Source organism: Spermophilus citellus (assembly GCF_964194105.1).
Source record: "Spermophilus citellus genome assembly, chromosome: 1".
Classification (NCBI taxonomy): Eukaryota; Metazoa; Chordata; class Mammalia; order Rodentia; family Sciuridae; genus Spermophilus; species Spermophilus citellus.
This window is the reverse complement of record NC_138182.1, coordinates 36,358,472-36,496,264: the sequence shown is the minus strand read 5'-3', so window position 1 is coordinate 36,496,264 and position 137,793 is coordinate 36,358,472. Positions and strand designations below refer to the sequence as shown.

The 137,793-nt window shown below is 40.1% G+C and overlaps 2 protein-coding genes across 2 annotated transcripts; one reads left to right on the top strand and one right to left on the bottom strand.

The window, feature by feature from the left end:
* The first annotated feature begins 29,112 nt into the window (after positions 1-29,112).
* Positions 29,113-123,915, top strand: FOXO1 (forkhead box O1). The gene is made up of 4 exons (XM_081303852.1): positions 29,113-30,242; positions 118,543-119,892; positions 120,396-121,873; positions 122,073-123,915. Exons 1-2 carry the CDS (start codon positions 29,619-29,621, stop codon positions 119,878-119,880), a joined length of 1,962 nt encoding a protein of 653 aa, XP_081159978.1. The 5' UTR covers positions 29,113-29,618; the 3' UTR covers positions 119,881-119,892; positions 120,396-121,873; positions 122,073-123,915.
* On the bottom strand, positions 69,859-70,388 carry LOC308654450 (ferritin light chain-like). Its single transcript, XM_081303854.1, has one exon. It carries the CDS (start codon positions 70,331-70,333, stop codon positions 70,010-70,012), a length of 324 nt encoding a protein of 107 aa, XP_081159980.1. The 5' UTR covers positions 70,334-70,388; the 3' UTR covers positions 69,859-70,009.
* Positions 123,916-137,793: the final 13,878 nt, after the last annotated feature.

Below are 137,793 nucleotides of genomic sequence, written 5' to 3'. Positions count from 1 at the left end.
TAACATTTGCATGGTACTTGATGGCATGTAATAACCTTTGCATGTGCATCATTAATTTGTCAAGCATCTACAGGGCTGTACCATGTGCTAGAACTTTGCTGGACACTAGAGTAGAAGCACATTGGTGAGGCACTCCTTGACTTAAAGGTATCATCTTAATTAAATGTGACATTCCAAGAAAGCACAGACTTTCAAAACTGAGAAAGACAAATTATCTTTTTCAAATTCTGTCTTATAGATGTGGAAAATTAAGCCCCAGGAGAGTAAGTTGCTAGCAATTTTATAACTGAAACTTATGGCAGAGTTGAGAAAGACTCCAGATTTCTGATTTCCATTTTATTTCTCTTTACATAAATCAGTAACTTGCATAGGTGAGAATTATTTTCTGAATGAAAACAGTGAAGTCAATAAATTCAGAGATGTAGAATGCTAACTGTTTTGAAAATATTTCATCATTTTGGTGTAAGCATGTGATTTTAGATGAAGAGCAGTACAGTATTAAAGGAAATTCTGAACAGAATTCAAGTCTGAGCAGGCACAAGCAGCAGGATGTGGTTTGTTTTGTATTGTTTTATTTTGGGACCGGGATCTTAACTGAGTTGCCCAGGCTGACCTCAATCTTGCAATCCCCCTTCCTTAGCCGCCAGAGTATTAACACACATGTGCCACTATACCCAGCTTGATAACAATGCTATTAATTAAACTTCTAATTTCACCACGTCCCCTTCTAATGTCCTTTTTATGTTCCTATATATAATTCAAATTCCATAGTGCATTTAGTTTCTGCACCTTAGTCTCCTCCCATCTGTGACAGTTCCAATGTTTTTCCTTCTCTTTTATGAGCTCCTTTGATGAATATTTGTCAGCTATTTTGTAGAATGCCCCTCAGTTTTTTTTCCCCCCAATATTTTTCTCATGATCAAACTGAAGATACAGGTTTGGAAGAAGACAAGGTGAAATATTTCTTCTTGTTTCATTTCAGGTGATGACATTCTTGTTTACCATCTCGTGGTTGGTTATCTGCTGGGTTTCCCTACTAAAAAGTTACTTTTTTTCCCTTTTTAATTGATAAACATCTTCTCTACAAACTTTTGCCCGCTGATTCTGACATCCATTGATAGATCTTGTAAGCAACAGTTACCACTGTGGTATTTTAATGGGGATTTTGTATTTTCCTCAATCCTACATTTATAACTGTTACTCTTCTGAAAGGAAGAGTTGGTCCTTATCCCCCAAATCTTAACTATAATACTTTATTCAATCATTTATGTTTATCAATTGGACTTAGGATATTTATTTTGTCCTATGGGATATAATTTAACATTATTTCTTTTCTTGCTCAAGTTGTTTCAGTTTTAGCCTCTGGGTGCTTTTTCCAGTTGCGTCCTGTGTCCTTTTGACATACCCCCTTTTTTTAGAGCACAAGATGCTCCAGGTTGTCCTTCCTCCAGTCCTGGAAATCAGTCACTTCTCCAAATAGCCCTGGTTTCTTTTAATGGGCAATGACATTTAGAAACCAAGATATGGAGGAGGGAGCTTATTCTTTGATGGTTACAAATCTTATGTATCAGAAATTTTATCAAATAGGACCAAGAATTATCTTCACTAACTGTTTTGAAACAGCTGATATAATTGGGTTAGCTTTAGATATGATTTTAAATGTTCTTTTCACTCCATAATGTGCCTTAGGCATGAATATAGTTTATATCAAAGTTGGGAAAGTATTTTCCTTCCTAAAATGCTCCATTATTCTTCAGCAGGAATATTAATTTTCTTCTCTTTCCAGTCTTTCAGTCTTCTATCCAAAATGTCAACCTAATTACACTATATCTTAAATAATAGACAGAATAGTCACTCTCACTGATAAAGATATCCACACTTAACAAGATTGTTTCCATCTTATGAAAATACTAACATTTGTTTAAAAGATTGATAGTATCCAGTGTTGTTAACTGTGGTGAAGCAGGTTCTCTACCACACCTTTTTGAGAGAAATTATCGATTGAAAGTCATTCTAGAATTGATCTATCAAAAATTTAAGTACAAGGGCTGGGGTTGTGGCTCAGCAGTAGAGCACTGGCCTAGCACATGTGAGGCCCAGGATTCGATCCTCAGCACCACATAAAAATAAATAAAATAAAGATATTGTGCCAACTACAACTAAAAAAGAAACATAAAAAAAGAAATTTAAGGGGCTGAAGCTATGGCTCCACGGTAGAGCGCTCACCTAGCATGTGTGAGGCACCACATATAAGTAAATAAAATAAAGGTATAAAAAAATCACATCAATCTTTAAAAAAATATATAAGTACAAACATATATATACATAAAGGTGTGTGTGTCTGCAGACTAGTAATGATGAAAAACTAGAGACAACATAAATATGTGTATTAGTCAACTTTTTATTGTTTTGACCAAAAGACCTAACAAGAACTTAAAGGAGGAAAAGTTAATTTTGGCTCACAGTTTCAGTAGTTCAGTACACGGTTGGCTGACTCCATAGTTCCATGTTTGGGCCCAAGGTGAAGTAAAACATCATGGCAGAAGGCATGGTGGAGGAAAGTTGCTCAGTTCATGACAGCCCAAAAGCAGAGAGAATGAGAGCTGAGAGCTCCGCTCACCAGGGACAAAAATTTTTAAAACCCAGTCAGGCGAGGTGTCGCACCTGTAGTCCCAGCGGCTTAGGAGGCTGAGGCAGGAGTATCGCAAGTTTAAAGCCCACCTCAGCAAAAGTGAGACACTAAGCAACTCAGTGAGACCCTGTCTCTAGATAAAATACAAAATAGGGTGGGGATGTGGCTCAGTGGTAGAGTGGCCCTGACTTCAATCCCTGGTACCAATAAATAAATAAATGAAAAATAAAAACTTAAAATAAAAGTAAACCCCAAAGGGATATCCTAGTGACCTACTTCCTCTAGCCACACATTACCTACCGACATTTACTACCCAGTTAGTTCATGCAACTGGATTAATTCACCAATTAGGTTACAGCTCTTTTAATCATTTCACCTCCAAACGTTCTTGAATTGTCTCACATAGGAGCTTGTAGGGGATACCTCATATCCAAACCGTAACAGTGTTCATCAAGCAAGGACTGCTTAAACACTCTGAACTACTGAATCATTCAGCTGAGAAAGAGTCCTGGAAGGCCTCCTAGAACAAGTAATGCTTAAGCTATGACTTAATGATAAATAGGGATGAACCATGGGGGGGGTATATTGGGGGTGAGAAGACTTCCAAGAAAATCTGTGGCACATAGGGTGACTCTGGGGCAGGCGGGATGGGGTATTCAAGACATGGAGAGTGGAGACGGTAACTCAAGAAGGGGCTGGAGAATGGAATGGACCTTGCAGTCCTGAAGGGCATGCTGGGCTTCCTAAGAAAGACATGGAAACATGAAGCTCTTCACAGTTCAACCCACAAAGCCTCCATCGAGGACAACAGATTCAGATCCAAGTTCACTTTGGAGTCAAGTCACTTGTTTTGGGCATAATTATTCCCAAACGCCCCTCCTCCGAACAGCTGGCTACACTAAGCTTTTCATTGTACCCACCATATTGAATTGCTATTATCTATTTATTTATTTATTTTAAATATTTATTTTTAAGTTTTAGATGGACATAATATCATTATTTTACATTTATGTGGTGCTGAGGATCAAACCCAGTGCCTCCTGCATGCTCGGTGAGCCCTCTATCACTGAGCCACAACCCCAGCCCTGCCATTATCTATTTATATCAGTCTCCCCAACTTGACTCATTGCTGCTTATTTATCCTGTATCTCTATGTCTAGTGCAGTTATTGGTGTCTACTACATAGTTTGTGAATGAATGAAGTCATTTATCTGACAACCCACGCCCAAGTAGGTTCTCATGGTGGGGAGAGTTTGTGGATAGAGATTTGGGTGCAGGGTGTCTGTGAACTTGGATAGGAAAAAATCACTTATTTCTACTCACATCTAACTGCAAATTAGCACTTCTTTCAATTATTAATGTACACAACCAAATGCTGTTTTAGCAATACCTATGACTTTGTCACCCATAGAAGTCACAGTTACTTTCACATCACATTAGAGTTGTTGCAGATATCTCAAAACGTAGTTTACACGCATTTCTACTTCAAAGTTACAGTAATGAAGGCAGGGAGCGGTAGTGCATGCCTATAATCCTAGAGGCTCAGGAGGCTGAGACAGGAGGATCTGGAGTTCAAAGTCAGCCTCAGCAATGGTGAGTTGCTAAGCAACTCAGTGAAACCCTGTCTCTAAATAAAATACAAAATAGGGCTGGAGATGTGGCTCAGTGGCCAATTGCCCCTAAGTTCAGTCACCAATATCCCCTCCAAAAAAAAGCAAAAAAAATTACAGTAAACATTATACGTGCCACTATATCTTGTTATCTAATGTATCAGAATAATTTTATTGTTGTATCACATTAAAAATATTTTGAGAACTATTTCAGTGTAATTGGCTTCCTTTGTAATCATACCTACTTTATATTTTTCATTTAAGAAAGTCCATAGATTTCTCCAGACTACTAAAATAGGCGCAAGGGTTAAGAGTTTTGTCTGAGATGGTGGCATATACAACCCATTCTCCCCGGCTCTCCATGATGGAGTATCATGATGTAATTGCAGGTTTCATGGCCCAACTCCCTTTCTGTCAAACAGGTGTCAACCTTTTCCTCTCTCCCCTCCCCAACGCAGGTCATTCTGTTCCCTTTCCTGGCACATTTGGAGAATCCACTTGTGTCAGTCTTTCAATTCTTATTTCCATAAGAATGATGATTAAGTATGAATACCCAGTCAGACCTCCCTCTGAGCCCCAATCATACATTAACAATTGTCTATATTTCTTGTTGTGTGTTCAACATTATCTCTAGTTCTTCTTTCTTTGCAAATTACCTCTTTTCCTGATGGCTCTCTTCTACTCTAAGAGCAAAACACAGCTATCAACTCTAAGTGCTCGTCTCTTAAGCTTCTTCTAGTCAGACAACAAAACCCAATAATTCTCCTCAACCCTTGAGTTTCACTGTTTTAGATGCTCTGTATGGTGATTCACTTTCCTATGAACAGCCCGTGCAATGCATGTGTATATAGATTAACATCGGAGAGGCTGTTCACATTTGAAATACCCTAATTAGGACCTAGCACTCTGGTTAGTTAGCATTTGAAGGACTGTAATCAGAAATTCATTCTCTAGAGGTAGTTACATAAGCACTTCAGATCCATTATTCATTTGCAAATGAAATGATATGATTTTCTTCCAAATAATCCAGGAGGAAGGATAGAGATATGGATGAAATATGGATGAAATAAGATTGGCCATGAATTTTGTAATTGTTGAAGCTGGGCAATGGATAATATGGGAAGTGGGAGCCGCCTATAATCCCATGGGCTCAGAAGGCTGAGGCAGGAAGATAGCAAGTTCAAAGTCAGCTTCAGAAAAAAAAACAAAAAACAAGGGATAGAATTAAACAACAGCAGATGGGGTAGAGAGGGAAGATGAGAGGGAAGGGGAGGGGGGATAGTAGGGGATAGGAAAGGTAGCAGAATACAACAGTCATTAATATGGTATTATGTAAAAATGTGGATGTGTAACTGATGTGATTCTGCAACTTGTATTTGGGGTAAAAAATGGGAGTTCATAACCCACTTGAATCAAATGTATGGAAGATGATATGTCATGAGCTTTGTAATGTTGTGAACAACCAATAAAAAAAAAAAAAAAGTCAGCTTCAGCAACTTAGCGAGGCTCTAAGCAACTTAGCCAGGCCCTGTCTCTAAACAAAATGTACAAAATATAAAAAAGGGATGAGGATGTGGCTTAATGATTAGGCACCCTGGGTTCAATCCCTAGTACCCCCCCCAAAAAAATACACACACACACACACACACACACACACACACACATACATATATGTATTATATATGGAGTGGAGGTTTATTAACATTCTTCGTATTTTGTGTGTCTTTAAGATTTTCTATAATACACAGTTTTGACATGTCCATCTACACCAGAATTTGTGTCTAAAGATAACACATTGAAAGCATGCCGTCTACTTTGCTTCCTGAAACTTCATTCAATGACAGTAAAAGGATTTTTCTTTAAAAAGGCATTAAGAGCACAAAATTGGAGAGAATGAAAGAAAGGACAAAAAAAGTTTTACAAGCTGCATAGATGATGGATAATAGGGGGTTAACAAACCAAGAAAATGGGGCCTTGGTGTTTTGCACTACAGAATTCTGTCCCCCTGTGTCCCCCACCAAAATCAGTAATTGATTACACCAGATTTCCCTGGAACAGAGAGCGAAAGGGTATAGATTAAATAGGAAAGACATTAACAATCTGCTTAAGAAACTGGAAAGTGTCTATATACCCTCTCTATCCTGGCAAAAAACTGAAGATTTGTTGTAGAGAGGGCGAAACAGAGGGTTTGGAGGAGATGCCAGCCATTGTTGATGTGATGTACTGGGCTGGGAATGTAGCTCAGTGATAATGCTTGTGCCTAAAGCCCTGGGGTCAGTCCCCAGCACAGAAAAGAAAGAGATTGTATCTGCCATAGAAAGATCAAAATGAAAACGATTTAAGCCTCCTATTGAGATACATCAGGTGCCACCAGTGTCACTTCCTTAGTGCCATTCATGTGACTCCCCCGTTTTTTTTCTTGGTACTAGGGATAGAGTCCAAAGACACTTCACCACTTTACCACTGCGCCACATCCCCAGGCCTCTTTATTTTGAGACAAGGCTCTAAGTTGCCTAGAGTCTTGCTAAATTGCTGAGTCTGTTCTTGAACTTGTCTCCAGACTCAGCCTCCCAAGTTTCTGGGATTACAGGCGTGCCTGTTGTTTCAGCTGCTCCTTCTTCTCCTTCTCCTCCTCCTCCTTCTCCTCCTCCTCCTTCTCCTTCTCCTCCTCCTCCTCCTCCTCCTCCTCCTCCTCCTCCTCCTCCTCCTCCTCCTCCTCCTCCTCCTTTTCCTTCTCCTTCTCCTCCTTCTTCTTCTTCTTCGTACCAGGGATTGAACCCAAGGGCACTTAACCACTGAGTCACATCCCCAGCCCATCTTTTATTTTGACTTGGGGTCTCTAAGTTGTTTCGGGCCTCACTAAGTTGCTAAGGCTGGCTTTGAACTTGTAATCCTCTTGCCTCAGCCTCCCAAACTGCTGGGATGATAGGCATGTGCCACTATCCCTGGTTATTTCAACTTCTTAAGGATACTGCTCTCCTTGTGGTTGTATTGTTTCTTTCTTTTCTTTTCTTTTCTTTTTTTTTTTTCCTTTGGTACTGGGGATTGAACTCAGGGACACTCAACCACATCCCCAGCCATATTTTGTATTTTATTAGAGACAGGATCTCACTGAGTTGCTTAGACACAAGCTGGCTTGAACTTGTGATCCTCCTGCCTCAGCCTCCTGCACCACTGCACCCGGCCAGTTGTATTGTGTCTTATAGTCTGTCTTACTCTTTCTTAGTTTACTTCATCTTTTGATGAAGCACATCCTTTAATAGTTTTCTGAGAAATGGAGTATGAGTTAGCTCTTGCTATAATATGCCACATAACAATTAATCACAAGCCTAAGGGGGCATCTATCTAGCCTTCAGCATACAGACCAGAGTCAGTGGAACTTCCTGAAGATGAGTAATCTCAGTAGGTCCTAAGAATTCCCTTTGAGGCATCTTACACAGATTCCTGAGACCTACCCCGGATGTGTGATCGGAATCTCCAAGGCAGAGAGCTGGAAAGTTAACTTAAGTCATTCAGAGGATTCTACCATCTGGCAAGTATGAGAAGCACTACTGTGAATGAGGGTTACCCTACCTGGGTCTTCAAAATCTGCCCAAGGCGCACACCTGTAGGATCATGTGTTCAAAGCCAACCTCAGCAACAGCAAGGCACTAACCAGCTCAGTGAAACCCTGTCAGGCACTAAGCAACTCAGTGAGACCCTGTCTCTAAATAAAATACAAAATAGGGCTGGGAATGTGGTTGAGTGTCCCTGAGTTCAATCCCCAGTACAAAAACAAAAAACAAAAAACAAAAAAAACCTGCCCAGACAGGCATGTTGGAGCCACCTAGAGAGTTAATCCAAATGTAGCTAGGCCCAGTGATGCAGTATGTAGTCTTAGCAACTCAGGAGGCTGAGGCAGGAAGAATGCAAGTTCAAGGTCAGGCCTGGGCAATTCAACAAGATCCTGTCTTAAAATAAAAAATAAAAAGGACTGGGGAGGAAGCTCAGTGTCAATGGTAGAGTACCCCTGGATTCAATCCCCAGTACCAAAAACATAAACAAAAACCAAAAATCCAAATGTGGTTGGGGATGTAGCTTGGGGTAGAGTGCTTGTCTAGTATTTGTGAGGATATAGGTTCAACTGAGCTATATCCCAGTCCCACAATTTCCTTTTTTTTAACATTTTTTTGTAGATACAATACCTTTACTTTATTTATTTATTTTTATGTGGTGCTGAGGATTGAACCCAGTACCTCATACATGCCAGGCCAGCGCTTTGCCACTGAACCACAATCCCAGCCCTCAGACTGCAATTTCAAAGGGTCATGGGTGAGTCTTGGGAATCTGAAATTTTCAATATTGCTCCTCCCCAGGGTGAGGTAGAAATAGAGCCAGGATACCAGTGTTTTATAAATGTGCTCTCAGCTAACTCAATTACTTTTATCTTTTATCACTTTGCATGGATTTTGACATTTATTATATTGAGGATACATCCTGTTATTAACAAATGCACTGTTAAAGAGAAGGCTCAATGAGTTTTGATCCCTCTCAGCACTACAATGCACACCTGTAATCCTAGTGACTCTGGAGGCTGAGGTGGAAGGGTCACAAGTTCAAGGCCAGCCTGGGCAACTTTGTAAGAACCAGTCTTAAAATTAAAAAATAAAAATAAAAAAGGGCTGGGGACATGGCTCAGTGATAGTCTGTCCCTGGGTTCAATCCCTGACACACACACACACACACACACACACACACACACACACGTTATCCCTAGCAATAGCAACTTCATTCTGGAGTGAGAGAAAATAATTAAACACAACACACAGCTAATCAGAGGGAAGTATATTTGCACCCATAAGATTAGGCATTTTTCACTTATCTGTTGATTTCCTATGTTTATCAAATGCCTATGTTGTGCTAGGTACCATACAGTTTGAATACTTGACCTCAAACCTATGTATGCATTTTTGGGATATGGATTGATTTTTTTTTTTTTTTTTTTTTGGTGGTGGTTTGATTGCAAAGCAACCTGAATTTGTATAAGAAGAGTGATGTGAGTCAGGCATGGTGGCACATGCCTGTAGTCCTAGTGGATCAAGAGGCTAAGGCAGGAGGTTGACAGGTTCAAAGCCAGCCTCAGCAATTTAGTGAGGCTGTAAGCAAACTAGTGAGAACTTGTTTCAAAATAAAGAATGGAAAGGGCTGGAATGTGCCTTAGTTTTTAAGAGCCCTTGGGTTCAATCCCTGGTACCAAAAACAAAAAAGAGAGAGCAAGAAAGAGAGAGAGAGATGTGCAAGAAGTCTGGCTTCAGCGTCTTCTTTCAGTAAAATAAGTGCATTATAAGTGCCTCACAGATCTTCCTGGAATTAGGAGATGCTGAGGAAGTTCCTCAGGAGCCTGAAGGAGCAAATGTCGTGTGAGAGGCTGACCTAGTTTACCTTTATGTTTTTTTTTTTTTTTTTTTTTTTTTAAAGAGAGAGTGAGAGAGAGAGGGGGACAGAGAGAGAGAGAGAGAATTTTAATATTTATTTATTTTTTCTTAGTTATTGGCGGACACAACATCTTTGTTGGTATGTGGTGCTGAGGATCGAACCCGGGCCGCACGCATGCCAGGCGAGCGCGCTACCGCTTGAGCCACATCCCCAGACCCCCTTTATGTTAACTAGATGGAATTGCAGTCATTTCACTAATGCCCATTCAGACTCACATGATTATGTGGCAGGACTTCTAACCCTCTTCCTACCAGTAGCAAGGCCATGTGTCACAAAATGTATCATCTACAATACAGCATCTAACAATTTTAAATGGAAGAGGGGGCAGATATAGGCCCTAGAGCTTTAATACCCAGTACAAAAAAAAAAAAAAAAAAAAATCCTGCCTTGGATCGGATCTGCTCGTCGCTCTTGTCCAGTCATAGTCAAACCTGCCTCGGGGCTGGGGATGTGGCTCAAGCGGTAGCGCACTCGCCTGGCATGCGTGCGGCCCGGGTTCCATCCTCAGCACCACATACCAACAAGGATGTTGTGTCTGCCGAAAACTAGAAAATAAATATTGAAAATTCTCTCTCTCTCTCTCTCTCTCTCTCTCTCTCTCTCTCTCTCTCTCTCTCTCTCTCTCTCTCCTCTCTCTTTAAAAAAAAAAAAAAAACCTGCCTCACCCAGCCCAGAGCAGCTCCCTTGAGCAGGGGCTGTGGTGGCAGGTCAGTTTCTTCTAGAAGGGGAAGCAGAGTGTGGAAATCCCTGTGTGTGTCTGACAGACGTGTCTAGAATATGTTTTAAGACAGAAGTTGAGTATCTTGTCATTCTTTGGTTTTAAGTTTTCTCCTGTTTTTTTTTTTTTTTTTTTGGCTCATCACCTCTGGGTATGGTTTCCAACCAGCAGCACTTGGGACATAAAGTTTCTTGGCCCCAACCATCAACACCAGACAGTGGCATGAACAATAGAGGTTTTTGTTTTGTTTTGTTTTGTTTTTGTTTCTTGTACTGGGGATTGAATCCATGGGTGCTCAAACACTGAGCCACATCCCCAGCCCTTTTTCATATTTTATTTTGAGACAGAGTCTCTCAAAGTTGCTTAGGGTCTCACTAAGTTGCCAAGGCTGGCTTTGAACTCGCAATGCTCTTTCCTTAGCCTCCCAAATCACTGGGATTACAGGCATGCGCCATGGTGCCCAGCTGAGTTTGCGTTTTTAAAGCTTGCATGTCCAAATTGACGTTCAATAGATGTTTGATGAAAATAGAACGAAGCAATAAGGTTTTCATAAACCATCACAGCACATGCAAATCTCTAACTACTTTCTTGTCCTGAAAAATTCTCATTTTTGTGCATTTTCTTGATTTCTCCACTAGGGGGACTCTGGCAGCTCAGCCACATCTATGTTTTTCCAGTCTTGTTTCTAGCACCCTGGGGTGGGGGTGGGGGTGGGGGTGAGTCAAACCCCAGATCTGTCAGTCCTCACACCTGAGCTCAACTTTAGTCTACAGTGAAGACAATAGCAGATACTTTGCACCTCCTCCTGAGATGTTCCATTCATGTCTTCCCCAAAAGCAGCTGGTCAGGTGATTAGGGGAGGTGCTTAATCCAAAGTGCCCCAAAATGAATCACACAATTGCTCCAGAATGATTTTTATTAAACCATAGAGTTGAATATGATACATTCTTATTTAAAAATTCTTACTAAAAAAAAAAAAAAAAAACCTTTCTCCAGGCATGGTGGTGCAAATTTGTAATCTAGCTACAAGGGAGGCTGAGGCAAGAGGATCCTAAATTCAAATGCAGCCTTGGCAACTTATCAATCAAATATAAAATAAAAAGGGATGTAGCTCAGTGGCAGAGCACTTGCCTAGCAGGCACAAGGGCCTGGGTTCAATCCCCAGTCCTGCGGAAAAAAGGAAAAAGAGCTGGGCCTAGGAGGCTGAAACAAGAGGATCACAAGTTCAAAGCCAGCCTCAGCAAAAGCAAGGCACTAAGCAACTCAGGGAGACTCTGTCTCTAAATAAATTACAAAATAGGGCTGGGGGTGTGACTCAGTGGTTGAGTGCCTGGCATGGATTAAATGGCAAATTTTACACCTTTGTACCTTTCCACATACTGTTCCCCCCATGAAGGGAGCACCTTCATTCTCTGACTGGGAGACTCTTTACCATCCCCATTAAGACACAGCCTGCCAGTAATCGTTCTGGGCATTCCTTCCACTCTCCAGGCACAGCTGGCCCTGGTCTTCCATGATCCCCAGGCTGGTGTGGCACAGCATCATCATGCAGCCCCTGTGTTGAATAGCTATGGGACGGCAATCAAGTATTTCTCTAGGTAAGTTAGTGGTGGGAGTCAACAAAAAGAAAGTGATGGGAACTACTGTTTTGTGTGTGTGGTGCTGGGGATTGAACCCAGGGCCTTATGCATGTGAGACAAGCACTCTACCAACTGAGCTATATTCCCAGTCTGAGAACTATTTTTTTATACCTGGCATTGAATTCAAGGGTCAACCACTGAGCCACATCCCCAGCCCTATTTTGTATTTTATTTAGAGACAGGATCTCATTGAGTTGCTTAGCATCTCACTTTTGCTGAGGCTGGCTTTGAACTCACAGTCCTCCTACCTCAGCCTCCTGAGCTGCTGGGATAACAGGCATGCGCCACCACACCCAGCTTGGGAACTGCTTTTTAAATTTGAGTTTCCAGGTTTTACTACTTGTGGGGATCCCCCCCCCCCCCAGGGAAGGTACTGATGATTGAATCAAGGGAACTTTAATCACTGAGTTGATCCCTAACCCTTCATATTTTTATTTATTTTTTAAATTTTAAGACAGGGTCTCACTAAATTGTTGGGGTTAGCCTTGAACCTGCAATCCTCCTGCCTCAGCCTCCCAATTCGCTAGAATTATAGGCATCTGCCACCAAGCTCCGGCAGAGGCTGTGCTTTTAACACAAGGAGCCTCTATATTTCCATCCATTCCCTACTGTGAAAGTCACCATGTGCTTGTAGGTGACAGCGTATTTTTATTCTTTTCTTTGAGCTAGGTATTTAGCAATACTACAGAATGCAGTAAGAATGATTTGCCCTTTTACTCCCTCCTCCCCCAGGTGCTGGGGATGGAATGCAGGGCCTCTTGCATGCTAAACACATGCTCTACCTTGAGCTACAGCCCCAGGCCAGTGATCTGAACTTTAATAGACTTGGTTATAAAAGGTATTCTTCCTGCTGGACCTCAGGCCTGTAACCCCAGAGGCTGGAAAGGGCTGAGACAGGAGGATCACAAGTTCAAATCTAGCCTCAGCAAAAGCAAGGTGTTAAGCAACTCAGTGAAACCCTGTCTTTAAATAAAATACAAAATAGGGCTGGAGATGTGGCTCAATGGTTGAGTGACCCTGAGTTCAATCCCCAGTACAAAAAAAAAAAAAAAAAATTATTCTTCCCGAGTCTTCTCTTCCCTTAGAGCAAGAGATGAACCTTCTGACTTTAGGAGAAATCAACCATGGAGACAACACTGGTCTTCAAATTGTCTAGTTCCTGTGAATTATCACCGGTAGGTTTAGGTTTAAAAGAACTGTCAGGGCTGAGGTTGTGGCTCAGCGGTAGAGCACTTGCTTAGTATGTGTGAGGCACAGGGTTTGATTCTCAGCACCACATGTAAATTAATAAAATAAAAGTTCATTGACAACTAAAAATATTTTTTAAAAAAAGAAGAACTGTCAGTTAAGGCAGCTTTCCCCACTACACTATGACTAATAATGGCAGTTATTAAAATTGAAGCTAAAATACCTAAGATTTTGGCAGAACACACTGAGACATTCCATGGTTTTGGACATTTTAACCATATGTCTTGATTAAATGTTCTCTTGTTCACTTCTTACTAAACAGATTTGAAAAGCAAGAGGTGAAGGTAAGTGACAGAAATAAAAGTTATATGACAAAATACTCTTCAAATGTTTATTTTGCTTCAAATGAATTTTAAAAGTAAATTTAAGATTCAGGTGTGGTGGCTCTCCCCTGTAATCTCACCAACTCAGGAGGCTGAGACAGGAGGATCACGAGTTCAAGCCAGCCTCAGCAATGTGGAGGCACTAAGCAAATAGGTGAGACCCTCTCTCTACATAAAATACAAGATAGGGCTGAGGATGTGGCTCAGTGCTCAAGTGCCCTGAGTTCCATTTCCAGTACCGAGAGAGAGAGAGAGAGAGAGAGAGAGAGAGAGAGAGAGAAGCTGACGATGTAAGCTCACTGGTAGAGTGCCCCTGGGTTCAATCTCAGGACTGCAAATAAATAAATAAATAAATATAAATAAATAAAGGCAAAATTAAGAAAGCGAAAAATGTCAGGAAGATCATCCTTTTTTTTTTCAACTGCAAGACTTAGAAGACCCTTGAAGAACTAACAGAAGACCATTTTAGGCAATTAGAATTTCCTGGAAGCTTCCCAGGTTTTGGAGATATTATACAGTGAGAGTATTTTTCATTGTCAGAGCTAATCTTTCAAATCTGGCACAAGATTATAAGTAAAGTGGCTTAACTAAGTGATTTTTCTTTTCTTTTCTCTTTTTTTTTTTACATGAATCTGTGTGCGTAGCTTCCTTCTGGCTTTGCAAAAATGGGCCCACCCATTGCTGAATGGGAAATCACTGAATCACTGAGTGGCCATGTGTCCACCCCTGGGCCCGGTGCCTTCCTCTGCAGGCAGGCACTACTTGGCTGTGGGAAGTGACTTGGAGGTTTGCTTGTATTTGCTTCCTTGTTCTGTCTGAGAGTGGACAGGGATTGCTTGACCACACAGGGTCTCTTTTACCCTGATTGGCTCTGCATTATACCCAAACAGAATAGGGGACTGGATTGTTTCCATGCGCAGGTTGATGTTGCAAAATTATTCTGGTTTGCTTTATTAGGGACAAAGTTTTTCTTCTATTTAATTCATAGTATTTATAGTTCCAGCTCTGACAGCCCTCCCCACCACTGGCCTGTTTGACTTGGTTCCTATTCTTGTGAGTTGTACTGATCTCATGTGGCACGATGTATCCATCTACTATCCTTATGGGAATTTAGGGCATTATCATAATAAAATCAATACACAGATCGACTTCAATAATTACTATAATTGTGCTGGGTGTGGTGGCACACAACTGTAATCCTAGCAATTTGGGAGGCTGAGGCAAGAGAATAGAAAGTTCCAGGCCAGTCTCAGCTATTTAGCAAGACCCTGTTTCAAAATAAAATAAAAAGCGCTGGGAATTTAGCTCAGTGGTAAAGTGACCCTAGGTTCAATCCCACCTACAAAGGGAAAAAGGAAGTAAATAACAGCCTCTCCTTTTAAACTTTTTTGGTGAAGTTTATTACTTTTTCTCTAAAAATAGCAAACTCTCTTCACAAATAGCTACTAATAGGATATACCAGTAGGGGGCACTACAACATTGCTTTTAAAACATTAAAAACTGTATATTGTGGGAAAAAAAAAACCAAACGGATGAGGACCTGGCAAAAAAGAGGAACAGTTCAATGAGAAGATCAGAACTAACAAGTTACTGTGATCTAACCTGACAGGGGAGAGAATAATTTTCTTTGTAAAAACCAGCATGAGAGGGATGGATGTTCAGTGTTGGTGAATGTCTCAGGGACGTGAAACCTCAACTAGCTCTCTCACACTCCAGAACTTCTGTGGGCCATTATGTATGGGGGTCCTCCAAATTGAAATAAATGTAAAAACTCAATTGCAGCCGGGTGTCGTGGTGCACCCTGTAAACCCAACAACTGGGGAGGCTGAGGCAGAAGGATGACGGGTTCAAAGCTACCCTCAGCAACTCAGAGAGACCCTGTTGCAAAACAAAACATAAAAAGGGCTGGGGATGTGGCTCAGTGGTAAAGCACCCCTGGATTAAATCCTCAGTACCCCCAAACAAACAAAAATCCATCCCAATTGCACATGGTCTGCTGCATATTTCAATGGTCTACAATTTGTTACTTTAAAACTCTAAATGGTGCCAGCCAGGATGGCGCATGCCTGTAATCCCAGCAGCTCTGGAGACTGGTGCAGTAGGATCAGTGTTCGAAGCCACCTCAGCAACAGCAGCCTAAGCAACTCAGTGAGACCCTGTCTCTAAATTAAATACAAAATAGGGTTGAGGATGTGGCTTAGTGGTCAAGTGCCTCTGAGTTCAATCCCCAGTAAACATCCCCCCCCAAAAAAATAAAATCTAGATTGTGAGTTTTCAGATCAATTGTCACTTGGGCATGAACTATTTAGCATCCACTTGCAGAGTGGCAGAAGGATATGCTGGGGATTGGCCAGATGTATATTCAGTGTGCTATATTTACCTGGATAGGCTGGCATAGTAGAGGCCCTGCTCATTAACTGGCAGGGGCAATCAACACCAGGAGTTAGTGTGTAACTGGTCATTAAAAAAAGAAAGGAAGAAAGAAAGAAAAAGAAAAAAAAAAAAGAAATTGCGCCATTTCTTGGATTATTTATTTCCATGAGAAAGAGGAGAAAGACAAGCAAGATCCTGTTGGTCACACAACACAATTAGAGAATGTGCACTGATTTTAGTTCAGCCCGTAGAATTTTTATCATTTGCTTTGCAAATGTTAGTAGTACAGAAGCTGGGTGGGGCAGAACAGCTGTAATCCCATCTATTCCGAAGGCTGAGATAGGAGGATGGTAAATTTGAGGCCAGCCTGGGCAATTTAGTGAGACCCTGGCAAAAAGAAAAAAAGCAAATGTTATGCCCAGAATTGGGGGGGGGGGCGAATTTTAATAGTATAGAAAGAAACCATGGGGGTGGGGATCCAATGGCTCTGTGTTCAGATTGACAGCCAGTCTCTAGTGGTAAAGCTCTGCTCTCCTCCCCTCCTCCCCTGGTGGTGAAAGCCCTCTGCAAGGAGGGGGAGGGGGTGCTGAGGGTCGAGATGAGACTGTTTAGACCCAGACGCTGGCGCAGCTGCAGTCACGCACGTGAGCAGCAACTTCACCGGGGCAGGGCAGATATCAGAAGCAGGCTTTTAAAGTGCTGTCTCTTTAACAAGACTAGAAGGAAATTCATGAAATACCTCTATTAGCCAGGATAGGAGGATGGCCAAGGCGAGGACAAGGCAGAGCTGAAGTCCCGGGGGTGGATTCCAAGGGCCCGCGGGGGCGGGGTGGGGGGTAGCTCAGGGGTAAGCTCTTTCCTAGCATGCCTGAGGCCCTGGATTCAAATCCCAGCACCAGCACACACAAAAATGTAAATTAGTGAAAGTTTTTTAAAAAATGGCTAAAAGTAAAAACAAAATAAAAACCCAATTGTGGTTCCAAGAGGCCCAAACTGTATGGAGGCCAGCGCTGATCTGGCTTTAGGACATTTACAGCAAGGGGGCAGGGGCGGTGGGGCAGGGGCGAAGAGCTTGAATTACACTTTGGGAAACTGGGTGTGGGAAGGAGGGTCTCTATGATTCTGTGGGCCCCACAGGGGACTGAGAGAGGAGGGATCTGGTCTGTGCTTGCCTAACTTTAACCTGCTGGCTTTTCCTCGAAAGTAGGCTTCTCTGCAAAAGCTTTCCACAGTCCAGCGACTCCTCTTCCTCATCCTCAATTGGGTTTACTAAGGGCAAGGACTAAGGGACCCGTATGAGAGGCAGGATTGCATCTGCATGCATTGCAGATGCGAGACAGCTGGAAAGGGGTGGAAACCCTTGGTGGGACTGAGGCCACTGGATCCCGGTCAGCGACTGCGCTTCCGAATATCATAAAAAGGAACTTAAGACTTGAGATAAAAGGACTAGTAAACAGGCGGGCCATGCCTGAGACTAATCCCACCTGCAAGCATCTTTGTACCATTATCTCTGTTGACCCCCAAAGCAGGCACATATTCTGATGTCTATTATTCAGATAGGGAAACTAACTCCCTGGAAGAATACCAATAGAGCTTGAATCGGAAGTTAGGTCCCCTCCCCACCTCGCCCCTGACTGGGGATTGAATCTGGAGCGCTTTGCCCCTAAGCTACAAATCCAGTCCTTTTCATTTTGAGATGGGGACTTTGCTCAATTGTCCATTCTGGCCTTGAATTTGCCATCCTCCTGCCTTAGCCTTTGGAGCTTCTTCTGGCATTATATGACTGTACCCCTGTGCCTGGCAGGAGTTAGGTGTTTTAAGTCCAGGTCTAAGTAGATTACGCCTACTTTGCACTGCTGTGTGTTTGGTGAGGGAGGGGTAACAACTATTAGATCTATTAATTAAAGAAGCAGCATGGATTACTAGTTAAAAGCAAAGATGTTGGGATCACAGCTCCAATGTGCTATCTACACAACCTCCTGCAAGTAACTCAACCTGTCTATGCCTCAGTTTCTTCATCTGTAACATAATACTGCCCCATAGGGTTTTGTGAAGGTTAAATGAATTTCCAAGGACAGGGCTTAGAACAATATAGGGCACATAAGGGCACATCACCTATAATGATGGCCATGATGCTTGTTAATAAACGAAGTGTTAGGGTTTAGTTGAAAGTTCAGTTCAGATTTTTACTGACACATTAGTGCTTTATTTGTTTAACTGAATTAGGATCTTTAAATCCTCAATTGAATGTTAAAAATCTATCCTAAGCCAGGCATGGTAGTGTATGCCTATAATCTCTGCCATTTGGGAGGATGAGGCAGGAGGATCACAAGTTCGAGGCCAGCCTCAGCAATTTAAGGATGCCCTGGGCAATTTAGCGAGTTTCTATCTCAAAAAAAATAAAAAGGGCTTGGGATATAACTCAGTGATAAAGTGCCCCTGGATTCAATCCCCAGTACAAAAAAAAAAAAAAAAAAAAACTAACCTAAACTAGTGGGGTGTGTTGGCGCTTGCCTGTAAGAAAGACAACTGATTGTCTAGCCAGTGTATTCATTTCCTAGGGCTGCTATAACAAAATACCATAGACTTGGGGATTTAAACACAGAAGCTTATTTCCTCACAGTTTTGAAGGCTGGAAGTGGTTTTGATTTCTCCTGAGGCCTTTTGCCTTGACTTGTAGATGGCCACCTTCTCCTTGGGTCCTGGCATGGCCTTCTCTCTATGCAGGCACATCTCTGTGTGTCTAAATAGGGCCTTGCTAAATTGCTGAGGCTGCCTGGAACTGGCTATCCTCCTGCCTTGGCCTCCAGAGTTGCTGGTATTACAGGCATATGCTTCCAGGGCCACTTGTCATAGTTTGGTTTTGCTTTTGGTGCAGAGGATGGAACTCAGGACTTTACACAGGCTAGGCAAGTACCTTACCACTAACTGACAGGTACCACTTATTACTGTTATTATTATTTTTTATAGCATTTTTATTAGTATGGGATGGGGGCCACCTCGGGCATCATGGAGGGAGTCTTTGTTTAGGCTCTGTCCTGCAGGCATTCAAGAGAAGTTTGCTTTGAGTTTCTCCTTCACTTTGTTGAATGTCTCAGAAAACCAATTCCAGGTCTTGGCAGGAATGTCACTCTGTTTGATGTGGTCCATGGCTGCCCGGCCTTGTGCTCCAGGGTGTTTAAAAACTCCCTCAGTTCCAAGGTGCTGGAGACGCCTGGGGCAGCCTGAGCTGGGACTGGACTTTCCAAAACCATGGACAGGACCACTACCAGAGCCGACAGTCACAGGATGAGCCTCACGGCAGACAGAGGTGGATCAGTTGTAGGACAGCTGGGGTCGACAGGTACCATTTAAAGTGAAGAAGCACAGTGCTTGGGAGCAGTCTGGTCCCTGGTGGGTATTAGTGGAGTGCTGTCACATGATTATGGGTATGTACCAGAACCAAAGTATCCTTAGGATTTTTAATTGAGTAGGAAATGCTGGTTTAAAAAATTTCTGTATCTTCTCTTTCTTACTCTTTTTCTCAGCTGAGAAAGAGGGAAAGTGGAAGGATAAGGTAGAGGCAGATGGTGAGCTTTGTCTAAAACTATTTCAGGAACTTGGATGTCCTTCCATCTTGGTCCAATTCAAAAAAAATCCTGCCTGGCGTGGTGGTGTATGCCTTGAATCTCAGTTACTCCGGAGGCCAAGGCAGGAGGATCACAATTGCCTCAGTGATTTATCGAGGCCCTAAGCAACTTAGTGGGGACCTGTCTCAAAAGTAAAAAAGGGGGCTGGGGTTGTGGCTCAGTGGTAGAGCGCTTGCCTCGCATGCACGAGACCCTGGGTTCTATCCTCAGTACCACATAAAAATAAATAAGTGACTCATTGCTATACAAAATTACATATAAGAGGTTGTGAGGGGAATGGGAAAATAAACAAGGAGAGAAATGAATTACAGTAGATGGGGTAGAGAGAGAAGATGGGAGGGGAGGGGAGGGTGGATTGTAGGGGATAGGAAAGGTAGCAGAATACAACAATTACTAACAGGGCATTATGCAAAATTGTGGATGTGTAACCGACGTGATTCTGCAATCTGCATTTGGGGTAAAATTGGGAGTTCATAACCCACTTCAATCTAATGTATGAAATATAATATGTCAAGAGCTTTGTAATGTTGTGAACAACCAAAAAAAAAAAAAAAAAAAACAAAGTTGTTCTTGAGGGAATTCAGTATGGCCTATGTGAATCCCCTGGGAGAGAACATTAGAAACTTTTTGGACTTAGTTTGGCCTGGATTTTCCTCCTCTGCCTTTTTTTTTATTTGCTGATTTAGCTTTGCATCCTCATAGAACAATAAGTCATAATTATGATTATGTATGTGGCTGAGTTCTTTGAGTCCTCCTAGTCAATAATTACATGAGGATTGATGGTGAGGACCTCAGATACATATGGTGTCTCACTTTTATGGATTTCCTAATATTGTATCAGCATGATGGACCTATATTAAATACCACTAGATTGTGATGTAAAAATAAATAAATAAATAAATAAGTGAAATAAAGGCATTGTGTCCAACTATATATATATATATATATATATATATATATTTTTTTTTTTAAGTAAAAAAGGCTGGGGATGTGACTCAGTGGTTAAGTGCCCCTGGGTCCAATCCCTGGTGAAAAGAAAAGAAAAAGAAAAGACCCCTGAATCCCTTTGGGGAACAAGAATACCTTATCCAGTATGTCTACTTCAATAATTTCTTTATCATGACCTGCTTAAAAATAGTTCTTCTGGTCTGGGGTTGTGGCTCAGTGGTGGAGTGCTCACCTAGCACATGTGAGGCCCTGGGTTTGATCCTCAGGACCATATAAAAATAAATAAAATAAAGGTATTGTGTCCAACTACAACTAAAAAATAAATAAATATTAAAAAATTGTTCTTTCATTATGATCAGTTCAATAATTTATTAGCAAAGGTCACTAAGAAGGTCCTTACTAAACAAAAAACAAAGCAACAGCAAAATGAGTTTTCACACATCTTTAAATTCTTTCGGGGCGGGGGGAGGTAACATTTACAATACAAATTCTTATCTTTTTTAATATTTTATTTTTTTAGTTATATTTGGACACAATACCTTTATTTTGTTTATTTATTTTTATGTGGTGCTGAGGATCGAACCCAGGGCTTTGCATGTGCTAGGCAAGCGCCGTACCTCTGAGCCACAATCCCAGCCCCACGAATTCTTATCTTGATCATGTCAGTTAGCAACTTACTTTGTTTTTTAATTTCAGGTTCTTGTAATTGCTAATTTAAGAGGTTTCCATGGTTCTCATCATTTTTTGTTTATTACTGACCAAATTTGTTGTATATTTATACTGTGAAAATAAGGTGGCATATATTATATCTTTTAATAGAATCCTGGTGTGTATATGCATCACATGCAAACACAAGTTGACACGTGGTTTTACAGTAAGAATGCCAAGAATAACTAATCTAGGAATAACTACAGAATCTGATAATACAGGTGGTGTGCCTTGTTAGAAATAATTTGTTGACATGAAGAGACACAAATCCCTTCCACTTTAAAAATCGAACATTAAAATTAAGCTACTGCCTTTTTCCTAAAGAAGTGCTTAATTAGTCTTAAAAAAAAATTAACCCAGAAAAAAGACCCAGGATTTAAGCAGCCAGTAGATTTCAATTCCTTATAAGTAGTAATCTTTTTGTGGTTACTGTTCTATATATTTTCCGTTTCTTTTTTTTTTCGAGAGAGCTAATTTTATAATCTTTTTGTTTTGTTTTATTTTCTCTTCATAAGATAGTCATTTGTAGCTGGGCTTAGTGGTGCAAAACCTTGGGAGACTGACGGAGAAGGATCATAAGTTCCAGGTCAGTCTCAGCAACTTAGCAAGATGCTGTTTTAGAAAAATGGGGTGGGAGTTGGGGGTTGGGGTAATAGGATGGTGATCTAGCCTCAGTGGTAAAGAGCCCTTGGGTTCAATCCCTAGTAGCAAAAAAATTACTCAAAGAACCACAGAAAAAACAAAGACTGCATTGTACAATACTCTTTTGCAATTATTTTAAAGAAATTTGCTCCATTGTTAAAGTTGTTGTGTTGCTTTCTATGATAACATTATCAGTTGAAGCTGGCATCAGCAGCTAAACTCCTGAAATGAGTCAGCTAACTTTATTTTTAACTGCTTTTTAATTGCCTGCCGAGACTATCAAGACTAATATAAGAGGATTTTAAAAGCTTTAATAGCAAAATTTTCCCATATCTGACCATACAAAAAGGTGGCGCTAAGATTCAGAATTCTCAACTAATCCTCCCCCACCTTTTTTTTCTCTCCTTTTAAACTTTAGCTGGCTGGGCCCATGGTGGTATATGCCTATAAATCTCTGAAGACTGAAACAGTATTGCAAGTTCAAGGCCACCCTGTGCAATTTAGCCAGACCCTGTCTAAAACAGAATGAAAAGGGCTGGGGATGTAACTCAGTGGTAGAGCATTTGCTTAGCACGTGTGAGGCCCTGGGACAGATCCCCAGCATGGCTAAATAAATAATAGCCTCTCCCGCTGGCCAAGGATGTGGACACAGGGTGCCTGCTGTAGTCTCAGCTACTGGGGAGGCTGAGGCAGGTGGAATACTTGGATCCAGAAGTTTAAGACCAGCTTGGGCACACAGGGAGACTATTACCTCCTAGCAAAACAAAAACAAGAATAAAACTCATAGCTGGGCTGGGGGTATAGTGCCAGAATGAGTAGTTATTTAGCATGTGTGAGACTGGGGGTTCTACCCCCAGCATCACACATACACACAACAACAACAACAACAAACCTTCATAGCTGTAGGACACAGATAAGTAGTAAAAATCCCTGAGATTAGAGACCTTTCCTCAACCCCTTGCTATGACAGTCCCGGGTCATAATACATGTTTCTCTGAATTCACAGAGGACTGGTTGGATTCTGGCAACCAATGTGGGTAACACGTGAACTTGAAGGAGCTGTAGTAAGATTTAGAACAAAATATCAGTGATTTAGAAATCATGTATTTACCTAAGTTAAAGTAATATGGATAGCAACAAAAACCTACCCACGAGGTTGTACCAATGTCAAAGAATAAACATTTCATCTCTGTTTCAAAGCACTTAAAGACATTGTTTTAATCCTTACAAAACCTCTTTGAGGTATGTAGGTGGCAAGTCATACCAAGATAAAAATTCAAAATGAAGAATAAATGGAACACTACTTAGGGAATAAAGAACTTCTAGTCATGCTTTGCCTATCTTCTGCTCCTCTTGGAAGATCCATTTGTGATTTTCCCTTTCTCATATTTTGCATATAGGACCAACATCATGGCATACTTGTTTAAAGGCTACCTTGATCTGTAAAGAGCCACTGTGTTTCTACAATTTTCTACTTGCATCAGCCTTGGCTGGAGATGACTGAGGGACACAACTGCCACGTCCATGAACATTCCGTTCCTTCTCTACCCTACTGCCCCAGGCCTTTGTCAGACATCTAATATGGCTCTGTCTACAGTGAAAAGTGAAAAAAGGAAAAAAAATTAAATCACGAATCAAATATATTTAAAAATTTTGGAGGATTCTCTGGTTTAGCTTTACTTAAGCGTCATACAAAAGTTGGCATTCATCTTCAACATCCGCTGAGGTCTCACAGCTGCTGGCTGCACTAAGCAGTGTTCAATGGGTCATTGAAAGGAGGACTCTTCCTGGAGGAGTGATTTTCCTTTTGTGATTCATTGACAATTGAACTGTTCCCCACCCAAAGGCAAGTGGCCCCAGATAAGCTCTTCAGAGGAAAACTGGCCTGCGGTCTGGGATGCTGCAGGCCCTTTGCAATGACAGGCTGAAAAAGCATGCAGAGCCTCAGCTCTCCCCTGAAGGATGCTTTTTGTGAAAACTGGGAACTTGGATGCCTAATTCTACTGGATTCCCCCAGTAAGATTTTCTAAAGGTGCTTTTAAAATATCTCTGTTATTTTATGCTTGATGGGCAGTAGAGGGGGACACTCTCCAATTCACTTTGAGGCCAACTTGAAAATATAGAGAGGGACACAAGGGTTTTGCTTGTTTTGCTTTTAATTTTGTTTATTACCTCATGAAAGTAAAATTTATGGCTTTGACCAGTCCTCAGTAGGTACTGCAATAGGCAAGAGAGCTGGATAAAATTTAGTTGGAATAAGACTCACCATTAAAATATGTTTGTTCTAAATCCAAGCTCTGCAACTTGACTGAGTGAGGGGGAAGGCTTTTGGATAAAAATCCAACACTAATCACTTTCATTGGTGCAGAGAGAGCTCAATATGGCCGTTGAGCTTGATTTGATGTGCTTTTATTCAGGATAAGGAAAGTTTTGGAAAGAGTTCCAGATAAACCAACATTCTGGAAGGTGTGGTTGCTCTTTTGTATTCAGACTGTGGCTGATTGTTTAAGCAAGTGGTAATAGCTCAAAATCCCCTACCTGATTTGTGCTATACAAATGCAAACAAACATCTGCTTTATTATTGTTATTTATGTTGTCTCTAGGCTTTTTATCACAAACTGAACTGCTTCCAGGCAGACCTAATTGGCAACAAGTACCCAAGAAAGAAAAATTATTTCAAATATCAATTTTTTTGGAAAAAAAAAAATTGAAGCAGAAGTTAATTTCTAGTCTACTAGAAAAATCCCAACATTTTAGGGAGGCAGAAAGTGTAATAAACAGGAGATGATCTCTGAGTTTGGATAATGGTTGTTTAAGTCTGAATATAATTAGATAAGGTTCATAGATAAGGCTTTAGGTTAATTTCTTAGCTCATTGTATCTCAGTTTTAATTTCTGTGAAAGGTAAGTCAAGCTTTTACATTATTGGGTATTTTGAAGGATTTATTCAGGTAATAGCTGTAAAGTGCTTGATGAAAAAGTTTTTATTAACACTGAAGCATTAAAAAATTTACTTTTATGTGTATGGGTTTTTTATTTTTTTTCTTTCAGTGCAGGGAAAATAACCCAGGGCCTCTTGCATGCTAGGCAACGACAACTCTACCTTCTGAGCTGCACCACTAATGTGTATATCCTGATTCTGGAATAAAAAAAAAAAATTATGGGCTGGGGCTGTAGCTCAGTGGCAGAGTGCTTGCCTAGCATGTGTGAGGCACTGGGTTCGATCCTTAGCACCACATAAAAAAATAAAATAAAATAAAGGCACGCTGACCATCTACAATTATTAAAAAAAATATGCTTTAGAATTGAAAACATTTTCAAACAAGATATGTACACATGTATGTACACCATGTCTTTTATTTGGGGGGTGCTAGGGATTAAACCCAGGGCATATGATGTTACATATCATTTTTTTTTTCAGACGATTTATCAGTCTAAAACAAAGTAAGTTTTTGTTGTTGTTCGTTTGTTTTTGTTTTTTGTATCAGGATCAAACCCAGGGGCACTTAACCACTGAGCCACATCCCCCGGTCATTTTTAATTTTTTAATTTTGATATAGGGTCTTGCTAAATTGCTTAGGGCCTCACTAACTTACTGAGGCTGATCTGGAACTTGTGATTATCCTGCCTCAGTTCCTAAGTTGCTGGAATTTCAGGCATGTGCCACCATGCCCAGCAAGATTTTATGGAGCCTAACGTTGGATTGTGGGAAGAGTTTTTCCAGGTTGGAGCCTTCTAGATCTCACATGTAACATAACTGTCAAATGTTCTGTTTTTGGTTTGTTGTTGAAACACAAAATTATTTAAAGTACATATGGCATCATATGACACAAACCAATTTTTCCTCCAGCACTACATCAGTGATCAGCTGATTAGAAATTTCATTTTTAAATGTTAAACCTTAGAATACAGAATATTTCAGTGTGTGTGTAAGACTGTATTTACCACAAAATAGAATCCTGACATCCTGGAGAAATATTCACCATTCATCTATGCTTACTTTCTGGCACAGGACCCTTTGCATATGGGTGGGCCCTCTAAGTCAGCCAAATCTGAAATTTGATAAACTCTTGCCTGCTGTTTTTATACCCGAACGGACAGTCAATGACTCTATGTATCATATTAAAAACACATGCACTCTAACTACACAGTCATTACCTCTTGTTAATGATTTTTATCAACGAATGACAAGCAACATGGTTAGTTACCATAAAATGCTAGCAGTTTCTTCTTCCTCCATTCTTCTATTCCTATCCTGGACACTCTTAGTTGTTTATTTACAATCACATGTGACTCCCTTTCCCTGTTATAATGTTATGGAAATAGGGCTAAATTAGATTAGGGGAAAAATGAACTGATTATTGTAAAACAGCAATTAATTTCTTACTGCTTAACTTGAACATTCATGCACATTAGTTTTCCAAGTAAATCAGTAAAACGCCTTGTTAAACTTCCTTTCTGCCAAAAATGCCCTGCCATCTGTGTTCTACATGGCAGCATTTTCTTATTTAATACATATGTCCCCCCCTTTTGAGAAGCATGTTAAGGGTTTTAATATGACAAGAAACAGAAATAAAATAGTGAAAACACATTGTGTTTCAAACATGAATGCAAAGTTCAGATTTTGTGACATTCAGAGAATTTGGAATTTCATGTGCCATCCATTAATTTTATGGAAATGCTAAGAGGCCTCAATGTCAGAAAAATCTTAATTTTAATGTGTATGCAGTTTGGGGTTTGAGTTATTGGATTGTTTAAAAGAGTTAAAGACCTAGTGTTTAAAATAGGATAAATTTGCATCAAATAGTCTGAAAAAAAAAAAAAAAACTCCACTTGCAAAAGGTAATGCCACAAAAAGCAAAGTAAGGAAATATAAAGTGTTTTTGCCTGGTGGCTGGAAGTATAGCTCAGTGTTAAAGTGCATGTTTAGCATGTACAAGGCTTTGGGCACTAGGAGATCTGAATAGTCCCAGCACTATTAACTACCTTTGGGCAAATCACTTAAATTCTCAGTGTCTCCATTTCCTTCTAAGTAAATAAGAGGCTTGTGTAAGACTAATAATCGTAACACTCCATATGGTGTCACATACCTGTAATCCCAGCAACTCAGAGGCTGAGATGGGAGGATGGTAAGTTCCAAGTCAGGCTCAGCAATTTTGAGAGACCTTATCTTAAAATAAAAAATAAAAATCAAAAATGGGGGCCGGAGAAGTAGCCCCGTAGAGAACCACTGGGTTCGATACCCAGAAAAAAAATAAAACAGTTCCAGAAATTTCAAGAATTTTGGGAAAGTCTATAGGAAAACTTCCTTAAACAAATACTCTCCTGTGATTGAGGCCCTGAAAAACCAGAACAGAATTGAAGGCAAAGCCAAATTTGCAGCTGGTTTTCTTTGCCAAGAATGATGCAGTATTTCACCCGCCTCTTTGTAGGGTGCGGCTGTCTGAATGGGGGCTGCTTCTGCTGAGTGTAATTGGAAAGGATGCGGGTAGGAGTTGTACTTTGTGGCCTTCCTTTGAGCTCATCGTCTGGGTTACTGAGGTTCCCTAGCGGTTGGCAGAGGAGGCCCTACCTATCCAATTTTGACAGTAGATGTAAAGAGACCACTAGACTAAGAGGGTGGCAACGAACTCCTATTTCCTATTATCTGTCTCCAAATTCCCACCCCACCTCCATTATCAGTGGAAAGCTGTTGTGATAAACGGATGATGAAGAAATAGATTAAGAATGATAGAATGAAGAGAAATAAATAAATCTCTAAGTCTTTTTTAACTTTTAAGAGGCCTAGTTCTTTTTAGATGCCACTTGAAGAATTACTTGTAAGAAAGGGGATTTTTTTTTTAATTTTTAAAGAATTAGGAGCTGTGGTTTTAAATAAGATATTTAAACTCTACTGACTACCTTCCATTCTAAGTGATCCCATCCCTCTAAAAGGAAATGCCTTCCATATTCCTCCTAAAAAAGCAAGAGCAAAACAAAACAAAACTTGAAAACTGTGTCTTCTGCTCCATGACAGACAGTAAGGCCATTGTCTTCTACCTTTGGCCTCACTGATCCCGTACAGGACGTCCTGAACCAGAAGCCCAGATGAGGAAAGGTGGGGTGGGGGTGGGGGCTTGGCAGCCTAAAAGAAGCTGGGGGTGGGGCAGGGCTGTGCCCCAAGGCTCTGCTCTTGTCTACTTTTGCGTTTGTACTCAACACCTCATCACTTCCATCCTAAATAAAAAAGAAACATCAAGGAACCAGCTAAGCTTAATTAGGGGTAAGTAATAAAGTGACATGGTTCTCACTAAACGTTGTCCTCTGACCCCTTTGGACCTAATGAGGTTTCCGCTCAGGGGAGGAGGTCCCCACAGCATGTGGTCTAGGGTGACTGTGGATCCGCGTGTGCGTGTTCAACCAGAGTTATCTTCTCCCGGCGCCGGGCCCCCTTTCCTCAATTTTCTTAGGTTTTTAGGTTGAAAATGCAGTGAATCCGGATAGTGGCTGAGGGTGGGCAACTGGCCCAGGGTAGATCGAATGGCTGAGACTCAGCTCCCCGGTGCCTACAGGTGGGATCCCTGCGCTGGGGCGGCGGGTTGCGCACCCTCCACTAGGACCTGACCGCAAGGGCCGCGGCGCTGGGGGGCGTGTGCGGACCGCAAGGGGGCTGGACGACTTGACAGATCGCAGTTAAAGAAAACAGTCACCGCCGACTTCCCCACGTCGGTCTCTAAAGACGTGGGTGGAACCGAGGGGGGCGACTGCGTGGAATTCCGCGAGGTCGCCTGCGCCGCCCACCCGCGCCCCCGCAACGAGCTGCGTCTTGGGCCCCGCCCCACCCGGGTTTGGGCTCGGAGGAGGGGGCGGCTCGTTTGGGCGAAGCGGGTGACTTGTTCCACTTGGGCTTCGCGAGTACTCGGCTTTGCTCCTCCATAGTAAACAAAAGTGTCGCCGCCGCCTCCACGTTGACTTGCCTCCTAGCAATCAAAACACTGAGAGGGCGAGAGACTCACAGAAACATTCGAGAATTACCAGAAAATAATAACAGAGACTCAAGAGAGAGTGTAAGAGAGAAAGAGAAAAACACCCCACTACCCCCCACCAACCCACTGCCTCCTCCCTGTGGAAAACCAGCCCCCGCCCAGGCCCGCGCCCACTGGCTGCCTGGGCGGCGGCGGCGCACTTGCATTGGCTGTGCGGGCTGTCAGTTAGGGGCGGGCCGGCGCGCGCGCCGCCGCGGGCGGGGGGCGGCAGCAGATCCCGTAAGTCGGGCGGCCGCGTAGTTGCTGCAGCCGCCGCCGCCACATTCAACAGGCAGCACTGCCGCGGTCGCGCCGCCGGGGAAAGCGAGCGGCTCGCGATTCGCGGTGTCCGTCCGTCTGTCCTTGTGTCCGCGGCCCTGTCAGCAGGAGCGCAGTGCTGGCGCTGCCTGGCCCGGCGGCTCCGGCCCGCCGTCCCGTCCGCGCAGCGAACCCGGAGGAGCCTGGATGTTGATGGACCCGCGAAGTTAAGTTCTGGGCTCGCTCTCCTACTCCGCCGCGCTTTCCTCCCGGTTTCCGTCCGCTCGCGGCGCCGACCTCGGCCCCCCAAATCTCAGACCGGCTCTTGGCGCCCCCTCCCCTCCGCACCCTGGTGCTGCGCTCTCCCGGTTCTAGGCTCTCCCGCGGCTGGGGGAGGGGCGGGGGGTCACCATGGCCGAAGCGCCCCAGGTGGTGGAGATCGACCCGGACTTCGAGCCGCTGCCCCGGCCGCGCTCGTGCACCTGGCCGCTGCCCAGGCCGGAGTTTAGCCAGTCCAACTCGGCCACCTCCAGTCCGGCGCCGTCGGGCGGCGCAGCTGCGAACCCCGACGCCTCAGCGGGCCTGCCCCCCGCTTCGGCGGCCGCTGTCAGCGCCGACTTCATGAGCAACCTGAGCTTGCTGGAAGAGAGCGAGGACTTCCCGCAGGCGCCCGGCTCCGTGGCGGCGGCGGTGGCGGCGGCCGCAGCTGCCGCCACCGGGGGGTTGTGCGGGGACTTCCAGGGCCCCGAGGCGGGCTGCCTGCATCCGGCGCCGCCGCAGCCTCCGCCGCCCGGGCCGCTGTCGCAGCACCCTCCGGTTCCCCCCGCCGCGGGGCCGCTCGCGGGGCAGCCTCGCAAGAGCAGCTCGTCCCGCCGCAACGCGTGGGGCAACCTGTCCTACGCCGACCTTATCACCAAGGCCATCGAGAGCTCGGCTGAGAAGAGGCTTACACTGTCGCAAATCTACGAGTGGATGGTCAAGAGCGTGCCCTACTTCAAAGATAAGGGTGACAGCAACAGTTCCGCTGGCTGGAAGGTGAGCGACCTCGGGGCGCGCGGCCAGAGCGTGGGGGCGCCGTGGGGCAGGTGAAGGGAAGGCTGTGCAGGTTTGCCCTGCCTCTGAAAGCGCAGGGTAAGAGAGTAGCGCGTGCGGAAAGAGCGGACGAGAGTGGCAGGTGTGGTAGGGGGCTTGCTCCGGACTGGTCTGGGGACTAGAGTGTGTGTCTGTGTGTGTGCGCTCGCACAAGGGAGTTCTGGTGGGACAGGGAACAGGGTTTGGAATTTAAGGAGTGACGAAATTAATGCCACGGAGTGGACATCGGGATGGGTAGGGAAGTTTGAGGGTAAAATGAGAAAGGGGTTCTTCTCTAGCACCTCCGAGAGGAGGGCGGCTCCTTTCCGCCCCCGCGGTGCGCGTTCCTCCAGCCTTGGGCAGCGCTGCCGATCCGTTTCCGCTGCGCGGGGCCCCAGCGGAGCACTATGAGGGGCAGTGGAAACCCTTCCTGGCCCGCAGGCTGCAGGTGTAGGGCACAGGCAGGGCACAACCGATTGGGGATGGTGCGCGACGCGACGCGACGCGCAGGTTCTGGAGGCCAATGCGCATTTTGCATTGTTTTTGGTTTTATCCACAGTGGCTCCGAATGCAGGGGGCCGGGCGCGCGGAGCCCGAGGTAGCGCCTCCAACACGTGCGAAGGGGCGGCCACCGCTCGTGGAGCGCCGGCGACTGGCCGCGCTGGGCGAGCTAAAGTTCAAGTGTGACCCTCGGCGGGGGCGGGAGCTGGCGGCGGCGAGGGAGGGATCGCGGGCTCAGGAAGCGAGCGCCTTTAAAGGGCCAGCGCGTCCGGGCCGCGGGTTCCAGCACTTTTTCATGGAGGGAACCGCCCCCAAACTTGATCTGGAGTGTGTGAGGATTGTAGTTAGCCAGGGGCTGGGAATGTCGTGCGCTTTCTCTTGCCTCCCACCGAAGTGTTGTGAAGCGCTGAGGGGCAGGGCCGGGAGCTTTGTGACTAGTGTTTAGGAGAAGTCGAAGTTGAAGTGCGCGCCTGGAGAACTGGCCAGGACCTCCTGCCTCGATGCAGGATTGTGGATTTGTGGAGCCTAGAGGCACAGGGTAGGGACTGGCCCGTCCGCACCCCGAGGCGGTGGAGGCCCTGCTGTCCTTAGGAAGAACTGGCAGCCTGACCGGGAAGTCTACGGGCCACGCGGCCTCCCCTTATTGACAGTTTCTGTCACAGGTGGTGGGATTGGTACAAGGGCTCTTCAGTTGAACAGTCACCTTTCTCACCCCTTCTTGTTCCTCTTCTTGACGGTACTGCTTCATAAAGATCGGTCTTTGCCGCGGGATTGTTACACCGAGGTTGTTTTACAGACTTCCCTGTGCTTAATGTGTGTCAAAAAGGTCATGTTACTCATGTCATGTTGAAGTTCCTGGAAAAGGAGCCAAGAGATATTTTATTTTTTCCAAAGTGTGTTTTAAAGGTGTCACTTCTAACTTCATTACTAGGCATTACATGCAATTTTATCGAGTGTTTCAAAAAAGTAAAATACATTCTTTAAGCTTGACCTGTTACATATTTTAAGTAAAAAAATTGGGATTGTCAGCCAAATCCAATTTTACTTAACATTTGAATTTAAGTAGTTGACTGACTTGCTCCTATATCAATCCTATTTCAGCTATTATAAAGCATTTACTATTTGAAAAATCCTTTGTGGGGGGGGGAGCATTCCTTATTACCATTCTTTTATGTCCTTGGAATTGCATACAACCTACTTCAGCTTGCTGGAGTTCCTTAAAGATAGAGAAGGCAATGTTTTAGGATATTTTTAGTTTTGCTTTGCCAATGTATTCTTAAGCTAGGAGTATAACTTAAATTAAAAAAAATAAAAATAGATTCCAAGGTCATATTACATTGTTGACCATTTTAGTAGGTTCTTGTTCTGATTTTTTTTAAGAATAATTATTTTATTAATTTTTTTTTCTTTTCTTACTGTGGCCAGGAGACCTGTAAGTGTCTAAAACTGGAGGCCCAGCAACAGTTCCCATTGAACCTAGTGGAGTTTGGGAGGAAGCAGGCTGCCTTTCTTAAATGAGTAGATGTTTCAGGTGTAATGGGAGTCAGTGGGTGCAAGTCAGAGTGTGTTTTCAGTTTGAGTAAAAGGGTATTTTAAGAAGAAAGGAAACAACCTGAACTGTTCTAACTCATAACTAGTCTTCTGGCTAGAGTTTTCATAAAAATGAGTTACTTGCAAAACCAAGTTTTACTCTCAGATCTAAAAGATCATAAATTTATAAAAGGGAGAAATTTTACTATGACTTTTAACTTAAGAATCCAGTTTTAAAATGCAAATGAACCCATACTTAACTGTTTTAGGACTGAGGAGAGGCTGCTTTGGAACAAAATATTTCCTGCGATTTACTATTGGGAATTAGACTGAATCGTTAATTAAATATAGTTTCTTGTACTCTGCTTCCTGGGGCCTGCTTGAGAATTTAAAAAAGTCATTTGCTGCATAGGACAGAGTAATTGAAAAGCAGTTAGTGTCTAAAAACTTATCTTTTGATGTAGTTCCTTAGAAACTGGTTTATTTGAGGAATGTGCCTTTCGTATTTGTGGGGATGTATGTGACATCTGTCTTACACTTGTTTTAGCATTGGCTAGAACTGTCATAATGTTTTAAATAAAGTGGAACCTAAGACTTTTGGAAAACCCAGAATCTTTTAAACCAGTGCAATATTTATAAATAGTGAAACTTCGTTTCCATGACCGGCTTTCTCACATAGAAAGCTTTCTAAAGCCTGGGGAGTAGTAGTATTGTGGGCTCCAGTGGTGGTTCAGTCTTTTTGATATTATTTGGAACACTTCATTTAAAATAATGTTTTTGCTATAGTATTTTAGAGTTGTTAAAAGAGATTTTTAGACTACTTTATTATGAACTAGCTGAGTGGTGAATTCTTGGGGAGATGGTGGGAAGAGTAATTTTTGGCAGTAGCTTTTTTTTTGAGGTATCCTTTTGAGTACTGAAAAGAAGGCATCTTAATTTTCATGTAAACTTAAAACAAATTGAAGTTATTTGAGACCTGAAAATTGCTAAAAGGGTAGTAGCAAATATCACTGCATTTTATGCTCTGCACAAGGAATATGAAATGGGGATGAGAGAAAAGAATTCAGTGATAAGTTAGAATCCCCTGTAGGCCAGAAATGTTTTTCCTGTCTTTGTGCTTTTGACTTCATCCAAACTCCAGAACTGCAGTTTGTGTTTAGACTTTTCTAAAGAGCAGCTCTATATTTGCCTGGAATTTCTTTGGGAGAACCTGAACTATTTGCATTTTTCTGGAATACTCTGCCCTTGGAAATTACCCAGTATTCTGGTATCATGGGAATTTACCCAGCTATTTTTTTTGTGTGTAAGTGTATGCTAGCTTTTGGGGCTTCCTGGAATCCTCATGATTGCAGAAGAGCAGATTTTCAGTTGCATGGAAGGTAATGGGTTTGTACCAACTTTCTTGCAACTTAAGACTTACCTTGACCTTAATAGCAACAGCTTGTAGAGACTTGCCCAAACCTCCAGGATCTCCCTTGGGTTAATCACTTTTTCTTGGTGTATACAAAATTCTGAAGTTTATAAGGCTTATATTCCAATGGATATACTATATACAGATATACTTAGGTATAGAAGCATCCTCTTTTTTTTTTTTTTTTTTTTTTTTTGTATTGGGGGTTGAACTCAGGGGCACTCAACCACTGAGCCACATCCTCAGCCCTATTTTGAATTTTATTTAGAAAGGGGCTCACCAAGTTGCTTAGCGCCCGCTTTTGCTGAGGTTGACTTTGAACTCTCATTCCTCCTGCTTCAGCCTCCTGAGCTACTGAGATTACAGGCGTGGCCACAGGGTCTGGTTTATAGAAGCATCCTTCCTCTTTGCTTATAAAGACAGAAATCAAATCAGTAACACAGAAATTTTTGGTAGAGAATGACTACTTGTTAATTTAGGTTTTCTAAGGGCATATGAAATATGAGAGTACTTTTTGTACATCAATAATTTTACATGGTTCAAACTTTATAAAGCTTTTTCTCACTGGCATCCCGGTTTAACCTTGCAGGTTAGACACTTCAGATGTTGAATCTTAGGTTGACTTCTTATTGTCATTTGGAAGGCATATGGACCACTTTTCTTTTTTCTTTCAATCCTCTTCCTATAACTTTGATAAAAGCTAAGAAAAGCAAAATGTACTTTATCATCTAGTAAATAAATGTGCATCCATATTTCTAGTTCTGATATTAACCCTTATTCAAATGGAAAGAGAAATCTACAACCCCTTTCAACGTATTGTGTAGTGAATTTTTACCTAAGCATCTTAAATAAGGGCACAAAGTCAATAGGTTTCCTTTATTTCAGGCCATATTCATTAAAGAAAAAAAATCAAGTGAAAGCTGTGAGTGTTATTAGCCTCTATAGTCTCATTATGATTTTTGTTCTGAAAATTGCTAAAGGTGTTTGTTTGTTCCCTGTGGTCAGTAGTCACTAAGCCTGGGGGATGGGTGGTGTGCCTAAACTTTTACTTTGAGAAATTACATTATACTGTCCTGGTCCTCCTCTCAGTCTGACTTCTCCCCCTGATTGACTTATTTTTCTTTCTCTTATCTGGTAAGTATACTCTAGGACCAGTTGTGGACTTTTTCTCAGGTCATTTTCTAATTCTTTACTGATCAATGTCTCCATTACCTGAGGACCATAAATATCCTTTTTTTTTTTTTTTTTTTTGATACTGGCGATTGAACTCAGGGGCACTCAACTGCTGAGCCCACATCCCCAGCCCTATTTTGTATTATTATTATTATTTTTTTTATTAGAGACAGTGTCTCACTGAGTTGCTTAGTGCCTCACTTTTGCTGAAGCTGGCTTTGAACTCCTGATCCTCCTGTCTGAGCCTCTGAAGCCACAGGGATTATAGGCCTGTACCTGGGCAAATATCCCACTTTGGCTTTAAATTTCACATGTCTAAACCCAAACTACTGTATTTCCCTTTTTTCTCACATGTTTCCCGTCTTTGGGTCCCTGGGTGCGCTAAATGGTTTAGTTAGCCATTGTCCTAGTTTTCAAACCAGGTTTTCCTCTTCAGCACTCCCCCAAGTCTGTTCTGTTAACTTTTCTTTGTCAGAGTCACTTGAGACTTATACTTCCCAGGCCCTAACTATTTCTGTAGGCTAAATCATATTATTTCAGGCCTAGGCCATCATGTTTCCAAAACTTGGATCATCCTGTGTACCTACTGGAAATTCTGCACATTTTACTTGGTATGTGGTTTAGTCAGCTTTTTTTGCTGCTGTGGTCAAAACACCTGATAAGAACAATTAGAGGAAGAAATGTTTATTTTGGGACTCACAATTTCAGAGGTCTCAGTCCACAGTTAGCCTGCTCTGTTCCTTGGGCCTGAGGTGAGGCACAACATCATGTTGTAAGTGAGTAATGGAAGAATGTGGCTCAGAACATGATCATCAGGAAGCAGAGACTAACTTCAGCTCAGAAAATATATATACCCCCAAAGCCAAAATTTTCTATTCAGTTATATCTTTGTAATCCCAGTAACTTGGGAGGCTGAGGCAGGACGATCACAAGTTTGAGGCCACCTTGGGTAAGTTAGCAAGACGGTGTCTCAAAATAATAAAAGCTAAAATTTAAATGTTTGGGGTTGTAGGTCAGTGGTAGAATACCCCCCCAAATACCCCCCCCCCCAAAAAAAAATCTGGGGAAAAAATATAATTCATTTATTTGTACAGGCATGTATACATACATACATTGGATTGAACCTGGGGTTTTCTGAGCTCTATCCTCCCCCTCCCCCTCCTCCTCCTTTTTTTACTTTTTATTTTGAGATAGTCTCCATAAATTGCTCAGGCACATCTTGAATTCCCAGTTCTTCTGACTTACCTTCCTGGAATTATAGGCATTCACCCCTGTTCCTGTCTAGTTTTAAATTTCTAAATGTAACCTCTTTTTTTCTTTTCTTTTTTTGGTTGTGCTGAGGCTTGAACCCAGGGCCTTAAACATCTAAGCAAGGGTTCTACCACTGAACTGTTCCCACTCCTTCAACCTAATGTTTTAGGAACACATTCACTCTTATATAGAGACCCATGGAATGCAATTTAAAGCCGATGAACTGCATTTGATTTTCAAAATAGCATATAGAATTTGGCAATACATGGAGCCAATTATATCATTGATAGTGTGAATAGTTGCCATTTACAAAATATTTAGCCTTTTGCTTGTTCTGTTCCTTAAAATTAACTTTTATGTCTGATGTCTTGGTAGCAGAGTGGTTCAAACAAAGATTACTAGTAAACGTAATTTTCATTTTTTGAAAAATGGGAAATTGTTTCTTTTTTCTTTATTTTTTGGTATTGGGGAATGAACCCAAGGGTGCTTTACAACTGGGGTACATTCTTAGCCCTTTTAAAAAGTTTTTGAGTCAAGGTCTTGCTAAATTGCCCAGGTTGACGTAGAACTTGTGATTCTCCTGCCTCAGTCTTCTGAGTCACTGGAATTACAGATGTGTTCCACCATGGCTGATATTTCATATTAGCTAAATGTTGGATATTTTGATAACTTTCTAAATGCATGTATCATTTCTCATTAACTCAAGTACAGAAATGAAGATTAGAATGAGAAATTTCAATGGATCCAGAAGCTGTTAAATTTGGATAGGCTAAACTGCAAATTGATGCCAACCAGCTAGACAAAACTGAATGTATTCAGAATACTTGTAGTGAGTCTGACAAGCTCATGATGAACCCCATTTTTTTTTTTTTTGTACTGGGGATTGAACTCAGGGGCACTCAACCACTGAGCCATATCCCCAGACCTATCAGGGTCTCACTGAGTTACTTAGTGCCTTGCTTTTGTTGAGGATGGCTTTGACCTCGCAATCTTCCTGTCTGAGCCTCCTGTGCTGCTGGGATTACAGGCGTGTGCCACTGCTACTGGCCCAACGTTTTATACAATAAAAACAGGGGTGTTGTGGTGCACATCTGTAATCCCAGCTGCTCTGGAGACTAAGGCTAGAGGATTGCAAGTTTGAGGCCAGCCTCAGCAACTTAGTGGCCCTATCTCAAAATAAATAAATAAAAAGGGCTGGATATGGCTAAGTGGTTCAATCCCCAGTACCCCTCCAGAAAAACCCAGAACTGTACTGTGATGTATCAAAAGGCTGGAATGCTGATTTATTAAAACTCAGCCATTTTAGAAACAACAAGTGTTAAAAACTATTTTACTAGTATGTTTATACTTGTAGTAGACATTTTGTTTGAAAGATACCCTGCTGGGGGATGGGAGTCAGTTAAACAAAAATAGGTAGAAATGCCTTCTGCTGTAAGATTTTATTAAATGTGTATGTTACCTTTCACATGGAAAAAATAGCTTTCAGAGCATACTAGATATCACACTTGGATCGTTGCTAATAAAGCCAGGCTAACCTAGTTAAGATCAGTAGGAAACAATAGGGAAGCGGCCAATCTGATTTTTAAAAAAACATTAATAATGTTTTGGATCCACCGAAGTTCAAAATTTTGGCCTGTCTTTGGTCTTTTCATTCTGTAAGTGGAGAGATATTATGTAAAACATCCTTATCCTCAACTCCCATCTCATCTTGGTTCTGATTTGGTAGGGGAAAAGAAGGGTCCTATATTGACTTCCCAGAGGAGAGGTAGAATCTAGTTTGTAGGCCTTTGGGGAGAACATTCCTTTCAGGATAGCTTTCTGACGTTGTCAGGTGAGTTCTTTAATTCTTAGGGTGAAGAGATGTCTGCTTTCACAGAGGAGAAGTGCCACCTCTGAAGTGTTGTTCTCATTGGTCTACACACAAGCACGCCTGATCTGGGAAATGTAGTTGTCTTCAGCAAGCCCTATTTCAGTCACATATGGAAATCCTGAGGCTGTCAACTTTTTCAGCGTGATTTGGCTCCAACATCTCTGTATAGATCTTTGAGATCTAAAAAGAAAATCTTTATTTTTTTTTCCTGCCTTGATGTGTTTTCCCTCCTAGATGATATTTGCCTTAATTACAGTGTAATTCTTTACATGTCTTAAGTTACAGAACTGGTCCTAATGACATGCCCTGTGACTGTAACAGCCATAGGAGATTCCATCTGATTAAAGTGAAGCTGTGATGAGGAGAGTGGAGTGGAAAGAGAGGGTGGCTTGTTTCTGGTTGTTGTTGTTCTCTTTTTACTTAGAACTTTATGCATTCTGGTCATTCTCTTTTATTTGATTAAAGGTGTTTCTTGGCTAAACAGGTTTTCCTCAATTGCTATTTCTTACATATCTGGAAAACAGGTCATTTTTGTGAATCTCTACTTTTATTACACTAGAAATTTGATTAAACATTTGATCTAAGAAAAAAATGTTTATCTCTTTACAACCATGGTTACCCCATCTTGCAGTTGTTACAGTACTGTCTTGGCCCTGCTTGTAACTGCAGTAAATAGGCCAAAGAGGGCGATGAACCTTGTCAGTCATATTTGGGTCATATTTGGGTCATAAGCAAGACAGGAGCCTAAGAAAAGAAGAAGAGGAAAGCTTATTTGAGTTATGGGCATGGGGGCCTGGGTAACAATAGTGTTTTCGGTGGTCTGAAGAGTTAGTGAGTCCTGGTGGCACTGAGCTTTGCCTCCTTAGTGTTTCCCCTCTCTTTTCATATCAGTTTTCTCTTTTTTAATCTAGAAAATTGGTGCTTTTCCCCCACCTTCGAAGCCTGCCATTCAAGTGGCAGAGTTAAGACCCTTCTCATTAAATAAGAATTCCCACAAGAATTCCCACACTGAGTGAGAGGGTCTTTATCTTTGCGGGGCGGGGGAGATAGTGAAAAAACATACTCCGCAGTATAGCTGAAAAGAAATGCATTTAGATTTCAAATGTAATTTGGACAGAGAAATTATAATTCAATCACCTAATTCCAAGGCTTGTAAATATTGTGTGTCCTTCAAAGCTTGAAAACAAAACACATAAATATTTGAGAATGGTCTGTACAAGTAAATGTCAAATACTTAAGACAGTTTGGTTGCTAGGAAGCAAGGTCAAAGGAAATGATTTGCATATGGTTTAACTAGAGACCTTATTTTGGCAAGATTCTTGAAATAGTATAGTAAAAATATGGATTTTACTCTATTTTGATATGAAAAAAAAGCACAGAAGCATAGACATAAATAGTATTAAGATAGGTGCTTTCAGTCACCATGATTTTTATAACACAGATGGTATAGCTTTATGACCTTCACTCTGAAGCTTAATTTGCAGAATCATTGATTTGTCATACTACTGAGAGCTCAGTTTCAGGTGTCAGTCCTTCTGTGCTTTGAATACTGGAGAAACCCAGCTACCTGAAGGCAAGAGTTAGTTACCTCATCTGTCTTCGGGAGCACCTCCTTAAAATGGGGTGGAATTGAGGAGGAAGGGAGCAGAGGGGAACTAGCAGAACTTGTAAATATCAACTGAGGTTGTTTGCCTACCAAGCTGGTTGCATCTCTAAACTTGAATGGAAAAGTCTTCACACTGTCATGAAATTTACATGCAGTGAATGTTGAAAACTTCCTGTGGACCATTTTACTGTAATCTGTGTCTGAATTGGCCTCGCTCCTTAAATCTTTTAGAATTTAATTTTCTCTTTAGTGGCCCATTATGGCATTTGCATACACTGAATGTGATGATTCCTATACTCTCTTCTGTTACCTGTGTTGTTTATTAGCAGTTTTTTTTTAAATTTGTGGAATTGGTGAAATAGAACGAATTCTGTAGTTACTAGATTTATATCACATTTGTATTCACATGAAGACTTTCAGATTATAATATAACACTGATTTTAAATGTTCAGCATTTGATATTATTACATTTTAGAAGAATTAACAAGATGGTTTCTGTTTTTTCTCTCCTGAAGTATTTGGTAATGTTAGGGAAATTTTATTAGGGTTAAAAATTCTGTCAATTTGACATGCTTTGATGGCTTTGATATATATATATATATATATATATATATATATATATATATATATATATATATATATATCTTTAGTTGATACTTCATCAACTTTGACCACACTGCCCACTACCCTGTAGCAGTCTTCTTGTTGTTTTCTATTTCAGTAATCCTGGGATTCTTTTTTAAGGTGGTTTATATTTCTTGAAATGTCATTTTGACACCTTTGATGATCTGAGTTATACCAAGAGCATACTTGAAAAAAGAAAGCAGAAAGATTATTGATGTAAAAATTTAAAAGCATGATTATCACAAACTTCAAGAATTACCCTTCTTGCTTGAAGTGTGAGTGCACTTGGCTCTGTCCCTGATGCCATGGGATCAGAGACTGCCCTCCACAATGATACTAGCTTGGAATTCTCCCCATGCTACTTCTTCAGAAAAAAATATTCTTAAAGTAATCTGTTCAGCTTAGTTGGGTTTTAAGCAAATTAATGAGTTGTTTGAATGTTAAAGTTTGTGCCATTGCCTTTCTAGTATGATTACAAAAGCTAAGGGTGGAGGGTGTGGGAGATACAGAATTAAATGGAGAGAATATTATATTGGTACAGATGTAGTTCATTATACTATAATGATTTTCTTCCACAGACTTTTCAGAAGGTGCATGTTTGTAGTTAGTCAACTTCTGAATTCATTAACCATTTGATTGCATGCCTTATAAATTACAGTTTTAAGAAAAAGTTTGAAAATAATGATTATTGTGCTATGTAGTGTCATTCCACAATATAAAAGATCTTGAGTTACATTAAATGCTGACAGTATTTAAGAAGGACCCTATTTAATTTCTTCAGTGATGAAAGTATAAAGACATTTTAATCAAAGACAAGTTGTTAATGGTTATGGACTAACCATGGCTTTTACCTGAATTTTTAAAAAGAGGCAAGAAAGAAAAAAGGAAAACACTTTCAACTATGAAAATTGTGAGCTGAGATTGACTCTCTCTTTCTCCATGGTCCACCCCCCCCCCCACCATTTGTCTTTCAAATACTTCATTTTAAGTAGTATTGGTAAGAAGAAGAAAGAGGGAGAAATAAAAACTGTTATTTCAGATTCTAGGGTAATGCATCAGAGGGTTTGTTTTCATGATTAAATTCTTTGTGATCCTTCACTTGTTTGAATATGCCCCTGGGATTTGAAATGGAGAAATTCCTATTCCTCCTTAGTCACATGCCTTGTTAACTTTGATTCTGTGTGGCTTGCTGAGACTATTTCAGGGACTCACTTAAAAAAATGACTTCCATTTACCAAATTTTCCCTTCTTGCCTTTTGGCCTTTTGCAGAAAAGCTCACCTCTCCTGAGGAGATGTCTCTGCTCCCCCAAGTTGCTGTCTTGTTCCTGTGGCCTAAAGTGAGTTAGCAGTTACTTTCTGCAGACCTGCGCAGGGCACATCATAGCAAGGGTCCACCGAATCAGAGCAAAATGATTTGTTAGATCACCTATATCATACAAATGAACTTGATTTTTCTTTAGAAAACATACCCTTATAGGCCTAGAAAACTTAACTGAATGTTCTTTCAATCTTTTGGATTTATAGTTACTAATTCTGGCTGTAAATACATTAGTAGTATTTTGGTGTGGCCAAATATGGGGCATGACCTTTGACATCCTGCTTGGCTATGCCTGGGAATTTGACATTCTTCAATTTAGGTGGAATTCCCTTGTTTTGTTTCCTGTGATAGCATGGGGAAATACACATTTTGGCTCTTTCACCCAGAGGTGGAGCAAGACAGGAAGAAAGTAAAATTGAAATGCACAAAGTGGGTATTAATGACTTTATTTCAGCTGGGTGTGGTTAAATTGGCATACTTTTATAGACATCTGAGACTATGAAAGTATTTAGTTAGTGCAAAACACTAAGAAGATGCTATAATCATACTTAGTTTTTATTTTCTTTGATCTAGATTCATTATTATTTTTTTGACTAGTTAGACATTTTAGGGTCTTTGAACTGTTGCATTTAAGTACACATGGTGTTAATAACTAAAATCACTATCATGTCTTTTTGTTGATTCTTTTTCTAGTCCTACATACATCATCAACAGCTGAGAAAAGCTGCAAAAAGAAACTGGTTTGTATTTCTCCCTGAAAAAGGGTGATGTTTTGCTACTATTAACTAAAAGTTTACATCTGTGATTTTGTTTTCTAAATATAACCAGAACCACCATCAATAATTATCCCTATTGAATTACCATAGAACTCAAATATTCAGAAGCAGAAATTGTTGAAGTCAGGATTTTACAATATTTTCCTTTTAAAAGTCACAAGAATGGGGCTGGGGATGTGGCTCAAGCGGTAGCGCGCTCGCTTCACATGCGTGCGGCCCGGGTTCTATCCTCAGCACCACATACCAACAAAGATGTTGTGTCCGCCGAGAACTAAAAAATAAATATTAAAAATTCTCTCTCTCTCTCTCTCTCTCTCTCTCTCTCTCTCTCTCTCTCTCTCTCTCCTCTCTCACTCTCTCTTTAAAAAAAAATAATAAAAGTCACAAGAATTAGTGGGGTATGTGGCACAAGCCTGTAATCCCAGTGACTTGGGAGGCTGGGCAGGAGGATCACAAGTTTGAGGCCAGCTTAGGCAACCTAGTGAGACCTTATTTCAAAATAAAAATTAAAAAGGGTTGGGTAGAGCTCAGTGGTAGAACACCTTTAGGTTCAATCCCTAGTATCTCTCCCTCCATCATAAAAGTCAACTTTTGCTGTAAGTTCTTTAAACAGAAAACCACGACTCCCCCAACACCCCTAAATGCCCCATTAATAGGCTTGCTTTTTGTTTATTAAATTTTTAAATTTCCCATCTAAGGCTGATGTCCAGGATAAGCTAATCAAAATGTAGGTCTCAGGGAGTCTGTTTTTTGTTTATTTGGTTTTGCTTTGTTTGGTACTAGGGATTGAACCCAGGGGTCCTTAGCCACCGAGCCACATCCCCAGCCCTTTTTATTTTTTGAGACAGGATTTCACTAAGTTGCTTGGAGTCTTGCTAAGTTGCTGAGGCTGGCTTTGAACTTTCAATCCTCCTGCCTCAGCCTCCCAAAACACTGGGATTACAGGTGTGTTCTACTGTGCTCAGAGATTGTTTTGTGCCAGTTACCACCTAACTGTAGAGTGTCACATATGACTTCTGGGCCTTTTTTTTTTTTTTTTTTGGTGGTTGTGGGGATTGAACCCAGGGCCTTGTGCATGCGAGGCAAGCACTCTACCAGCTGATATCCCCAGCCCGACTTGTGAGTCTTTGAAGGTACAAATATAAATGGCTCATATAAAAAGGGCACTGCTTTTTCACCAACCTCTTCTCACCCATCAACATTTTCATCTCCTCTTTGCTTTCCTTTTCATTTTTGGTCCCCTGATTTAAAACATGTGACTTGAATAAAATTCTCTAACCTATTAATGTAAATTAGGGGAAAAGTTTCTTTAAAGGTCATTTCTTGTTGCTGGTGTGACTTTTTTCATTCGCGACAACCACATTGTATTTACTACTGCCTTTGGAAATGGTCATTAAATTATTAATAGAACAGATCCCATTTGGAGATATTTGCAAGTAGAATTAACATCTGACAAGTTATCTATAGAGTTCTCTTAAAGTGTTGCCATTCTCATTTGTTTCCTAGTTCATGGGTTTTGGCTCAAGGGCTTTTGAGTTTATTGAACTGTGTAGCAACAGGTATGAAGAGCCATAGGGTCTTAGTTTGAACCAATTTTAAAGCTTATCAGCTGATTTGCTTGGGTGACCATTAGGAGATTTTTGATAATCTACAACCTCCATACTGTTACAAAATTTGTTTCTAGGACTGGGGACATAGCTCAGTAGTGGAGTGCTTGCCTAGTGTCCACCAGGCCCTGGGTTCCATAATCAGCACGGGTGCAAACACATACAGACATGAATTATTTCTATATTGAGCCTGTGACTTCTAAAATGTCCCCCTCCTCCATCCCTGACTTGTTTCTTGTTCTAGGTTTGGGAGTTACATTAATTTAGCTTAATTTGCTTCCCTTTTAGGTACTTGTAGCTTATTCCCTAAATCCTTTTTTTTCCTAGCTTACTAGCCCTAACTTACTAATAAGCTCCTCAGAAGATTTAAATTTCTGTACTTGACTATCATTGTCAAAATGTAGGATCCTATACTGAGACTTCTGGATGGTAAATGACCTACAGAGAATACAGTGGATTCCAGGCTTCTGGGAGAGTGGCTTGAGAAAGCCTGTGTTGGTTCTTGGTTGCTGTGTTGCATTTTTTTTTTTTTTAAGAGAGAGAGAGAGAGAAAGAGAGAGAATTTTTTAATATTTATTTTTTAGCTTTCGGCGGACACAACATCTTTATTTGTGTGGTGCTGAGGATCGAACCCAGGCGAGCACGCTACCGCTTGAGCCACATCCCCAGCCCTGCTGTGTTGCATTTTGAGGTGAAAAGGTGCAAAAGAATTTAGGACTAGAGAATCCTGTGTCTTACTCCTTTTTTTTTTTTTTTTTTTATACTAGGGATTGAACCCACTGGTGCTTAATCACCGAGCCACATACCCAGCCCTTTTAGCTTTTTATTTTGAGACAGAATCTCATTAAGTTGCATAGAGTCTCGCTAAGTTGTTGAGGCTGGTCTCGAATTTGTAATCCTTTGGCCTGAGCCTCCCCAGTTGCAGGGATTATAGGCGTGTTCTATTGTGCATGGCCTATATATTATTGTTATTTTTATTATTTTTATTGATACTGGGGATTAAACCCAGGGGCATTTAACCTGAGACACATCTGCAGCTCTTTTTTTTTTTTTAATGTTTTATTTAGAGAGAGGGTCTCTCTAAGTTGCATAGGGCTTTGCTAAATTGCTGAGGCTGGCCTTTAACTTGGCAATCCACCTGCCTCAGCCTCCAGAGCCACTGAAATTATAGGTGTGCACCCTCATGCCCCATCCCATGTTTTATTCTAACCAGTATTTGGAGGGTGGTGGTAAAGTGTTTTTATACTGGGAGTAAATAGGCTACAAGCCACATTGAGCAGGGCTCACAAAGAGGAAATCCCTAAGAATTATTTAGGAGAGTGAACTAAATTGAAGCCACTCTGTGTATGTTAGCTTTTTAGCCAAAAATCTGTAAATATGTGTTTGTCTCTGTCTTATAATACTTTTGCTGACTTTGGTTTTGTTCTGGTAAGGAGGACCTTTGAAATGGTAGGGTTATCTGTAACATGTGATAACACATCTGATAGTTTGTATTAAGTGTAAATTTCTACTGAATCTGCATGTAGCCAATCCTTACCATTTTGTGACATGTAGTTAAACCATATTTGACATTTGGGGAGAGGAACCACAAACTTATGCAGAAACTGCAAGGTGCAAAGTAGGTAATCATTGTCATTTCAGTATTATTGTAGGTGTGCCTTGTCCTTGCTGTTCTTATTGAACTAAATGCCTTTATCATTTTCAGTGGTGAATCTTGAACTGTGTCCCCAGCCAGGCTGATTTAGCAAATTCTGCAACCTTTCTGCCATCTCTTTATAGAATGCTAAAATTATTAACTTTGAGACAGGTGGTGTTACTTGCCTTCATAGTTTGAAGGTTTTGTTTCCTTTTGTTGGTGGTACTTTTATTGATACTAGGGATTGACCCCAGGTACTTTACCACCGAGCTGCATCCATATTTATTTTGAAACGGTCTAAGTTGCTCAGGTTCGCCTTAAACTTGTAATCCTGCTGCCCCAGCTTCCCAGATCACTGAGGTTATAGGTGTGCTGCTACGTTTTGAGGTTATTTTATTTTTGGCACCAGAGATTGAACCCAGGGGGTGCTTAGCCATCTAAGCCACATCTCTAGCCCTTTCTATTTTATTTTTTATGTTGAGACTGGGTCTTTCTAAGTTTCTTAGGGCCTCACTAAGTTGCTGAGGCTGGCCTCGAGCTTGTGGTACTTCTGCCTCAGCTTCGTTGGCTGCTGGGATTACAGGTTTTTGCCACTGTGCTTGGCTTAAAATTCTTAATTTTAATTTCTGGTCTAGAGAATATGAGATCATGGACTGAAGAAGTCTGTGTTAGTATAAGGAGTTAAAATTCTCAGGGTAGTTTGTGTTTTGTGCTTGAATGACGGTGGGAGACGATGTTGCCTCTGTGTATTGTGTGAATAATTCCATAGACATTTTATATATTGGGACTACAGAGGTTTGGTTCAGTCAAATCAGGCTCTGTGTAATTGGAATCTCCAAGGCTGAGGGCTCTCAGTTCCTGTAAACTATTTTAGAGGGCTCTGGGTGTAGTTTAATGGCATATTGCTCACTTAGCATAGGTAGTGCCTGGGCCTGGGTTTGATCCCTAGCACCAAAATAAATAAATAAATAAATAAATAAGTTTAGGAAACAACCACTCTGGAAGTGCCTAAGCCAGTGCTGTCTGTGTGACTTCATCATGAGGTTTCTCTGGCTCTCTTTGAATTTGTCTCTCACCCTGTCTGTCTGATCAGCTAATCTTTTTCATTCGTCTTCCACATTTTCCCTCCCAGTTAATTTTTGCGCTCTGGAGGCAGCAACGTTCACAGTCATTGCCATTCTACATGGAAGCTATGTCTTTTTTGTTCCTTGGGGTGGAGTCAAGTAGGAAAGGAAGTCTAGTTCTGACTGAGTCACACATTGTTGGTGATGTATGTTTCAATCTCATGTCTCAGTGTCCCAACCTGAGTAATAAGTGGCCAGCCAGTCTAAGTGTATGCAAAGCATGCTTGGAGATCCAGGACTAAAAGTCTATTTAGATGTATTTTCTAGCACATCCTGGAAGATGTCCTTAAATCATCGGGGTGTTTCAAAGCCCGTGTTAGGGTTATTTCTGAACTCTCAGAATTACCTCTAACACTTGCTTTTTATAGTGTCCCCACCAGCCTCTGCCAGATCAGTAGTTTGGCAGTGAATATTTGGAATCTTTGGTTCTGTTTCTAGATTGACAACCAGATAATTCATATTTAGATGGATTAACATTTAGTGCTATACTAACTTCCTCATTTGTAAAGTAGGCTTAATGATACTGCTGGGAAATACCTGAAGGTCAAGTTGAGGTGCTTTGAGCTAGAAGCTGTGTGATTATGCCACATCACACATTTTAGCATTGGCCAAAATACTTGGGCTTAAAATTCAGAGGATCTGGAGTCTGGGGCTTTCATTTTTTATTTATGACTTCATGATTATATAGAATATTTTTAAGTAAAAATATAGATCAGATCCAAAGAAAGAATCCAAGCACTTACCTAGAATGCTCTTTCCTTGTAATTCTTCAGCAGGTTTGATAAGGGCACTCTGGGAAGCTTGTGTTGTGGAAGAACTTATGATGGGATAGGGGAATACCTGGCACCATGGGGAAAACAGAATATAAGATAGTATGTAAGCTGGGTGCACGTAGTACCTGCTGGTGATCTCAGCTACTTGGGAGGTTTAGGCAGGGATATTACTAGAACCCAGGAGTACGATCAGCCTAGTCCGTAACATAATGAGAACCAATCTCAAAAAAAAAAAAAAAAAAAAGCATGTAGACTGATTCCAGAGCAGATATTGCAGTGGGATATATTTAGTTTGTAGCAGTATGGGTAAGTTTTTCTTTATTTTTTGATTTTTAACCAACAAATACTTTAATAGAAGCATTAAGGTTTTGTTTTTGTTTTTGTTTTTGTTTTTTTGGTTGTTGATGGACCTGTATTTTATTTATTTGTATGTGGTGCTGAGAATCTAACCCAGTGCCTCATACATGCTAGGCAAGTGCGCTACCACTGAGCTACAACCCCAGTCCTGCATTAAGGTTTTTGAATGAAAATTCAGTTTGTGATTTTCAGGCTATCCTCGAGAGAGCATTGGATTTAAACAAGTGTTGAACTTTTGAGATTAGTTATAATGTTAAAAGGAGAGAAGTGGGCTGCATTTAGACTTGAGGGTCTTTTTAAAAAATATTTTTAGTTGTAGATGAACACAATGCCTTTATTTTGTTTATTTAGTTTTAAATGATGCTGGGGATCGAATCCAGGACCTCACACATGCTAGGTAAGTGCTCTGCTGCTGAGCTACAACCCCAGCCCTCTAGACTTGAGGGTCTTTTATGTGCTAGGTAGTGAGATAGCACTGAGTTGGTGGAATTAGGATTTCTCAGGGTAAGTTTGCCAGTATACTTCATATGCCAGGGCAATGATGAAGACGACAGACCTCAATTGAGGGAAATACAGAGTTTACTCTAAACTCATTTTGAGACCATTTTATTAACTATGTGTAGACTGAGTTTTGATTGCATTTGCTGCATATCCCAGCAATAGGCAAGGGATATCCCAGAGAGATGCCAAAAGGAAAATCTGTAGAATTTTACCTGTTTTTCAAAGCAGGGGAGTTATAATAGCTTTAAAACAGTATTGATTGATTGATTGTGGAGCTAGGACTTGAACCTAGTGCTTTGCATATGCTAGGAAAGTGTTCTGCCACTGAGTTACATCCCTGTTTTCCCAAATAGCTAATATTTATTATGTACTTGTTAGGCCAGGTATGGCTATAAATATTTTTTGTTTATTATTATTATTGGTAGTGGGCACTCAGTCACTGAGCCATATCCCCAGTCCTTTTTTCTTATTTTATTTTGAGACAGGGTCTTGCTGAACTGCTTAGGGCCTTGCTGAGTTCTGATGTTGGTTTTGAACTCACAATCCTGAATCTGGGATTAAAGGCATGCACCACTATGCTTTGCCTTTTATGTATTGTTTAAACTCATAAACATGTAAGGGAGCTATTGTTACTTTCCCCAATATGTAGATGAGGAAACTGAGACACAAAGTTAAGCAGTTGGTCCAGTGTCAAGTGATAAGTGATGAAACTGAGATGGCAGTGGATTTTTGTCCAAGTCTTTGACTCTTATTTATTTATTTTTTGTAGTCTCTGACTCTTAACCACTTTGTTACTCAATTAAAGAAAATAATTATGTTTGGAATCTTGGACTTAACTAGGACTTAAGTTAAAATTGGAAAAAAAATTATTATTTTGGTACTGAAGATTGAACTCAGAGGCACTTGACCACTGAGCCACATCCCGCCATATTTTGTATTTTATTTAGACACAGAGGCTCACTGAGTTGCTAAGTGCCTCACTTTTGCTTAGGCTGTCTTTAAACTTGTGATCCTCCTGCCTCAGCCTCCCAAGCTGCTGGGATTACAGGCGTGTGCAACCGTGCCTGGCCAGTAAACATTTTTGATTGTCATAATTTGTTTGAGGTAGGGGGTTTCTTCTGGCATGTAGTGATTAGAGATTGGGGAATATTGCTAAACATTCTGCATGGCACAGGACTGACCTATGAACAAAAAATTATCTGGTCCTAAATATCAAAGGTATTGAGGTTGAAACTGGGTTTGGTGTTGCATACCTATAATCCCAGTGACTGGAGGCTAAAGTAGGAGGATTACAAATTCAAAGCCATCTCAGCACCTTAGCCAGGCCCTACCTAACCAGTTTAGTGAGACCCTGCCTCAAAATAAAAATGAATGAATGAATGAATGAAAAGGGTTGCAGATGTGACTCAGTCATCTGTAGTAAAATCCTTCTATCTGTTGTTTACTGAGTGACTTCAAACACTTGGCAACAACTTAAAAAAATAAGTGAGAGAATTCCAAATTTGTTACTATTTTGTTTACTGCCTCTAAAACCAGAGGAATAAGTGGGGCCTTAGGCTGTTGGCTTAGGACCTGGGAGAGCCGGGCAGGGTTAGAATGTTAAGAGAGTCAGGCTGCCTATTCCATCAGCCAAGAGGCAGTGAACCTCCTTGAAGATATGGCAGAGATGCCTCTCCTCTCCTCTCCTACCTTCTTGAACCTTTTACATATTCCTGCTTTTTCTTGTTCTGGCTACTGCTTTGAATTTGTTGTGTGGTAAGTTACCTCCTCGGTCCTCCAATCCTCATGTCCCAGCTGAGAGAGTAAAAAAATCTTTCTGGAAATAAACATTTGGTGGTATAGCCACAGATGATATTTTTAACTTTGCTATCAGTTCCGTTTGGTAGCCTCTGCACCAGTAATAAATCTTTTGCCAGGAGGGTTTCTTATGAAATATGATGTATAACATTCACGTTAGTTTTATTTATTTATTTATTTATTCACGTTAGTTTTAAAAGAGCAGTTGCCCAAGTTCTTCAGTTGCTTTCTTTTAGATCATCTTTCCCTTATCATTCCCATCTCCACTTTAGGTGAGATTGTGGAGATGCTTACCTGGGTGGTGCTTGTGGCCATGAAGTTCCTCCATGCCCTTCTAGGGTTCCCTGTCCCCCTCTGCTTCCATCTTTAGTTACTCTCGAGACATTGCCATTTCTCATATTTTCATTTCAAAACTTCCCTGGAAGTTTCTTGTGCTTCTGTGTCCTCATGCTCACATGCTGTGGAGTTTGCTTCACTTCTCATCACTGTTATAAGAGGGTTTGTGTTTACTAATAATATCATGACAGCCTTCTGGAGATCTGGGGTCTCTCAGGTGTGTGTTGGCAAAGCAGGCCTGTCCTCACACCTGTACCCAGTGAGCTGCTCCTGCCTTCCTGGGGCACCCCTGCCCCCACACCTCTTTTGCATCTGCCTCCTTCAGGGAGGCTGTCTTGATCTCTTCCCAAGGTGAATTGACCTCTCTGCTCTTTGGTTCTCCGGAAAACCATGCTCTACTCTTGGAACTTTTCTAGGGTTAGTTCTTGGCCCTGTCTCTCATTGGACTGCATGCTCTTTTTTTTTTTTTTTTTTTGTACCTGGGATTAAAACCAGGGGTGCTTAACTACTGAGCCACATCCCCAGGTATTTAAAAAATATTTTTAGAGACAGTGTCTCACTGAGTTGCTTAGAGCCTTGCTAAGTTGCTGAGTCTGGCTTTGAACTCATGATCCTCCTGCCTTAGCCTCCAGATCCAGTGGGATTCCAGCTGTGCGCCACTGCACCAGGCTGGTCTGCATGATCTTTTTTTTTTTTTTTTGGTGCTGGGGATTGAACCCAGGGCCTTGTGCAGGTGAGGCAAGCATCTACTACCTGAGCTATATCCCCAGCCCTGGATGGCATGCTCTTTAGGACAGAATTCTGTTTACTTCTCTTTCCTGGTCCTGGAAGCACCTGAATATAGTTCCTTATGTATAATGGGCAGAAAACAGACATTTATAATACAACAAATCAGCTGGGCATGAGAGCACACACCTGTAATCCCAGCAATTTAGTGAGGCTGTGTTTTAAAATAAAAAATAGAAAACTTGGCATGTAGCTTAGTGGAAAGTGTCCCCGAGTTTAATCCCCAGTACCAAAAATATAAAAAATAAAATATAACAACTGAGGGTTTTTTTTACCCTCCCCCCATTTAAGTTCATGATCCCCCTTTTCCCTTCCCCTTTTCCCACTGATCCTTGCTTCCCCTCTCTCATTCTCCTTCCTCTACTTTACTAGACTTCCTTTCACTTGTCCAATAATTAATATTTACAGACCTCAGTTTTTTATGGGAAATAATAATTCGTTTCATATTATGTCTTTTTAATCTCATTTTATGTTGATATTTATGAGTTTTTATCTCAATGATGATGATAAAGGTTCTTATTTGGTTTGGTGTCATTTTTCTAGTGCAACCTTTAAATTGCTAGGCCCTTAAATTATTTGGTTTATTGCCATTATTGTACTAAAGTAACCCTAATCCCATTCTTTTTGTTAAATTTAGAAAAAGAAACTTTTGCAGTATTCTAGTCTTTGCTATTGAACTATGCTGGCCAAAGGAAAAAATTTTTTTAAATGCAGAATGTATAAAGTAGACATATCATTATTAATGAAATAGCAGACACTTGGTAAAAATGTGTACTGCAACTTAAAATAACCCTAAGTATGGTGCTTTCAAAATTTTAGTCTCATCTGTAATCTCTGATTTACAGGTAAATACGAATGTTTTCTGAAATTCTGTTGTTTTGGTTATCTGAACCATACATTTGGCAGTTAAAGTATTAACTTGCTGAGGATGTCAACATATTAGAGCAGTTAAGAGCTTAGGGTTTGGAGGCCATACTGCCTAAGTGGAATTCTGCTTTCAGTACTTAGCACCTTTCTCACTTGTGCAGTTGACCTCACTGCAGTAGTAAACTCATAGGCTGTTATGAGAATTGAATAAACTATGAAATGTGTTCTAGAGCAGTGTTTGGTGTGGAGAAGTGTGTTATAAATGGGAGCTGTTATTATCATTGCTTTAGCATAGAACAGAGTATATATAGCAGGCAGGAAATAGGAGGCTGACAATTTTTGAGTTGGTTAAAATTTGATAAATAGAAAGGCTAAGGTCGAGGGTGAGATCTCAGCAGGGACCTCTTATAGGCTGCAATAGCCACTGCTTACTGTTGCTTTCATTGAGCTGGGCATCATTCTGTCTGATTTTCGAGTCCAGACTTCCATTTGTGAGTCAAGTTCTTAATTTTGTACCTCAGTTTCCATTTATAAGTTGGGGTAATGATGGAGGGTTGTCATGAGGATGTATGAGTTAATATTTGTAAGGTGCTTAAAGCCAGTGTTTATGAAGTGTGATTGTTTATAATTACTACTCAGTATTCAACACGTTCTTAGGGCCAGGCCAGGCTGGGCTTCTTGGAGACATTATTTACCATCCCATCTTCACAAGTCAAGAACTGGAGCCCTGGAGAGGTTGAGGACTCTACCCAGGGTTATGTAGCTTGTTAAGGCAGAGGTCTAGCTGATCCTGCTGCTTTATTGTGGGTCTGTGACATGGATGCTTTGGGTGTCCCGGGAGGGGGCACCAGTGACAGTGCAACTCATCCTAATGGCTGAGACCATTATAGGGTACCCAGGAACAGACAAGGTGCACTCTGAGTGGAGGGAAGTTCTTGGTAAAGCCATCATCCCCCATCAGAGTGTGCTTGATGGCAGGGGGCCCTTTCTGCAGAAGGGACAAACCCTGCCAGTTTTAGAGGGCAATGACTAGAGGTCAGAAATTTAGATCAAGGAATTTCCCAGATATGACATCGTCTAAATTTGCATCTGTAGAATCGTATTGAAAATATTTTCATTATAGTCTCAGTAGAGTATTTATTCAAATATTATAAACTGGATTGCAAAAATTTCCATAGTGTTTGACAAACAAATTATGAAGTGAATAAAAACAGAACTGGCCAGGATTTTATTTTAAAGTTGCCCCAGAAACGTATATAATTAATGCTTCCTCCTGTCCCCATGGATTGCAGTATTAAAGTATTCTCAGAATGAGACTTGATAGTGAGTGTTTCATTGGGTGTAGTACTTTGTAACTTTATGATCCTAGGTGCTTGGCAAAATATGTAGTGTGCATTACTACTAACAGGGCCTGTCCTGAGGGAAGTTGAGTCTCTATTATTGATTATAAAGGAGACTTTGTGAATTCTCTCATTTTGGTATTAGGGATTGAACCCAAGGGTGTTTTACCACTGAGCTACATCCCAGTCCCTTTTTATTCTTTATTTTGAGACAGGATTTCACTAAGTTACTTAAGATCTTTCTAAATTGTTGAAGCTGGCCTTGAACTTGTGTGTCTTCCTACCTCAGCCTCCTGAGTTGGGATTACAGGAGGGTGTCACTGCATATGGCTTGTGAATTCTTTTTTTTTTGCCATTCAGAAAGTTACTGTGACTAGTTATCTTTCAGGTATGGATGAATAAAGATATACACATTCACATTTTTTCATAATAGCTTTATTGAGATATTCACATTCCCATACCCAACAGTTTACCCATTTAAAGAGTACTCTTCAGGTCGCTTCTGGTGGTGTGCTACTGTAGTTCCAGTTACTTAAGAGGTTGAGGTGAAAAGATCACTTAAGTTCATGAGTTTGAAACTAGTCTGGGCAACATAGTTTTTGAGTCCTATCTCAAAAAAGAAACAATTGGTACAAATCAATAGTTTTTAGTATATTGACAGAATTATACAACCTTCACTATAATTACTTTTGAAAATTTTCATCACCCTCAAAGAAACTCATGCCCATAAACCAGCCACTCTGCCTGCCCCACTCTTAAGTCCTTGGCAAATGAATAGCCTTCTACTTTCTGTGTTAATGAATTTGTTTCTTCTAGACATTTCATATAAATGTTATTAAATAGTACATGATTTTTTTCTGACTCTTCTTTTCAAGCATAACATTTTCTGGATTTGTCTATGATGTAGCATGTTATAAATTCGTTCTTTTATTGCCAAACAATATTCAGTTGCATGGAAGTACTATATTTTATTCATCCATTTGTTAGTAGATGGACATTTGAATTGTCGCCACTTCTTGGAATTATTGCTATTATGAATAAGATCGTTGTGATCATTTATGTATAGTCTTTCTTGGTGCACAAGTGTTTTCTTTTGGCTTGGATATAAACCTATGGTGAGTATGCTACTATATGCTTAACCTTTTAAGGAAATACCAAACTGTTTTCCAATGTGCCTGTGCCATTTTGCTCTTACCATGAGGAATATGAGAGTTCTAATTTTTCGACATCCTCTGTAACACATGCTACCAGCCTCCCTTTTCTTCAAGCCATCCTAATAGACATGAACTGATATCTTGTCCTGGTTTTGTTGTCCATTTTCTCCCTGATTACCAATGATGTTGAGCATCTTTTTAAATGCTTATTAGCTGTTTGTTTTTTAGAGAAATAACCTATTCAGATCATTTGTAGATTTATAAATTGTTGATTTTCCATTTATTATCAAGTTTTTTTTTCTAAAATTTTAGTTGTAGATGGACACAATATGTTTATTTTATTTATTTACGTGGTGCTGAGGATCGAACCCAGTGTTTCATGCATGCAAGGCACTCACTGTACCACTGAGCCTTACTTTTTACATATATGATTTGCAAATTATTTTTCCAATTCTGTGGGTTTTTATTTGTGATGCTGTCCTTTTTTTCCCCCAAATACTTTTGGTAAAACACACAAAATACACTGTCTTACCCATTTTTAATTAGACTGTTCAGTAGCATGAAGTATTTTCACATTGTTTTTTAATCATCATCATCCATCTTCAGAACACTTTTCATTTTGGGAAACTTAAGCTCGTACCCATTAAACAACCATTTCCTCCTTAATCCCTTGGTAACTGCCATTCTACTTTCTGTCTCTATGAATGTGACTACACTAAATAGTTTATATGAGTAGAATCATACAATGTTTATTCTTTTGTGATGGCTTGTTTTACTTAACATACATGTATCATATTTCTTGTTTGTATATGCCCCATTTTGTTTATATCTTAATGGACACTTGGGTTACTTCATCTTTTTGGCTATTGTGAATAATGCTGTTTGATATAGGGTGTACAAATAAATGGTGATGGTGTCCTTTGACACACAAGTTTTAAATTTTGGTGACATCCAATTATCTTTTTGTTGTTATTGCTTTGGTGTCACATGTAAGACACCATTGCCTAATCCAAGGTCACAAAGATTTATGCGTGTGTTTTCTTCTAATAGCTTATAGTATTAGATCTTGCATTTGGGTTTTTGATCCTGTTGAGTTAAATTTTGGCATATATTGTGAGATTACATTCATATTTTATGGAGTGGTAGCTCTAAACTTAGCACGAGTTGCTCAGTTTGATTTAGGTATGCTGAAAATTTGGAGCATAAAACTTTTGACAGGGATCCCTTCTGCACAACACTTCTTCTCAGCCACCTTGCAGGATCCCCAAATCCAGCCTCTCTTGCTCCAGTGAGAACTTTGGGGCAGGCTTTGGCAGTAATGATTTTATATCCACTCCATTTATCTTTATTCACCATCATGGCTTCATTCCTTCTCAGTTATCCATCCCCAGAATATATGTTAGGGAGAAAGTTCCCCCTGCACCTCAGTAAGCTGTTCTGGAATGCTTTAGTTGACATCTGGGTGGAGGCATTGCTCCTTCCCTTCTTGTCCTGACCACATTCAGGCAGAGTCGTGCCCCAGAGGGAATCTTGGTTGTGTACCTCAAGGTGACTTTCCTCCTATTTAAGAAATTAAAAAGATTTAAACAAAGAAAAAGACAGAATGGTGTTGCCAAAGCACTTCACAGTACTTTAAGGAAAAAGTGGTTTTAGGCTCTTTACTTGTCTGCCAGACCATTCATTAAAGGGTAGGCCCTTCCTGATTTTTTCAGTGTTGACAACATATTTTTGCTTTGCAGTAGGAACCAAACAAAGAATAACAATAGCCCCAGACAGTTCTGAAGGGTCCTTCTTCACTCGCCTGTGTGTAAACTACACCTTGATTTTCTGTATAATCAAAGATTCTTAGGATTTCAATTCTCCTTGCTATTTAAATTAGCAGTGGTTGAATTCCTAGAACCAAATGCCAGCATTGTGGCAGGACTGGAGTTCCTGGTTTAGCCACTGACATTTTAAGCCTCCTTCTGTAATTTTTTGAAGTAGGAAGGTAAAAAGTACTATCAAAATTTTTAAGTGTAGTGGGCATTATTTTTTAAGTTTAATACTAAGTGTGATAGAGTTGGAGGTTCTCATGATGAATGTTGATAGGCCTCAGTGCTGAGTGCAAGGGGAGTGTAAAGTGGGCTACTTATTCTGTCTCGAACTTTCCTGACTACTAGTTCCCATCTGCATTTTAGGCCCTCTGGTTTCAGAATGATTTTAAGTGTATCAGCACATATTTAATAGTCTCAAATCCTCTCATCTTTGGCTTCCTCATAGAGAACCCAATGCCCTACAGGGAAACCTTGGTTCTGTGGTCTCCTGCCAGGTTTTAGCTGAAGTCCACAACCACACATGTGAAGGGCAGGCCACTGGTGGTAGACCCGCTTGCGTTTATCTCTTCTGTCACTACAGGGTTTGAAGTCTTAGGCAGTTCATCCTTTGAACTCCTCATTGCCATTTGTTGGCTGGGCCTCTTCAGCCCTCGTGGTCTAGCTGTACATAGTACAACGTGTTAATGAATTGAGTTTTTACAACCGGCAAAGCTTTGTGCTAGCATATGAAAGATGTGGTACACACAGGATTTGCCTTAGGGGAGTTCGCATAAGTGTATCTTAATTACAAGACATACTTTCGATAAACATGGTTGTCCATAGATGACCTCACAGATTATCTATAGTAGTTCTGTGTGAATTCAGACACATGTGAGGGACAGTTTCAGAGAAGGCACTTGGAGGACAAATTTGTAAAGAAGGTTAAGTCTACAGAGCTCTAGCTGGGTGGAGGTAATGATACTCAGTACAAAACAGTATTTTTTTTATTAATTATTTCAATGTACAAAGTACAGGCTAAGTATAATAATCTAAAAATCCAAAGTCTGAGCACTCAAACTATGAAACTAGCATTTCACATAAGACCTATTCAACCTGTACTTAGATATGTTCCACCTCTGTTAACTGATCACAACCACCTTGAGGTTCCCTTCTGATCTTGTCAGTAGGTGGCCTTTTCCCCATTTTATAGATGAGGAAATTGGGCTTCTGAGCATGTGCCGCCCCTCCCCCCATTTTGAATCTGTTCTTTATTTGTATTTGTGAGACAGAGTGGTTACTACATTGCTGAGGTTGACCTCAAATTTGCGATTCTCTTGCCTCAGCCTCCTCAGTCACTGTGATCATAGATGTGTGCCACTGTACTGAACCAAGCATTATCTTTCTTAAGTTGGCTTTGATTTGAACAGTTCCTCAATCTTTCTTCATTTTTTATGTCATTGACAATTTCAGAGCTTGTTCGGAGGCTCTAGCAGGGGAGGACAGCTACTTATGAGTACCCTTGACTAATGGAAGAACTATCCTCCTCTACCCAGGAAGGTCTTCTTCTTCAACTGGGTGCACAACTTTGGGAGGATGCACATGGAGTGGTGAGGGAGGAACGGGACACTTGCTTAGCTAGCCACACCAGCTGAAACATCCCTGGTGATCAATGGGGTGACAGATGTCACAACCAGATCACCCTCACATCTGCAATTGACAATTTGAAAAAATTCGGACCAACTATCTTACACAGTGTGTTTTGAACATTTGAGTGGTAGGGAGGAGAATCATTGGCACAATGGCCTTGTGCCCTAATTGTGAGAGGCCTAGGTGGTGGAAGCTGCAGAGGAGAAACTATTGCCAGAATTGCTTGGAAGTGGGTAGAACTGCAGAAGAAGGAGGTGACTGAAGGGTTCTAGTGCTCAGGATCTGGAAAATTAAAGAAGTAAAGAAAGAGGAAGGAAGGGTAAAGATAAAACTGGTAAAGAGCTGTTTTGTGTCTGGGAGTCAAGTGTATGTATTTCTTCCAGGACATAGTAACTCTGGTGGTGGCTCCCATTTGGAAAAGTGGTTTTGATCGCTTTGGAAGTCAGTACAGGGGTTCCTCAAAAGACTAGAAATGAAACCAGCTGTATAACTCCTCAGTATTTATCCTAAAGAATTAAAGTCAGTTTTTGTAATTTGTAAGTTTAATACTAAGGTTTAATACTGGGTGAGATAGCACACATCTCTAATCCCAGCAACTTGGGAGGCTGAGACAGGAGGAGTGCCAGCCTAAGCAATTTAGCGATCTCCTCAGCAACTTAGTGAGACCCTGTCTGAAAATAAAAAATCAAAAGAACTGGAGATGTAGTTCAGTGGTAAAGTGCCCTTGGGTTTAATCCCCAGTATCCCAAAATAAATGGATAGATAGATAAATAAAATCAGCATACTATAGTGATACATGCATACCTATGTTTTTTATTGCAGCACAATTCACAATAGCCAGATTATGGAACCAGCCTAGGTATCTCTCAGTGGATGAATGAATGGATAAATAAAATGTGGTATATATACACAATGGAGTTTTATTCAGCCATAAAGAAGAATGAAATTATGTCATTTGTAGGAAAATGGATGGAACTTGAGAGCATTATGTTAAATGAAATAAGCCAAACTCAGAAGGTCAAGGATTGTGTGTTTTCTCATATGTGGAAGATAGGAAAAAGGGGGGGAAAAGGTGACAGTGGCAGCCTTGATGGGGAATCTCTTGAAAATTGATGGAAGATCAGTAGAGGAGAGGAAAACAGGAGCTAAGAGGGGAAATACTGGGGAGTAATATTGACCACATTCTTCTTTTTTTAAAAAAAATTTTTGTAGTTATAGATGGACAGAATGTCTTTGATTTGATAATTTTTATGTGGTGCTGAGGATCAAACTCAGTGTCTTGCGCATGCTAGGCAAGCACTTTGCCACTGAGCTATAGCCCCAGCTCTTCTTCTTCTTCTTTTTTTTTTTTTTAAATGTGTTTTAGTTGTTGATTGTCCTTTATTTTATTTATTTATTTATATTTGGTACTGAGAATCAAAGCAGTGCCTCACACATGCTAGGCAAGCGCTCTACTGCTGAGCTACTACAACTCCAACCCCCACATTCTTTTTTAATATCTTTGTATGTATGGATATATAACAATGAGCCCTACCGTTTTGTATAATTCTAATGTACTAATAAAAAGTATGGTTGGGGAAGGTTCTGAAATTTTAGTTTTTGACCCTGTGGCCAGATTGCAGTTCATTGCATATATTGCAGTTGCTTGTCAATCAGCCTTGGGCAGTTGTTGATAGCCTTAGGTGGAGGAAAGTTTGTTCTCTAGTTTGAAGAAATTGAGGCTGATGTCATGAGGCAGAGTCTGGTGGACCTAGTGTAGAGAAGTTCACAGCTGGGTGTCTGCAAGTGAAACTAGGCATCTTTCCTCAACTGAGAACCCGTGGAGACCTTTCTTTGGACAGGTTTTGAAGGGGAGTATGGGTAGAGTTTATCAACTTCCTTAAATAGCCTAGTTATTTCTGTGTATGTTTAAAAGGAGACACCTCTGAATCTTCTATGCAGGATTGTAGAGTGAAGAAATTCTAGGCATCTGCAGTAACATGGAATTCTGTTTATTGCCTGAGCTAAAGAGCATTTTTACATTTGCTTTGCTAAGCTTGAGGAAAAAAAAACATTTCAGGGTGTGGGCAGGAGCCCTCTCGCTAATAGGACAGAGTTAGAAGGTATTAGGTTGTCATTTTCACTTATATTAATAATCATTGTAACTGCTCATTCCTTCGTCAGTAGGCTTCTGAATATTGCATTCTTCAAAGTTTTGAGAAGTGGGATTTCTTAAGTATATTCTATTTTCACAATGTCTATTGACTAGGATTTGTTTTTGTTCCTTTTTTTTCTTTCTTTCTTTCTTTTTTTTTTTGCAGTGCTGGGGATCAAACCAGGGCCTGGCACACTCTAGGCAAATGCTCTACCACTGGATTACATCCTTAGCCCTGTTATTCTGTCTTAATGGAATTTGTCACATAGCAGGCATCTTTCTAAGATAGTCTTAAATTTTAAAATAAAATGTAGTACATGTGAAACAGGTGTCTCTTTACTCCCTGGTCTGGTTCATCATTCAAACTGTCTTGTCTCAGTTTTAGCATCTAAATATCTATCACTAGCTATATTTTGCTTTAATTTATCCTTAAAATATTTCAAATCAGCAACGGTTTATATCAGATTATCAGGAGATCATATACCTACTTTCTCCTTTGTGAAAATTAGACTTTTTATAGTTGAGTCTAAGATAATGGAGATTTGAGTAATATAAAAAGCTCTGTTTGATTGATTGATTGATTGGTTGGTTGATTGGGGATTGAGCCCAGGGGCACTTTATCATTTTTAGTCCTCAGCCCTTTTAATTTTTCAATTTCCAATTTTTTAAAAAAATATTTATTTATTTATTTTTTTAGTTGTAGTTGGACACAATACCTTTATTTATTTTTACATGGTGCTGAGGATCGAACCCAGGGCCTAGGCGAGCGCTCTACTGCTGAGCCACAACCTTACTTGTGGCTCGATTTTCAATTTAAATTTTTCAGTTTTCCAAAGTTGCAGAAGCTGGCATTGAACTTGAGATCCTCCTCCCTCAGCCTTTCTCGTAGGTGGAATTACAGGTGTGCTCCACTGCATCTGGCAGAGCTCTGTTTTATATTTGAATTTTCTACTGAACTATGTTCAGATTTTCTGCTCTTACTAACCTGGTGGTTAATAGTAAGAAATTGTGGACACTAACTAAGCAGTACTTAGAATTTGCATGAAAATGCGGACCTATAATCCCAGCTACTTGGGAGGCTGAGGCAGGAGGATATCAAATTTGGGGCCTGCCTGGGCAATTTAGAAAGACCCTGCCTTAAAATGAAATAAATAAAAAAAAGGGTTGGATGTAGCTCAGTAGTGGAGTGCTTGCCTATCATGCATAAGGCTTTAGGTTCAATCCCAGTACCTCATCTCTCTAACCCCCCCAAAAAAAGTAATCTATTAACATTGGAAACTGCAAGCAGTATAAATTATTGATAACACATTTCTTTTTTTCTTTTCTTTTTTTAGGTAGAGAAAGGGATCCCTTTTCTTCTCTTTTTTAGGTAGAGAAAGGGATCCCTTGAATTAATGTTTTTGGATGACATATTTTTAGAACTCAATCATTAGTACATTTGTGTATGTCAGACTAGTTGCAGCTCATAAGAAACAACATTAATTGCCTCACTTAGTGTAGTGATGGCATATTTTTATTTTCTTTCTCCCTCCTACTTTGAATCCATATTAACATAATATATTTGTGTTTCTTTCCATTTAGTGTGGCAGTCCCATTGTATTAAAGCTTTAGATGTTTTTGTCTTTACTAAAATCTACTTAATCTATTACAGTAAAAGTACTTTCATGGTTTTTAGTGACTTAAACTTATAGATTACTAGACTTTTTGTTATTTTCAATTAGCATTCAAACCATGTTTTATAAATGGGTGGCAAGGGCTTTGGAAGCCAAATCTTTTTTTTTTTTTTTTTTTGTACCAGGGAACTCGGGCACTCTACCACTGACCAAATCCCAGCCCTATTTTGTATTTTATTTAGACACAGGGTCTCAATGAGTTGCTTAGTGCCTCACCATTGCTGAGGCTGGCTTTGAACTCGCCATCCTCCTGCCTCAGCCTTCCGAGCCACTAGGATCACAGGTGTGTGCCACTGTGCCTAGCGGAAGCCAAATCTTGATACTGAAATTGATAATTTTAAAATCTCTGTCTGGTGGATTGCCAGAAGTGTTCTTCATTATGTACATAAAAACAACCTAGATGCCCTTCAATAGATGAATCGATAGGAAAAAAATGTGGCATATATACACAATGGAATATTACTCAGCAATAAAAGAGAATAAAATAATGGCATTTGCAGGTAAATGGATAGTGTTAGAGAAGATAATGCTAAGTGAAGTTAGCCAATCCCCCAAAACCAAATGCTCAATGTTTTCTGTGATACAAGGAGGCTAATTCATAGTGGGGTAGGGAAGGGGAGCGTGAGAGGAATAGATGAACTCTAGATAGGGCAGAGGGGTTGGAGGGAAAGGGAGGGGACATGGGGTTATTAATTATTATACAAAATACATGTATGAAGACACGAATTGGTGTGAATATACTGTGTATACAACCAGAGATATATATGAAGAATTGTGCTCTATATATGAAATAAGAATTGTAATGCATTCTGCTGTCATATATAAATAAATAATAAATAAATAAACAAAAGTAAAAAAAAACTATGCAAAATTCTCTCAGAGTTATTTCTATTACTGAAATACTCACTGAAAGTTGAAATGGTATATTCAACTACATTGTTATTTAAAAAAATACTAGATTCTGGGAATGGGTATTCCATGTACTTTGAAAATTTCTAAGACATAATTTGAGTGGAGTTGATAAACTTAAAAAGCATTAAATTCTGATGTAGTGTCCTTTGTGCCAAATTGCCTGGCTAATCATTTGATTTATGGTGATATGGTTACTCTGCTGTGAAATTAATTCTCTTCTCTCCCCGTTAGCCAGAGTGCCATTCTCATAATGTGTTATAAATAAGAACTAAAAAGTTCTAAGTGATAGAATAGGGTATGTACCTGGCAAAGGATATTTAGATATTGTTCTTCTTTGGCACAATTTTTAGATGTTATAAAGCAAACCATTTTTTTTTTTTTTTGCAGATTTCAGTATCTACTTATTTATTTATTTGGTACTTATTTGGTACCCAGGGTTGCTTAAACACTGAGTTATGTCCCCAGCCTTATTTTCATAGCAGCCAGAAACAAGGTATTCTTTCAGCTGAGAGCTTGAATGTATGAATGTGCTGCCATTTCAGACTTAAAGTCAAGAAGATTGGCATGATTTTTAAATCTTTGAGTCATACCTTTGAAGCACATTAATACCTTAGAGAATCTCATAATGGAGAAATTGTTTCTTATATAATAAGCAGAGTTCTCTTCTTCCTCCATGCTTTCTTATCGCTCCCAGTAATTCTTGGGCAAAATAGGAATAAACTGGAAAATAATTTTAACAGATTTGAATTTATTAATAATGATGATTTATAGCTGAGGCAATAATGAAATTATGGGAGTTGGCTGAGTTGGTGACTTCTGTTTAGTTTATCTTTTGCCAGAAAGGAAAGAAACTCCGTGAGTGAGCTAGCATTTCCCAGTGCTAATGTCACAGTATCTTTCAGTGTCTTTTACTGAAACATCCTTTGTATAAGTATCTCTCTTTTGCCCTGGTCAAATTTGAAATGTTTATTTTAGGATGAAGAGTAAGAATTGGAATATAGGCTGATATTTGAATAAGAGAATATCAAACTTACTATTTAGAAGTTACACCAATCTTATGTAATTCTGTATACAAAATATTATGTAATGCTGAGGAATAAGGTTAATTGTTTCAGATACACTGCCTGTAACCCCAATTATATAGACAATAATAATTTCAGCAAGTGTTTTAGAGTTTAAGGACTGGGAAGAGCCCTAGGTTAGTACTGCTTTCTGCTGCTGGAATGCCATGGAGATAGAAATTGAGCTTAAGTTGTAGACAGGCTAATGAGATCACTACCATTGAATACTAATTTTGTGTGAGATGGTAAGAGCAGCTCTAATTTTAATTCTTGTTCCATCCACATAAAGTAGATAATGCTTCTTTAAATCAAGCTTAGATATTTGGATAGAGCACAGAATTAATAAAAGTTTCAACCTGGAATCAAATCCTGGTTTGTCTCCAATGCTCTTGGTTTTCATTGCTGCATTATTCCTGTTTTATAACTGTGCTGTTGAATAAAATGGCAATTACAGTCCTTTCTACCTTCATCACTCAGCTTAGGTAATCATCCATCAAAATACTCTTTTATAAAGTAGAACACAACTTGGGAACTGGGAAGAATAAAGATGAGTGGATATTTTAGTCTGGATTGGTATTCTACATGCATATTAGTGTTCTTAAGTCTTGAACTGCTCTGGAAAGGATATTTAGATTAGCAGATAGTATTTTGATAAAGCATGTTGGATGTCGATGTCCTTTTTGCTGGTGAAAGGCTTGAAGTGTCTGTGACATCTAGCCTTCTCTGTTTCTTGTTCTGGATAATCCAAGGCTTAAACTGTAGATGCCTTTCTTCTTTCCAGAGAATTTTATGGATAACACATCTCATTTATTGTGCCCATGCATGATATTGAAAAAATGTATATCTTAATTGTTTAGAAACTTAGAGGTTAAAAGTATAACACCATGTTTGTTTTTGTTTAGTCCTTAGTTTTTTGAAATATATACATTTTTAGTTGTAGATGGACACAGTACCCTTTTTTAATATTTATTTTTTAGTTTTAGGAGAACACTTTATTTTTATGTGGTGCTGAGAATCGAAGCCAGTGCCTCATGCATGCTAGGCGAACACACTACCACTTGAGCCACATCCCCAGCCCGGACACAGTACCTTTATTTTGCTTATTTATTTATTTTTATGTGGTGCTGAGAATCAAACCCATTGCCTCACACTTGCTAGGCAAGTGCTCTACCACTGAGCCACATCCCTAGTCCCCAGTCTTCTAATTTAAATCCATGCAGAAATAAATATTTCTGTACAATATTTAAAAATATTTCTTAAATTGTTTTTTAAAAATAATTTTTAGTTGTTGATGAACCTTTATTTTATTTATTTGTATATGTACTAAGAATGGAACTCAGTGCCTCACACATTCTAGTAAATTCTAGAGTTACCCCTGAGCCACAACCCCAGCCCCATATTTGTTCAATTATAATACTAATAGAATTCAGCAGTTGGTTGTGGGAAGATTCTGTATGTGTTTGAATGTTGGGGTAAAGTTCTGTAGAGTAGAATGGGATTTTGGTTGAAGAAAAAACACCTAGGAAATTTGATTTATATCTAGTATTTCCTATGAGAATCAGTCTCTACTAATTACTTCCAGGGTACCTTGAAGTTATGTGCAGTGTATAGCCTTGGTTCCTTGCTTTTTCTCTATTTATACCCTTCCCACTGGCTCCTAATGTAGACTTATCTTGTAATGCAAGTTTATTTTTCTCATTATTTGGTCTACTTCATGTCTTAATTTTATTGTGTGTTCTTCCCATCATACTCCCTTGCACCTAGTTTTCCCTGATCAGCTGTGCCCAAAGCATAGAATAGAAACACAACTTATTGCCCTTCTGTATCTTGGTCTCTTTCCAATACTCATCTCCCGTGATAAATACAATTGCTTGTACCACACATTCTGCTACTTCCTGTAGTTCTTTGGCCAACTTTCCCTTTGCCTTTCACTTTTCCCTCTGTTGTGCCTCTTTGCATCTTGTAATTAGACCCGTATTGTCTCAGCACACATCTCTAATCCCAGTCACTTGGGAGGCTAAGGCAGCAGGACTGCAAGTTTGAGACTAGTTGGGGCAACTTAGGGATACCATCTCTGAACAAAAAATTAGAAGGGCTAGGGTTGTAGCTCGGTGGCAAAGCACTCTTGGGTTCAATCCCCAGTGCTGAAGGAAAAAATAAAATAGACCTACATTGTCTCATCCTTAAGACTCATTTCCATTCCTTTGCAGAACTTTCTAGAAGTACCTGCTTTGGTTCCTTATGTCCTCGTTAGTGTCTCCATTTCTCTTCTTCATACTTCTTTTAAACATTAGACCCTCTGTAGAGTTCTTTGGTTTTATTTTTTGTTGTGTGTGGGAAAGTATGCAGTATTATATCTTAGCTAAAGATACTTATTTTTTCCAATTTGAGTAAATATTCTACATTACCAAAGGACTTCCCAGTACTTGGAAACAGGTAGTTTTCCCTTTCTTTCTGTATCCCACATCCAGCTAATAGTAAATTCTATCATCTTACCTTTGAAATATACTTTTTGGTTGTTTAACTCTCAATATGTTCTGAAAAATGCAACCTTGGGTGATTTCATTGTTGTGGGGACATAACAGTATACTTACACAAACCAAGATGGCTGTGATGTCACTGAGCCATGTAATCTTATGGGACTACCTTTCTCTGTGGGGCCCGTCATTGGTCAAAATACTGTTATGTGGCCTATGATTGCATTTTCAGATTCTTGCCACTTCTCACTCTATCCACTGCTGCCCCTGCTGCACTCCAGTGTGATTTCCCATCTGGTTGGTTGCTGTGTCTCCTGACTGGCTTCTTTGTTGCAGGTGTTCCTCTTGCTGCCTGGCTTATAGGCATAAAGGCTGAGGGTCTCTCCATTGGTATATGGGGCCAGATCCCAGCTATTTCTCTGACCTTATTTACCCTCCTTGCATATCCTTCAGGTCACATTGCCCTCCTTTTAGGCCCTGCCTTGGGGCTTTGGCATTAATCCTTGGCCTCTGTTGGGAATGCTGCGTGACTGACTTCCTTTATCTTATCTCCCTTACTCGGATGCCACCTTCTTAGTGATGTCTGCCATGACCACCCTGCTAATAATTACAAGTCCCTGCATTCCCAGGATGTACCACCCACCCTCCTCTCTGCTTTATTTTCCATAGCATTTGTTGCCATCTGCCTCTTCAGGGTGTTCTCTTGTCTGTCTCCTTTGCTTGAACACAGGACATAGTAGCTGCCCAGCCCTGTTTTGTTGCACAGATTCACTTTTCATGCACCTCTGTGTTTGCTATGTGTTTCTGTGTCTAGGTTTTCTCTGTGTCTAGACTAGGGTGACTGGAGGTGATCACTGGGAACATCACCTTTTTCATCTTCCACCGTACCATGTCTTCTGGAGCACTGAAGACACCTCCTTACACTGTGTGTTGATAAACCTCCTAGTTCCTTAAACATGGTTTTCACATAGGAAAGGACAAGCTTCTCAGGAGAAGCTGAAGGAAGTATGTTAAATAACTGGCTTTATTTCATCCACAGTTCAAATCCAGCAATTCTGGTTGGGTCTTAGAGAGTCTTGGTGCTCTGTAGTGCTGTGGATTTATCCCCTGCTTTCACTTTTCTTTCAACTCTGATCTTCTGGTTCATTTTTTCAGAGTCTAAATGTTTTCTGAATGGCTAAGATGGTTAGAATGGTGGCCACTGGATTAGAGAGGCATTACTGTGCTGTGCTTTCTTCTCTGCAGAGCCCAGAACCTGGCTTTCACTGACTGTGCAGCACCAAGAAGCTTCTAGCATCATTCTTAGCAACAAAACTTTTCTATAAGATGTGTCCCCTCTGCCTCTGTGCTTCTATTTATAAAATAAGATGGATGCTGACTACACTTTCAGGCTTTTACTGCTTCAGCGACCTTGAGTCTTATAGGCCACTCTCTTCTGGCTCTCTGGGTAGCATTTCTCTTTTCTCTTCAATACTTGGGACTGAACCTGGGGTCTCACATATGCCAAGCAAGTGCTCTACCTCTGAGCTTCATCCCTAGGTTTCTTATTTATTTATTTTTACTTTTTAGATAGGGTCTTGCCAAGTTGCCCAGACTGGATGTGAACTTGAAATGCTCCTGCCTAGTTCTCTAAGTAGCTGGGTTTACAGGTTTTTGCTACTGCTTGGCTCTGGGTAGCACTTTCAAGTGAATTAAATGTGGTACCATGTTTTGAAACAGGTTGGGCTGTGGTGAGGGTCCTATTCCCTGCAGTGTTCTTGACTTTCTAAAGTGAACTGAGGTCATGGTCAGCCCTTATCCTGTTGGTTGATTGTATTCAGTCTTAAAATTTCAGTCATCAGAGGAGGGGACATTGGGGTGCATAGAGCAAACAGTTTGGCTTTTCAAGCATCCTGGAATGGCTAGGTGAACTTGCATAGAACCATTGGCACCAAATTTGTTCCTTGGGACTTTTCCAACATTTGTCTCTATATTGAATTTTGTTCTTATTTCTGAAACAGTGGCCACTGAAATTAGGAACTAAAACTTCTGGAAAATACCTTTGGAAACTACTGTGTTGCATTTAGAAAAAAGGTAACTAAACTACTAATGATTCAAACACTGGATTAAATGTTAGTTTTTTTCTCTCCCCCCCCCCCGCCTTCTTCAAAGAGGAGCCTGTTAAAAAAATGAATTATTGAATGGTACCAGCCAGAGGTCCAATTTTAAATTCAGTGAAGCTATCACTGGGTCCTGATGGAGGACTACAACTGGACAGGCCAGGCTGCCAGGCAGTCAGTGAGATGCTCTGGTATGGACCCCAGTCATGTTTGTTCAAGTGACCTGAATGAGCTTCCTCTTTGAGGATCTGTTTTAAACACAGATGCTAATGCCCCATAATCATTTGCTAAGCTCAAACAAGTGAGAGTAGGAAATTCAAATTCATAATGCTGTGACTTGGCCACAGTGCCCACACACATATCAAACTCTTAAATCAGAGAGACTGCCATATACAGTAGTACTGAAATTGCATATGGGAGCTGAGTTGCTGTTGCTGTGGGAACTGTAACTTTGAAGTTCCAGACTTTGATGTGATTCAAGTCTTAGTCTTGAAGTCCCTCTATGTGTGGTAACTTTTCTTTCCTTTTTTTTTTTTTAAACACCAAACTGAAAACAAAATCAATTCAGATTGGGTTGCAGAAGCAGATCTTAAAGGGAGGAGTCTTCTTGCAAACCACATGTAACTATGTCACATCCTTATGTGTCTAAGGAAGAGAGAGATGACACACCAGTGACCTTTTCACTGTATCTCTTTTTGCTTCTAGCTACACTGCCCTCCAGCATAATGCCACCCCCCAAATTTGGACAATTTGCCTTTGCCATTGACCTAGTGATATTCCCCAGGGACCAATAGGGTCTACCTGCATTAAGTGTTCTTTCCTACCCAGATCCTGAGCTTCAAAATCTTTATCATCTTGAAGCTGTCTTAAAATTGTGACTGATAAAACTTTGGTTCTTTGCCTTGGTCTTTCCAGTGAAATAAATGGGGACAGAGTAGAGTTTATGGGTCATTTCCTCTTTAAAAAGTTGCCATTAAAATTCTAGATCAGTTGATATATCAGTAATGGAATTACAACAAACAAGAAATGTGGTGCCTGAAATGCTTAAATTTCTTGGCTATAGAAATTCAATTGCCAACCTTCTTTTTCAAAGAAATCTTAGGCTACTAGCTTAGTTGTGCACATGTGTGTGCACATAGTAACACATGAAACCCCCTATCCTCATCTCTTTTGTTTCCTTCCTTCCTTAAGGTTGAAAACCTGAGGTGTCAACCTGATAATTTCATGGAGATTCTGTAGCAATTTCTCCTTTAAAGTGGTAAAGTCTTTAACATTTGTGTCACATATGTGTGCCTGATATTTTTTGTTTAGAATTGGGAACTGAACCCAGAGGCATTTTACCACTGAGCTACATTCCTAGCCTTTTACTGATTGATTGATTGAGAGAGACAAGTTCTCACTAAATTGCCCAGCTGGCCTCAAACTTTTTTTTTTTTTTGCTGGAAAAAGCTTTAATTTTTATTTGGTCCAAGGCTTGGGAGGGGCTCCATGGTGGTTAAAAAGCTGCCTAGGGGTTAGAGGGAGAGGCTCAGGCCAAAGCCCTGATGCCAGGAGATGCAAAGGAGCCCCATCAAAGGCCACTGTACTCCAGGGCCTCTAGTCATGCTTGAGGGTGAGTCTTTCGAAGAGATACTCGCCCAGGCCAGCCTGGGGGCCCACCAGACGGTGGAGGTTAGTCAAGTGATCCCCCATCTTCTTGATGAGCTTCACCTCCTCATCAAGGAAGTGGTTCTCCAGAAAGTCACAGAGATGTGGGTCTGTGCGGGTAGAACCCAAGGCATGAAGATCCAAAATGGCTTGGTTCAGGTTCTTCTCCAGAGCCAAGGCAGCTTCCATGGCGTCCAGGGTGTTGCCCCACTCATCTTGAGAAGGTTTCTGCACGTCCTGGAAGAGGGCGCGGCCGCCGCGCTGGTTTTGCATCTTGAGGAGACGCTCGGAGGCCTCGCGCTTTTCCTCAGCCAACTCGCGGAAGAAGTTGGCCTCAAACTTCTAATCCTCCTGCCTCAGCCTGGGGAGTCTTTTGAGATGACAGATGTGTGCCACTGCTCCCAGCTTCCACTTGAGTTTTATAGCACCCAATAGGAGAGGTAGGGAAGCCCACATTTTGTCTGGGAGCTCCATAGTGTGACAGCTAATGAATGAAAGGTGGATAACTGGAAACCTCAAATTACTGCCTTTTGTATTCAATCCCTAAGAGTCTACTGACCTGGCAAAACCTAGCCCACTGTTTCTTAAGGTTTTTATTTTTTGCTTTTGGTAACACTGTAGCTTGATGGGAGGAAGGTGATAACAGGATTCATGAGAGGGTGTAGTTTTTGCTGTTTGAAACTCACTCATAGAATCTCACCCCCATCCTAAAATGTAACTTGTTTTTGCCTTCATATTTGTCCTTTCCCTGTTATACCATTCTTGCTAGGTGCACAGGAGAGTCAGATGAGCAGGGAATGGGCTAGTAAGTCTGGTGGAAGTCCTCTAGCAGGGCTTTCTCCTTTCAGCACTGATTCAAGAAGATGGGAGGTGGGTGTGGTGGTGCATGCCTATAATCCCAGTGACTGGGGATACTGAGGCAGGAGGATTGCAAGTTCAAGGCTGACCTCAGCAACTTGGTGAGATCCTACTCCAAAAACAAAACAAAACAAAACAAAACAAAAAAACAAAAAAGGGCTGCAGTTGTAGTTTAGTGGTAAAGTTCTCCTGGATTAAACCTCTAGTATCAAGAGGGGAGAGGATGGTGGAATCTTGACTCAGAAGTAAATCAGTAGGCTGAGTGCAGTGGCTCCCGCCTGTAATCCCAGTGCCTTGGGAGGCTGAGTCAGGAGGATGGCGAGTTCAAAGTCAGCCTCAGCAAAAACAAGGCAGTAAGCAACCCAATGAGACGCTGTCTCTAAATAAAATCCAAAATAGGGCTGGGGATGTAGTTCAGTGGTCAAGTGCCACTGAGTTCACTCCCTGGTGCCAAAAAAAAAAGTAAATCAGTAGAAGTTATAGATTTGTCTTCAAATGTATTTCTCACTGAGAATCTTAAATTCTATATTTATTGGTCATATTCTAAAATATATACTATATATACCTAATATTGGCTACAAAATTGTTTTATTTTTAAGATTAAGATAGTGTTCTATTTTTTTTATAATATACTAAACCCCTTGTGCAAATTTATTTGTTTCCTGAAATTGTGTAATGAAGTGGCATCATAAATGATTTCTAGAATCCAGGAAGTCATGTGAAATGTGTTTAAGAAAGAGGACAGAGGAAAATATTGTTATGAGAATATATTGTTCATTTACTTTAGTTATTTTATCTCCAGATAATGATTTTTATTTTTTCCATAATGGTGGGATTTGTTGTTACACATTCATACATTCACAGGATATAACAGTATAATGGGGCCAATATCATGCCCTAGTATTTTGCCTTTCCCTCCCTTCTATTTTTTTAAATATATATATTTTTAGTTGTCAATGGATTTTTATTTATTTATATATATGGTGCTGAGGATCAAACCCCATGCTTCACACTTGCTAGGCAAGCGCTCTACCACTGAGCTACAACCCCCTACCCCAACTTCCACTGGTTTCTTTCTTTTACTCTAGTTCTATTTATCTCCCTTTGATTTTCATGAGGACACCACCACCACCACCACCATTCTTTACTCCCCCTCCCCGAGCTTCCCCATATGAGAGAAAACATATAACCCTTGAGTTTCTGAGTTTGGCTTATTTCGCTTAACATAATGTTCTCAAGTTCCATCCATTTTTCATGTAAATGAAATAATGCCATTTTCTTTTATGACTGAATAAAACTGTTGTTTATATATACCTCATTTTCTTTATCCATTTACTGATGGACACCTAGACTGGTTATAGTTTGGCTATTGTGAATTGTGCTGCTGTAAACATGGGTATGCACGTATTGCTATAGTATGCTGACTTTAATTCTTTAGGATAAATACAGAGGACTGGTATAGCTGGGTCATATGATGGTTCCATTCCTACTGATTTCCACAGTGGTTGTGATGAGTTTTGTAATCTATATCAGTAGAGATGTCATTGAATAAGCATTTTTTTTATGAAGATGTAACTTTCTCCTAACATGTAGTTGAAAAGTTGTAAAAAACTAAGACTTTGGGTTCTAGAACTTAGGTATATGTTTGTATATAAAAACACGTAATTTAATGAAATCTGGCAGCCATAACAAGTGATGGGAAAATATTTTGGCTGTCTTTTTAACAACATTACCATGTGGCTGACCATTTAAATAGGCAGCACTTTATCTAGATGAAGTGAATGCACTTGATTGGTTATCTTGGCAAACCAGGGTATTTATTGGTCACGTAATTTTCTGAGTGTTTATATTATTTTTCCTTCTAGTTGTTTTTGAGTTGTTGTTTTTATAGCCTATATAGCTTTCTTTTAAAAGTGGATCATACCGTAGGGCTTTGTTAATGAAAAATAATTAAAAACGGTAAGGCAGAATGTCTTAGTTATTTTTATATTTTCCTGTAAAAACAGCCTCAGTTAAGTGAACCACAATGAGCCATGATGTATTTCCTCCATCAGGATGGAAAATAAGCCATTTATTATTTCAGGTCTGACTCACAGTGAACCTGCTGACACTGGGATGTTTTAAAATCATAATCATAAGGAACAGGTTAGGGCAGAAACTTGGACGCTGGGTCTAGGATTACCTGCTTATTACAATGTTTTACAACTTGGATGCTTTACTGGCACAGTGTCCTAAACCTCACACACTAAACACCCCCTTGTTGTACAATTATTGCTTGCCAGTTTAAGATGATGCCAAATAGACAGATGCCTCATCGTAATTACCATTTTTTAATTTTAATTTTGCTATTATAGACATATATAAATAGGTTATCTCCTTTCCCTTCCCCCAGTATACTCATCTTTCTCCTCACAAAAGGAAGTCTGGGTATGCTTAGTTAATAAAGAGGACAGCAGAAAGTGAGGGACATGATAGGTGGATACACTGTGTTTTCAGTGTTGTAAAATGGGTAAGATACATGGAATTGCAAAGAAAGCCATTTCTATCAAATATAGTTATCAAAATTGTCATGGCAATGGATATGCTTTATCAATACATCAAGTAACCAGACTTGGTTATTAGGTAATGAGTAAACACTATTCTTTGTGTATGTGTGTGTTTGTGTGTGTGTGTGTGTGTGTGTGTGTGTGTGTGTGTGAGTGTTTTGCTGGGGATTGAACCCAGTGCCTGGCAGATCCTAGGCAAGTGCTCTGCCACTGAGCTATACCCTCAGTCAGTATTTTCATTTTTTAAAATATTTTTTTTAGTTGTAGATGGACACAATACCTTTATTATTTATTTATTTATTTTTATGTGGTGCTGAGGATCGAGCCCAGTGGCTCACGAATTCGAGGCAAGAGTTCTGCCACTGAGCCGCAATCCCAGCCCACATATTTTGAATTTTTGACTGTACGTATAACTGTGAAGATCAGATTTCTGTTGGTACTAAAGTCAGAAGTACTACTAGTACTCAATATGTAAGTGTTGCCTGTATTTGTAATGGAAAGAAATACCAAGTTTTCAGCGAGTGGGAAACAAAAAATATGTGTTTGTTTCTATTAAAGAGCACTGCAGTGGGTTCTAGCCATGAACTAGAACAGGTTAAAAAACAACCACCACCACCATGGCCTTGAGGGATATTTTTTTCCCTGAAGAATTTCATTAGACGTTAGTTTGAATATATGCAGATCCAATTTTCCTTGAAGATAGTGCCGTTGGTTTAAAACCAGGGAGAAATGTTTGATTCTGTTTTCCTAGTCAAATTGTAGTTATCCATAAAGCCTAAAGTGGAAAACTGAACCTTTATTTTCCTAAAAATCAACTCCTTTGTTGGCAAAAGGTGGATGCCAGTGGAGCATGGTGGCTTCAGAGGATTGCAAGTTTGGGGCCATCCTGGGTAACTTAGACCTTGTCTGAATACAAACAAAAGAGGCAGATGCCTTCAAATCTGTTTTCTGTGGTGTTGAGGAGGTGGACTTATTCATGCATCAGTATTCATGCATCATTGTATATATACTATAAGCATGTAAGACTATATATATTGGTGTACATGTGTGGGTATATAATGTGGAAGTTATATCCTTTCCAAGGTAAGTATATCCATCTTGTTTCATTAGACAGAAGAAGGTTAATTTTACCAATTAACCTTCATATGGCAAGCAGAGGGAAAAATGAGCAGTATGCTCCTAGTTTGGTATTCTGTCCCCTTACCCACCTTCCCATGGTCTTTATCATATAATGGGTGTGTCACACAAATGTAATTTTATTTCAGGTTTACCGAGCTTCAAAAATTACATATGATCCTGATAATCTAATTGGAGTAGTTTGAACCACATTGAGCTGTATAATGGAATAAGAAAATGACGAAACCGAGGAATATTTACATTGGTTGTCATTGTTTAGTGTTACCCGGATCTGGAGGTCCTTTAAACATATCTGAAGTCAGTGTATTTATTTTATCTTTCATTCTAGCTGAGGATTTTAAAACAGCCTTTTAAAAATCTTTAGTGCCAGCAGTGAAAGATAACAGATACTTCCTTCCCACCTATCTTTGGGATTCGTCATTTGAGCTGAAAATTATCTTTAATAAATTAACTGTGATCGTGACAAATCTTACTGCTTTGAAGGGAGAAGGAGGCATTTCGTGAGGTGATACTGAAAGGATAACTTTTTCTCCCACCCTCTTACATAATATCTACCTCAAGAATCATTAAAATACTTGGAGATGACACTTTAATTTGGAGACATGTTCTTTTCTGAAGATAATTTGAATGAAAGATAGCCTAGAGAAATTAGTAAGTGGAAATAAGAAAGAATAAGTGATTGCTACTTTCACAGTGAGCTGATATTCAGAGAGGATACAACAGTGACAGATAACCAGAAGCATGTACTTTTGATTTGAAGGATAAAACATATCAGTCAAATTTTGCTACATACAACCAACCACAAAATCTCAGTGGCATAGAACTGTGAGCATTCATTTCTTGCTCATGTGTATGAGGTTGCCTGGATCAGCCTGCTTCGTGTGTCTCACTTTGAGCCTCTGGTTGGAAGGTGAGTGACTGGGATAAGTTCTCATGAAGATGTCTATAGGTAAGAGTGATGCCTTGCTGCACAAGTACGTTTCAAGCTCTGCTTTGCTAATGTCAGGTTCACTAGCAGCCTATTGCCCGAAGTGACCCTGATACCAAGAAATAGAAAAGTGTATTTCACCCACCAAGAGGCAATGGAAATGCAGCTAGCAGGGAGTAAAGAATTGAGGCCAATAAGTCTATCCTACCCCAGATACTAAAAATATTAGCAGCTGAGGGGAGCATTTGGTCTTGAGATTATGTGGTACAGCTTCATTGTTTTTGGCTTTTGTCCTTTCCCCTGCCCCAAGAAACACCGGTTCAATTTTTTCATGGATGTTGATTGAATTTATCACTCCCATGGTGGATATATTGCTATCAATCAGGTAAGGGGCAGGAGAGAGGGGAAGAACATTGATTCAGGACATCAGACTGGATTCCCTATGTGGTTTAGCAGCACACCTGCAGTTCATGTAATCTGTTTCTGTTTTGGACCTCTTGTTCTTGTAAAATAAGTGTATCTCCCTAGCTTCTTTTACCAGTAGAATTCAGATTGATTCCCTGTGTGTAAATGAAGGTTTCATTTATTGGTACTTCTAATCCTACCTTTATTATGTTGCTTTGTTTTGGAAGTGTGTGAAGCATGTTGTAAAGGGCCAAAGTCAACAAAAATTACTTCACTAGACACCTGGAGCTACATAGTAGACAAGAATAATATATGTACAGACTTACTACCTGTGTGTACTATATATACTAAACAGTGTGGAATAATGACTAGTGAATGACATGTTTGGGATTATGGAATCCCTCATTAGGCTCCATGATCCCTGAAAACCTTATTTTTTCTTTATTCATTCACTCTCTCCGTCATTTTTGCTTTCCTTTCATTCATAGTGCTTAATGCAAGTCCCTGACTCACAGTAGAGCACACTTGGAACAAATGAACAAATAGGGGAAGCCCCATGGGAGAAATTAGTGAGGGAATAATTCCCTGACCTCAAAGTGTCTCCAAGAAGAATGTTGATTTTTTTTTTTTTTTAAGTCTCCATAGTTAGTGACTAGGATGGGGACAGCTCTCTGCTTCTGGGGTTTTGGAATATTATGGTTGTTCAGAATTAAAACATTGATGAAGACATTCAGTCCTTTGCTGTGTTTGTGTCTTTAGTACTTGCTGGCTCTTGGGAGTTCCCAGAAGGATAAAGTGTTGCTATCTTATAGTTTCTGTCTGGAAGGCAGATGTGTAAGTAAAGTTGTAGTACATTGTGCCTTTTTCCCTACCAGAGGCCTAATCAAGGCACAGGGAAACCAAACAGGAGAGTCAGGGAAACATGGGTGTGGTCTTGATTGGGGAGTGGGGAGTATGGGCCAGACCTACAGGTTAATGGAAATTGTAAAATGGCACAGTATATTTTGGGGCCCTAGTACAGTCTGAAGGGAAAGACAGGGTAAATCAAGACTGTGAGAGCCTTGCATGAGCTCAATCTTCTGCAGAACTGATTTGGCACCTGCCTCTCCTCTCCCCCTCCATAAAAGAGAACATGATGTGCTGTCACTTAAAACTGTCTTTTCCTAAGCTGACAAAAGTTGGTGTACTTCTGAAATATGGCCAGTTTCTGTAATAGTCTGTTTTAATTAGATAGTCCTTGGTGACAGGATAGGTGTCGTGTGGTCTCAGTGTGAAGAATGATAGAACCTCAGTTTGGAAAATTGTCAGCCTACTATGTTTGAAACTACTTCAGTCACTAAAGTGATGGATGTTATAGCGGCGGGTGTGTTTGTGTATGTGCACGTGCCAGGGATTGAACTCAGGTACACTCACCACTAACCAAATCCTCAGCCCTATTTTGTATTTTATTTAGAGACAGGGTCTCACTGAGTTGCTTAGTGCCTCACTTTTGCTGATGCTGGCTTTGAACTCGAGATCCTCCTGCCTCAGCTTCCTGAGCCGCTGGGATTACAAGTGTGCACCACCAAGCCCAGTTGATGGATGTTATTTTGATCTTCAATTTTTAAATTTGTTAACCTTGTTTGACAATATCAGGAAAAATTGTTTTTATGGTATTTTGGTTAAATAACATGTCTTAAATAGTAAAACCTACTGCATTATTGTGTCAATATCTTTTCTTTGGTTCCATATTTGTTGATGTTTTTAGTATTACTTGATCCATCTATGCCTTCTGTATTATTAGGTTTATACTTAGTAGCTTTAAACACTTGTCAGCTGATATTTAGAGGCATCTCTTAAGTGTTTAGTGTCAGTAGTGTTAATGGTATAATTTGTGGCATCCTTCCACATACTTGGTTATTATTGCCAGCACTGCATTTCTGTTGATCACCAATGATTTTGTTCTTTCCTTTTTGCAGTCAATGATGACATGGTCTTTGCCTTAAGGAGCTAACCAGTCCTGACTTGTATAGCCACTTATAAAGTTGCTTTGCCCTGACTGACAGCAAGTGAGGGGAGAGTACCTTGGGGAATTAATGGGACTAGAAAGGAGATTGGGGGAAGCATCAGGAAGAATCAAGGCCAGTGTTTAAGATGAGCACTGAAGTAATTAAGTATTTTGGCTGGACAAGAGAGGAGATTCTGGGTGGTAGGAACAGCCTGAATAAACTCAGGTGTGGTTGTGATAGGGTTGAAGTTGGACTATTGGAAGTAAAGCTGGAAAAATGGGGACCATGTCCCTATCATTGACATTTGAGACTAGGGAGCTATTGAGCAGGAAATTTTCCTTTTCCTATTTATGAAAATAATGTTAAAAAGTTTCAAGCACTGGACAGAATTGCAACAGAGCATCTATAAACAGACTGAAATTGTCCTTAAAATATCCTGGAAACATTCACTTACTCCTGGATCAGGAAATAAAATGATATGATTAAGCAGTGATTCTACGTGCCCCCTGCCTCCCACCCACACACTTGGTATTGAATCCACTGAGCTACATCCCCAACACTGTTTATTTTTTGAGACAGGGTTTCACTAAGTTGCCCATGTGCCCTCAAACTTGGTGATTCCTTCCTGCCTGGCTGGGATTTTAGGTATGCACCACTGTGCCCAGCAAGCTGTGAATTTTAAGAGTTTTTTTTTCTGTTTATTTATTTACTTGTGTAAACTATACTAGTAGCTGTCTTTTAGTATTGGCTTTATTCTGCAGTGTGATTTTACTGACTACAAGTGAGGACTGGTGATAGATATTTTCAGATTTGTGGGGGGATATTTGAGTTGCCAGTTTTATCTTCCTAAAATGATTTTAACATAACTAAGTGTAATTACTTTTTCTAAGAATGTCTCTTTCTTTTTTTTTAATTTTTTTTTTGGATGTTGATGAGCTTTATTGTCTTTATTTTTATGTGGTGCTGAGGATCGAACCCAGTGCCTCACACATGCTAGGCAAGCACGCTACCACTGAGCCACAACCCCAGCCCAGAATGTCTCTTTTTTTATTGTTACAAACTCTATGAAATCAAGTTAAAAATTTTTTTTATTGGAGTATTAAGAATGATGAAGAACATCACTATGTATTTTTATGTATTTGACTTTTAGTTATTCAAGAAATAACTAGTTTTTAAATTCTGGAACAAAGATTTCAGGTTTTGGTGGCATTTAACAAATGTGATTATTCATAGCAAAATATGCATTCCTGAGGCGGTTTGAAAACCAGAGGAAATAGTGCAGGTCAAATAGGAACCAGTAGAATTTTAGAAAGAGGAAGTTAACATATAGCTGTTTTGCTCTCCATAATGTTAAATAAATACACTTTTGGTTTCTGTCTGGAAAAAACATCTCAACCTGGTGGCATGTGGTTTGTTCTTATATGTAAGACTTTTTAGGGATGAAAGTAATATTTACAAGTATGAGAGAAAATACAGAGCTTTCTGTTTAGAGATATATTGCCTGTTATGTCATTTTTAAAGAAGAAAAGCTTCCAGTACTGAGAAACTTGCGGTAATTACGTAGTGTCATCCTTTTTTCTATGGGTATAGATTGTGTGGGTGTGTCTACCTTTCCATCCTTGCCTGAAGCTAGGTGTCCTTGTTTGAAACCAATCTGGTGCTGGGCTAAAGGCATCTGAATCAATTCTAATATAAATGTAAATAGCACATAGGAAGATAAACATTCTGAGGTCACATATAGACTATACCATGTATTCTAAAGGCAAGAAGAATTGAAAAAGAAAAATAATTTGGCATCAAGCTAACTATGAAGTAATTGGGAGTCACACATGGTCATAGGGGAATATTAATTAACAATTACATATATATTAGCACCATTCATATTTTCCTAAAGATGGGCAGGTGGTTAATTTTAGTACTTCTTGGATAACAGGATTTTTGTGTGTGTGTGTGTGTGTGTGTGTGTGTGTGTGTGTGTGTAGAATTTGCAGTACTATCATGTTCAATATAAATTACATACTTAAGAGACCATCCTGCAGTTTTCTCTGTCTTTGCCCCTGTGTTAAACTTATATTTCTGGAGATCAGCGTTTGCCATGTAGTCCTTCTGTCTATCACTTTACCAAGAACCACATGAACCCACGCTCCTGATTCCCTGGAGAAACATTCCTCCTGGTAAATGATAATCTGGCAGCCTGAGTCCCCTCCACCCACCCCTTCTTCCCCATAGTTGTTGAATTCTAGTTTTCTTGGAACCCAGATATGCTTTTTCAGACATGTTTGTGTTAATAAAAATTAATTAAATATTAAATGAACTAATTAAATATGAATGTGAAAATTATCTTCATGAGAACTAAGTTGAACCCTGAGAAAAATGTAAATTGCTGATAAATTAGTTGTGGTCAGACCCTATAAAAGATTAGGGTCTATGAAGAATTCTGTGGTTGGATTGGTATGCAAGGGTTCAGTTGTGTAGCTTTCTCCTTCACTTTAAAAGAGATAAAAAACTGTAAATCTTTGGTGACAATACATTGACATTGTGGGTTTATAAGACTAACCAGAAGCCTACCCAGAGGACCTTGTTTCAAAGGAAGCGTTCTACCTTACGTCAAGTCTTCAAAATATATTTATAGCTATATTTTTAAGGCAAATGTTTAGTATTTATGTATAATATCTATATATCCATGTATATCTATAGATTTAGACTTAGATATATAGATATATAGATATTCATCTAAATCTGTAGATATGTATGGATATATAAATTCATTACTTACAATTCACCTTTTTTTGATTTATTGACCAGCTAGGGTTTTGACCTGATTTGAGTTGTTTGGGCTGAGATATTATGTATTAGGCCACCTAATGTCAGTGTCATTAAGAATACCGACTGCTGCTGGGCACAGGTAGTGCACAACTGTAATCCCAGCAGTATGGGAGACTGAGACAGGAGGATTGAAGGTGGGAGGCCAGCCTGAGTAGTTTAGGAAGGCAGGGTCTCAAAATAAAAAGGGGTTGGAGATGTAGCTCAGTGGTAGAGTGGCCTGTGTTCAGTCCCTAAGAAAAAGAACAGTGACTGCCAAAAGCTGCCTCTGACCTGCTTTATTTGGGCTGCATTGTTTTATTCTTTTTTTCTTATAATGAAACAATAGATTTATCTTTAGCATGAGCTGAAAGATGCCTAACTGTAAATAAAAGTCATAGGCCTAGTTAGAAGTTGGAAGACACCTCAGAAACTATTGCCAGTGTCCTAAATTAGAACTGAGAAATGGCCTCACAAGATTGAGATCAACTTGAGAGTAGCTGTGGAGTGCCTGAGGCTGAAAGTGGGTGAGTTTGGTGTGGGTGTGTTTTTTCTCATATCCATTTCTCAAGAAGCTGCCCTTTAGGATTAGGACCTTGAGCTCCACCCATTTTATGGTACTGTAACTTATAAAAGACTTTATCATGATGATAAGCTTGGTAATTTTTTTTATGTACTTTTGGGCCATCTTTCCATGTGTTTCAGGATGTGCTGCTAACCCATATCTTTTTGACACAAATCCTAGAAGAGACTACATGTTTGACAGGTAGTGGCTTAAAGGTGATGTGGTGTGTTAGGGACTTTGTAAATCAGGCCTGCTAGCTAGAATGCACTGTGTTGGAATGAAATTAAAACAAGTTTTTTTTTTTTTTTAAATAAGTGATCTTGTATAGAAAAACATAAAAGCTGTATTAGCAATTGAAGATAAATCTCTGCCCATTTGGGTTTGAAATAATCTTTTATATTGCTTAGGTGAATTTATATTGCTTAGGTGAATTTCATCTCTTTTACTTGAACAAGTACATTGATTATGCATCTCTCCTACCTTCCACTTGTAATCTCCAATGGATCTGTATTAATGAGTTTTAGGCTTTGAACCTGAAGTTTTTCTTGTTCTAAAAGTAAGACTGGGGAGAAACAGAAAAGGAAGCCTTTTAAAATTTCCTTTGGAAGCTTTTATTTATCTCATACTTATTCCTTTTGAAATTTTCTGTGTATAGCAGGTATAGTTTTTTTTGGGGGGGGGGGCGGGTAGATGACTAATTTAAATGCCAGAGACTATGTTCAGATTCACTGTCCCATAGTTATTCATGTCCTAGTTCCTTCACTCATATTCACCTTCAGAAAAAAGTCAGGGAAGGGGAAAGCATAACCTCCTTAGAGTTGAGGCGTAGGTTGGTTATTGAATTTGTAGTTTAAAAAGTTTTAAAATTTTAATTAGTTTGTTCCTACTGTGACAGAACTGAAAAATTAAAAAGAAACCCAGAATGCATCTTTTTAACTTACAGATGGGACTAAGGTTTTTCTGTAGGCAAGTTCAATGAATGCCTCTTGGCTCTGAAATATGGGTGTATAATTTCATTATTAACAATAATGCAAAACAAGAATAACATCTTTTACAAATGGATGTTGATAAAATTGTCAGTCTGACAAAAGTAATCATAACCAGTGAGAATTTTTAACAGGAATTTTTAAAAGTATTATATTCAAATATCAATGTTTAGTGTATTGAGTCATTCAAAAGATTGATTTGTTCAGATTTGCTTGGGAACTTGAGCACATTTGGCTTTAAATTTGTGTGTATGACTTAAAATTTATCATTAAAAAATCTGAGACATTGGGAAAAGAGCCATGTTTTAAAACATTAAAACAAGTGTTAATGTTTTAGCAGTGCTTCCATTTTCTCTTCTGTGCATTCTCTTTCTAAAATCACTACTTAATGTTGTACCTAAAACTTGCCAGCTTGCTTTTGATGAATGTTTAGTGGATAATGTTAAATATGAACATTGGAAACTTAACTGAAAGTGACTTGAGCAGATAAATTACCTTAAAGCCAAAAGCTAAATTCCCTTTTTATGTTATCTATTGTCATCATTTAGAGAAAAGAAACATTCCTCATCGAAGGGATTCTCATTTAATACCTTTCAAAGACTGGGGCTTTACTGAGTAAATTTATTGTTATTTGTCGACTGAGGAAGTTACTATTATTATTTGTGGTCTGGTGAAGGGAGAAGATGAATGCCAAAGGAAAACCAGAGGTATTGAGTTGTAATCTGTGGCGGAGGAATAATCTTATATGTGGACTGGATATACTGCAGGCTCATATTTCCAAACATACTGTTACATTGCAAATATTGATCTTGGAGTTTGTTTTTCTGTCTCCTTTCTCAGCTTTTATTCAGTGAATTTCTCAAAAAGGAACACTGCTGATAGATTTAAGATACATGATAATTAGGAAATTTAAGTAAAAACCTAGTAGATCACTTTGGACAGAAATTTGAATGACCAATTTAGAGGATTATCTTTTAAATCCCCATTGGTGATGGGCAAATTGATACTACACTTGATCTTAGCCAAAAGGCCGAGAAGCGATGTGATGGGCAAATTGAGACTTGAGTATCAAAAACATTTTAGTAGTAAATTAGACAGTTTGGAAGCCTCATTAACTCTTTCAGAGTATAAGCTACTATTTACTCTACCCAAACAGTAATTTACTAAGTTTAGCAAACTCAGATAGTAATTTTCAAAGTAATACCTTGTTGAGGCTGCAAAGAGTTAATGAAACTTCTGAAGTATCTTGCATTATCCGGGAAAATGACTCAGCATTTGTAGTAGTTGGAATTGAGAACAAGCATCTTTAAATTGGATGTCTCTTAGGTGGGAAATGTTGCCAAATTGATGCTAAAGTCTTTCAGTTTTCAATCAGTTCTTTTTTATTTAGTTGTTGCTGGACCTTCATTTCATTTCATTTATTTATTTATTTATATGTAGTGATGAGGATTGAACCCAGTGCCTCACACATGCTAGGCAAGCGCTCTGCCAGCCCTCAGTCAGTTCTTTTTTCTTATTTTATGTGAGTGTTCCTCAAGGTTCACCTATGCAGTGTTTTGGAGCCTCTTCTCTTCTCCCTGTGCTCAACCCACCATCTTCACATGCGCAGCTGGGTTTTGGAAACCTGTTTTAGCTGCTTTGTTCTTTATCTTCCATGACCTCCTTTCTGCATGTTTTCCTGAGCTTTGGTCTGATTTGTCAACTCAGAAGAGACCAAAAGCCTAGCTTCCTTTTGCCTTAGACTTTTTCTCCCCTGAAGCTGTTTTTCCCTCCTTCATCAGGTTTTGAATAGCATTTGTATAAGATTTGCTTTTAATGCAAGAGACTTGGGGGGAATTCCTCTGCCTTCACCGTGGAGCCTCAAGATGTGGTTTCTTGGAGTTTCCCCTTCCCCACAAGGACCCTTAATATTCCATCATTTCATACCTGGATAACTTGTCTTTCCACCTTGTGCTGCCTCCACTTTCCTTCTTCACTCTGCTCTGGGCAAGCTGCTACATTATATTTAAGTGGTCTCTTTAATTATATCACTGATCTTCTCAGACATCTTTGGATACTAGTACTATCTCAAGGATACAACCTGTATCTCCTTTGCCTGGCATTCAAGGCCACTCATCCTTGGAAAGACACAGTTTTCCCTCTTTCTTTCCCAAACTCTTCTACCATTTCTTCCCATGCCCAGGGCATTCTCCCCACTTGTAGATACATTATTCATTCTGTTCTCCAAGCCAGGCATCACACTGATCCTTCTAGAACCACTCAAGGAAAGATGCTAGACACATGTTGCATGATTCCATTTGTGTGAATTTCTGCAAATAATGAAACTAATGTAAATATTAGAATTGAGAATAGTGATTAACTGTGGGGAAGGGGCTTCTCAGATTGGGAGCAGGAAGAAAATGATGAATTGCTGGGAACTGAGTATGCATAGGTAAAAATTCATCCAGCTGTACCTAGCACATTTGAGCTTTTGGCTATGTGCAGTTTAAACCTCAATCAAGTAATGACTGAAATAGTGTCTACCTTCTAAGACTGAAGGGCAGTATAAATGTTATAATGTATATAACATGCTGAGCATAGTGATTGGCGCGTGGGGGGGAAATAGTCCATCTTCTGATAGAAGTAGTCTTTCCCAGTCTGAATTGTGTGGCTGATAAATTCCCTGACAAGACTAATTTTGCATGCAGTTTTGTCTTGGAGGATTTCTTTTTATTTCTCTTCTTTATTTTGTATTATGTTTTCTTTTATTGCCATGTTTATTGCTCGGTTGGTATTCTTGATTTAGTGGATACTTGCTTTTATTTTTCTTGGTATTGTAAATGTTTGATTATCATTAGCATGTAATAGATTAAGCAACACCCCAAAACACTGCACACATGCAAAAAACAAAATAAACAAACCCTTTGAGTTTATTTTTAAGCTTACTATATTTAACACAGTAAGCTTAAGATTTATTCTCCCAAGTCTTCTAATTAATAGGGAATCATCCATGAAGGGGACTTACAGGTGGGCATAATACAACTTAGTGTAAATAAAACTATTTCAGCAGATCTGTTTAAATGGACTTAAATAATTTTTTAAAAACAGAACATTTTAGCACTGGTGCTTGTTAAATGTCTGCACTGAAGCCTGAAGTTCTGCATTTGTAACCAACTCCCAGGTACTGCTAAAGTTATTGGTCCCAGAGCCACACTTAGAGAAGCATGGAGGTAAGGGCATATTCAAGTTTAAAGACGTGACATTTTGAAGGGCAGAGCAAGAACTTAGCTCATAAAAATTAAGCCACAGTTTTGGGTGGGTAGTGACTATGTGAACCACATTTATGTAAATATTCCTGAAAGAATTCATTCAAAGAAGTATTAACTCCTAACATTTTGGTGTTGTGATTTTTTTTTTTTTTTCCATTCCAGCAGACACAAGAATGGTTGGTTGGTTCCTTTAGTTTGTTTTTGTTCCCTCGTATCCTTAGAAAGGGTCATGAATTCAATCAAAATTTTGGGGAAATGAAATTTGGAAATAATTCAAAATAATTTGTGTGAATGTCCCTCCTTAAAAATTAAAACATGAGGCAGGGGTTGTGGCTCAGCGGTAGAATGCTCGCCTAGCATGTGTGAAGCCCTGGGTTCGATCCTCAGCATCACATAAAAATAAATAAATAAAATAAGTGTATTGTGTCTAACTACAACTAAAAAATAAATATTTAAAAAAAATTAAAACACCAAAAATCTAAAAAATACTGCTAGCCATAGACAGCAGCCCTTGCCCATTTGTTACTGCACTCCATGCACAGAACTCTACAAAATCGCCACCACTTTGTACCATTTTCAGAGCCAGTTTCATGACTTAAGTGTCCTCCCACGTAGTGTGGGTAGATTTCCATTCCCTCCTCTGAACTGGGGCCTCTTTTATTCCCTTGTTCCTTTTTGCCTGTCATAGTCTGACTTGGTAAAAGATGATTTTATACCTGTCAGTCTTTAACCTCTGTCAGCCTATGATTTGAAATTGAGAAAAATCCAAGTTATAAGTTGAAAAGTTGGGAAAGCAGTGCACTTGGGGACCCGTCCACCCACCACCATCATTTAAGATTAACAGGAGAATGGGGCTGTAGCTGCTGGCTTCTGGGCACATTCCTTTTTGGGGACTGAAGCACCAGTAGCACACATTAAATTACTTACTGAAGAGTGTGTAGCACACCTCTACTCCCCTTGAAAAGGCCCTTTCAGCTGGAGAATGAGTATATGGACTGTGAGAGGAGGGGTGGGGGTGAGCTTTCACACTGGTGAACAGGGCCCTGTAGATGCTCCAGGGCTGGCTGTTTCTTTTTGCCCTGATCAACAGAAGAGACTTACACATGCTCAAGGGAAGGTTCTCTGTAGGACAGGACCTTCACCAAGGGAAAAATGTAGGGTTTCGGCTTCACTCTTAGCTCAGTGTTGTCATTTACATTCTGACACAGGAGACCTTGTTTAGGCTATGATTAAGATCTCTAGATGTTGGGCTGTTATTTTCAAGTCCTCATCATTTACAGGGTGCAGCTTAGGCTGATAAAAATGGGCCCTGGGAGTTTATGAGAAATGTGTGTGTATTGAATTTCATAGATGGTTCTATTAACAAAAAGGTTTTCCTTGTCCTCATCATTCTCAACTGGGGATATCTTGTACTTAGGCCCCAAGGCTGTGTGACCAGGGACTTAACTCATTAAAATCTGTGATTCTTTGTCTTTATGGTGACAATAATAATAGCAGTCTTAAATATGTTGCAAGGGTAGTGTAGCAATTGATTGAAATAATTCATAGGTTACGACTGAATAGTATCAATCACATACAACTAATTATAAATAATGGTGTTGCAGATTTTTGCTTTCAGTAAATAGCTGTCTCTTGTGATCAATCTAAACTGGCAGCAAAAGGACCATTCAGTCCATTCCTTCTTACACCATGCTTGGGGAAATGAGTTGCTCTTGGCTTAGAAGGTTTCCTCCTTCTTGATGTGGGTTGAGGGAATAGGCTTTCTTTTCCTGCTCTTTGGCTACTGTACTGTCTTCCAGGAGAAAGAGGATAGTAGGAAGAGCGCATGATTAATGATGAGATGGCGTTAGAGAGAGTAGAAAGAATGGTTGTATCTATGATTTATTGTCTTCTCTGGATACCACAGTGCTTAGATCAGTACATAGAAGTCTAGAAATCAAGAATTATCAGTGATGTTCAAAAAGTTGGTGTAACTTTTGTATTACAGACATAAGAATGTAAGCTTATTGGGAGTTTGCCTAGTCCTTGTATTTAGTACAGTGTGTGTTGGGATTGGTTGGCTCAGTTGTGAAGGTTATTTACTTATTTATTTTTTCCTTGTGCACCAGGAGTGGAACTCAGGGCACTCAACCACTGAGCCACATCCCCAGCCCTGAAAATCCCATTGTGAACACTCTCTGGGCCAGGCACTGAGCCACCAGGTGCTATAGCACATGATCCCACTGGACCCAAACTGGCTGTTTTTCTTATTTTATAGTTGAGGAAACAGAGTTAGAACTAGTACTTGGCAGGGATTTGAGCCAAGATCTTGGACTCCAAAGCCACACTTTTTCCGGAAGGTAGTCTAAATTGTTTGTTTGTTTATTGATTGATTGTGCTGGGGATTTAACTCAGGGCCTTATGCATGCAAGGCAAGCACTCTACCAACTGAGCTGTACCCTGGCCCCTAGTCTAAATATTTAATTCCTCAAATATGGAATAAATAGTCCACAAAGGCTTATAAGATAGTCTTCAGAAAGTCTTTTTCACAAAGGCACATGAGACTGCAGAAAGATGGTGCTTGAGTGTTGTTGACAAATAATTACATGCCTCGATGAGATCACCCTGCTCCTGGTTATGGACCCCAGCTTTCTAGTGAATTGTTGGAGCAAAAGTCTTTGGACTTTAGAAAATGGCCCATTGGAAAGCAAATAAGCTTTAATTTCCTTATCATGTAAGGAGAGATTATCTTCCATGCAAATGAACACTTTGGTCCAGTTGGCTTCTCAATAGAAAGACATAAGTCATGTTTCATAACTCTTATCAGCCCTTACTGTCCCTTTTTTGTGTGACAACAGACTATTTTTCCCAAAAAACTCAGAGCAAATTTTGTTGTACTAAATAACCACGATACCATGTATTGCATGCTTTGTACTTACTTTAGATTGGACAGACCCTTACCCCTCACCAGATTATGCCTCTAACCAGAGGGATCAAAAGACTCATATATCACTGTGGCTTACAATCCAGTTGTGAAATGAAAAGGCCTTAAAGTGTAACTTTCATATCTTCTTTGTTTATGGTCTTGCTATCTAGAGTGTAGCATGGATCACAGACATCAGCATTACCAGGAGCTTGTTCAACTCTTTTGGCTTTACCCCCAAAATACTGAACAGGATCGCTTGTGAAAAGCATTGGTTTTTATAGTACTCAACCACACTTGGTTAAGCTTGTTGAACTGACATTCCCCCCCCCCCCGCCCCCTTTACAATGCCTGTTTTGAGGATTAAATCTTGTGTTTTTAGAGCAAGGCCCTAGAGTTCAGATGCCTCAAGTGTAGCAGTTTAGCAATAAGGGGTGTTTTGCCATTTCTAGAAAAGTCTGATTTATTTGTTCCACTCCTAATATCACTCCATCTCCGTTTTCCCTGTTTATATTGAGTTTGTACTCTATTGTAATGTGAAGTTAGTAGGATGTTCCTTTGTGTGGGGATTCATCTCGACTCATAAAAGTATAAAAATAAATATAAATACTCGGCAGGGTACAACAAACATAAATATCTCTGTAGATACCGTTAAAGCTAGAAGCCCATTAACTAGTTTGTATCAGCCCAGTGGGCCTTCATCCTTCTTCATACCTCCTCTCTGCCTCCTTCTTGTGCTCTTTCAGGGAGTGGTGTGTGAAGGGATCCCATTGAAGGATGCTCCCCATGGAGGCAGGCCGAACCTTTTCATTTGTTGCCTGTGCCTCTTGCTCTTTTATCAACTAGATTTAGGCAACCTGGGCCTGATTCCTGTGACTTCCTAGCCTTGGAAAATGGGCAGATACTTGTCTCTTATGCCTCAGTTTTTTCACCTATGAAATGAAGTTGGATTCCAACACTTCAACACCCTCTCTAGCCAGCTCTTTAGGGACCTCTGGCCACTTCTATACCTGCTTCTAAAATAGCCCCTCCTCTTTCCAGCCTGACTGTAGTGGCTTCTGCCTGGCTCCTTCTGCCTCTACATACTCTTCTAATTCTGGAAGAGCATCAAAGTGATCAATATGGGTCCTTTTGTTCATTGTCCATTAATTCTTTAGGGAGAGTAATTTATGTTCAAGGAGGCAGAGCCGAAATTGTGGATTTATTTGATTTTTTTTATTACAGTTGTCTTGGAGGCCTTCAAGCAAAAGGCACCTGAATAAACTCTTTTCCCCATTTTTAAGAAGATTGAATTCACTAAATCCTTTTCAAATTCAGAGAAGTAAGGAAATAAATCTTAGATTATTTTCTGTAACTAATTGTGGGTAGTTGTCCTCAAATCAGCCCTTTCCTAAGGGGACCATATTAATCAATGTTCTGTAATGGTGACAGGGTGCCTTAAATGTCTAAGTAAAGGTAAACTATTCTGAGCCAATAGTTGAGTTTTACTTGAAAACCAATGAGATGAGGAGAAGGAAGTTAGAGAAGGCGCTAAGTCCTGGATTTTTGTAATGTTGAGGTAGATTTTACTGGAGGATTCTTGAGTCATAGATTTTAAATAGTCTCATTTGTAATGCTTTATTCTGTTCATGAGGCATAATTGATATTTTAGCAGTATTTTTTAAAGTAAGTTTTTATTTTTTTATACTTTCATTTATTTATATGTGGTGCTGAGGAATAAACCCAGTGCCCCACACATGCTAGGCAAGCGCTCTACCACTGAGCTACAGCCCCAGTCCTTAGCAGTGTAGTTTTATAAGCAAAATCATTTTATGCAGTGAAGTGATTGCTTATTGGGTTGTTAATATCATAAGCCTGTCTTTTTAAAATTATGTTTAATAATGTGTAGCCCAGAAACACTCCCTGTACACTTCTTTAATCTTTGATAGCAAGACAATTGGGGCCTGCCATAATTGTGAAGAAGTACAGTAATTTAAGGTATTAGAAAATAGGAATGAGGATTACTGAGACTGGAAAAAAAAATGAAGGTGTAATTGATTTTTTTCAGTTCTTAAAAGTCTGGTTTCTTAAGGATGTGAGAAGTACTACAGAAAGGCAAACAGAGTGTAAGACAAAATTTTTAAACCCTCAGATGCTTACAGGGTAGGGATCACCTGACATGAATGATTGCTCTAGGTGTGTTCCTCCAAGAAGCAAGAGAGAATCAAAGATGTACAGAAGATTTTCTGGAGAAATGCAGTAATCAAAGCACCCTTCTAGCTTAGTCTTTCTTCCTCTGATTTCACTGCTATTAAAAAGAGAATGGTCTTTGTCTTGGATATTTTAAAACTGCATTACTTTCAGAAATTCAGGCTAACTCCTTCAAAGATGCTGCAGGCTTGTTTAAAACAAAACAAAAAAACAAAACAAAACAAACAAACAAACAAAAAAAAAAACAAATTGTATGTTGAGCAGGAAGCAACTTTCTCTGTGTCCTGAATTTAATTGTTTAAATGAAAGGCCAGACCCAGGTCCTGAAATAAGTTTATGTGGAACGTGAGTGCTGTTGGAGGAGTAGCTGAAAGTAGCAGGAGGATGGAATGAAATGAGGTGAGCACCTTCTGGCATACAAGAGTAAATAGGTAGTATTGATGGGCAGGGATACAAGTATCACAGTTTGGGAGAATTCAGCAAGCCTAGTAGTTTATTTCATTTAATCTACTTGCAAAGCTCTAATTTACCAAGCTACAGAAACTAAAAATTTCTAATACTCTGCTATAGTTTTAAGTTATATACTATACCTGGGAAGTGCATACAACTAGCAGCTCCTAGGGAAGGTGTGAGGATTTAGAGTTAAAAGTTGATTAACACCAACTCGTGCCACTACAATGTGCATAGCTTCCTGTTAATTGAAAATTCAAAGTTTCTTGGCAGGAGACAAAGTTATACATTAAAGTAATTGAAAAGACCAAATGGTTACACCCAGAAATATCTATAATGATTTAGTGGGGGGGTGGGGGCAGCAGTAGGGATTGAACCCAGGGGTGCTTAACCACATCCCTAGCCCCTTTTTTATATTTTACTAGAGACAGGGTCTCATTAAGTTGCTGAGACTAGCTTTGAATCAGCTATTCTCTTGCCTTGGCCTCCAGAGGCATTGGGATTGCAGGCATACACCATGGCGCCCAGCTATAATGATTTTTACTTAGAGCAAAAATGTGCATTGGAATCTCTGACCTAAAGTATTATTTCACATCACTGAATGAAAAGACCTTCATAATAACAATAATAAGCTCCTTTCATTCTGAAGTGTATTCAGAGCAAAAGTATTTTTGTAGAAAAGTATTATTTCTCTTGGAGTTCTTTTCTTGAATAGATCAAAAGTTGAAAAACCTAAGATGAAAAGTATCTTAAGTTGAATATCATACCTGGATTCCCACAATAACAGTGAAATCAAGAATGTACAGGACTTCTGTCACTACATCTCCTTCGTATTCATGCAGGCAGTACCAAATTTCTTAAGACATGCTAGGCTGTAACTTAGGATTGGAGACTTGCCCCAGCAGCGGAGACAGATCATAATTAAATAAATACAATATAGAGTATGTCATGTGATAAATGCTTTGAAGAAAAGCTAAGCAAGGAAAGGAGGCAAGTTATGGGTTGGTCTCATTTTGGTGACATTTAAGCAAACACCTGTTGAGGTGAAGTCTTCTTTTGAACTTTGCACCATATACATATATTTCCTCATCAAACATACATATCAAGGAAAAAAACATGACTACGCTATGTTATTCTGTCATGTATATGAAGATTTTTGAGCCCAAAGATGGAAAGGTTGTTGAATACTGAGTTAGGGGCTTTGTCCTTATGAAGGAAATGCTCCTTTCAGTTATGTAAATTTTTATATTGAGGGCTTTGGCATGTTGAGATAGGACCTATTGCTGAATTGGGAAAGCACTCTAAAACTTAGTGACTTAAAAAGCATACAGTCACCTACTTCTTGGTTTCTATTGGTCAAGAATCCTGGGCCCAGCTTGCCTGGGTACCTGGAGGGGAGGATATGACCTAGAATCTGAATGTCAGGGGGCTTAGAGGTTCCTTGCCCTAGACAGCTCTCACTAACTGTCTCTCATAAAACAGGCTCACGAAGAACAGGGCTTCCTGGTTGCTGGTTCAGCCCCTCTCCTCCACCTGATGTATCTTTCTAGTTACAGTTTCAAAGAAAGTGGAAGGCAGTCTCTGTGTGCCCTCCACAGATGATTGCCTTCTTCAAACTTAGTGACTGACTTTAACTCTGAAAGAGGGGCAAAATGGTCCAATAGTTAATGGTCCATTTTGGAAGTGAAGTTATTTTGGGGACAGTAGCTGCCTGCAGTCTTCAAGTAAGAAGACAGCCAGGAGTCTCGGCAAAGGAGGAGGTTGATTTCTCTGTTTGTGGCATTTAGGCAAGGTGTGCATTGTTTGTATCATTGGGTTTAAATGTTACTAGTCTGGGTCAATTCCTTATTATATGAAAATAGTTTTTGTTGTTGTTGTTTTGCCACTGCAAACTTGTAGATTTTGAGCAAATATTAATTTTGATTGCATTTTATAGCCAAAAAGTAAGGCTCTGGTAACTATTCTAGTTGCTGTATTAGTATTTTGCTTTCCTCACATTGTTGTTTCCAAATATTCCTTATACATCTGCTGCTTCTAGTCCTGTCCAGTCATGCTCCAATGACCAGCCCCAGAACTCTGACAGCTCTTCCTGTCTTTACTGCTCAGGCCGGTCCACAAGAGCTGAGCTCTTCACACGAATGGTGGGGCTCCCCAAAACCATTCTACTGTTGACACGCCAGAAGCACGTTTCCTCTTTCTTAACTTCCAGAAAGAGTTACTGTGGTGGCTTTGAAATTTGTTCTGAAGAATTCTGTTAATCTATTCTGATTTATTTAGAAGGCAGCAGCATTCGTTTTTTGACTTATGTTACTGGTTAATTAACCAAACTAGAACATGTTTCCTTTTTACAAATTAAATACTGAGAAAGTGACAAAGACCAAATATTTTACAACACAGATCTTTGAATTTTACTATGAAAGATTGGATTTTATTTTGCAACAACTTCCAGTTTTAGTGACAATTAAATGCTGTACCTATTATTAGCAAGTTTTGAACTTTAATAAAAATCTACATGAAAATTATTTCTAAAAAATAATAATACAAGCTCAACTTATATAAGCCTCCCCCCAGTGCAAATTTCATGCTGGGCTCTCCTAGTTTGAATTAAATAGAGTTGTTGAACTTTTGTGAAAGTAGATAAAAATATTTGAGGTTTCTTTTAATGTACATTGTTGTAGTCTATTTTGTTGTTGTTGTTAAACCTTTATTTTATTTATTGTTATATGGTGCTGAGGATAGAACCCAGGGCCTTGCATGTGCTAGGTGAGCGTTCTACCGCTGAGCCCCAGCCCCAGCCTCCATTGCTGTAGCCTTTCCTTTCTTTTTTTAAAAATAGTTTTAAAATTGTATGTATCTACAGGGTACCATGTGATGTTTCTATGCTTGTATACATTATATAATGTTTCAATCAGGGTAAACATGTCTATCTCTTTAAGCATTTATCATTTATCTGTGGTGGAAATATTCAAAAATCCTATCTTCTTGGGGCTGGGGATGTGGCTCAAGCGGTAGCGCACTCGCCTGGCGTGCGTGCGGCCCGGGTTCGATCCTCAGCACCACATACCAACAAAGATGTTGTGTCCGCCGAGAACTAAGAAAAAATAAATAAAATATTAAAATTTTCTCTCTCTCTCTGTCCCCCTCTCTCTCTCACTCTCTCTTTTAAAAAAATCCTATCTTCTAGAATTTTTGAAATATTACATTATCTATAGTTAACTTACTATGTAATAAAACTCCAAAATTTATTTCTCATAACTTCAATTTAACACCCTTTGACCAACTTTCTACTGCCTTCACCCCCCCCCCCCACTTTCCCCATCCTCTGGTAACCAGTAGTCTTTCAACTTCTTTGATATATATTTATTCCACTTATGAGGAAGATCATGCAGTATTTGTCTTTCTGTGCCTGGATTATTTCACTTAATATAGTGTCCTTCACTTCTGTCCATGCTGTTGCAAATGACACTGTTTTACCCTCCTCCCCCCTTTATTTTATTTTATTATTATATATATTTTTTTTACTGGGGATTGAACCCAGGGTGCTTAACCACTAGCCACATCCTCAGCCCTTTTTTCATTTTGAGACAGGGTCTTGCTAAATAACCTAGGACCTTGCTAAATTGCTGAGGCTAACCTCAAACTTGGTGATTCTCCTGCCTTAGCCTCCCAAATCGCTGAGATTATAACCCCATGTCACCAGGTCTGGCTCCCCATTGGTGCATTGTAATTATATATAATGGTAGGATTCATTGATACATATTTACACATGGACATAATATATAATTTGGCTGGTATTGTTCCCCTATTTTCTCTGCTCTGTTTATTTTCTGTGTTACTGGTCTGTTAGATTTTTCATGAGAGTTCATCCTTTTCAATTGCTGAATAATATTTTGTTGTGTATACACACCCCACAGTTTCTTTATGGTTACTGATGGATAATTGATTATTTCCATTTCTTAGCTATTGATGGAAACAGTGTGTAGTACATCCCTTTTTGCACTCATGTCTTGATCTACCTTGACTGCTTGTCAGATGGACAGTGTGTATCAATGATACTTCAAAGTCAGGTTACTTGTGTTGCTGAACTCTGTTTATGTTAACTTTGTGGGGGATCTCACTTTTGTTCTCCCAAGGAATACTCCATATATACCCATTCTGAGAAGATTTTTTTGAAGATTGCTCTGATTAGTTTGTGGCCTTCTGTCAATATGTGTTGAGGAGATAAAGGGGAAGTTACCATATTGCTTCTCAGTATCTTCAAGTGGGCAATCTTAGGGTGACTTTTAGGCTTGGACTAAATTCCCCACACCCCTACCCCCACACCATACACATTATATAAGGATGAAGATTCATTTCAGAGCTTAAATATATTTTTTCTTGGACATTGGGGTTCTGGGAGATTTGTTTGCTTCTGTTAGTGGTGATTGTGGATGGGTGTAACCAACCAGTTCATTTCCATTGTTTTCCCTCCTCCCCGCACTCAATGGAAAAGGAAAAGATAGGCATAAGATTTTCTTTCACTTGGCACATCACTTGCCCTTTTCAGATTCAGGTGAATTAAGGTTTGCTAATGAAAGTAGGGAGGACCATTTTGCAAATACAACCTTCCTGAATGTACTGTTTAGGAAATTATAACCAGAGTCTGTCCAAGAGCATGCTGATCATTTGGAGAGGAAAGATGAGCTTCCTGTAACCCTCTGCCACTCAGTTTCTATAAGTTAAATATTTAAATGTAAGATTCTGTTTGCCCAAACCCCTAACCTTTTGTTAGTTGAGTTTAATCCTTGATATCCCTGGCCTCCTCCTGCACCTTAAATATGAGGATATGGGCTACAGTTAAGTGCTTTGTGTAATTGGGTATCATTTGAAAAGCACCTCTATCCTGGAAAAAGTTAGTATTGCTTCTCTTTCACACGGAGGATAATTTGGCTTACCCCAAGGTAATACAGAGGCAGAGACACTTCTGTCATCAAACCCCGATCATTTTTAAGATGGGGAAAGGAAACTGTGATTACCAGAGATAGCACTTTAATTGGATGGGTTTCATAATTAATGTCTCCTTAAGTGAAGCCTTCTGTTGCATTTGCCTTTCCAGACCATTTGGTAGAAATTTAAAGGAACAGAGGAAGAACAGTGCATCTCAATTGGCAGCAGGAAGAGTAGACATGAAAACACCACAAGATAAGCAGCTAGTCCCTTTGTCGAAAAGTGGATATTTCCTCCAAATACTTGGAGGTGATACAGTTTTTATCTAGGTAGTTTTGCTTTTGGCCTTGAAGGATTGCCTTGGGATCATCTTAGTGGACATTTTATGACTAATCACAGCTTCTGTCTCCATTCTAAAGTCTTTCATTTTAACAAAAATGAATAAGAGATGAATAAAATTTGGATAAAGCCTTATTTCTTATTTGTATTTGAAGGAAAAGATCAAAACTCTTAATGTAAATTTATCTCTTTTGGCTTATCTGGATTTTTCACTCATTGTTTTTTGTGTCCAATCTCTTACTGCCTATTGATACCTGCTTCTTAGTGTGGTCTACTCTGATCCTTGTTTCTTCTTTGTTTCTTGAGTAGGTAAGTAGGTACCTGTGACTTCAGGAAGAATGTGGTAGGGGAAAATATGGAATAATGAGCCCTTCTGACTCTGGATTCAGCAATTTAACATTGGTGCAGTAGGTGGAGTTATTCTTGGAGCCCCAGTTTGAAGATTGCTATGCAGAAACCCATCTGTGCCGTTGGTTGCCAACATTTCTGGTACAAATATTGTCATTTGCTCTTGAGGCAATCTGCTATTTCAGTCCTAGATGTAGTTTTGTAATATGCTGGGCAAAATAGCAGAGAAAAAATATCTTAAGTGGTGGTATAATCTTCAGTTTAAAAACACTTCGGCAATGTTTCCAGTAGAGGATTGTTCAGCATGTCTCCTTTCTTCGGCTGTAAACATAATCTAAATTCAGTTTTTTTCTCGCTTTCCTGAGCCCTGGTTCCCTTGTGCTGACTTTGCACATACCCATCAAAAGTAAAGCGAATCTTTGTTCAGATAAAAGGCTTACATAATATTTCTTTAAAATGTGTACCCTGTAGAAGTTAAGCCTGCTATGTTTGTTTTGTTATTATTGTTTTTTTTTTTTAAATGAGTGACTTGCTCAGAAATTGTTTGGTATGTGAGTCAGCTTTATGTTACAATAACAAAATTCCTGAGCTGGGCTATTTTATAAAGAAAATAGGATTATTTAGCTTATTGGCAAGGGTCCCCCTTGGTTGCATCATATCATGGTGGACACTCATATGTATCTCCGAGTCTGTGGTCATTCTTCCTCTCTTTATAAAACCATCAGGAATCAGTCATGGGAGTACCAGTCCAGTGACCTGATCTAATCATTTCCCAAAGCCCCTTCCTCTAAGTACCATTATTGGATTAAGTTTCCACCATCTTACTACCATTAATATAGAGACTGTAGGATTAAACTCCTTCATGAGTTTGGGGGACCGCCCATATTCCTACTATAGCACTTGGTTATAAAAATTTTCAAACATGAATCTGCACCACCATTTCCCACCTGCTATCCTTCCTTGTGCCGGGTCACAAGAGTCATATCTTTCATGAAGGCTGCTAGGTAGGTTGGCAGAGGGTGCTTCCGCGGCCACTATGGAGTGGGTGCTTTCTGATGGTACTGGAGTCTCTCAGAAACCTTGGGGACGAGGTACCACCACTTTACTGGCCTGAGCCTTTCTTAGAGGGGGAAAGCATATCCTGTAAGAAGTAAGTATGTTTCCTTCTGTTTCTGTGGCTTCTCATTTTCTTCCCAGCCTGATATATAGTGAGAAATCCATTTTACAGTGACTCAGTATACATGGGCACACACAAAATATAAAATAGAACTTTATTTGCCCATTTTTGTGAGTTATGCTTGCTCTAGTTTATTAATTTTTTTTTTTAAAAAAGAATAGAAAATAAAAAGAAAAGCTGGTCCTAACTCTTTAAATTGATTTCACTACTTTATGGATTGAGATCTAAGAGTTTTAGCTTGATGGCTTTCTCACTTTCTTTCAAGACCTTCAGGTTCTGGCAGTAGCCCTGAAGTTAGGGGAGATGCATCTATATGTGGAAGATTGGCCCACAGGGGATAAATGAAGAGGAGGGAGTACACGGTTCATTTGGAAACATACGAAGAATTTGGACTGAGCGGGTCGTTAAATAACCTCTTTCTGGATTGGTCTTAAACTAAACTCAACAGACCCCAAACACATAGTTTGCTTCTTAAGTCCTGATTTTTTAGACGAGCCAGGATGGAGCTTGGCACTTAGGCTTCATAGTTACCCATTGAAAGCAGGCTGCTGTTGGGTTGGGTCACTTTCCTGGTTGAGGTTTTGTGTTCCTTTTCTTCCAGATCAACCTGAGTCAGGTTCACCTGACCTATGCTCAACTGTCCACAAGAACTTTGATCGCACGAAAGTACATTCCACTTTTCATTTTCTTAGAGCAAATATGAATTTCACTTTGACCCTGAAGTCATATGAGTTGTCAGAAATGTGAAAGGAGTTCTAGAGATGTCAGCGTTTGATTTATTACCTTGCTATGTACATTTGGAGCAGTTGAAGCTGGTGTGAGCTGACCACAATAGGGCTGTCCTCTGGAATAGTGTTCCTCCCACTGAGGCTCTGACTTGCCTATGAGTTTATGGAGCAGTAATCTTTTCAAAACTATTGTGAAGTTGGTACAGTGTGTGTTCAAAGGAAATACCGTATGTTAAAGGGGAAAGCGGGGGAGGCAAATTCCAGGAAATTAGAAGGTGAGGGTGACATTCCTCATTCACTAATGCCTCTTCTGTTTTTCTTTCTCAAAAACAATGACTTAAAAATTGGTTCCAGAACTAACTGGCTTTCATCCATAACCTCACAGTTATATTTTTTAGACATCCTTCCTTAAAAATCTAATGAATTGATTTATTATTTGATGTTAATGACCAAAAGTGCTATTAACCTAGCATTTTTCTAATTTGCCTGCCATATGAGTTACCAGTTAGGAATATTCTGGAACTTTGTTCTCTTCCTGTTGAATGTGAATCTGTATGGAATAGCATGGTTGCTGTCTTGGGATGTGTATGTGTGTTGCTGAAGCACTGAGCTTAGTTGTACCCCCATCCCTAGTTTATGTCTTTTCCTAGAATATTAGAACTAAAAAGAATTATGGACATGAAGCTGGTTTAAATATTTGCAAATTTGGTGGCTGTCATCATCATCGTGTTTGTTTTAATACAGATTCCTGGGCCCTATTACTGTGCCTATTAAATGCTAATATCTAAAGTCTTCTAGAAGATTCTGACTTTTATCCTGGAGGGGCAACTACTTAGCTTCCCTCAGGGAAGAGAATTGACTCCATGTGCTTGGTTTGGGGACCAGTTTATAGCAGAACAAGAAATCCTCTTTTGGCTGGGGGTATAGTTCAGTTCTGTAGAATGTTTGCCTAGGATGTGGGAGGCCCTGGGTTCTATCTATCCCCAGACCTGCAAACAAAAATAAACAACAAAAATTCTTCTGATACATTCAAATAATATTGTCTTTGTTCAAATAATATTTGTTCAAATAAATGTCTCAGATGCTCACTAGGTAGGCAAATATAGGCAGTTCAAGATGGGTGAGCAGGGTCCCTAACCTGAAATTTTGTAGATTGTTGCTCAACCTTTCTCAAAGGATGAGTTAGAATCAACTAGTAAACATTTTTTAAGCCATATAGAGTGCCACCCTACCTATCAGGCATGAGCCTGCACTGGCATCAAAAAGTATAGGGAGCCAGCTTGTATGCTTTCCTTGTTGGCTACTGTCTATTTGTCCTTCTCTTACAATTCTGTGAAATATTCACAGTAGGTGGGATGTGGAGGTGGAGGTTCCCCGGATTGGACAGGGGGAATGGGGAGAAGGGAGGAGGGATGGGAATGGGAAAAACAGTAGGATGAATCAGAGAGAACTTTACTATGAATATACAACCAGTGTAACTTCCAAACATCCAGGAAGGCTCAGAGGCTAATATAATTAGTACCCATATTCTACCTGCCAGTTTTGACAAATATCATGCATCTTGGTAAAAATACCCCTACTGCCTCCCCAGAGAGAGTCACTACTTCCAGAGCTGGTGTCTAAGGGGCACCTTTCCTGCCTGCCTCCTGCCTGAGCTGGTAGGTGGGGGTCCATAAATCCTGTGTAGGCTTGCCTTAACAGACAGACAGACAGACACACACACACACACACACACAATGAATATTTAATAGCTTTTTCTTCTTTAAAAAGTCAGCATTATGTTTTTGAGATCTGACCATGATTGTTATGTGACTTGCCCTCCTCACTGTACTTAACAGTAAAATCAGGAAATGGAAGCCAGAAAGTTTGAAAAAACTTGATGGGAGAATTTATGTTGAATTTTTAGTATAGAGCACTGTAATTTATGTAAAATAGTTGAATTGGTGATGCATTATTTTGAAAAGCCTAATATTTGCTTAATGACAATTAATTGCATGCCATAAGAGAAGTTGTTTCTATTTTCTATGAGCATAGTTGCTGCAGCTTAATCCAAACAGGTGAAAGTTAAGAATATGGCATAAAACAGGAAGCAGATGGTGGCTAATTAAAGTTCTGTTGATGATAAAGGAATGACTGATCAAGGGACAGCTGATTTCCCAATTTAAAAACATATTTGTACTTTTGTATGGGGACAACCCTCTGCAAGTTCTCATGGCTTCAAAGGTGAAGGCATGTGTTATAGCAGCCAGCATGCAGGCTATTGGTGCTCTGTGCTCACTTTGCTTTCAATCAATGTCTCTTCAGGATTTATCCAGTGTCACAACCTGGCTAAGATACCTGGTGGTACTCTGGATACTGGTTACATCCTGGAAAAGCTGAAGGTCCTCTTCTGCATTCTAATCCCAGCTTCAAGTACGATTAAAAAATGTTGATGACCTGCCGTACCCGGTGCCCTGCCATACCCTAAGAAGGCCCATGTCTACCTAACCAAACGCTAGGTTTACATGGGTGAAGATGAGTGCTTAGAGATACCCTGGAAATTTTTCTTGGAGCCTTACCTTGTTCTAACATTTCTTTGCTTATGGCCATGAGAGTTCAGGGACTTTCACACTTATTTTGCTCAGTTGTGCCTTGCTTGGGTGACTTTCACCTTCAAAGGAAAGCATCTTTTGTTTCTGCTGATAATGATTGCATAAACATTAAGAGCAAGTGCCCCGCATATGTTTTGCCTTAAGAGCACACCAGCACTGGGGTGCTCTTCTAATATGTACAGGAAGGTGGCATGAGGTTAGATGAGGCTTGCCTCGCCTGAAGATGGGCTAGACATTGGCTTGAGATTCTTTTTTGTCAAATATTTCTAAGTACATTGTAGGATTATCTCATTTTAATTCCTTACAAAAACGCTTTGAGGTGGCAGCTGTCATGCGCATTTTGCAGATGGGACAATTGAAGCCTAGAGTGGTAAAATGACACAGCCAGGGCCACATGTTTGCTAAGTGCCAGAACTGGGTCTGACATCCAGGTGTATCTGACAAACCTGTGTTCCTCAGCACTGTTCTAGTTTTGCATAGAATGTGTTCTCCATCCCCTGCTTAAGGAAAGATCTAACTTTTCTGGGAAATGTAAAAACCTTTAGGACACAGTTTGCAAACTGCAGCTTCTTATTCGGTTATTATGCAACTACATATATGCATACACAGATGTATGTACACATCCATATATGTATTTGTGTATCCTATGCCACTTGGATTTATTCCACTTGGTGGGGAATTCTTTTTTTTTTTAAGTGAATGCACAAGAGGAAAAGCCAAGGTTTTTTGTTGTTGTTGTTGTTGTCCCAGTATAGGGTTATTCTGCCTGTAATTTTGACACATCTAGTTCACGACAGCAGCAAAACAGAGAACGCAAAAAGGTAAACTAGAAAGTGAAAATCCCTGACATGTTCACCAGCTAGAGGCAGTGTCATTGTTTTCATCAAGATAATTTTGTAAAGTAAATAATGGACCACATAGATCTTATATAATTGGTAACAACACTTTTTCTTTTTTTAAGTTACAAATATTGTGGAGTAGAGGTTTTGGGGATTTCATGTTTGATTTCCAATGCCAGATGTTGTACAGGAATTTTCCAGCCCTAGAAGCTTTTTGGGGGGGGGGTCTAGTGGGGTCCTACCTTTATTCTCCTACCCAGTGTACAAATGGAGAAAACCTACATAAATGGTCCCTCAGCCTCCAGGTTCAGTTCCTATGATCCCAGAAGCTGACCCTCATATTACTGTTCTTAGTCTGAGGGATGGTGTTACAACTAAAGCTAGAGTGGTTTTTTGTTTTGTTTTTAACCTGGGAGAAGTCTCTGGATTCTTTTTTCTCATTCTGCTATCTTCCATCCTAAAATACTCTTCCTGTCTTCTCCTGCCCTTTCTTCTTATTCCTTCCCATATCTGGTTTCCCTGTCTTCTTCTCCCAGAAGGATTTAAGGAGATGGAAGAGGTTTGGTCCATTTCCCCTCATAACTCTGCTCAGGGTATATTATTGAAGATACTAATGGTTGACTGTTAGTGTCTAGTATTTGGGAAAGAGAGGTTGGCAGTGGGTCCTGCTTTATACTTAGTGCTCTGACCTGGCTTGGATGGTCTGTGTCTACTTTGTCTTTCAAAGCGCAAGAAGCACCATTTTATTATCTCCTCCTTGGCTTTGTAAGCCACCTAGAATAGGTGTATTCTTTGGTTGGAAACCCCCTTTCTATTCTGGACTTTCTCATAGCATTTCACAAATGTGTAGTACCTTACCCTTTTTAAAGCAGTTGTATCAGTTACAACTCTCTATGAGGCAGTTAGACCAGGCATTATTTTCCCATTTTATAGACAAGAAAGCTGAAACATACAGGATGTAAAATTGTCCATATCATATATACAAGAATAAAGTCATTCTTAGGTCTGCTATCTCTTGACCACTATCTGTGAGACCAGCATTTTCCAAAGTGTGCCATGAAGAAAATGTGCTCTGTGGGGAACTTGTAGCAGAGAGTCCATGGGGGGCTGTTACACAGGCATTGGCTGGAGATGCTTTAGCAATTAAGACTAGCCCAGAGGTGGGGTTGGATGGGGAACCAGTGCAGGGAATCCTTGTCATCATGAGCAGCATGCCTCTGGTATTTCATGGAGGTTTTAAACAGAACACACAAGTTCTCAATCTCCAGGATTAGTATTTTAGGATCATTTGTCAGCTGTGTTAGGTGAAGATCCATGAACTATCGCTAAAGTGACAGCATTCAGTATTTGGCACTTACAGATAGACTTAAGATATATAGACCCAGAACAGGGATGACTTTCATTGCACATCTTGGTGTGGTGTTTGGTGAGGCCTTCTACATCAATCCCTGCTTTTATTGCCTTTTCTTTAATATTTAATATTCACCTTTACTTGAAGTTGTTCTTACCTGGTTGTCACTGGATGAGAGGTATTTGGGGAAGGGGGCTGGTAAATATAAATGCCATTGACAGACTCCATACCCATCTCATGAATCGGCTTTCCTATTTCATTTCAGCAGAAGTACAACTTGACAAAACTTATTTTGAAGTAAGTTTGTTCCAACCAGGCAGAAATGATTATTTTGTATTGAAATCTTGAACCAAGGTAGCCAGTTCAACACTTTAGAACTGATCACGGATGTCACAAGCAACATTTCCTCCCTCCTCCCCAGGACCAAGTGAAGCTGTTCCCAGCATTAATGTAAATCTAAAGTTCACGTACAAACCTGACATGGTGGTGCATGCCTGTAATTCCAGGACTTTCAAGGCTGAGGCAGGAGGATACAAGTTTGTGGACAGCCTGGGCAACTTAATGAGACCCAGCCTCAAAAAATAAAAGGGACTGGAGATGTAGTCAGTGGTAAAGCACCCCTGGCTTCAATCCCCCATGCTCCAAAAAATAAACAGGACCTTGAAAAGCTCACTTACAGTATTTTGAAATCCTGGAGATAGAAACTCAACATTAACGGAGATGATTTGTTTGCTTTGGTGAGGAAAATAAAAGTATCCTGTTGGAAGGGATGCCTAGAAGAAATGCTGTGAAGGCATTTCTCTCAGCAAATGCTCCCAGGTGTCCTCCATGGAGTGTTAGGTCACCGTTGTCCAAAATGTTCCAACAATTTGTTTAGTTTCCTTGTCCGATAGTAACTTTAAGGTGTGGTTGAAAGTTGCAGAGTGCTAACTTGCTTTGGAAAAGAAGGAAAGGAAGCAGTAGGAGGTCGGGGCATCTGATGGTAGAGGAGGAACTGTAGATGGCATCACTGAGGGTTATACCACAACCACCTGCTTTTATAGCTGAATTCTGATGGGGGCCTTCAGCCCTTTAAAAATACTTTCCAGGGTTTCAACATCTTGCCTTCTGGTGTGTTGTGTGTGTAGAAGGGGCAGGAAGCTGCAGTGTCTTTTACAATAATGGGATGTTTTGGGGGGTTATGGGTGGGAGTTGATTGCCACCTCTTTCGCCTCACACCCTTGCAGTTCAGCCACGGGTCAGTCAGTCTTGGCCCTGAATCCTCTTAGGCACTTCCAGGGTATTGACTAAGTTATGAGTAATTTGTTGTCACTTTCTCCATATTTACATTGAATAAGCCATGGCTACATTGTAGAGCATTATTTCCTTTTAACTGTTAAAAACAACTTGAAAGATGTTGGTTGAGCCTAGACAAATGACCTCAAGAAACAAAAATAAACCATCAAAATGTAAGAGTTGAATTTGTATGCCAAACGTTGAGAACGATAGATAAAATACTTGAAAACACAGCAGACTTCATGAAGGGAGAATTTTAAATTTTATTTTCAAAACAAATGGTCCCCTCCCGAGTATCCTGCCCTCCTCTGGCTGAGAACAAAATTAGAGATAAGACCATGAGTTCCAAAACAACCAAGTATCATATTAGTCATAAGATGAAAGACAAACAGCTGCCTGTACATAGAACCCCATCATTTTGAGAGTGAAGAAGTCCTAAGGTGACACTTGTGTTTAGAATCCCTCCTCTCTGCCCAGGCTGCAGAGGCATTCTGTTAAATGGGAAAGGAACAGGGGATGCCTTTCATGATGGGGAAGAACCGTACCCAAAGACAGCAGCTCCCTGAGATGCTTTGTTCATTTCGTTTTGCTATAACAAAATATCTGAGGGTAAGTAAGATAGTAAGAAGAGAGGTTTTGGTTTATCATTCTGGTAGCCAGAAATTCTAAACTGGTTTTGTATGATGCCAGTGTCTATTGAAGGCTCCCGGTCTGTAATGCAACATGGCAGGTGGCATTACATGGTGGGAGTAAATGTGAGGGTGATGAGTGGGTGGTTTTGAAAGAGGTCATATGGCAAGAAAAGAAGCGAGATCTAGGAGGAAGGGCCAGGCTTGCTCATTTATAACAACCTCCTCTCAGGAGAATTAACCTGTGCCTGTGAGACCAGCGCTAACTTAATCTCTTCACCAGGGTGGTCATGACTCAGTTACCACCCACTACGACTTGCCTATTTGAAGTCCCACCACCTCGGGGACTAGGCTTCCAACACATGAACCCATAGAGGAACAAACCATAGCAGATGCTTTTACTTATCAAGAGAAATTTATGTGCACATAAAAATACAGACACCCACACATATTTAAATTTTTGGATAATCAAAAATATCTTCCTTCTCTCCAAGTAGAGCCTAATTCTCCTCCTTTCCCACCATTGGGGTTGGAAGAAGGTTTGGCACTCTCTCTAGGTTGTCTATTACAGCTTCATACTGTTGGCTTCTGACCTCTTCCTTGCTCTTCTGTGTGTTCTGTGTAAATAAAATACACGCTCTGAGCTGGTGTTTTAGGTTCCCCCATTCTGTTTCTGAACTCAGATATACTCACATATAGTGCTAACCTCCTTTCTTCCCCAGATACGCATTGCTAGCATTGTAAATTTTTTTTTCTTAACAAATACTGATAGCTAACACTCATTGAACACTTTGTACCCGTGGAACACTTAATACTCAGCAATTCAGTCAGTAATTTCAAGTCATTCATTTAAGAGAATTTGGGCATAAAGTATGATGACCAGATTGGAATATAGATTTACTGTCACAGACACTTAAAACACATGGTCTTAACAGCCACATAGTATGCCCATCAACTTTAATGCATTTTCTGCCTTCACATCAATAATTTCCTTCTCCTTTTCTCCAGCAGTCCAAATCCTGCCTTTCATTCATGTTCTAGTTCCAATTCCAGTTCTGGTCTTTTCATTCTTGTTTTGAGCATGCGCCACTTTTGTTGTCACCTTTTGTTGTCACCTTCCATTTGTATAGCATGACAGTTGGAGGCAAGAGTTTCTTATGCCTCTTTGTCATTCCACAATACCCAGTATACAGTGGGGGTTCAGTTAATACTTGTTGAATGAAATTGCTTCTCTTGGTATTGATTTGGTTATGTTCCCAAATCCTAGTGTATGTTGTTAAAATGTGATTGGAGATAAATTAATTCTGAAATTGTCATTAGTTTACAGTAGATCTACTTCAACTAGGGTTTTGCTCATGGTCTTGCATAGATTTCTCAATGATAAGAATGGAGGTAAAAGTTTGTCTTTGGTTTGTACTCCCAATAAAAATGACCTACTCAACAATCTGTGAAATTTTTCTCCTTGGTTTGTATCTTTATCCTATTCCCCCAGACAGACCAACTGGACATGTTCTTTCCAGCCCTGATTCTCTGCGTGCTTCTTCTGGGATTGTCAGGTGTATATCTAATTGCAGCTGAATAATCCAACCGAGAAGACTCATAAAAAAATGTATATTTTGTTCTAAAATTGCTTGCTACATTCCTAGCTTAATTTATAGCTACTTTGAGAACTAAAATGGATATCTAATACATTAGTGTCTGTCTGCATGAATTATTTGATAGAAATGTATGATACACTTTTTTAAAATAATTAAGACATAAAACTTAGAGGGTAGGTAGGAAGAATGATTTTTTTTTTTTCATTCATGGAACAATTTTGAACCATCTATTGCAATCTTAACTGGGTTGTCAGAACTTTACTAAATTACTTTTCTCTGTAATAAAAATACAGAAAATAAATTGAAATACCAGAGAATACATGTCGGTTTAGAGAAAAGTGGTCTTAGAGGGCAGTAGAAATTGCTTAAGTGATCTGTTAATCTGATTCTACTTCTTACATCTTTGTTATTTTAACTCACATCTTTGTTATTTTAAGTGTCTGTGACAGTAAAGCTAGCAATTTCTTCTAGAGAACTGTTTTATTCTAGAATATCATGAATTTCTTGAAGAATTCTGTAATATGCTTGAAATTGTTAGCATTCCTTATATTTGTAACATGCTTTGTATTTTCTAAACATGTTCTCATTTCATCTTCTCAGCACACCTTTGGGTCGTGTGGTACTGAGGCACCAGGGCATCGTACAACTCAGGTTCACATGCAAAGTTAATGACCTTACTGATACATACAAACTCTTTCTACTCATATTGGCAAATGTATAATTTTAAGAAAAGAAAAAAAAGGCACTCTGCATTGCTTTGTGTTGCCTAGTAAACATATATATAGTGATGAGTCACACATGCACATATAACTTAGAGTACCATTCTTGAATGTAGTAGCTTGGAAAAGATTTTTTTTTTAATTGTAGTGTGTGCAAGAGTCCATCCATAATAGTAGCCATTCAATTATTTTAGAGGAAGTTAAAAATGATAACACTGAAAAAGAAGGAGGGCTAAAATTCCAAAGAAAGGAGTTTAAGGTGTACCATCACTAATTATTGGTGTGTGTGAAACTCTCATTTTCCACTGGTTTGAATCATCCTAAGATGGTTCATTTGATTGATCATTCATTCTTCCTTTGCTAGTTTGTCTATCGCATTTTTAAGGCAAAACTAATTGTACAGAATGCTCTTGTTTTTTCATCCCCCAATGTGAATAATCAGTGTGTTAAGAGCACAGTACCTTCCTAAAAATGATATTCCTAACTTAGAGGCAGCTATGAGTTTTTATCTTTGGAGATTTATGAAGATAGTCTTATACTTTGAATTCATGATTACAGTTTTATTCATGTTTCCAAAAAAAGGCAGGGGTTCAAACTGCATTGTTAAAAGAGTTTAGTACAAAGAACTGCCCTCACTCCTATGTAGGCCCTTGGGTGGTTCAGTGTTCCTTTCTTGTCCTGCTTAACACACTTTCCTCTCTAGAGCCCAAAGAATTCATAGTGGAATGTTCTAGGTCATTTAAAACTGACACAGGACATACTTAACTTGAAACTGTCCTTGGCCTGTCTTGACTAAGACTAGACGTAGGCTGCCAGCCCTTTGTGGGCATCACCAAACTTACTTCTGTGACTATGCAAGACAGGAGGCTACTACTCATACTCCTTTTATGTTCAGTTTAGTTTTCAAACAGGTGGATTTTTTTTTTTTTTTTTGGTACTACGGATTGAACCCAGGGGCACTTTACTAATGAGCTACATCCCAGCCCTTTTTATTTATTATTTTGACACAGGGTTTGCTAAGTTGCTGAAGTTGGCCTCACTAGAACTTGGGTTCTTCTCAGACTCCTAAGACTGGGATTACGTGTACCGTGGCAGCCATAGGTGGAAATGTAGCGCCAAGCATAGTTGCTGACATTGGGCGAAACTTGGTCTTATAGAGAATTAAGGTGTTATGTCTATTGTGGGGAGGCATCACTTTTGGGTAGATACATTGTGGAGGGTCTTGAGGGTTCACTGCACTCCTGAGATGTTTGCAGATATTTTGAAGTCCTTGAATAGGCTGGGGCTGTGGTGGTACTGAGAGAGCAGCAGTTGGTGTGGGTGGTCCCACTCCAAGACCTCAGTGTAAATGGGTGTTCTTCAGGATGTTCAGTGTTGTTTGGAAGGAGGGTATAGTGAGTAGGGTTGCTACACAACAGACAGCTACTGAGTCTTATTAGAGTAGAGTTGCATTCTACTTAGTGACGTGGTCCCTGTTGCTTGTGGGAAACCTGGGAACAGCTCTGGCTTGGGCTGTCTCCACAGTGGGGGGAATTTTACCTTAGTGTAATCCTGGGACCAAATAGCTTTGCTAGTATTGGGTCAGCCGACAAATTTTGATACCTATATGATTTGGGACAAGCTTTTAAGAATTTTTGGGAGATAACCCCCAGCAGTGTATACTTCATGGTCATGAGTCATAGTTGCATTTGGCTTCCTAACTAACAGAACAGGCAAGCTGATGGATTCTGTGCAAACCTTACAGGAGAACCCTACATTGTAATTATTGGTGCTCTTTTTGTAATTAATATCATCATCTCTGGATTCCAAAATAGAAAACAAAAACAGAACAACAGATAAGCCTAAACTTTGTGCTTTATCTTATTCTATTTACTTAGAGTTAGCAGTTCTTAGTAAATAGACTGTGTATCCAGTGAATTAATTGTTCCTTAGATTTTCCAGATAATAGACATACTTAGAAGAAAAAGCAATTTTAGCTAGTTCATTCCTATGAGTGAAATGTTGTTCTAGAGATTTTTTAATTTGTCAAAGTTTCAGTTTCAGTGTTCTTCTGAATATATCCATCAAGTTTTCTTTGGCTTTTAAAAAACAATTTAGGACACACATCTTGAGTATACATTTACCTAACATGAATAGGATTAATGGGCTCATCACTATAACTCTGACCAAATACTTTAGAATTCACTTTAATTTTTAAAATTTTAGAAAACTTTAAAATTGATTCAGCTATTGATCTGCTATTGCTCCCTTTTATGCTTAATTTAAGTTCTTCATTGGGAGAGAATAACTCCTAATGTGCTCTTTGTTTTTGGATTTTATCTTGTTTTGCCTTATTCTTGAGGTAGCCAAATAGATAAGATAGTTAATTGCATTGTAATGCTGTGGGTTTGTAGAACCATTGCAGATTAGAAAAAAAAAAGGTATGGCCTATAAAATAGACAAAGATTTTCATTAGGAAACAGCAGAATTACTTTAGCAACAAATGAGTTTCCTCTTAATATTCTCCTCTGGTGGGGCCCTGTGTTTGTGAGACAGCCATTTGGCAAAAGAAGGAAAGAGAGTGTGTATTCTAGGTAATTAGGTAAATTGAAGTTTCTGAAAGGATGGCTCTTTTGGATTATGAGATGAACTGGTAGAAGAGTTATGGATGCCCACATGGCCTTGGCAGTTACCTGTTCTCTGTGCTTCCCTGGGGAGGATGTGGTGAGTGAGTTAAAGGGTCACCAAGCATGCCTGCATGCTGCATGGAAACGGAATTAATCCCTGGAGAAACAAGCTCCACTTGGAAATCCTTGGGAGCCTATGGACCCCCTTTTTAAAAAAAGACCAAGGCATTTTTTAAAATATTTTTTAATTGTATCTTTATTTATTATTTATTTATTTTTATGTGGTGCCGAGGACCGAACCCAGTGCCTCACACATGAGAGGCAAGTGCTCTACCACTGAGCCACAACCCCACCCCAAGACCAAGGCATTTAAAAGAAATTTAGCTAAGTGAAATTTAATCTCTGGATATTCACCACTGGAACCTTATTTAGCCAGGGTTGATGACACTCATTGGAAATTTGGCCTTGTTGGCTTATGTGGCAGTATTAGGCCCAAGCCTATGAAGTGTCATGTTTTCCAGGCTCAGCTTAAGCAGAGGCAGAGGTTATAGAAGGACAGTGATTAAGATGAATGCCTGGTGATTTGGTGATCTTCCCCTAGATGCTTGTTGGTTGTTTTGTCTTTTCGGAGACTTTGTTTCTGATAGTGCATAGAGCACACAGCACTGAATGGTATGAGATTTCCATGTTCTCATTCTGAAAATTAAAATTTTTGTCCTACCTTCCATGAAACTGTAGTAGCTTCATTTGATACAGGGCTTTCCTATGGGACACAGTTAAGATTCATGGTAAAAGGAAGCTTTGTACTTTTTTAAAATTATTGCCTTCTGAGAAGCAAAAGCTTGGTATAGTTTAATACCATTAAATGCACTTTCTGTTCTATCTTAGAAGGTTTTTTTTCCTTCAATTCTAAATGTGTGAAGTTATAGGCTGAAGTGTTATTCTGAAATAGGATGTTGGCTGATAAAAAGGATATTAGCTGGCAAACCATAGATCATCCTCTGTTTTCTCCATTGAGAACATCCTCCTTTAGGACAGTGGTGCCACCACCTTCCTTCTTTGTTTCTTAATACCATGGATCCATCACTTGTAACTTGCCTCTTTACCAAACATGCCCTGCAATATGTTGTATGTCCTGGAACTCCCTGCCTCTCCTTCAGTCTTGGAGGCTCTTTTAGGGTTTGTTCTTCATAAAGTAAATGGTCAGGAGTGAGTGGTGTTTGAGAAAGAGCATCATTCTGATAGTTGCCATCCTGGGTATGATCTCTCATCAGTCAACTGGTCTGTCTCCCTTTCCTTGAACAACTGCATGGACACACTTTGTTCCAAATAGGTCACCAAAAAAGCTGACAGAATACACTAAAAATTCAAACTTTTAAATCTACAATCTTCTTACAGAAAGAATTTTCTGTAAGTGAAGGATTGCAGCTCAGTTGTGAGGACATGGTAATGAGCCTGAGGAAGCCTGTTAAACAGGAAGTTTGTGATGAATGACTTAATCAAGTTGGAACCATTCATGATGGCTTAAAAATTCCTGTTTATATATTCCTTTACTTCCTATAACAAAATAGCCAGTGTTTATTGCCTTAACTTTGCATCAGGTTATGTGCCAGGTATATGCATGCTGTGCCATTTAGTCCCTCACAGTCCTCTGTGATACTAATGGCTGTTTTACAAGCATAATTGCCCAGAGTGGTCCAGCCAGAGCTGACTCTAGAGATGACATCTTAGGTTGTGCTGTACTAGGCATCTCCCAGATGCATAAGACTTCTCTCAACACCCAAGTTCTAACCTGTGTCTTTTTGGTATTGTCTTGCATGAGAGCATTATCTCCCATGATCTGAGTCAGATAAAGGTTTTAGAGCTAAATGTATTTCTGTAGTGGTTTGACAAACTGTAGCTAAGGATTAGATTGGCTGGGGAGAAGGTCATTCATTATATGTTCTTGATACTTACTTTAAATTTCTTCTAGGACTAAAGCCACATGTGGTTCTACTCTTTGTAAATAAACACCCATGAGTTTTCCATATGCATTTTAATATTCCAGAACACCATTTTTCCTAACAAACAAACAAACCCTACAAGTATTAGACGACCAGAGTGTTTTCGGTTTTATGAGGCCATGAGTCTCTGTCCATAGTTCTGGGATCACAGAAAAAACTCTAAGACCTCAGTGTAAATGGGTGTTCTTCAGGATGTTCATGCGTAAAGGAAGGTGTTCTGGTAGGTGAAATCACCTTAATGAAAGAACATCAGGTGTAAGTGTAAATTAGCTATCTGCAGGTGTGTAAATGTGTAGATTATCTATCTGTAGCAGACCTTTGTTACAATACCTTTTTTTAATGTCGGATTACATGCTATTCATAAGGTGTCTATTGACATTACTTGTAATTGACTAGCCAGGTATGGTGATATATGCCTGCAATCCTAGTGTCTCAGGAGGCTGAGGCAGGAGGATCTCAAGTTCAAAGCCAGCCTCAACAAAAGCAAAGCACCTCAGACCCTGTCTCTAAATAAAATACAAAATAGGGCTGGGAATATAGCTTAGTAGCTGAGTGCCCCTGAGTTCAGTCCCCAGTTAAGACACCCCCTCATACACAGAAAAAAAATTGACTAAAGGTCACATGTTTTCCTTGTGTTTGTTTTATTTTTAAAAGTTGTTGTTTTACTAGCAACTCTAATGGGAACTCTGTGTTGAATAGAGATTTTCCTACTTTCCCTTTAGTTTATTTTGACTTGTGGAAGTGTAGGAAGAGATGGTGTAAAAGAGAGGAAACAGGAGGGAGGGAATAAAGGCCATGCTGGGAGTGTCTGCACAACAATTGCACACATTGAGAAAGTTCACAGAATTAGATAAGATGTTTTGGGAAAATTTAGCTTATCTGATATTTTGAAGGAATTTTTAAAATTTCTAGAACAAGTCCATTTAGTTATATGTTATGATCTCTTAGTCTGACGTTCTTTATGTTGGATCCGATGGCTGTCACAAACACCATTGCTCAGAGCTGGTGGCAGTTCCAGGCAGCTGAGGCGGGAGGTGGAGGGGGGTGTCTCTGGGGATTTTTGCCATTTCCTGGGAATCCCCAAAGCCTCTTTACACAGTCTTTCCCAGGATGATGTGTCTGTCTGAAATTCACACTTGAACTGCTATGGCTTCCTGCCATAAAGGGTAACCCATTGGAATAAAAGCAAAGCATGTTGCATAAATTTATCACTCATTAAGGCAGAAAATGAGTTTTGTAAACTAATAAACAGAATTATTTCTGCTCCCTCAAGGGGCACACGTGTAACTTCAGTCTGAAGTGGGTTCCTTTGATTCTTCATAATGATAGCAAATCCCAAGAGGTGATTTTGTCAACCAGCAGCAGTGTTACAGGTACAGTTACACAAACTTGTTTTGAGGTCTTAACTGGAAAAATAAACTTTTCATGCCTCAGTTTCCCCATTACTAAAGTGGGGTCAATAATACCTGCTTCATAGGGTTGTTCCAAGGATGAGATCAATTGACAGCAGTAAATTATAAAGTAGAACATATGTTATGCTACATAAGCTTGAAAGCCAGACTGTAATGAACATGATGTGTTCTGCTTAAGTTGATGGTTTTGTCATATTTTTGATTGAAAATAGAAACCAGAATATTCTTAAAATTGCCAAGGAGAAACATGGAATAGAGCACCAGTCGTAATACCCTGGCTGGCAGGTGGTAGTCTCCATATAGGCATCTGAGCTGGTAGCTTTGGTGAAAGGACAAGACTCAGGGAACCTGGGATCAGAGAAGCCCAGGGTGAAGAGAAGTGTCCAGGAAGATCAGGCTCAGTTCAGCTCTCAATGGCAGGAGCAAACAGCCACAAATAGAAGGCAAGACCACGCCCTTCAAAACCAGGCCTTGGAGGTGGGGTGGAGATGATAGAAGGTGCAGAGAAATTCTAGACTCCACTCAAGGCTGGTTCTGCTCTCTTGGTCTTAGTTGGAGTATCAGGCTCCTAGAAGTCTATTATAATATACTAGCAGTCTCTAAATGGTTTTTTAAAAAAGCACATATACCCTTTGACACAAGATTTATTTATATAATTCAAATATATTTTATACATTAATATAACACATTCTTGAATATGAATTTTAGAAGAATGAATTAAAATTTTTAAACTAGGTGCAGGGGGATGTAGCTCAGTGGTAGAGCATCTGCTGGCATGGGCAAGTTCTGACTGAGTTCAATACCTAGTACTGCATAAATTAATAAATACCAATGAATCAAAGTAAATAAAATTTGTAAAGATTGCCTCCTGAACTTCAATGGCTGGCTTTAGGTTAGGGTTAAGAGCACCTTGGGCAGGACATGTGTAAAATGATTTTGTCCTGTGTTCTCAGGGAGTCTCTGGAGGTCCCCCTCAGTGCCTAGCTCCTTTGGCTGGGTGGTAGAACAGCACAGTGGTGTTCACTCAGAACGACCTCCATGGAGTCTCTGACAGAGACCATGAAAAGCCTGCTATGATACCTGCTGCTAGTTTTTCACGCATGCTGCCTGTGTCCAGAGTACCAGCAAACATGTGAGGCGCATTAGCAGTGCCTTAAGGATACTTGAGGATTCTGGTGCCACTGGTCAGCAAATACGTCGACGGAGACCGTACCTGGTGGGTAAAGAAAATACTATAGCTTTTCTCCCAGACCAGCCAGTCTTTTAAGTAAAGAACATAAAAGCCTCATGTTAGTGGGAAAAGTGGAAGGTATGATTATAAGGAAATGAGACCAACATTTATAATATAGATAAGTCTGCAAAACAGATTATTCTGTAGATACTATTATCCTGGTAGTGATAACAATAACATCACTAATTTTGATTGAGGCAAACATTTTACATGTATTATTTTATTAAATCTTCTCAAAGCCTTCTCAATGTAGGAGCTATGAGTCTGTCCAGCAGATGCTTGAGCGCCTACTTGGTGATGGTGCTGTGAGGAGATGGGGCACAGGAAGACAGACAAGGCTCCTGTGTTCACATGAACAGTTCACAGTGCATGGGGAGCCAGATGCCCTGGGCCACACATAACAGAGGCATAAACTGGCTAGGCAAGGTGTCCCGTGTTACAGAGCTGCTGGATGTATGGATTATCAAGAAATGCTTTCAGAAGAAAAAGATATTTGGGCTGAGACAGAAGCTGTGTGTGGGGGTAACAGCTTTGGAGTAAAAAAGGTCAATGATCCTGGACAGTCCTATGTGTGTCATTTGATCTCTTCTTAGGTCATAAAACTTACAGAGGGCAGACTCTGTCTGATCCTTCTTGTGTCCTTCTCTACTCCTAGAACAGTATAGGTTCCAATGTGGTTTGGCACTAATTGCTACATGAATGATACGTAAGAGGTGTGTATGTAAGACATCATGCCTCTCTAATGTTTTGGGGATGTCAGTCAGCAGCACACGTTTATTGAGTATTGGCTCTTTCTTTGATAGCATCATGCAGAAACACAGGATTTGTGTGATTGGTAGTACATGAGTCTTGGTCCTCACCCATTGCCTTTTTCTTCAGGTAAGAATTGTTGGGAGTTCAAAAGCAAAGTGTCTCAGGGTCCAGCAGTCTCAGATGGTTCTGCCACAGTCCCATGTGTGAATAACACTCTTGTCCAGCATAGAAGAACAGACACAACATCAGTAATAGCAGCACATATTTTTACAAGATTCATCTTTCCAAACCCCGCCCCATAGAAATCATAGCTTCTTTAATGTCCTGCTGGCTGTGTGAAAAACAGGAATTTATGTAACAAGCCCTGCACAGCGAACCTTTTCCTGTTCGGAAAAATTTTTTTTTTTTTTAATTGTTGGCAGAGTTAGTAGACAGCTCTCTTACTCAAAGAGTGACCTGAAATGTCCTCTTAGAAAAATATGCAGTGTGATGTTTTGATAAGTAAGGGATTGCTATGGCTTTAAAAAAAAAAAAAAAACCTGAGTACTGAATTAGTATATGTCCCACCTGCATTAGTGAACCTTCTTGAACTTTTTTGATTTCATTGTGATGTCTCCTGTGGTATTTGTTAACAGTGCCCTCAATTGCACTTGCATCTTGGGTGTTGTAAAGCTGCACTCCACTATCCCCAGGTCAGTGTAGACAACCAGGAAGCTGCTATCTGGGAAGATCTTTCTCGTCCTTTATCATTAACTAAATGTGACAGGGACAGGAGTCAAGCTTCCTTTCTTCCAGAGGTTTCATCTGAGCTTATCTGTGTGTCTATTGTGTTCAGAGAACAAAACTGTCATGATGGAATGTTGTGCAAATGCCCAGACTTCCAGTGTGTAGACAGCGTTGCAGGGTGCAGGGTCATAGCGCTTGGCTGCATTCCAGTGCTCCTCCAGGCAGGCTGCTGCTTTTAAGAAAGAGTTGAGAACTTGGGTTGCCAGAGTTTTGTGGGCATAGCAGATAAGTCTGTAGCAGAGAGAGAGAGAGAGGGAGGGGGGGGAGGAGGCCTTTCTGTGAGATTTTGGGGCTCTATGGGAATGAAATTGAACACAGAGAAATGTAGTCCTCAGCCTCTTCGGGGAATCATTTATGGCCTCTGTGTCCTCCTTGTGGCGTGTCTTGAGTTGGGGATAAATCATAGGTGGGAAGAAAAAGTCTTGGAAACAAGAGACTGTCACTGCTGTGTGCCCATGCACCTGCCTAGCATCCAAGCCAGGAAAGCTTTTGTTCAGCTGTATTTGACCTGTGTCCTGGGCACCCTGGCAGAAGAGCTTGTCACATAGCTGCTGTGCTACAATTCTTGGACAGAATATAGCACCGAAAGCATTTTGAAATGTGTTTTTTTCAGCTCTGACTGTTGGGCTTCCTTCTGATTTTTGTATCTTCTTTTAGAAAGCAAGGTTTTCTACCCCTCTTTCTGTTTTCCACCTCCTTCAGTGAGAAAGACAAAGAGAACTCAGGGTTGTGTGTGAACCTGGCACTGTCCTGCTGTGCAGAGGATCTGCTCTGGTGCAGTGGTGGGTACTTGGGGGCATCCTTGCCCCTGGTCAATAGCAAGAGGATATGGGTAGTGTACCTACTTCCCTGGGTGACCACAAATCCGGACAGAGCCTTTTTGTGGCTCCAGAGAGGGACTGTAGGGAGGGAGGGTTCTCAGTCAGCTGAACCTTGCACCCATTTGGCAGAGGAGGCCAAGGAACTCAGGGGTCTAATATATTCAGTGTCCTGCTCCTGCACTAGAGATCAGGCTCCTGAGGCTGCTGCTTGAACAGACAGTGACTGTGCCCCAAACTGTGCTGGGGCAGAAACTGTCAGATAAGCTCTATTTGTTTCCCATAGGCTCTCCCAAATGTCAGGAGTCTGGCCACGTGTTGAGTAGGAGAATTATATTGGGGCTTCCTTGTCTACAGCTGAAGCCTAAGAGACTGTGGTCCTCTTTCCTCATATATTTGCAGTTGTGGGTTTGTCTGTACAATATACCTCTAAGCTCCCTCTAAGCTCTTCCCATATCCCTCAGAATAAGAGTGGAGACACACAATTTAGAATTGTGTTCCTCCACTCCTGTTTATCCTCTCCAGTTACCTTTTCGGACAGAATATAGCTCCTAATGCAAGGTCATAGAGTTAGTTAGTTATTAGGGTAGAGGGGTACTACTTGAATGGAAATTTTTCCTTTATTGGTCAGTTAACTCTCTCAAATACAAAAAGATTGACTGTTTCCTGTTATCAACTTGAAAGGCTAATGGAATTCCAAGGTATAAAGTTTTCAGGCTTCTAGGTTTTAACTGAGAATATATCTGGTTTCATCTCCCCACTCCCACAATAATGTGGGCCCAGTGAAATAAAACTTCTCACTTGGTATAAATGGCCTGTTCCATTTTAAGAGAACTAGCAATTTGAGGAATAGTGGAATGGAAAGGGGTCGTGATGGTACTTTGATATTCACTACTGTTTGCATAGCATTACAGTGTGCAAAACTTAAGTGTTTTTTAATTTTTTTTATTTGTAGATGACACAATACCTTTATTTATCTATTTTATGTGGTGCTGAGGATGGAACTCAGTGCCTCACATGTGCTAGGCACGTGCCTACCACTGAGCCACAACCCCTGCCCAACTTTAGTGGTTTTTAAAACCAGTTCCTGTAATTTCCCCATAAAATGTAGCTATATAAAAAGGTGTTTTTACTCATGCTTATTTAATTTAAAGATATAGGTTCTATTTTTCCTACACCAGCTTGAGATCTTTTGTATTGGGTCTAGAACTATTATGACTGTTCAGATTCAATCTGTACCATAAATTTCTTCTAAAATTTTACCTGTCTTCCATATAAGACATGTTGAATAGTTAACTTTCCAAGTGGAGAAGTATTATACTTCTGACATTATGTGTTTGCTTTACAGAATTCAATTCGTCATAATCTGTCTCTACACAGCAAGTTCATACGTGTGCAGAATGAAGGAACTGGAAAAAGTTCTTGGTGGATGCTCAACCCAGAGGGAGGCAAGAGTGGAAAATCCCCCAGGAGAAGAGCTGCATCCATGGACAACAACAGTAAATTTGCTAAGAGCCGAGGCCGAGCCGCCAAGAAAAAAGCATCCCTTCAGTCTGGCCAGGAGGGTGCTGGCGACAGCCCTGGATCTCAGTTTTCCAAGTGGCCTGCGAGCCCTGGCTCCCACAGCAACGATGACTTCGATAACTGGAGTACCTTTCGCCCTCGAACTAGCTCTAATGCTAGTACTATTAGTGGGAGACTTTCTCCCATTATGACGGAACAAGATGATCTGGGAGATGGGGATGTGCATTCTCTGGTGTACCCACCATCTGCCTCAAAGATGGCTTCTACTCTGCCCAGTCTGTCTGAGATAAGCAATCCTGAAAACATGGAAAATCTTTTGGATAATCTCAACCTTCTGTCATCCCCAACATCATTAACTGTTTCAACCCAGTCATCACCTGGCAGCATGATGCAGCAGACACCATGCTACTCGTTTGCACCACCAAGCACCAGTCTGAACTCACCCAGTCCAAACTACCAAAAATATACATATGGCCAGTCCAGCATGAGCCCTTTGTCCCAGATGCCTATGCAAACACTGCAGGACAACAAATCAAGCTATGGAGGATTGAATCAGTTTAACTGTGCACAGGGACTCTTGAAGGAGTTACTTACTTCTGATTCTCCTCCCCATAATGATATTATGTCATCAGTTGATCCTGGGGTGGCCCAACCCAACAGCCGGGTTCTGGGCCAGAATGTGATGTTGGGTCCTAATTCAGTCATGCCAGCCTATGGCAACCAGGCATCTCATAATAAAATGATGAATCCCAGCTCCCATACCCACCCTGGACATGCCCAGCAAACATCTGCAGTTAATGGGCGTGCCCTGCCCCACACGGTGAACACCATGCCTCACACATCGGGTATGAACCGCCTGACCCCAGTGAAGACACCTTTACAAGTGCCTCTGCCCCACCACATGCAGATGAGTGCCCTGGGTGGCTACTCCTCAGTGAGCAGCTGCAATGGCTATGGCAGGATGGGCGTTCTCCACCAGGAGAAGCTCCCCAGTGACTTGGACGGCATGTTTATTGAGCGCTTGGACTGTGACATGGAATCCATAATTCGGAACGACCTCATGGATGGAGATACCTTGGATTTTAACTTTGACAATGTGTTGCCCAACCAAAGCTTCCCGCACGGTGTCAAGACAACGACACACAGCTGGGTGTCAGGCTGAGTTAGTGAGCAGGTAAGTTCACCCCAATATCAAAAGGCCTCTTGAAGAGTAGAACTTAAAAGAGAGGAACACGGTAATTTGCCACGTGTCTCCATGGTTAGGACTTTCTTGATATCAACTGACTGTCCCTTGCAGCAAGACATCTTTTATCCATTCCCCATCCCCCATCCCCCTTTTTTGCAGCTTATCCATTTGCCTTTTGAGCTTAAAAATACAAGAAAGCATCTTTTTAACTGCTTTAAAGATTTTTTGACAGTTAGATGGCTTCATCTTTTTAGTAGCTCTTCAATAAATGAGTACATTTGATACAAATCAAATGCTGAAGGGTCTTTTTAAAGTGGAACTTTTTTCCCAATGAATGATTTTTTAGAGCAGTTTGAGAAAGCACTAGCTTCCCCTAGCCCCCACCCCAAGTATGTGTGTATCACTCTAGTTTGTGAAGTTGAATTGATTTTAATTTGGCTGTATTTTCACTGTGTGTGTATATGTGTGTATGTTTGTGTTTTTCCCCCTAGGCTACACTTAGGAACGTACTTCAGATTGTCTGACAGCAGGAACTGAGAGAAGCAGTCCAAAGATGTCCTTCACCCCTCCTTTAGTTTTCTTGATTTAACACACACATACACACACACACACAAAATTTAAAAAAAAAAAAACCTTTTTTCCTTTCGTCAGACTTGGCAGCAAAGACACTTTTCCTGTACAGGATGTTTGCCCAGTGTTTGCAGGTTATGTGCTGCTGTAGATAAGGACTGTGCCATTGGAAATTTCATTACAATGAAGTGCCAAACTCACTACACCATATAATTGCAGAAAAGACTTTCAGATCCTGGTGTGCTTTCAAGTTTTGTATATAAGCAGTAGATACAGAATTGTATCTGTGTGGTTTTGGTTTGTTGTTGTTTTGTTGTTTTGTTTTTGTTTTTTGGAATATCCATTTGGTCCAAGGAAAGTTTATACTCTTTTTGTAATACTGTGATGGTCTCATGTCTTGATAAGTTGAACTTTTGTTTGTACCACCTGTGTTCTGCTGAAGTGATCACAAAGAACTAAGATCTTCATTCTGCACCTCCATTGAACAGCTTTGGACCTGTTCACATGCCACAGGATTCACATGAGAACCAAGTAGCCTGTTATCAATCTGCTGAATTAATGGACTTATCAAACTTTGGGGGGAAAATAGATTAAATGCCAGCCTTGTACAGGTCTTTTCTATTTTTGTTGTTGTTGTTGTTTATTTTGTTATTTGCGAATTTGTACAAACACTTAAAATGGTTCTAATTTCCAGATAAATGATTTTTGATGTTATTGTTGCAACTTGAGATCATTTTTGGAATAGATATTGAACTGTAATGTTTTCTTAAAACTAGAGTCTACTTTGTTACATTGTCTGCTTGTAAATTTGTGGAATCACAGGTATTTGGGGCAGCACTCATGATCTTCATTTTGTATTTCTAACTGGATTAGTACTAATTTTATACGTGCTTAACTGGTTTGTACACTTGGGATGCTACTTGGTGATGTTTCTGACTAATCTTAAATCATTGTAATTAGTACCTGCATACTCAACATTTCTGGCCCTGTTTGGGCAGGAAAGTGATGTATAGTTATGGACACTTACTTTGTGTTTCGTATTTAGAAGAACTTAATATGTTTTTATGTATGTATTTTTAAGAAATTTCACCTTATCTTGCCCTGTGAACTATGTGTGCCGCATAGTGTCTAGTCTTCTGATAGATGCCTGTGTGTGGCATCGTTGCAGTTACTCCGGGGAGGCCTCATAATGTTTGGAAATCAGAAGGGGCACCTGCATCTAAAATAATGATCTTTTGTCAAATTTGGGGTTTCTTTTAGCTTAACCTTTTTGAGTTGTGCTTCAGTAAAAGTGTTCCTTACAACTGCTCTGATTTCGGTCCTGATGGTTGATTTTGTAGCTCTGTCTTGAGGAATCATGTCAGTCTTCACTCTGTCCCTTTCCCTTCTGTCCTGCAAAGTTGAAGGGAAGAAGTTTTTTTTTTTTTTTTAAAGAGAGAGTGAGAGAGGAGGGGGAGAGAGAGAGAGAGAGAATTTTTTAATATTTATTTTTTAGTTCTCGGCGGACACAACATCTTTGTTGGTATGTGGTGCTGAGGATTGAACCCGGGCCGCACGCATGCCAGGCGAGCGCGCTACCGCTTGAGCCACATCCCCAGCCCCAAGGGAAGAAGTTTTAAAAGTGGGACTTAAGTGATTTTTTAGAATGCTTTATGTTCATAAGTACAAATGACAACCAGATGGAATAGAACTTGTTTAAAAATTGGGGCAATTAATTGGAAAACCATCTGTAAGCTGTGTATTTGAATTTATTTTAAAAGCTTTAGTTTAAGTAAAGAATTTGACAATTTCTTCAGCCTTTAGCAACCTAAACTATAACTGTGAGCATTACGTTTTAATACTTTCCAGTTACCTGAATCTGATAGACTAGGTTAATTGGCTTCACCTCCCATTCAGTCTGTTTCAAATCATGTGGAAAGTCTGAAATCATCCCAGAAAGGGACAGGTGCACACAGTTTTCCTTTTGCTTTCTTGAGAAGGCTCTCTGGTTTCTGTGCACACAGCCTAAACCACCCTTGCTTTTTTCCTAGTATGTTAATTGCATCTTCATTGGCTTCATTTTTCCTGCACATTTAACAAGAACACATGTGTTCATGATCGATTTCCAGCAGTAGGCCGGCTCTGTTGTAAGCTTCCCACTGTGATTTTTACTGTTCCAAACACTCTAACCAGCCACCCCTCTGACCATTTTCTGTTCGGGCACTCCAAAACATGGCTTGTTTTAGAAAGCTTAGTTCCCCCAAGCAGAGCCTCCTGCATACATAATAGAACTTGTTGGTGTCGAAGAACTCGGGTGCTCATTTCTGTTCCTGTGTCTTCTCATTTTCCTTCCCTCACATACCATCGCTTCACCATTACAGAGGGAGCCTCGGCGTTCCTGTTCATTCATTGCAGAGGCATCTACAGCTGAAATCACTGTAAACTCTTACTACTTCGTAAAATGACTTTTGGAAGGTATTTCTTCCTCCTGAGTTTGTCCTGCTCACTCTACAACCCATGCCCCATTTTTCTTGGTGTTAAAGCCCAAATATAAATCCTGGACACCTCTCTGTGTACCGAAAGTCTAGGGAAAAGCATCTTGTCTATTTGGAAAGTAAACATCATGTGGCCTCCGGGAGTTCTTTTTCTGTAAGAATACTGACTTTCTGGAATAATTAGTATATTATTGTACATGATTGCTTTGTGAAATGTGCAAATGATATCACCTATGCAGCCTTGTTTGATTTATTTCCTCTGGTTTGTACTGTTATTAAAAGCATATTGTATTATAGAGCTATTCAGATATTTTAAATATAAAGATGTATTGTTTCCGTAATATAGATGTATGGACTATATTTAGGTAATAGATGCATTACTTGGAAAGTTCTGCTTTGACAAACTGACAAAGTCTAGGTTAATTAGCAAATTGTATCTCAGTTAGCAGTAAATCAGTGGAACATGCCAAGAAAAGGATAAGGATACTTAAAATGGAAATAGTTCTCCAAAGGTGTACAATTTGGACTTGTTCAGCTGCTCAGTATATGTTACCAATATGCCCCTCAGGCTCCCACCCCAAACTTGAAATTCTTCTAGTTCTTAAGAGTTCCTAATTTATAACTGATTTTAAAATTAGAAGTTTCTCTAGAGGTTTTAGTTTGGGAGTAATCATTCAGTTAAAAGTACAGTGTGGTTTATGCAAACAAATAGCTTGGCATTAAAATTGGCCCCTTCTTAAGGTGGGGCCCAGCCTGGCACTGTGGCCAGGGTGGCCATGTAAGTCCTGTCAGGATAGTCACGCCCTCCCGCATTTCCACATGAGTTTAGTAACAGTGCAGATTCCATGTCCCTGTTCTGATACCCTCTGAGAAGTGCCTGATGATGCTGATGTACTTACAGACACAAGAACAATCTTTGCTATAATTGTATAAAGCCATAAATGTACATAAATTATCTTTAAATGGTTTGGTGTCTTTCTTTACTTAATTGTTCAGAATAAGCTCTTCATTAGAAATTTTTGTTTGTTTAGCTATCAAGTACTTGAGTTAAACCTTTTAACCACATGTTTATTCAAATCTGGTATTTCTTTTGGAGGAAAGGGGAACAATCCCTCTAGAACCAAGCCTTGCCCCCGGAGATGGAACAAGTACAGTCTCTGCTAACAAGCAGTCCCGGAGTACTTAATCGTTGGAATATCTAAAACTACTTCTGCTCCAGTAATTCCGAAGTAAATTCCAGTGAAATCTCATGTTAGAACAGACCGTGCTGGAGGTGAAAGCACTGTGAAGGCAAGTCAGGAGGGTCCTGAATAGGAGGCCACGGGCAGGCAGACACCAGTAGTATGGAGGAGATGATGGCCTAGGTCCAGATGTGCTACTGTCACCGCTACACACCTGTTTAGAGGAGGATGATGAGTCCTTTCAGTGATTGCAGGTCAAAAGTTTTTCCATGTTTGCTCAGAATCTGCCTGAAGAATGAACTAGGATTCTAGTAACATGGTTCAAATGCATTTTATTTTTTTAGAGAGAGAGAGAGAGATTTTTAATATTTATTTTTTAGTTCTCGGTGGACATAACATCTTTGTTTGTATGTGGTGCTGAGGATCGAACCCAGGCCACACACATGCCAGGCGAGCATGCTACTGCTTGAGCCACATCCCCAGCCCTCAAATGCATTTTAAAACAAGGTTTAAGCCCAGGTCTCTGCTTGCTTTGAATACTAGTGGGCAGGTGGGTGAATGAATTAGAATAACAAGGAAATAATTCTTTCTAATATTTATCTCTTGAGACCAGTAGGTCGGTGATTTTGCAGGGTTATATTTCCCCCTCCTCCTGAAGTGGAACATGGATCAGAAGCCTGCTGTATAGAACAGGTAAAAAGCATCTGTTCCCGGATCCTGAGGCTCATGCACAGATCAGTGTGAAAACTGCTGACCAAGTCCAAATGCAGAAAGACCTACTTCCAGCTTTCACAACCTGTGCATTCACACAAAACCATGCATCTGATGCATTTCGTGAGAACAGTGCACACATTTTACATTACTTTGTCAAGAACACAAGCAGGAAAACCTTCTTGAGTGCTGCCTTGGGAGGAGCTTGTTGCTTAGCTCTTTAAGGGCAGAGACTTCCTTCCTCTGACAATATCTAGGTCCCTGCTATAACAAGTGATGATAGTAGATCAGGATGTGTACCTAGGATTGCTTCTTGACCTGTGAACCAGCCACACTGAGGACTTTGCCTTGGCTGTTTCTCCGTGTTTGAGGTGGACTGTAATGATAATTAAGCTATTCCACCTTACAGTGGTTGGTGTGGTCACGTTAGGTAGGTGGAGGGCTGAACCAAGCACTGTACTAAGTGGCAGTCTCTGAAGTAGACACTGTCATATATACATTGAACCTCATATCATTTGAAAGTGCTTATTAGGGCATGTGAGCCTACAGTTGGGCTGTGGCCTCTAAAATGAGGGTGTATTCATGGTAGGTTTCCTTATTATGATTGTTTCATTATTTGATGTAAAAGTTGCTCTAGCAATAATGTATATATATGGAATCAGGTGTTTTCAAGTTTAATGCATTATGTCCCATCGTCCCATTTATGGAACACCTATAGGAATTCAAATTGAGCAACAAATATACCACTTGTGGCAACTTTGAAAAATATTTGTGGTTTTAGAGTTCTTCTGAAGAAAATAACAAGTGAATAATTACTGAGCATATCTATTAATGTTAATTCATTAGTAATATTTATGATAAATATTATACAATGAACTCTATATTATTATTTCCAACCTATTTTAAGTCACCTGTGTTGGTCTAATTGAACTATTCATAGAAATTGAAGATTTAGGACTTACTGGGAAGTCCTAAATCAACAGGAAAATGTGTGAGACTGGGATGGGATACAAAAGAAGGTAGGTATGTCCTGGGATGAAGGAGGAAGGGAGGCAGGTGGTCCTGGGTGGTAGTGGGCAGTACATCTGAAAACCAGATATGAAATGGAGCCCACCGAGGTGAGAGATGAAGGCCTGAGGATCCATAGGCTAGAGGAAGCTACAGAGTGTCAGGCATCTAGAAGATAAGAACTCTCCCTTTCTGAAGCCAGCTGGGAAGAGGACACCTTCTGTGCAGATGTCTAGTTTTGGCAGTATGGTTGTGAGAGGAGGAAGCTCCATTCTGGGAAGGCACCCACCTATTAGAGGAGAGAGGGCAAAAAAGAGATTCCCTGGACTTAAGCCAATTTTTCTTAGCTTGATATTCCCCATGAACCTTCAGGCTGAAGAAACTTACTGACCATTAGTACCTTTACATGTTCACAAGTCCCAAAAGTAGAAGTCTTGCTTGCACTGGAAGCTAGACATTTTCATTCTTCAGGGAAAGAAAGGCAACTTTTTGACAGCTTGCTGTTCATTCTTTACATTCTTCATGAGCTTCAGAACCTACATCAGCTTTCAGAATTCGCACAAAATTAAAAGTTTGTAGTTAGGTAGCTAGGTGCCTTGTTGGATTCTTGGTTTCTATGACCATCTTGGGGATTGTAACTAATAAAATCACTTCCCAAGTGAAATGATGTTAGGTGAGCAGGCAGCTGGTGGGCCATTTTAAACCAGATTTGAATTGAGATAAAGGAGAGATCCCTTTGCACTTCTGTGCTTGATTCCAGAATAAGCCAGAGATGCCTGCCCATGGGGTGTTTGGAAAGTGGAAAGCTTCCCAATGCTTCAGCAGTCATTTCCTCACAGATGGGTAAGTTGAGGATACTTTCTGCTACCTGCCTTACAGGTTTGATGTGAGGATTAGAGGGTGAGGTAATGTCTGTGAGTGGCTTCCTGTGCCTGGGAGAAAAACTGCTCATGTGAGTTGGTGTCAGCTTAGGTAATAGTAGGTTTTGGGGATTTGCTTCCTTAGTGGGGCTCCTGGATAGTTGGCATCTCCCTTGCAGGGTAAATAGGAGAGCTTTTTGGTTCATCTTCTTTCCTTTTTAAAAATTTTTACATTCTTTTATTGACACATAATTGTACATAATTTATGAGGTGCGTTGTGATGTTTAATGTATACAAGGTTACAGAGCATTATGTAATGGTCAAATCAGGGTAATTATTGTATCCATCACCTTAAACATTTTTGGCTTAGGTGAGGTTTACCTGAGCATCTGCTCATTTCCACCACCCACCATCTAAACTGCTGTTCTCTTCAAGGCAGTGTGAGCCTAGGGCCCCTCCCTGGCCCATCCCTGACCTGTCCTTAGCCTGTCGCAGGATGCTTCTCTGCCTTCACCTGCTGTGAGCTTTAAGCTGAGCTGTTGCATGAAAATCAGTGGGCCCTACTGCAGCTGCAGAGCTAGCCCTCTTGCTGAACAGGACTAGCGGTAGCTTTCCCATTCCCATCTGTGGTGAGGGTCATACCAGAGTGGAGGTTGGGGACAGTGCAGCAGGTGAGATAATGTCTCACCCCAAATGCACTTCTTTTCCTTCTCAGACCTGCTCTTGGGGACAGAAGAGCACATTGGTTCCTGTCCCTGGAACTGGAAGCCTTTTCGGGCGGGGATGCTTGGTTCATTCAAGTTTTTCTGCATTTCCATTTGCTGTTCTCCATCTCTTAAGCAAGGGGAGTAGGTGGCTTGCCAGACTCGAATTCCAGGAGAGTTATTAGGTTTTTCTCAGAAACTCTAGAAGTACTACCAGTACTAAATTGTGAACCTGATACATGCCCAATACCAACTTGTGATAATTGTTCTCAAAAGAGTTCTTCACCATGGACCTATACTAAAGATGTTCAGAGACATTTTACCTTACTTGACCTTGACCTCACCCCAGGGCAGAGTTAGACTCAAGGTCTCTTTGTGCCTTTTGTGGGCTATCTGTCTGCAAAATCGGGAAGGAGGAAAGGAGAGGAAAAGACTCATGTTGAGGAGGATACTGTTGGGTGCCTGGGCCCAGTGGCTCAGTTCCCAAGAACAGATGGTTAAACTTGTGGGAATTTTGTGAGCTGATTTTTAATAACTCTGTATTAACAAGTTAGATAAATTAAATATTAAGTAAATTTTATTTAAAAACCAAAGTAGTAAATATTCAACACTTCCTAATGATTGTACTCCATTTTATCCTGGTCAGCTATTAAGGTTATCACAGCTGCTGTATCTCTCTGGTAAGGATACTGTCGTGGTGTGCTGCTGCCACATATGTTGAAGCCCAATAGTTTCACCTTCATGAATAAAATTTGAACGGGGCCAGGCACAGTGGTGCATGCCTATAATCCCAGCGGCTCAGGAGGCTGAGGCAGGAGGATCTTGGTGAGTTCAAAGCCAGCCTCAGCAAAAGCAAGGCTCTAAGCAACTCAGTGAGTCCCTGCCTCTAAATAAAATACAAAATAGGGCTGAGGATGCGGCTCAGTGGTCGAGTGCCCCTGAGTTCAATCCCCAGTACTGAAAAAAAGAAAAATATTTTTTGAATGAGGGTTTAAAGTAGTGTAAACAGTTAAATCAGTTAAGTTTATTGAGAAACCCATTGAGAAAATAGTTGGTGGATTGGGGTACAAGACCACTTGTCAAATCCTGGCCAAATTGCCACTGTATGTTCACTATAGATAAAAGGATCTGACAAAACTTAATGCATTCTGTGAGAATTTTTAATGAGGAATAATGTTTAATATTGGTAAGTTGTTCACTGCACATTCTTTGCATCAGCAAATGTGAAATAAATTTAAGTATATACAGGCATGCCTGGTTTTCCCACAGAGCAGATTAATTATTTAAATTGCACACACTGACTGGGTGTATGAAGGCAAGATCTCCAGTGATTTTGATGAGAGAACTGGGAGTCTGGGGGTAAGAGAATGAGAGAACAGGAGGTTGAGGGGGCGAGGCACAGTCAGGGTGGTAGTGACTGAAAGCTGTAAGGTATAGGGCCCTAGGGTGGAAGGGGTTGGGAGATGCTCAGGCCTCAAGGTTGAGTGCTGTGTGCAGAGTAGATGTCAAAACTAAAGGGGCAGTGGGATTTGGGATGGAGAGAATCTCCATGCAGGTGCCAGACCCTTTAATTTAGGGGAGAAATCAGCAGGTAGATGTGAATGACTGGAAAGGAGGAGCTGGATGCTACAAACATCAACACAGAGGCCTCTTAACCTGAGGATGGGAGGGGGCATTTTAGACTTGGAAACAAGGATGTCAGTTCTGCTCTCGAGACTCATTGTAAACGGTATAATGACACCCGCTTACTGGTGTTAACTGGGAATTAAATGACCTGAGTTAACCTTCTGTTGTGGTGACCAAACAATTTGGTTTGCTAAAGACGGGCTGTTGTTCCAGTACAACTATCAAAAACTCAGGTGTTCACATTTGGATGGTTAATATATGTTCACCCTGTCAACCAATACTGCTTTCATATTAGTTGCTCCCTAGAAATCTCACCTCAAGAGCTCCCAGTGGTTGAGAGGACTTGGAGTCCCCTGGGAAGAGGCTGTCATGGATTAGAGAGAGGAATGTTAGGCTGGTGTCCCCAGAAACATTAAACTTAATCCATTGCATATGCTATGATTTGAATATTTCATATGTTGAAATCCTTACCCCCAACATGATGGAATTAGGAGGTAGGATCTTTGGGAAGCAATTAAGTCATAATTAGTGGACAAAGCCAAATTTTCACCTAGTGGGATTAATGTCTTCTTTTTATGAGAAGTTGAAGAGTCGGCTAGCTCCTTCACCATGGGAGGACACAGAAGGCACCATCTTTGATCAGGAAACAGCCCTTACCAGGTACCAAATTTGCTGGTGTCTTGATCTTGGACTTCCCAGCCTTCAGAACAACAAGAAATGAATTGTCATTGTTTATAAGCCACCCAGGCCATGATATTTTGTTATAGCAATTGGATAGACTAGATAAACTTCAATCAAGGGCCTTCTCAGCCTTGCTGTGCATTTTCTCTTCCTCCACCTTATGCGCTGGCCACACTCATGCTTCCAGCCTTTTCACATGCTGGAAGGTCTAGTTATCTAGAATGCCTTTTACTTTCTTCCCTTACTAATCAGGGTCCCACGCAAAGCCTTCCCTGCCCTTCAAGCCCACTCCATTCAACTGGATGAATGCAGGACCCCTTTTCCAAATACAGGCACATGGCTGTGTTTTGCTCTGGCCATACCATAATGATCTTCATGCAGGCTGGCAGCATCCTGTCAAGAAGTTCAGAGCCAGGCCTGACTTTGGGTCATCACCAGGCTCCCGGTGAGCTTAAAGCAACTGCCAGTGCACTTGACCCCAAAGGCATTCCTCTGGTGAGCCAAACGGCGCCTGCCAACATTCCAACAAATTAAAAGCAGACCAAGAAGCCTGAAGTATGTCGGCAAGTCTGGAGCTGCAGTTCACTTTCTTCAACCAGGGAAAGTACAAAGTCAAGGGAGGGGAATGACCAGTGATGAAATGGCACGAGGGACCCTTGGTTTTGACCCTGAGCCCAGAGAAAAGTTGTATGAAAAGTGGAGGATTTTACAGCCATCTCCACCAGCTGCAAAATCCTCCCTTTTCATACAGCTTTTTCTCTGTGCTCGAGGATAATGCCAGCCTTTCACCTAGCTCCCACCTCCACAAAATGACACAGACTAATTAATGTACTAATGCCATACATTGAAATGCCAGTTCATCTGCTGTCTCCCAAGCAGGCTTGTGGATCCATAGGAACAGCTAAGTTGTGCTACTCTTAGCACAGTTACGTCCTCAGAGTTTATGGGAAAAAAAAAAGACAACAGCCACCCTCGATTAGATCATTGACTTGCTTCCACACTGCCTCACCTGGAAGGACATAACCACTGTCATTTGTAGTTTTTGATCAGTGTTGTATCACTGGGGTGTCTTCTTCCAACCAAATGGTATTGGATAAAATACGTGGATTTCCATTTTCTGATTTTGTTTTTGGATGCAAGGGATTGAGCCCTTAACTACTGAGCCACATCCCCAGCTCTTTATTTTTTATTTTGAGATAGGGTTTTGCTAAGTTGCTTAGAGCCTTGCTAAGTTGCTGAGGTTGGCTTTGAACTCATGATCTTCCTGCCTCAGCCCCCCTCAGCCTCCTCAGCTTCCTCAGCCTCAGGCAGGTGTGTGCCACCATGCCTGGCCCGTGTTCTGATTTTTTAAAAAATATTATTTTGAAATATCTGAAAATTCAAATGGTTTTTGAAATATTTTGAAATGAAATATTATTTTGGGAGGAAAGCAATTGATTTCCCTTTGCAAGACAAAGTTTTCTGGGCTTTGTGATACCAACCTACCCAGATACCTACAAAACAAACCAGGAAGCAATTCCCAAAGTCAGGCAATTCTGTTGTGAAATAATTGTGAAGTTGTAATAAAACATATCCTGGATAGAATATTTCATTTATTCTTTTAAACACTTCTTCTGAGACCTCAATAGTTCTTAGAACACTATGGATTACATTTTAGATTAATATTGTTCTTTAAGTTTCTAATTCCCTTCTGACACCTGCTTGCCTTTCTTTTTTTCCTTCCTTCCTTCCTTTCTTCCTCCTCCCTCCTCTTCCTCCTCTTTTTTTTTTTTTGTCTTAAATAACTGGTATTCCATTAAAAGCATGGACATAATTTTCAAAACCCTGGATAGAGCTGCCTGGAAGCTTTAACTGCTATATAGAATCTCATGTAACCATCATGTGCCTTTTTTTGGAAACAACAATCCGAGCAATTGTCCTTGCCTTTTGTAAGACAATCACATGATTAAAAAAAAAATAGATGACTCGAAATAATTCTGTTGTCACTTGGTTACTGGCAGGATAGGGAGAAGGAGGAAAACTTAAGAAAAATGCTTTCTTGGATCCCTCAGACACACCAATCTGCAAACCTCCCTGTAGTAAATAATTTCCTTTGTCATTTCTGGGTAACTATAAAAAGGTTTCGGAATGTATCCAGGCCTGGGTAATCTGTTGTGTAATACTTTTGGAGTCTGTGTTACCTTACTTTGCTCCACAAACTGGCTCAAAAGTTACCAGTCATTTCCCCTCTGCTGGTTCCAAATGTTGGGGATACTGATAGGAATTGAATGAGGGAAAATTCAGACTGCTATGGATAATAATGTCCCCTTCTGGGATTAGAACCTCTTGATGTATTTGACAGCAAAAAGAAGTTCGTGTCAGCTTTGGATCCCAAATGGGCTGTTTTGACCACTGTTGGTAAGCGTTGTGAAATAAAGCTCCCTCTGCCACCAGTGTTCTGTCCAGAAGAGAGCTGCAGGCTGGCCCCAGAGGGTCAGCCTCCTAATGACAGGGACGACTCCTGTCACTTTGTAGATGCCAGATAATGAAGGCCCCCAACCATGTTTGAAAGCAGTGAGGCTGACCAATGACCAGCACAAAATTAGTGTTAGAACTGGGTGTTTCTCTGTGAAATGAAATGATTCCCCCCAACCCCCAAGGGCAGTTCTGAGATTGTAGAGGAAAAACTATAATTAAGAAAAATGGATGGATTATTAGGAAAGGCTTTTTATTCAAAAGGTTTTGTGATTTTAATGGCACTTTGCATTTGTAATACAAATGATATCAAAGGATACCAGATGCTTCTGCCTTGTAGATTCCTCAGCTTCCCTTTGAATTAAAAAGAATAGAGCAAACCCATTTGCCCTGACCACAGACTAGTAAAAACATGTCCCTGCAAGAGATGAGGAGTCTGGGGGACCTTGAGGGAACCTGTTGGAAAGGAACTTCAGAAATGAGACACATTGTTTCTCTGAGTGAGCTACTCACTGTGGGCAAGAGGATTACAGTGCTGGTGAAGGTTTGTAAAAATACCGATTCCAGGGCTCCTGATGTACAGAACCAGAATCTTGGATGGGGGGATGTGATGAGGGAGAAATCTGAACTTATTCCAGGTGGATTTTACAAATACTGAAGTTACTACTTTTGGTCTATGGAGATATGATAGAGTGTTCTGCTTTTCATTAACTCCCTCAACTGTTAGGTTGATTTCTGGACCCTAAGAAATCGTTGGTGAAGAGGACAGACATGTTATTCTTCCTCTTGAAGCTCACTGTCTTCCACTTCTCTTTGGGCACATGGTGAAGTTTAGCAGAAACATGTCATGAAGTAGTCTTTAAAAACAGACTGCTTGGATCAAGTTTCATTATACTTTCAAATTCTGAGGCTTCCTCACTGGCCCTTACCTACCTACCTGCCTTGGTGGACAGCCTGCCTCCTGCTTGCTGGGGACTTCCCCATCCTGACCTGGCTGGGCCTCTCATCTGGCATAGCATCTTGCTGGCACAGGGGTTCATCCCTGAATAACACCATGGAGTGGCATTGAAGTAGTGTGAGCCAAGAACAGACCTGGAAATGGTCCATTTGATCCAGGGTGGCCACACAGCTGAACTAAGTGCATCCAGGCTGAGGACAATAACAACCCAGTCCAAGAAGGGTCTGTTTTCCATTGGAAACAAGGAGGCCTTTTTTCTTGTCCCCTTTCCTTTTTGAAAAAATAGCTGCCGGAGAGAAGTAGCTCATCTTGAGAGATCTTTAAGGGTTGTAGTGGAGCTTAGTGTCCCCCACAGAGCTCTGTGGTCCAACCTGGGTGGACACTGCCTGGCTCCTGGGAAAAGCTGCTACAGCCCCAGGCTAGAAGCCTTTCTCCCAAACCCATGTGAGCAAGGAGCAGCAGCCAAGGAGCCGCCCCGGAGGAGGGCTAGACACTCCATGATGATAACACATTGACACTTAATTTGGGTGGCGTCTTTAAGCTGAGCACTGTTCCACAACTCGAGAATGTTCCGGATCACTGGAAGACACCGCCTCTGTGGCTGCCTGGATTTTTTTTTTTTTTAATTTCGTTTGAACAGTGTGCCCAGAAGTAGGACATAAATCAGTCTCTAATGCAGAGAGAACCATATCCAACACAACCTGACCTTTTCCCCTGACTTGGGTGATGGTTGGGAACATTGATGATTGACCATAGTGGTGTCCAGCGATGTCCTAAGGGCTGTTGAGGTGGGTCCTGTTGTTAGACTGTGTCCTGCCTCCCTCCTTCCCTTCCTTCTCTCCCTTCTGACCTCTCTGTTCCTCCTCTTCCTCCTTCCCCTTTTCCTCTGTCCCTCCCAATCTCCCTTCTTTGCATTATCATGGAAGACTTCAAACATAAACAAAAGAGATTTAAAAGTATAATGAATCTCCATGGGTACTCATCACCTGGGTTTAGCTCATGTCTAAACTTGTTTTATATACACACACCTTTAACACTGGATAATTTGGAAGATAATCCCAGATATCTTACAATTTCACCTATACACATATATGTAAAGAATGACACATATATGTAAAGAATGATACAGTGAAGTCAGGCACAGTGGCACACGCTTGTAATTGCACAGCTTGGGAGGCTGAGTTGGAAGGATCACAAGTTCAGAGCCAGCCTCTGCAACTACGAGGAGCTAAGCAACTCATTGAAACCCTGTCTCTAAATAAAATACAAAATAGGGCTGGGGATGTGACTCAGTGGTTGAGTGTTCCTGAGTACCAAATTAATCCCTGGTACAAATAATAATAATATAGTAAATAATTCTTTAAATTTTAAAATATTTAAAAAATACTTTAGACATTTACCTTACATGCCATCAGACTCTCAAATATTACACTGAGTCACTCAGATAACTGTGAATGAGGTTACATAATATTTGTTGTGGTTTGGATATGAGGTGTCCCTTAAAAGTTCCTGTGTTAATGCAAGAATATCCAGAGGTAAAGTGATTAGACTATGAGAGCTGAAACCTAATGAGTTCATCCTATTTTGAATGGACTCCTGGGTGGAGTCCATAGGCAGGCATGGGGTGGCTAGAGGAGGTGGGTCACTGGAGATGTGCCTTGGAAAGGCTCATATTCCCTGTGACTGTTTCCCCTTGCTCTCTCTTTGCTTGCTGGCCACAGTGAACAGAGCAGTGCTCTTGAACCAGGCACTTTTTTGGGCCCAGAATGGATTGGCCCACCATGGACTAAACCTTTGAAACCATGAACCAAAACAAACTTTTCCTCCTCTAAGTTGTTCTTGTCATGTATTTTTGGTCAGTGATGAGAATCTGACTAATGCAATATTTTTCTCACTCATTCCTTTGTATCTTTTTTATGGTGTCCTGCACAAAGAAGCAAACATTGGTCTGATTTCTCTTGCTACTGGTTATTATTCTATAATTCCTTAGAAATGAAATCACATAGGAGACTTTTTTTTTTGCTGCTGACTTCTTTTACACTGGATATTATTTTTAAAAATTTATCCATGTTGTCCCATGCCAGAGCAAACTGTGGCCCTGAATTATTGCCTGGTCTCTATGCCTGTGGGGTGCTGTTCATCAAAACTGGCTTACTGGAGCCAGTTACACAGTGGAAAAATAAATAAATAAGAAAAATGTGTTCATGTTGGTGCTTGCATCTGTAGCTTGGTCCTTTTCATTTTTAAGTAATATTCTACGGTAGAGAGAGATATACCAGCTGATTTATTCATTCTTTTGTGGATGGACATCCACTTTTTTGCATCTTTTGACTGTTACAAATAAAATTGCTATAAACATTTTGGACCAGATTTTTTGTTCACATGTATTTTCATTTCTCTTAAATACCTAGGAATTGGGTTGCAGGATCACAGACTCATAGGTACATGTGATTTTTTAAGAAAATGGCAAATAGTTTTCCTTGGTGGTTGTACCATTTTTTCCTCCCAGCAATGTATGACAGTTCTGGTTGTTGCTCAGACCTCTCCAGAATTTAGTAATGTTCATCTTCTTACTTTTAGTCATTCAATTTTGTGTAGTGGTATCTCACTATGATTTTAATTTGCATCTCCCTCGTGACTAATAAAGGTGAAAGCTTTTTCATGTACTTGTTAACCTTCTTTTGCAAAGTGTCTTCAAGTATTTAGCCTATTTGAAAAAATGGGCTGTTTATTTTTATTATTTGGGGGAGGAGAGGTACCAGGGATTGAACTCAAGGGCACTCAACCACTGAGCAACATCCCAGCCCTATTTTGTATTTTTTTATTTAGAGACAGGGTCTCACTGAGACCTCTCACTTAGCGCCTCACCATTGCTGAGGCTAGCTTTGAATTCATGATCCTCCTGCCCCAGCCTCCCAAGCTGCTGAGATTACAGGTGTGCACCATTGCACCCAACTATTATTTTTATTTATTACTTTTTTACTGAATTATAGATCTTTATGTATTCTGGATATAAGATTTAGATGTTTGGGCTGGGATTGTGGCTCAACAGTAGAGCGCTCGCCTAGCACAGGCGGGACTCAGGTTCGATCCTCAGCACCACATAAAAATAAATTGTATTGTGTCTGTCTACACCTAAAAAAATAAATATTAAAAAAAGATTTAGATGTTCAATATAGAGATGCTGGTATGCATAGAAATTGTATATGATATATAGTCAGATAGAAGTTTGCCTATATTTCTTTCAATTTGCTACATATTTTGACAGTGTCTTTTGATGAACAGTAATTTGAAATTTTGATGAAGTATAGTTTGTTTGTTTATGGCTTGTGCTTTCTCTGACTTCACCAAGAAATCTTTACCTACGTTATATTCTTTTATGTTTTCTTCTAATCACACTGTTGTTTTCATGAGAACTGAAAAAAAAAAACAGTAAAAACTAAAAGCATAACCACAATATCATTATCCCACCTAAAGAATAAGAAAAATCTTAGTTTTATCAAATATTTAAATAAGTACAATGTTCAAGTTTTCTTATTTTGTGCATTTTTCTTAGTTTATTCAAATAAGAATCCTAAAACCACCCATATACTACAATATATTGCTATTTTGATATGTCTTTATAAGAATCTGTTGTAATCCATAGAATCCCCCTTCCTATTTTGGCATTTGGTTGAAGAAACTGGGTCATTTGTCCTGTGCAGCATCTTACAATTTGGATTTTGCTGATCACATGTTCATGGTGCCATTATGAGGGTTTCTCTGTCTCTGAATATCCTGAAAACTGGTGGTTAGATTCAAAGGCTTGATCAGACTTAGGCTCATTTTTTCTTAAGACTACTGCACAGGATTCTGTGAGTTGATCGGGTGGGAAGGCCTAGATGTCTAGCTGTCCTTCTCTTGTATGGTGCTAGTAGTCATTGATGATCATGGTTCTATCATTATTTCATGAGGACTATAAAATTGTGTCATTCTAATTCTGTTATTTCTTCTAAATTCATTCACTGAAACCTTCTAGAAGAGACTTCCCTGAAACAACTGTTTGGATAACCTGTAGACTCCATCTTGCGTAGTTTTAGGAATGCTCATGTTTCGATCTGTTTTCTATCATTAGCTTTTATGTGTCCGCTCAGGGTTAGGCAGCAGTCTCAGGGATGAGCCCTTTTTTGGCAGGTGCTAACCTAAGCACTCATAAAATGCTCTGGGGTGGGAAGTTTTACTCACAGGTCCTCTGGCTTTTGGCATAAGAGAAGAGATTTATTGAATGATCTCAGTCTTCCCCATGGGTTTCTTCCAGGCCATTATCTCCAATGTGGATACCTGGAAGAGTTCCCTCCTCCTTTTACTTGTCTAGTTTGAAAAGAATTCTACCATTGAATGCTTTTCCCTGTGTGAAATAATATGAACCCAGGATGAACACTCGACTCATGGCATGTGGACTATTCCCATTAAAGTGGCGAGAGAAGGGTCATAGTCACAGCTTGAGTTATGCCACCTCTGATGGAGTCAAGCCAGACATTTAGACAGATCACTTGCCCTTCACAGAGGCTCCATTTCCTCCTTGGTAGAATAAAAAAAAATAATTCTGGGGTATGACTTTGTGTCAAAGAAGGATTCTGCAGTTCTAGACCAACTGGGCACAGCACAGGGAGATGGTGGGAG

Coding starts and splice junctions, on each gene's coding strand:
- FOXO1 (XM_081303852.1), top strand. CDS start 29,619: ATGGCCGAAGCGCCCCAGGTGGTGGAGATCGACCCGGACTTCGAGCCG. Junction 30,243..118,542: donor ACAGTTCCGCTGGCTGGAAG/GTGAGCGACCTC, acceptor TTTGCTTTACAG/AATTCAATTCGTCATAATCT.
- LOC308654450 (XM_081303854.1), bottom strand. CDS start 70,333: ATGCAAAACCAGCGCGGCGGCCGCGCCCTCTTCCAGGACGTGCAGAAA.